This window comes from Clupea harengus, chromosome 7 (assembly GCF_900700415.2).
Source record: "Clupea harengus chromosome 7, Ch_v2.0.2, whole genome shotgun sequence".
Classification (NCBI taxonomy): Eukaryota; Metazoa; Chordata; class Actinopteri; order Clupeiformes; family Clupeidae; genus Clupea; species Clupea harengus.
Window position 1 is genome coordinate 9181321 of NC_045158.1, and position 138506 is coordinate 9319826.

Here is a 138506-nt window from a genome sequence, read left to right on the forward strand (position 1 = left end):
GAGAGCAGGAGACCCAGCTGCACGGCCTCGCCATCTGCCTTGGGGAAGAAGACACTTCGCGGCCAACGCCATTCGGAACGGAAGCGGGTGCACTTTGGTGCGCCGCTCTCTCCTGAGTTTTTTGACAAGACTCTCCCTTCAAGCACCCCACTAAAGAAGGGTAGCACCCCATTCCGTCACCCAGCCTCTGCAGGCGCAGAGCTGTGTCCAGTGCTAAAGACTGCACTGGGAAATGAAGCTCCACTTTCACAGCCTGACTTCAGCAGTCCAGAGGCCGGTAGTGGCTCACCAACCCTTGGCCAGACCGAAGGCCCTGAAGCAGCTGTGAGCAGTGATCTCATACTCCAAGATGCAGAGGAACAGGTAATGTTACTTTATCAATGATCGATGGTCCCTTAGTCTATAAAGATCTGTGAACCTGTTTAAATAAAGGTGTAGGTTGTATAATTGGCCACAAAAAAAAAACAGCAAAAACTATTCATATCTAAATACTTTACATACTTACATACACAAAAAAATACAGTGTTTACAGTGTGTATACTAAGATATACTTACGCAGATGCTGGTGTTTGATTTTACTAATGTGCACTCTCAGGAAAAGTGAATGAAATACTCACACTGTCAAGCCTTGGGCTGATAATCAATATTTGAAGCAGGTATTTAGTCAGTAATTTAGACAAGTATGGTTGCATAATAATCTTATAAAACGTTTGTAGTATAAATCTGTCTTTTCCTGCCTTACAGAATAGTGGATTTGCACTCTCAATTAATTAACTAATGGATGCTAAAAATGGTACTGTATTTCTCCTCCCTAAACAAAAGAGTGGCGGAATATATTGTGGTTTATGCGTTTAACTTGATTAAAACAGGAAATGAGGGAGAGTGATGATGCTATATCAGCACTGAAAGGAATACGAGCAAATAAAGGCATCCAACTAACACCACAGTTAAAGTATAAGCTGCTGCTTTTCGAATCATTCACAGTGTTATGAAGAGAGAAGGCTGACCAGAGGTGGCTCTGTCCAACCTTTTGTTTTCTGTAAATCTGCACCTTTAAAAAAAAAAAAAAAAAAAAAAACAGTAAAAAACAAATGACATTTTTCACTTACCTTGAAAAATAATTGAATTCCACTGTGTGTTTGTGTTTCAAACTCACCTTTGGCATTCGAGAACAATATTAAACTAGATATTACTTCAGGGGCTTGGCCAAGCTTGTGGTCAAGGAGAAATGTGTCTTGGTGAAATGTCACAACTTCGTTAAGCAGAGGCTTAACAGAAAGCTCTGTTTTATTGTTTTGTCTTCTGCTGACATTTGATCCTTTAATATTTACACAAAGCGCCTGTTGCCAGCATTGTCACTTTTACTGCTGCAGCTTTATTTGTTAGATTGGTATCCCATGAGACATTTGACATAGCCAGTGTCTGTTCTGAGACTTTTTTTCAGTTTTTTAAAGTAAAAAAAAAATGTCTTCTCTCAGATTCCCAGACTTCTTCTTGAGGAAGATGATGAGGTTGAACCGGAGGTGAACACTGCAGGTAATATAAATTGTGTTACTTGGAGGAGAAAATAATTGCCTCCTGCACTGATCTCCCATCCTAAGGCCTATCTGACCTCTCAGGTATTCCCAAAGATGCCTCCTCAGACAAGATGGCTGACTCCCAGGCACCTAACATGAACTCGCCTTGCCAAGTGGAGCCTCTCTTAGAGGAGCAGACAGGTACAGATTCTGTGATCTTTCTCTCTCTCTCTCTCCCTCGCTCATTCTCACAGTCTTCTCTAATTCTCTCATCATCTCAGATTCCCTCTCATGTATGTGTGTGCCCTCCTCCTTCTTCCTAGGCTGCCATGGCAAGGGTTTGTGTGGATGTCAGATTAAAGGCTGAGTGTGAGCTGTGTGCTTTTCTCCCGCAGAAGCTGAGCTGGAGCTCCTTTCCTACCCGCAGCAGCAGCAGCAGCAGCCGCCTCCACCTCCTCCTCCTCTCCAGCAGCAGGAACAGCAGGACTCCGCCACTTCAAGCAGCCCAGCCAGACCCCGCGGCAGGAAGAGAAAAGTAAGATTTCAGAGTTGCGTCTGTTCAAACGAATGCTTCCCTCACTGTTTTTCAAACTTAGGCCCTGGCTTTATTGGGCATTCCTGTGTACTAACAGTGTTGGCACGTTGCCTCTTTCTTACCTTCAGCCACTGGTGGCGGCGGCGGCCGCAGTAGCTGAGAGCGAGCCCCAGACAGAGAGGAGGACTTCCAGCCGCTCTGCTGCTCTCTCAGCCTCAGGGAAGATGAAGGTGTGTCAAAAGCTCAAGTTGGATCAGTCTTTTCACATATTTGTTTTGCTTTGTGTTATGACTGGAGCTCTCCTAGTGCAGTCAAAGTCCTCATGAGACCCCAAAGTGAACATGCTGTGTGAGGTGGGTACATCAGTGATGCAGTGAAGAAGTCTCCAAAGCAACAGATAAATGCAACATTCTGTTGACAGACAGAGTGATGTAATGTCCTTACATGCAGAAAGAATTCTAAAATATCTGCTTTGGAAGCTGCTGTGAAGCACTTTTTGAGGCCGGCATGAGCCAACAAAGTGAATGTATGAGCTGGACATGAAGTCTGTTCACACCTGGCATTAACATGCGTCTTAGGGGATCCGATCTGAAGTGGACAACTCTAAGTACGTCAGTTCATACCTCGCATTAGAATGCGTGTCCACGTGTGTCTCGAGTGACCACAGATCTCACTTCCAGTCTCTATATGCAAATAGACACGTACATCATTTCCGTTTGCACAAACTGAATGCACCAGCCCCCCCCCCCCCCATTTTATTCACTGTGCCCCCTCGCTTTTTATAAATAAATAAAACTCAAATAATTGAATAGAAAGCACGAGCAGTTGCACCTAAACAGTGGCTTGTGAATGACTCTGTTAGCTAGCTGGGCTTTATCAACCTAATAGTGTTTGAGGGGGCACTCACTATTGGCAGCTTATGGCTTTAGAAAACTCTTAATCTTTGCATTAAACAAGTTGGCTAGAGGGATGGAAGGGGGCGAGTCAAGTGAACTCGTTGGACATTAGGCATACTTGGTGCGTAATTGGTTATTGAAATTAACTTTTATGTTTTACCAAAGATGTTTGACTCACTGGTAATATATCTTTATGGGCTTTTCGAAATTCAGACGTTGTGGACAAAGCCAGCTTTCAGTACGTACTTCTGCTTAAGTAGATGACGTCAGTTGAGTAGGCAGTACTTGAATGTATCCAGGACACATTTGCGTGTTGCGTATAGAAATGGTTTACTCAACCCAGTCAAGCACCCTTGCATACAGAAATAATTTAAAAAAAAACACTGATTAAAAGAGAATACTTGTGTTATTTCAAATATTCTTTTGGGGTCGGGGGTATCTGAAGGACTCTACAGGAAAGCGGCGTTTCGGAGGTAAGGATGTGGACCGCTCACTGTACGGGAAGAGAGCATACGCCTCCAAGAACCCTCTGCTCAGCCCCATCTTTGAACCCCCGCTTTCCAATGGTGTCTGCGTTACTCCAGCTAACCCTTCTGGAATATCCACAGGTAATACACCATAATGAATACACCAGGCTGCCTGTGGTGGCGGTTATGGTGGACAATGTTCTTTTCCATTTGGGGCTGGTATTGGAAATGTCACCATGAGAATGAGTCAGAGAGAGACCTTTGCTGCATTTCTTGTTTGTTCAATTGACAGATCCCATTGACAGATCTGGGCTGGAGTGGAGACTAAAGCCAGTCTTCATGTCCTTGATGTTAATAGGGAGCAATTAACTTTCCGAGCACAAATTGCTTGTATTTAGAATTCAAAGAAAAGACCTTCAGTCCTGCTGCCATGGTGTTTCTTTCAGCGATTTCATTCTGTTAATTTATTTTAAGGCCAGGGAAGGCAAATGGATTTGAACAGTACATTTCATAGTCATTGGTTATCCAAAGGGCTTGACAAAATGTCATGAAATATATAACTGAGGAAGCAAAGAATCAGTAGATAAATAGACTGGATAAAGCAATATAAAACTTAAAATACAAATTGAAAGCCAAGCCATTTACAGAAGAAGATAATGTAGGTGAAGAACGTTGCTCTTGTCTGGAAGTAATCTGAAAATATACTGAACCTTAGCTGCAATGAATGATGAACCGCCTGGAGAAACGTATGACCAGTTACACACTTGTATCAGGGTATGGACGTTGCAGCTGAATAGATCAATATCAGTGAAATCTCTTGATTTATCACTCAATGTCTGAATGAGACAAGGAGTCACTTAACCATGATCTCAGCGATACTTTTTACATTTGACAACACAGCTAACACTCTTTGTCTCACACTCTTTGAAAAATAATTGAGTGTTGTCAAGGACACAGAAATAAGTAAAATGTAACAGGAGCCATGGAAAGTGCTTGAGATTTGACAGCATTTGCAGCATGACTTAAGCCCAATTCTCCCTAAAGGGGCACTAGAATGATCTGTCCTGCCTGGCCTTGGTACTTGAATTGCATGTTTTCAATATCCGTATTGATGTTAAAAAAAATAATTTGTACGTTGTTTTACAGCAAAGTGAAAATGGCGCTGTGTGACCATGATTGTTTAGTACACACCAATGACTGTAAAGAGAGAGACTGTGCAGCAAGTGCTTTATGGAGCCAGAGCATGCGTAGTGTTAGGGTTTACCCTAGAGTTAACAGAAAATCAGCCAAGTCTGCCCAGAATGAACCATATTTGGTTACATTTCTGGCGTTTCCTCCGGTGGCTTCACTTTTGACTGAGCGTAGGCTGTCCATTGTTTCTACAATCATTGGTACACACCAACAAAGGAAGCTTAAATTGGCGGTTGGTTTAAGAGTTGTTGGTGCCCCGATGAGGAGTGATGAATGTTTACCTGTTGTTATGAATGTGGACAGAAATTATTTTAATTATTTCATTTCCATATCTTACAGTAAAAGCAAGTCGCAAGTCTCAGGAGTCTTCTCAGAAAAACCAGAGTGAAGCTGCGAGTGATATCATCACTGCAGCCACCAGGTGGCGCCAACGCTTCTGCCCCGAGTCCATTCAGGAAATCTCAAGCGACCTCACTGAAACCAAGCCTTCACCTGAAATTCCTGCAGCCGTATCAGAGGTGAGTTGCTTGCTCTCTGAGACTGCCTCCAGCACCACACCCAGAGGCAAAGGCCGCCCAGGGCCCAAGCCTAAACCCAAGACCCCTAAAGCTGGGGCTGCCTCGGCCAAGCCCACAGTCAGACGCAGCAGGGGCCGGAGAAGTGGCGCCCTGCACATTGATGCTGCTACTCACGTGTCTGAGGCCCAGTCTGCTGGTGAGGAACATGAGAATGAAACCGGGCAGAGAGGAGGACAGATCCATACCGAGGCAGAATCGGTGCTCCTCGGCCAGGCGACTCATGACCATCATGATGGGGATAGACCAGAGCTGAGCCCTCACCACTCCTCTGAGCCTGCCAACACCCATGGGGTTGAAGCGCCGCCGTCCCACGAGCCCTGCAGGGAGACGGAAGATCAGACAGAGGCAAGCACTGATTGCAGACGCACCCTTACAGTGGAGGGAGATGGATGTGATGTGGCGACTCGGCAGCACTGGAAGCCAGTGCAGGCAGACAAGCAGAAGCAAACCATCAAACACCGAGGCAGAGCCAGAAGGAAGAGCTCCCTACGGCAGCCCAGCACAGCGGCGGTGGAGGCTCTTGGGCAGGATGAGGAGAGGGAGGTGACTGAGGAGAGGGAGGTGACTGGGGAGAGGGAGGTGACTGAGGAGAGGGAGGTGACTGGGGAGAGGGAGGTGACTGAGGAGAGGGAGTCTGAACACCAAGCTCCCTCTGGGTTGGAGGATGACTCGGGCAGTGCTAATGTGTCCAGCAAAGACACAGACAGAGATAGGCTGGAGAATGGGGCACAGCAGCAACAGGAAGTGACCTCACACACAGACAACACTACTCTGGCACCATGGCAGCAGGCAGAGTTCAGCATCGAGGACGTGCTCAGGCCCGTGGCGGCGGGCAGGGGCTCGGTGCGGCGCAGCCTGAGGAACCGGAGCGAGCAGGGATCCGAGTCTGGAGCCTCTGGCCTTGCGTGGGTGGCGCACACGTCCCCCGACATCACCACGAGTGCCACAGGAAGCCGGGCTGGCCGCAGAAAAACTCGCTCTCGTCTCAGCGTCACCCTCCAGCCCCCAAGCCTGCCTGAGGAACCTGAACCTCAAGATGAGCCTGAGTCGGCAGACGAATGACTGCACAGTGGACAATATGAGTTTACTCAACTGTGGGAGAAGACACTCTTTTAGTTTTGTTTTTAGAGGAGGTTGGTTTTTATTTCTGAACCTTTTTGCTTGTTCATCTTTTAATCTAGTCATTCAACTAGTTATCTGTGGCAACCCCGTTTCTTAGGTCGCTGGATGCATCACAGTGTATTACTTAATATACTTAACATATTCATTGTGCTCTTAAACATCTCAGCTCTGTTTGAAAGAAGCTCTCTTTTACATGCAGTGTGACCCCTGTAAATATGCCCATGTTATTGCCCATTAAAACCACTGAATGACATGCTGATTGACCTTCATTTCGCAGAGAGCACTTTGCACGTTGGTATGACTCACCATCTAAACAAGCGATGATTATTGAACTGGAAATTGCTGTAATTTCTGTTTGAGGGACCTGTGAGGGACTTAGTCATGGATTGTTTTTTTTTTCATGATTCATAAGCACCTGTTAGAAATACCTGTGGTGACCACCAGTCTCTGATTAAGTCAGGGTTCCCACGGTACCTGGAAACCATGGAAAACATGGAATTTATTTTTTCATTTTCCAGGTTTGGAAAAGTCATGGAAACTGAGCAAAAGTGAACACTTACATGGACATTGAAACAGTTGTCCTGGAAAATTTTATTGGATGATGTGTAAAATAGTAATAAAATGAAACTATTGAGCCCAGAATTAAGATGAGTTTATAAAAACAAAGGGTGAACAGCTTTTACTGTAGATAGAAATGGATGATCCCAGGTTGTAGAGCATGCTCTTGGCATCCTATCTGGTATATTGGATGTTGGAATTTGACGCAGGCAACCTGGTGATATGGACTTTAAAAGTATAGTTTCGGATTGGTGGACTTAATAACGACAAACTTTACTCGCAATCTCAATAGAAGGGTCAAATACATGCATTTCCCAGCCAACACGGGAGCCTTGACATCTACAGTGAAATTTCTTATGCAAGTTTATCCTCAAATGTAAGTAGCTGTGTTTTAACTGTGTGGTAAACCTGGGTTTATCAACGTTAGTTAGTAAGCAGTTCAATCTTGCTAACTAGCTAGCTGCAACTTGCTAGCTAGTTAGCTCCAACTTGCTAGCTATCAGCTTACACTAGAATTGTTGAGGTAATTTTTACCTTGCTTTTAAAATACTAGAACTATGTTTGATCCCCATATGTATTTCACTCATTGACGTTTCCTAAAACCGTGTTATTCACCACATTTAGGTTTTGAATTTGGATTAATTAATGATGGTTAGCATGCAGTGCAATCTTGCTAGCCAACTGTAGGTAGGGATAACGTATTTCCGCTAGGATCCGTTTTGAAACCGGAAGTTGGAACTTTACTTCGGTCTCTGGTTGGTTAAAACTTGTCATATGACCTGAACAGCCAATCACTTGTGTGTTTAGTCGTATGACTTCGTAAAAGTTCGGTTAACAAGTCAGTTGAGTATTGAGCCGTATAACTTCGCAGAAATAAAGAAAAATACAAAAAACGATTGTTTAAAAGGCAGGCGATCGACACAATTTCTCTACGAAAAAGTGAAGGTCCTGGTATTAGCTAGTCAAACAGAGTAAAGTACCCACTTCCGGTTTCAATACGGATCCCACCGGAAATATGCTATTTCTACCTACACCTACATTCAGCTTGCTAACTAACTAGCTAGTGTTGGCTAGCTTGCATTGCTAGCTAACTACCAATACATTTTCACATTAGGCTGTGACATTACTTCTATACTAGTTGACATGACCAGTCTAGTCCTGATCAATTTTGTAACATTCATTCTTATATTTATTTTGAGCTATTTTGTGATTTTTCGTTAAAAAAAAAAAAAAAAAAAAAATGATACTACTAAATAGGAAGATTTGGGGTGAGACATTTTTGAGAGAACATATATCAATCCCAGTGCTCATGTGTCTCAAAGTTCCAGTTCAATACATTGTTGTTCATCTACAGCTTGTTGCATTATTTCATGCATTGATATTATCAATAAGACATAATCTCTAAGCATTTACAATGTAGACTTGCACATCTTTCAAATCAAGTAAGTAGTCAGGTGTCCTAGCTAGGGGGTTGTGTGTGTGTGAGGGGAGGGGGCGCGGATGGGGGCGGAAAGCTTCAGGGGTTTTCAACCAGGGGTCCGTGGCCCCCTGGTGGTCCGCGACATGAGCCTATGTTGATCAGTTCACCATTGACTTTTTTTATTTTTATAAATATACATATTTATGTCTGAATAGCCAAGTCGCATTGCCCAAAATACTGATGTAGTAGACCCATATTCAGCGAAGAAATTACACTGACAAGTATTATAGGCAGAATATGTGTGCGGGGGGAGGGGGCGTGGCGACGGTTACAAACATGAAAAAGAAGGGTACGGGACTATACAAATCAGTGGGCCGTGGATTACTTTCTGGTCAGAATGGTGGTCCCTGGGACACAACCAGTTGAAAACCCCTGCTATAGATCATCACTTAATATGGTACCTGGAAAATCAGGAGGTAGCATGGAATTTTTTTTCAAGGCAAGCGTGGGAACCCTGTAAGTGCCTGCTTGGTAGTCGTGTAATAATTGAAAGGTTAAATTGCTACAGGTCCTCTGCTTCTGCCTCTAAATAAATGACGTACATTATTAAACAGTGGAAAATTTTGCAGTGTTCACTGGTACCAAATATTTCACGTATATTTTTCATTTAGCACCTGCTTTTATTCCAAGCAATGTACACGTAAGGTAAATTTAAACCAGAGTAACAGCAGATCAAGGAGAAGCCATCAAAAAGAGCAGCAACATTCCTCAGTTTAAATTCCTCTCTTTAAAGGACTCATTACACAGGTACTAAATAGAAGAAATTGTTTCTTAATGGAAAGTTATAGTCGTTCAGTAGTTTCTTTCCATGACAGTAATTCATTTGTGCAAATAATATTTTCATGAAAGGAGATTAGTAAAGCTTTTAGGAGCATAAACATCAAACATGGTTAACATTTTATTAAAACACAATCTGTCTGAACACTTTACAGAAAACATGTTAAATTGTCACCTCTCAGCAGGAGACATTTTTAGAGACTTAAACGCCTTCAAGTTCAATTGTTTCCTGTTATTGTAGTTCCACATTGCCATCTAGTGGACAAGAAATGTAGGACATGATGTAGATCTAGCATACATTTTTGGTTACTATAGTTACATCATCTATTTCTTGTAACTAATTGACCACTACTTTTTTCTCCTCCTTCCCCTGGGGGAGGTAGTGTACAACAACAGTTAATTTATTTTTGCTTTGCAGATGATTTACTTTGTAGTCAGCTCCTGGTAGGTCATTGAATTATTTGTTTTTAAATGTCATTAATTTCCCCAACATGCGCATGTACTTTTAAAAAAAAAAATGTCCCTCCCCAAACGATAGTGAGACAGCCTCCGCAGGTGTATGACATTAAAACACGGAGACAGTTTCATCAGTGACACCCCTCAGTGCTGTGTTTGTGTTTGCCCCACTGCTAGTGTTTAAATCTCAGAGCAAGTGGTTTTTTGCCTTGTGTCCGAGGTACCAAAGCTCTCCTAGGCAGACAGGCGCACTGAGGGCAGCTTAGCACAAGAACAATGGAGTCCTTTGACCAAAATGAGGCCCTCAAGACATGTGGCCTCCTGTCACCGTGGCAACCTCCCCTGCCCCCCCATGGGATCGCGAGTGAGCTGACAGCTGGAGTGGGAGAGTTACAAAAATGGAGTCCACTTCTTTCAGTTCAACCTCCACTTCTTGTGTACGCTTATCAGTCATAGTCCTTTTTGGGAGGTAGAGATCCAGTTCTTCGCTTGATAACTCGTTTACATTCACAATCACTGAATAATAATCACTGGAGCTGCTGAACACTTGACAGTCATTTTCATAATTTTTTTGCTTTGTTGTAATTTTTTTGGTTTTCTTAAAGGTTCTGTGTCAGCTAAGGTAATATGAAACCCAACCCTGTTTATTTATGTTTCTCACTCAGCATGCGTATCTATAAATGTTTTTTTCATAGCTTTTCGAGCCATTTCAGAATTGAATAACTCAACATTTTATTTTACAACATGTAATTTCCCTATGAGGTGTTTTTCTCTTTTTTTTGGACATTTCAGAGGTGTGTTTAACAAGTCCTTTTCTCTGAGACCGTTTTATTGCTGTGTCTGTAACCTGTGCTCTGTGATTCATTGTTAATTATCTACGCTGTCGCTCAAGGAAGCACAGCCAGGGCTGTATAAAGGGGTGCATTGTAGTATCCCCATGGGTATGAGTGCCAGTGTCTGGGTCTTTGGTGCGCCTCTAAACACAACTTTTACTTATAGTTAGTTTGGGTTAAAGATGAGTGGTTCTGTCTTCTCAACAATCAACACTGACCACACAAAGCAGTTAAAGCCATGTCAGCGGTCCAGTTAGTCTTAAGGACAGTCCATGCCATTAAGTGGTCTCAGACTAACCTGATTATGGAGAGTGCAGTCAGACAGAGGAATGGAATTGGGGATAAAAAAAGCTGAAGTGTAAGTGTCTGTTTCAGCTAGCCGATGTCTGGGAAACAGGCTTACTCCTGTGCCCACTGCCTGTGGATGTAAATCGATGATATTCCTTAAATTTGTACCCCAACATTCCTGCAGGCATTTGCTTGACTGCTGGATCAGGCTCTTATACATGTTTACAGTCAAGCCTTTCATACATTGTGTATTTCAGTGGAAACTCTTAAAGCATTTTTGAAGCAAATTCAGACTCCGAGGACATGCAGGTAAGAAAGATGATATGTTTGATATAGAGGAGGAGGAGGAGGAGGAAACCCTTGGGCAATGCTAACAATACTGTCTGCTGGAGTAGACTAATGTTTAAATATTGTAGGATTAAGGTCAGGTGCCTACAGAATGCTAAACTGCATTTAATAAGTGTAACCGTACAGTGGCATAAATGTCACTACATTATATGGTATGAAATGAGGACTACATCCCTGTCTTTATTCATTATTTCTCTTTTCTGAACCCTAGACTTAATACGTGTGCTGCTTAACAGTGAGAGGGTCAGGCAGTATCAACAGATGTCATTTTTAAAGGTCAGGAGTGACATCCCCTGAAGGTACGCATGTTACAGATAAAGGTTGAGGTCAAGGTTTATAAATGACAAAGGCGGCATACGTTCAGGATGTCTGGGTCCATGTGATAATCCAAAATGTAATATTGGCAATAACAGACATTGGTCGAAAATGTTATGGTAATTACATGCTTCAAGTATGTCTGCCCTTATTTAAGAGTTCAGCTACAGACAGCCCCTCACGCCTGCGTATTGCAATCATTTTTACATTAAGGAAAACCATTATCATTTCAAAAAGTGTTTTAATGCCAATTTGTTGTTAGTGACGAAGTGATCAAAACGAGACCACAATTATGGCGTAATTTCCTTTACCAATTGCTGTCGGGATCTAATCCATTTTTTAATTAGCCAAATTAAATTAGAGGGTGCTCTTCAACCTCCCCTTCAGTTTCTGAATAATTAATCTTCATCTGACTTGACAACTCCTCCCGGCATGTGGAATCACTGACTACTCCGTGGGAATGATAAAATGACACGGTTCAGTTTGCAGGTTTCAGATAAAAATGTGACGACCATTCCCATCACCAAACAGTGCTATACTCTGGTGTTAAGATGCACCGGTAGACATACAGGATATAATTACCCTCCTTCAGCACGTTCAATTAGGAACTTAATTCATTTTCTGCAGATTCGCCATCCTTTACTGACACTCTCCAGCCTTATTACCTCCTGCTGGCACAGGGGGGAGACAATGTACAGGACAGTATGTCTGTCTTTTTTTCCATTTAAACTTTGGACTCCAGATTACTCTCCCATCACTTATTGGAGGGAGCATTCCTGGATTATGCAGTATGCAGAAAATTATTTATTTTTTTAAATGCTAAAATATAATTCCATTTGACTGTCTTAAGACCTCAAATGATGGTTAAGTAACCTTTGGCGTGTGTGTTGATGGGTGGATATATTGTGAACAGGCCTCAGAGGAAAGAGAAGGCATGTCGTGTGAACCCTCTGGCCCTAATAGTTATCAATCTCCATTGAGAGGCTAGAGGGTACACACACAGGAGCACTGGCAAATCAGGGCAACTCCTTGAGAGGCCTGTGTGAGGGGGGTGTGCAGTAAACTAGAGAGAGTAAGCAGAGGGGGTGGGTGGGGGGGAGTCTATCACCCAGTGACACAGAGCGGGAGACGAGCAGACAATGACTGCCGAGTTCCACAGGGTAAATCCCCGCCATTAGCCCTGGAGGAATGTGAGAGGGCCTCGGAGGTTGTATTGTTGTCTGAAGTGCGTCCTGCTATATGTAAACATCAGAGAAGGGAAAGCTACTCTGAGTCGTAGGCACAAACAAATGGTGCAGTGCCACTTGGACATGATTTCTCCAGTGAGTTTCTTGGAAATGATTCAACTTGTGTTAAGTCTTAGACTAGACATCATAGTTCTTGGTACAAATATAAAAAAAGTCACAAAGGTGCCAGTTTAACTCTGACCAAGGATTTGATGCCAACCTACTGAAAACAGAAGAATTACACACTTGATTTCTTCAATAAATTGAGGACAAATGACTTTTCTAAGGTGCAGTGTTCATTACATAATGCAAGAGGTGACTATTTTTATTAGTTTCTTTCAACAATTAAAAAAGAGCATTACAGCGACATGTTTAACCTTGCCTTTCTGCTTTCTCTATAGGTGACTTGTCAGGTCTAAATACACTATGAGTGCATACAAATCCATGATAATCCACATAAGACAATGCATTTGTTAGAATCAGTATTCATTCCTCTACCTCTCTGTGTGGCAAGCTTGTTTGACATACAAGTGTGTTTGAGAGCACTCCTGGGCCCAGAAGAAAGGCTCTAAACTGAGGAAGGTTGTAAGCAAGTACCTCCTGAAGGACATCCTTTCCTCCAGTGGGGCTTAGATGGCAAACAGTTCTTCAACACTTCAGGTGTGTGTGTCTGTGTGTGTGTGTATGTGTGTGTGTGTGTGTGTATGTGTGTGTGTGTGTGAGTGTGAGTGTGAGTGTGTGTGTGAGAGAGAGAGGTCGGGCTTGACCCTGGCCCAGATGGTTTTTGGGTTGGGCTCTCCACTCTGCTCTTCTTCACCCTCCAGCTGCTCTCCATCCCTGTTGAGTCAGGGAGGGGAGGGAACAGGGTTGCGGGCTCTGTCTGGGGTGGGGGCATGCACTGGGCCGGAGAGGCCTGGAAATTTCCGTTGTGTGTTTCAGCCCATTCCAGGATGGGAGGGGTGTGGGCTGAGGGGCTGGGGTTTGGGACTTGGCAATGGGCCAGCCACAGCAGGAAGCTTGCTGGTTCACACGGACAAAAGCAACCATGGGCTGGCTGCTGTTGGTGCTGACTATCTGTTGTGGGTTCAATAACTCTCATACCCCCTAAAACTACAAACTTGCCTACATAACTACAGGTTGATCATAGTCATTCAGGTGAAATAATTAGGAGCTTTTCACATTGTCTAGAAGGAGCAGGTGGGCGGTTGGTATATGAGAACAAAATAAAACTGTCAGAAAAGGCACATGTATAGGGATTAATAGGGATGAAGAAAATTAAGTAAGTACCTTTAAATATAAGTATGGTGATATGGTTAAATACTTCTACATGACTACAACTATAAATCACATGTAATATTTCTACACAATACCAGAAGGTAAGATAAAGTGCGTAATGATATTTTAAACTTTTTAGCATGACCCTTCACAACATGATGTAATGTTATGGTTTTTGAGTAGAGGTAAGTATATCGCTTTGTTCTTTGATGAAACCTCTTAAACCACAAACAAATACATTACAATTTGATTTGGTGTTTTGTTGATATCACTGTTTGCATATATGTAACTACTTTCCAGATAAAGCAACAGATCTTTTTGAACCTCCTCAAAATATAAAACTTGGAGTTGGTGTTTTGCAGTTGTTCAGAGTCTTGTCTTTATGTCTGTGTGGGCTTTGTGACAGTTTTGCTGGATACAGGTGTTCTAGTGATGAAACATGAAACAGAAGTACAATAGTCACTTCTGGCAACTGAAACTTTGACTGAGCCTAGCTATGACCAGTCCACTGTGTTAGCAAAAATTTGCAACGACAACATTTTTTCCTACTGGATTCAGTTATTGGACATAGTCCCAGATGCACCAGGACACAAAGCCAAAGAGCAGTTTAGCTGTTAGCCTTGCAGAATCAATATCCATGCCATATTGTGAAAATACAACTTGGGGTTGCAAGGGTGCGTCCAGGCTCCGCAAATCCAACAAATAGTGATTACATTTTCTATTGAATTGCTTGCTCCTTTTAATCAGTCTCCATCTTCAGACCCTATTAGCCTTTTTAGTGGGTTCAGTATCTTGTTTCTCATTTGCTCACACCAGTACTTTGACTATTAAAGGAGAAAGTGACCTGTAAACACAACACATCCTACCTGGACATACACTGTTGAACAACCTTAAACCTGTCACCACCACAAGCATAGCCAGCTGTCCCATTCATTCCAAACATCAGAATTGTCAAAACCAAAAAAATCTCCAAATAATTCTACTGCAAATCTGTATTAGTCGCTTAAATCATCTGGGTCAAAAAAGAAATGTGTAGTTATGATCCTGAATATACTGAAATAAACCATGCCTCCGTGAACGAAAATAAATGTTTAAACAAAAGAAAAACATTCTAATGAGCTAGCATGTTCTCCATGGAAACACCCATGAGGTGGCATCAATGAGGTGTCACCTATTCCCTACTGATGAGGAATATACACAGGAGCCGTGGTATGATGCTGAGGAGAAAGCTGGTGTGTGACAACCAGGATACAGCAGATGTCATACCTACGGAAGACACAACATAATTTATTCATGTCACAATGTGTTGGTATAGTGACAGGTTCTATGGACACCGAAAGCAAGCAACCAATCATCTCTTACCTTCTGTTGTGAAATATGTTGTTTAGAACATATATTTATTTATAACAGCACACTGCATTGAAAACTTTTCCACTTTTCACTTAAAATAATTTTTCACTTGTTACTCATATGACTGAAATATAGATTTTGAACTTTTGCTATTCGCTATTGACGTAAGACTGTACTTCCTGCACTGAGTAGTCCTTGAGCATTTATTTCTATTGTGATTTATTATTTCTATGTAATACAATATTAGCCACTGTTATTACATAGCCTATTGATTATTAATTACAACAGTGTGGGGTGTAGATTTCATCATTACCGCAATATTCACATCAGCTGCGCATCTATATAGACATCTGGACTAACAGTAACAGAAAAACAACAGATGTTGTGGGCAAACTCATTTGAGGACTGACAGAAGCCTTACCTGGTAGTTGTGGTCAAAGGATTACAACTTCAAACCGTCCCCTCTGTCTTTTGTCTATGGAACACGATCCCTGTCAGTGGCCTGACTAACAGCAGACACTCTTGTTAACACCCTGAGGTGAACAATAAATAGTCAGAAGAGCCTCTTTGATGTTGACAACACAGCGATGAGCTAAAGAAACATCTGGCCAGTGTTATCTGAAACTATGCAGGTGTCTTGATTGCAAATTCACAAAAGAAACATATTTTAGTGTGTGTAAACAGATAAATCATAAACAAAGTTCTTCCAATCACAAATAAAGGCTATAGTTGATATAATAACAGTTTTATTACTATTTATTTTATCATACAGCCATTGTTCAGACATTACACAGTGACATGTTATTGAACTGAACAATAATTCCAGCAGACCTATACCCTCCCTTATTTCAGCATTGTGTACATTTCATTCTAAAGAGCAAGGATCAGTAAATTCTCCCCCACTGAACAACCCAGAGGATAAGCACGCCAATATAACTCCCAAGTCCCATCAGGGTGGTATCATGAGGTCATCAGAGAGAGCCATTAAGTCAATTAGCATTTCCCGTGTTATGCCAGCTGTCACAAAAACATGTTCACAGTATGCTCACATCTGTAACTGAGAACACAGTTTGACAGGTCACTAAAGTGTGCAGTAGAAACATCCACAGGGTGACTGCAGCAAAAATGTAGGAGTCATTATGTATTATTCTGACTTTCTTGAGTCCTTCATTTAGACTAATGTTGTTTAAAGAAGCATTATGGAGTTTAACACTAGCGAGCTACCTACCTAAAAAGCATGCAAAAATCTTGCAAGCACCACCAACAGCACAGTTGATCAAAGCTTGCTAACATGCTAACAGGCCTCTTTTGGTGATGCTGTGAAGACATTTCTTACATTTATTGTTTTTTTCTCTGCTTTTGTTTTTTGTGTTTGTTTATTTATTTCACATCACACAACATTTTGTTTGTCATGGTGGAGTTGCATGACAGAAATATATAAACCCCATGATGTGCTCTTCACAAGCATGTCATATTCAGCAGTTGTTTTCCACATACATTTACAATCATGAGATCAGACATGGAGTTTTACAACAGTTGTTTTTCCAGTCAGCATGTGTGTCTGTCTGAGTACTAGTAACTACCAACTTCCTAAATCTTCCTAAAAGAGGGTCTTCACAAAAAAACAATAAAAGGAAAGGTGTTAAATTCATTTTACAGTACAAAATCTAACACAGTCAGAGTTGAAAGAAGTTAAAAAAGGACTGCTTGCAGTACAACACCTGTGGGAAAGATGTGCCACTGAATGAAGCTGGCAACTTCAGACATATTTCTGATTTGGTGGTGATTAAGTAATTGCATAAGTCAGGTTTTTTATAACATGGTATATTGCATTAGCAGCCTTATCAAACTTGAAAATAAGCAGCATGTTATGGTAATTGAAACACATCAGCTATGCTAGACCTTGAGCACTGACCAATTGTTTGAAAGCTGTTAATCAGGTAAGCCAATGCTGAAGTTGTAACAGCTAAGGACTGTTGGCAGTTGTAACAGAAAGGTAATTTGTATTGATGAACTGATTTTGTATTACTGTCATAATTCACCTCACTTCAGATCAGACATTGTGGAGATCATGAGTATAGACCTTGTCACACACAAAACACACCAATGAATGCAATTATAATTCGATTTATACTGAATGTATTACACATCATAATGAATTTCACACGTGGGCTATAATGTAGTTTAACAATTAATTTCCTGCCTTGGATACAGAATAACTGACTAAACAATGTATCTGACTAAAGATGCTGAACCTTCTCAGGTTTTGGGCACATGCACATTTTGTATATGCCTACCAGTTTTTCTGAAAAGGTCTAACATAAATATTGCAATATGAAAATGTAAAACAATTTCTTGTTAGGAAAATCGAATACTGCAAGAGGCCTACTTACGTTCATGATATAGACTATAACCAAAATGATAGACACATGCAATTTTCGTTATTCATAAATAGGGTACTTTATAGATAATATTTATCCTATTAAATCAAATAACCTCCACAGTGTTTGAAGGCTCCTTGTCTAAAATTAACATCAATTCCAAATTGTAAGCTAACTGTTGCAATTCACGCATCATTCATTCCGATATCATGATACAAAGTGGGCTACTTTATACAAATTGCTTCGCCAATAACCTTCATGATTTTGTATTGCCTATGCAGCGACAACTCGTGGATGGCACTTCTAAATGTTTCCCACTGTAGCCTGTTTTCCAGCCAGACTGCTAAACAGCTCTATCTCTGAAAAGTATAATACTGGCGGGAAAGGTGTGGATCACCTGCCATCCAACTAATCATATTGAATATGTCCGTGTTACAATCTGCGTTTGTATGGGTCACCATATGTTTCTGTAGGGAAAACACCTCGTTGTGGTTGTAACCGATCGGTGCCAAACATAAACATGTCTGTTTTGCTATGAATACTTCCTCTGGCAACTGTGCCATGTTTTTCTTTCATGACTAGAAAATGGGAATGTGGCACTGGCTCATTCTCCGCGGCAGGAACTGTAAAACAGGACAACTACATTTCAACGCAGAATCAGGCGGGCAGTGCGGGTGTGTGTGTTTGGGGGTGGGGGGGTCCTCTCAGTTGTTAAATACCCTCTAACATTAAAACCACACTCCGTTCCTTTGATTTTGTCTTGTGCCATGATCGAGCAGCAACGAAAACGAAAAAAAAAAAATAGACGCTCCCTTAAATGTGATGTGAGCTCACACACGAGCGCACCTACCCTTTTCTCCTCTTCACCATCTGTCCCTTTCTTCCATTTCACATGAACAACGGATATTCACCCTTCACATCTACAACAGAGACGTTCCCTGTCTCCCTCCGTCGCAACCTTCTTCCCGTTCTCCCAGATTCGAGTTTGAAATATGCAGACGGTCCCTTGGTCTGGCTGTTTCCCCCCTCCCCCACCAGCCAAGCTCCTGTTTCACTCAAAGATGGCGTCAGCTCCGGAGCCATTGGTCTCTGGCTGCATTTTTGGGCTTGTTGTTGTCTGTGTTTCGAATGATTTCTGGCACATTCTGCCCGGCCACTCGACAAGAAATTCTGGTGAGTAGCGGCTAATCAGGGGATGGATATATGAAGGCTCTTGGTCTTTTTCTTTGAAAGGCGAACTGGACCCGTCCTGCCTTTCTGGGAACCGCGAGAGGTAGAGGGAAAGGGGTACGGAGAGATGAAGACCGCGAGGGGGGGCAAGGGGGGTTGGTAGGGAGGGTGGGGGGTGAGTGAGCCGAGGCCTACTTCTCTTCAACGGCCTTGTCTTCACCGCACCGCAGGCACTACGTGGGAGGGTGGGTGATAGTGAGGAAGGAAGTGGGGAAAAGGGGGAGCTACGAGGCTTGTGTAAGGACGGATCTTGCGGGGGAAGGATTTTTACTATTGGCCGAGGCTGAAGCAGGCCGTGCGGCCATGTCAAATGTAGCGCTAAGTCGCAACGCTCCACCAGGAATCTTTATTTTTCGCCTTGACTCGCTAGCCATGGTGGCGACTAGTACGCTAACTTGCATTGTGTCTTTGTAGGCCGCGGTTTCTCAGCAGGGTTTCAGTCCAGCCATTAGAAATGTAAAAACTCCAAGTGCTTGTTGTCTGTTATTGTTTGAAACCGCGGTCGTTGGAGGAATCACGTCATTGTTGATCGTATCTATGGACAATTTCCCCAGTCCAAATCACACGTTGTTGCTATATTGGAGCACTCCGAGGCTAATAACAACACCAGTTCGCGGGAAGATGTGTTGTAAGTTGAGTTTGCTACAAGCTAACACGACCAATGTAAACAGAGTCGCGCCGAGTGGCAGTCGTAGTATGTAAATAAGTGTTTGATAAATCCTTTAGTTGGGCTCTGTCATTCAGCTGTGCAGTGTAAACACTAACCTTAGCTAGTTAGCTACTCTAACTTAGCTTACTACTATGTGTTATTTTATGTCGTCAGTTTACTTGTGTAAATTGACAAATGAATGAACATAACTGTTAAATCTATATTTACTTTCCTCAAAAAGTTTGTCTTTGCGGTCATAATGTGGACAGTGGTCTAGAGGTTGAAACGGTTTTAACCGACACTATCTAAGTGTAAGTGTTTACATCTCACGTGCATGGTGGTCGTTTCCACATACATATTTCTGCCAAATATGTTATACTATAAGACGTTATTTCTGTCAAGAAAATCAGACTTCCATTTGATTCAGTTATGGTAACTTGGGTGTGGTGAAACTTACAGGTGTTGTTAGCCCATTCAGAGCTTCTTTAAGACTATTTGAAAGAAACGCTGAGCAACATATGTATAGCTAGTCTAATATGTGCAGAAGTGCTTGTTGGTTACACAAGGTAAAAAAGTTGGAGCATTTTGTGAAGTAGCTGGGGTTTGTGTGGCGGAATGCCTGAGCCACTGCTGTTTCTTGGCCCTCCAGCAGTATGTTTGGTGTGGGATGCAGAGCCACAAGATCCTGCAGGGAGGGGTTATTCCATAATTACATGTGCACCCTAACAGCAAAGCTTGTGTGCATCATGCAACCCTGCAAAGCATCTGTGTGACTTTTCATACATATATTCAGTTTTCATGGGCTTCTGTCATTTTGATGCAGGTATGCCATGTTTCATATGCTGGATATATATGTTTTATAACATGATGGTTCGTATTAATTTCCTTGTTTGTCTGTGGGGTTTTAGAACATGGCCTTTGCCGATCTGTAGAGCATCACAGAGGCAAAAGATTAGTGTCTTGACCTGTGTCCTCCATCGCTGACCTTTTGATGTGCTTTGTTACCCACAGGTTACGTTGGCTGCTGAGATACGATTGGTATAAAGACGGCCAGTTCCTGCTGCTTTCAGGGGTGAGATCTGCTGCTTTGATCCTGCCACGATACAACTCTGCAACCAGGAAGGACAGGGAGGAGACAGCAGAAAGGAATACTGGAGAGTTACTGCCCACTGAAATCTACATCTTTGACATTCAAGGTTCATTTGCTGAAGAAAAGGTCTCTGACCTGTTCCTGACACTACAGTTGATCTTTTTCAAGCACGATGGTCCGGCAGACGGACCCCGTTGAGGGGCAACCACAGTGACAAGGAGGGGACTTAAGCCTCAAGTGTGCCCTGGGGACTTGTGTGTGTGGGTGGGTGGGTGTGTGTGTCTCTACTGCTGTGGGTGATTGGGCTTGGCGGGAGGCAACCACTCACTGCCTTGCTCCACCTGCCTCCACATCCGCACCGAGCTCTGCCCATCCCGCCATTGCCGGGAGAAGGGAGAGGGCCGGGACGGGGGTCTGTTTTTTTGGGGGTGGGGGGGTCGGTGGGGGGTAGCCTATGCTATGGTGAGCTGCTCCCCGTCTGCCTGCTTGTGCTCAGACTCTGAAGAATTCTCTGTTCGGCCGCAGGACAAAGGATAGCCTCCTTGCCGAGAGTGGGGAGGCTCGAGGTGCGAGGGGGCTCAGGCCCAGCTCTTTACCTGTGCAGGTGTATAGGTTGGGGGTCTGGCCGCAGACCCGCTGACGACCGCAGACATGGTGAAGCTGGCCAACCCGCTGTACACCTCCTGGATCCTTGAGGCCATCAAGAAGGTGAAGAAGCAGAAGCAGCGGCCGTCCGAGGAGCGCATCTGCAATGCTGTGTCCATGTCGCACGGCCTCGACCGCAAGACGGTGCTGGAACAGCTGGAGCTCAGTGTCAAGGATGGTGCTATCCTCAAGGTGTCCAACAAGGGGCTCAATTCCTACAAGGACCCCGACAACCCGGGCCGACTGGCCCTGCCCAAGCCTCGGAGTGGGGGAGGATCAGGTGGTGGAGGAGGAGGGGGCGGTGGTGGTAGTAGTAGTAGTAGTGGTGGAGGCGGCGGCAGCAGCAGCAGCTCTGGGTTTCATAAGAAGCCTGGGCTGGACTGGAATAAGCTGATCAAGCGCGCGCTGGATGGTCTGCACGAGCCTGGTGGCTCCTCCATCAAGAGCATCGAGCGCTTCCTCAAGTGCCAGGCCGACGTGGCGGCCTACCTTTCAGGCAGCAGCGCGTTGGCACCGGGTCTGTTCCACCAGCAGCTGCGTGTGGCGCTGAAGCGGGCCGTGGCACACGGTCGCGTGTTCAAGCAGGGCCCGCTCTTCCGACTGGCCAGCCGCAGCTCATCCTCGCACCCAAACGACGGCACGGGCAGCGTCGCGCTCGGGACGCTGCCGCCCGTCCGCCTGCTTTCTCACGAGAAGGACAAGGTAAGAGCCCTAGAAAACGGCCATCTCCAATGTTTGTTTTGTTACAGGACCATGAGTGAGACCGGTCGAGAGTGTGAAAACAGATAGACACCTACCTGATTGGGGGTCCAGTGGTGGACAAATCCCAAGCCTGTCCAGGAGTGCTTATCCTGAAATCATTTTTGTGTAATGACCACTGGTAAATGTTATGCATTCTCCCTTGTCAAAACAGTTTTTGCACAACAACGCTTGTGCCCCAGATTATTCCAGATGATTGCAAATGCACGCCAGAACACAAAGATGGTCAAGGTGACAATCTAATGCTGATGTATACTGCACTTACATTATTTGCTAATGTATACTATACATTAACATTATTTGATCACTGCACGCTATACAAGCAGGACAAACACAGTAAAAACAGAACATTCATTCAAATAATGGGGTGCATTTGTGGTCCTGCCCTAAATTTGTGATCTCAACCATTAACTGGGGGGTATTCCAAGTATGTGCTTTAATGACAAAGCCGTTAACTCAGAGTAAGTGGTCGTAGAACAGCTGCATGGCTTTGTTTTGCCTTCTATTAGGAGGTTCACCACTTACTCTGAGTTAATGTACCTAGGTTTGCCAGAATTACCTGGGTCATGGGATCAAATCCCTGATTACAATTGTTTATCTGTACTGTAGAGAGGTGCCTTTTTTAACCAGTTCTTTTTCACTATATCTCTATTCCACATCACGTGGAGCAGGGGATTCACACACTTTGATTTTTTACTATCGTGTTTGCACTTCAAACCAGAGTGCACCAGAGTTGGCTTGCCAGCAGACGTTCAGTCAGTCCAACTTTTTGGTGCGGGTGGCAGCATTCACAGGTGTCTGGATTGGATTGTTTGCAACGTCTCAGTCAGGGGCTCTTGTTTATTTGTTTATTGTTGTTTATTGATTATCGCTCACAGTTAGCATCACTGACCTCGCCCAAGACAATCGTGCAAAATGGTCACACTTAGGGTTCAGTTACACTCCCTTGCGGAATTGAATGTGAATTTGAATGCTGTTTGTGGGTCCATATGTATGTACAATAATGTGTACGGGCCCACTCCCACCTGTAGTTTACCAGGACTTGGCGTTTACTGTCCAAAGCCTACAAGAGGAACCGTTTCCTGCCTTGTGGTTTTGCTGCTTAACTGATTTTATCTCATGTGACTTGCTGATGCTTGTATGGCTAGAAACTTGGCTTATTGCGAAGGAGTATCTTTTGTAGTTTTGTGATGTTGGTGTTGGTGTAGGTGCATTTTTGAGTACCATTGAAATCATGCCTAAATGGCTGTGGATCCCCATTGTTTTCTCCACGACAGGACTGACTGCACCTTGCATAGACTTCACTAACGGTCCTCATTGGGACAGGAAATATTTTACACGGGCACAGTTTAAAGTGTGGTTGTTGCCGCCGGTCCTTGATGAGAATATGAGCTGTGTCTTCTAATCCTGCTGCACCATGGTGCAGACATCAACCTGCGTGCGAAGGGATTGCGTGAAGATTACGGGCTGGCAGCACAAGGTCAAATTTACACACGCAGTCGGCAGGGGCCTCGGAAAGAGTTAATCTCCCATGGTGCATCAGCCCTGTGGGTCGGGGAAGAGCGACCATCGTTCCGTCCACCCGCCCCCGCTGCTGCAGCTGTTGGAGAGAGGATCAGGCAGGTAGCGACCATGACGACAGCAAGGCTCCCAACCCACCTTCTGGAGGGATGGAGATACATGAAGGGTGCCGAGTGGTGGAGAAGGTTCTGCTTTTCCCTTCACCAATGTTTAGTTGAGCTGTTGCGCAGCCTCCAGAGCAGATCTCCAGGCTGAAGGAGGAGCAAAAAGAGAAGAGGAAGGTGAATGGTGAGAGAGAGAGGCGGTAGGAGGAGAGCCATGGAGAAGAGATGAAAGGGGGCAGAGAAGAGAAGAAGAGTGAACAGAACCAGTGGAGAGGAAAGGAGGAGTGCAGTGGAGGAGAGTGAAGAGGAGGGGAGGAGAAAAGATGAGAAGAGGTCAGAGAATAGGGAATGGGGTTGGGGGGTGTGTGTGTGTGTGGGGGCGGGGGTCACGTGGGTTCTGTATCCTGCCGAGGCTGGCGACCAGCTGCAAGGCTGCTCCCTGTCAGGAGTTGTCAGGAGATGAGCGAAAGAGGGAAGGAGAGAAGGAGGGAGGGAAGCAGGCAGGCAGGCAGGCAGGCAGGCAGAGAGGGAGGGTTAGAAAGAGGGAGCAGTGGGAGGGAGGGGAGTAGGAGCTAGTAGAAAAAGAGCGGGAGGAAGAGGGAAGGAGAGAGAGGGAGGCCGGGAAAAGAGACCGGTAGCGTCACAGCCAGTGGCAGAGGAAGAGGCTGGGCAGACGCTTGCTCTGTGCGTCTCTGTCTCTCTCTGTCTCTCTCTCTCTCTTTCTCTCTCAGCTGGCTACTCAGCATGAGACAAGAGGCAGAGCAGCAGACACGCAGGCGACAGGAGCCAGGGAACACACCCACTGCTGTAACCCGATAGACAACAGCCAGCCAGGACTCAGTGTCTGCTCCCTAGAGGCACAGCACACACCCACATGCGTGCACACAGAGCAAACACACCCATGCACGCTCACAGTACACTCACACATGCCCTCCACATACACATACACAGGACTCACGCACTTCCACCTGTATGCGTACTCAGAGTACATACAGCACAAACACAAGTACACCTGCCACTGCCTCCATATGTATGCCCATGGCACACACACACACACACACACACACACACACACACACACACACACACACACGACTCAAGAGTTGCCCATTCAGTAGACCTTTTGAGTCGTATATCAGTTATACATGTGTAATGTACCAGCCATGTCTGACAGAAGATGTGTGTCAGACAGTGCTTTTGCCCACTCTTAAACCTGCATAGGCGTGTAGTTTAGCTGCTGGGCTTCTAGTTGTGCATGATCACACCTTTATGGTATTAAGACATCCACTGTGGTTTTACCCTAAAGCCCTGAGATAGGGGATGAACCATAGCTATGGATCTCCTTTCTCTCTGGAGGCACCTTAGCCTCTGCGACTCTCCCAGCTCCATAGCCCAGCGTGCAAGAGGAAACCAGACAGGTAGCAGAGACACTGACTTACACCGCTGCACGTGTGAAAACATCAAGGAACAGTATCAGTATAATGGCGCTCAGAGTGTAGTTTAGCATATTTACAGTAGGCTAGGATAGAAGCAGTGCTGGAGCTGAGTGAGCGCTTGGCAGGCGATGAATGTGTTGTACCACACCTCGCCAATTCAAACAGAGTTCTGATAAGAAGTGGGCGTAAGCCGTTTCTCGCACCTAAATGGGGCACTTGGTTAAGTAGTAGTAGCAGCAGCAGGAGGAAGAGGAAGAGGAGGAGGGGTGGTGGGTGGGGAGGGTAACAGCACCACAGCATTTGGGATCTAATCTGTGGCACGTGCTGAATAAGAGAATGCTTTACGGCTAGGTGGCTCCGTGTCAAGTAGCTAACTTTTTTTTTAAGGCGCCATTGCATTCGCGTAGTTACCTGTGTTTGCTCATCTCCTCTCAGTGACAGCCTGCCACACTTGCTGTGTTTGGACACGGGAGGGGAGAGGAGAGAGAGCTCATTACTGGCTAGTATTAGCATTCTCTGGGTTGTGATTTAGTAAGAGGGGGAGAGCGAGCAAGATGAAGAGGGAGAGGGAGAGAGAGGGGGGGGGAAAAAAAAGCAAAACAAATGGCTAAGCACTAGCTCTGACCCCATTGCAGGGGGTGGATGAGGAGGAGGGGGTGGATTTGTGTACTCTACACCAGAATGACTGTGTCACACACCGCTCTATTCAAACAGCTACGGCCAGACTCGCTCACTCATTCTGCCCGCTAATAGGGGGTCATTGCCAGGCCATGAGGGGGGGTGGGAGTCAAATCAGGGTCATGGATATATAGATAGCAAATGCTCATTTCTTTTGGGAGCTGCAGCAAGCGCCGATGACGGCCGTGTGAATCTGAAAAGCCATTAGGTGGGATGGGCCTTAATGTGTGTGTGTGTGTGTGTGTGTGTGTGTGTTAGATGCACTTACACAGCAGGGTTAAACCTGTATGTGTCCACCCCCCAAACACAGCCGCCCCCCACCCTAGGCCCGGTCACCATGAGGACGTGTGAAAGCCACACCGTCCCAACCTCTAGTTGACCCCCCTGATGCTTCATGCACACGCTTGAGAGTGTGTGTGTCATGTGGAGAGCGACGCCACCATCCTCTCTCTCTCTCTGTCTCTTTCTATCTCTCCCTGGCACTGATGCCGAGGCCACCAGCGGCGTAGATCTGTAGACGTCGCCAGTGGTCTGCTGTCCATGTGTGGCCTTCTAGAAGCCGAGCTCGGAGCACATGCTTTGTTTTATTTATTTTTCGGTTGTTGTTTTGGCTCAAGGTGAAAGGGAGCAGCGGAACGAAGCCGACTAGAATGCAGAAGACCACTGAGCATTGATTACCTGCCGCTCATGTCATCTTCAGGACCTGCAGACACATACACGTACGCACACACAAGCATGAACACACACACGCTTGAACAAACACACACACACACACACACATGCAATCTGGCTGATGTCAGTGAAGCAGTAGCACTTTGTATGCACACACATTTTGCACACATAGAGGAATGAGCAATCCTTTCCTTCAGCTGCCCACCCCCCGGCCAACACACACACACACACACACACACACACACACACATTCACATTCACGGAGGTCAATAAACACTCATCTCTCATGGCCATGTCAATATATCAGACAAGACAGCAGTCAGTTGCCGTGTGGGCTTTTGGAGGGAAGTCCTAACCACCACGACTGGTTCTGCTATGGCCTTTTTCCGTTTAAGATCGGGCCAGCCCCAGGCTTTTCCTTAGGCGTAAGCTCTGGTGAATTGCCTTCTGTTTTCATCAGTTGTAATATCGGGGACATTCGCAAACAGAACAACACCGCTAGAAACCTCTTAATATACGTAAAAGAAAGGAAAACGACATGTCAACAAATAGTTGAAAACGGTGTCCTTGATTCTTTTGCAAAGTTTCGATTTATTCGTAGATAGTCTTTCTTTCTTATCCGTTGCTAAACAGCCTAAACTAACGCTACCTGTCTGTTTTAGAATTTCTCTGGTTTTAATGTTGCATTTTTTTCCACTCCAAAGGTCCTTAGTTCAGCCCTAACTGAGGCCGTTTGGGCCATGGCCCCGGTCCAGCCTTAGAGAAGTCCTAGTCACCAGGGTTTTACCCCTTAGTGAAAATGCACCATTAATGTTTGTTAGTGTTTGCCCTGAGCAGCCAAATGACCAATAAGCTCTTAATATTACTCCTACTCATCTTTTCATCATCATAAGAGCAGCAGAGCTCGATCCCGCGGCCTACCATTGTAACTGGACGGGCCAAACAACAACCAAAACACTGAGAATGAGTTGTGGCCCCAAGCCAACTGGCCACTCATCGGACATTAAAGTAGTTGCAGTGGTCGCCATAGTACACACACACACACACACACACAGCACAGCACGCATTTAGATCACAAAGCATCCTCTCCTGTGCCAAGCCAACATGTGTGTATAATGGCTGGGTAGTTTGCTCCCTCTTGCCTAATGTCTTGTGGTCAGGGGTATCATGAATTGAGCAGGTTGCAGTAAATCCATAATCAGACGGCTTGAGCCTGGTTTATCAATAGAGATTATCCGCCATGTGTCAGTGCCATGTGGGCACAACACTGCCTCTCCAGGCTACTACTTGCCAGCCGAGTGTGAAGTGCCAACAGAAGCAACAGAGATGAATGAGTGGATATATAGTTTTTCTGCCTCAGACTTAAGAACGGCTTAGTAGTTTAAAGTTACATCAGACCATTGGCCGTCTTGAAAGGAGTGAGCGATCAACAGAAAAAAAGGTGTGAAGTCAGGGGAAATGGAGGGGAATTTGAGGTCACAAATTCACACAGGGATCTCCAGAGCCTGCCTATCCTTCTCATACACACGAACACTGTGTGTAACCTGTGTGTGGGCGTTTGCAGGGAAAGGCAGTGTGTTCCTTGCAGACATCTGGCCGGAGCTTTGGTATGACTATTCACAGTTTTAGATTTTGTGTGTATCCTGTTCCATGACCAATGAGCGGGTGTTGAAGGGACAGGCCTTAGCCTAAGTTTCAAGGTGTTTTTAGTCAGAGGGTGAGGGAGATCGGCTTCACATGTTAATAAGAACCTTGACTAGAATGGAGACAAGGACGGCAAGGACGAGTGTCTTTCTCTCACGCACTGGTTTCTCGCTTACTCCTCTCCTCTGCCTCTCCCCTTTTCTCGCTCTTTATCGTGTGCCATAATTAGTGCTCTCTCTCTCCTTCCTTGGGGCACTTTTTTCCTCTCACCCCCCACTCCCTTTAATCTCCCTTTTGCTCCATTCTGCCAGAGAGCTGGTCATAGTTTGTGTGTTGAGGATCAAAATAAGATAATGTTTTTGTGACTGACAAGTCAGGCAGCGTGAAGAGCACTTCATATTCAGCTTATAGTCTTACTACCTGGTGGAATTTCTGCAGTTCCTTTTTGTTCTTAGGTTGACATGTGATGTGCGTGCGTGCGCGTGCGCGTGTGTGTGTGTGTGTGTGTGTGTGTGTGTGTGTGTGTGTGTGTGTGTGTGTGTGTGTGTGTGTGTGTGCCCGCCTGTGCGCGTGCCTGGGTTTGCTGAACATCTTCTCCATGGTTGAGTCTGTTAACCCTGTGACCCTGTGATTGTTTGTGAGATGAGGCCGTTGTACAGGTTGAGCAGGTTAATGGTAGCACGTGCCCCAGTGGTTCAGCCTGAGAGTTCAAGCCTGGTGGTGGCAGCTCATATAATCGCCCACAGTATTCCTTGCTAATACATCCTTACAGTTCCATGGGTCTGGTTTAACCAGCTGGATTAGGGTTTGAGTGTAGACACTCAACTCAACGGCTTACGCTGCTGGCAGTTCCAGACACACTAACTGGGATACTGTGGTCACACCCAAACAGAGCCCAGAAGTGAGAGGAGAGTTGTTCTGAATCCAAATCTAAGCACCTCTGGGACATTTTACAGCTCTAAGCAGTTCGGCAGAAGAAAAGGTGCTTATTATAGTAAACAAATCTGTATTTACAAGAACAGACGGTAATGGGCAGTTAAGCTAGAAAAGCTAGTGAGATTTCGGTGTGCTAAAGTTTGGAAAATGCAAAGCGGTTGTTTGCGTGTGGGTGGTTGTGTCTCTTTCCGTGTGTGTGTGTGTGTGTGTGTGGAGGGGTGGGTATCTGTGTGTTTGCAGGAGAAGAGTGAAAAAAAAAATCTCTTTCACCCAGCAATCTGCACAGTGTCACTCAAACCATAATTGCCCCAAGGGACGTTTATGTCTGCACACAAGTGAATGGCTTTTGAAGCCAGGATGGTGTGGCAGTGAAGGAATGTTTTTTTCCTTTGAAGAGAGAATTCAAAAAGAGAGCAGAAAATGAAGGGGAGAAAGAAAGTGTCTTTGGAGAGAAACGGGGATGGAGTCTGCATGATGACCAAGCCCCGATTAGGCTAGCTGTAGCTAAGCAGTTGAGGTGATTGAAGCATCTGGACTGTTTTTGTGCAGAAGTATTCTATTTTTCCCTCTCTTTCTTTCACCCTTTCAGTCTCTCTCTTCTCTCCCTTTCTCCCCCCCCTCAGCACTTCCTTGGGGCGAGACGTGGTCCTGCGATGAGCTCGAGAGCCTGAGTCAGAGGGAAATGAACCCAATAAATCACCTTCTCTCCCCTGTCTCTCCTCTGCCTGGACCTGCTCTCTCTCCTCTCTCTCTCTCTCTCTCTCTCTCTCTCTCTCTCTTCTCTCCCTCTGTCTCTCTCTCTCCCCCACTCTCACACTCACTCACTGTCTTGCTTGCTTGCTTGCTCACCCCACCCACCACCACCGGCCCTGGCCCCATGCTTAAGCAGACCATCTCTCTCACTCTGTCAGTTTCTTTTTTTCGTCTCTCTCTCTTTCTTCCTCCTGTTCTCTGCCTCTTTGTCTTTCCTCTTGTCTTCTCCTTTACTCTTCTCTGCAACACCTCCGTTTGTCTCTCGTATTAGCTTTTAGATCTGGACAGACCAGGGCTTAAAGCTTTCCCGACCACTGGCTGGAATCCATTTTCTCACGTTTCAGGCTCCTCTCTGTCCCTGCTTTACTCCCTCTTTTGTGTGTGTGTGTGTGTGTGTGTGTGTGTGTGTGTGTGTGTGTGTGTGTGTGTGTGTGTGTGTGTGTGTGTGAGAGAGAGAGAGAAGCTCATCTTGGGTGGTGCATGCTTGATCTCCTCTCTCTCTCTCTCTCCCTCCCTCCCTCCCTCCTTCTCTCTCCCTCTCTGCCTCTCTCTCTCCCTCGTACGTGTTGAAAGATTAATGGCATCCAGGAGCTGTATGTCAGATGGCAGGCTACAGAATAAGCATCAAAACAGGTCTCTGTGGCTCCCTTTGAAGAGGAACCCTCTGCATATCCTCCACAGAGAAATTATTTCTCCTCTCTGGCCAACATGTGGCGGAAGAAAAACAATTCCTCCAGCTATGGTTCTTCCGTAGCACTCTCTTCCACACACACGGACACACACGGACACACACGGACACACACGGACACACACGGACACACACGGACACACACGGACACACACGGACACACACGGACACACACACGGACACACACACTTAAGAACGTTTGAAAGACAAGATCTGGTGTGTGCCGATTTCAACATCATTAAAACGTGTCATGCGTTGGTGTCTGGTGAATGGGTGTGATGGCGAGCGTCGCTGTGGCGTGCACACTGACACGGCTTTGGCGTGCCATATGACGCACCGAATGAAGTGTGATTAAAACTGGCGGCGCACTCTCTCCGTGACAAGCGGAGCGCCGGCCAGATAGACAGAAGTGTGACTATATGGACCCACAGGGTGACTGCAGTGTGGTCACTGCCACACAATGCCTCCGTTTCAGGGAGAAGTGAGTGACCGTATCTCTCTTTCTCTTTCTATCTCTCCCTCTCTCTCTCTCTCTCCCACATCCCCCATTTTTCTCCTCTGCTTTCTCTTTATCTCTCTTTCTCTCCCTACTTCCATCTTTCAGCCTGTGGCTGAGCCAATTCCTATCTGCAGCTTCTGTCTGGGGACCAAGGAGCAGAACCGCGACAAGAAGCCGGAGGAGCTCATCTCCTGCGCGGACTGTGGCAACAGCGGTGAGTCTCAGCCTCCACCACCCTGCCACCCCCCCAAGTACACACACACACACACACACACACACACTCTCCTATAACAACACACACACACTGTGTAGATTAGCTGTAGGAGAAGCACTGAGCTGCACCTGTCTTCCAGTCTTCCCTCCACCCCCCACCCCCCATCCAAAGTGTGCTAACTGTGGCTGTTGGACTGCTCGGCTGACCCATTGTAAGGTTTTCTCTCTCTGTCCTCCCCAGGACACCCATCCTGTCTGAAGTTCTCCCCTGAGCTGACGGAGCGGGTCAAAGCTCTGTGGTGGCAGTGTATCGAGTGCAAGACCTGCAGCAACTGCCAGGACCAGGGCAAGAATGCGGTAAGAACACACACACACACACACACACACACACACGGATTGTTTTTGTTCTGGTGTGCATGGGAGGGGCAGGGCAAACGGTTGCACTGGCGGCAGGTCGCTGGGTCTGAGCTGGCCTCTCATCGGGCTTGTGATGCGTGGCAGGTTTGGACAGCGGCGCCGTGGTCATTTCCCCCTTCTGCTCAGCTGTCAGTCAAACCCCCTCTCAGCCTCAAGCCTGGTGTGCAGGAGCTGAGAGAATGTGCAACTGGTCAAAATGTTGGAAGATTTTTGACAGATCCCATTTCTTTCCCTCCTTCTTCCTCTCTCTCTCTCGCGCTCTCTCTCTCGCTCTGTGCCTCTTTACAGGAGAATATGTTGTTTTGTGATTCCTGTGACCGGGGTTTCCACATGGAGTGCTGTGACCCCCCACTGTTGCGGATGCCAAAAGGTACGTGTGCCATCTCCACCCCTGCAACCCTGTTTTCCCCACCCTCTCCCCGTTCACAGTAATGAAAATAGCTCCTTGTAAAAAAAATCCGTCTTTGGGTGTGTGATGGTGGCTAACCCTGCCCCCTTTGGCTCACCAGGCATGTGGATCTGTCAGATCTGCCGGCCGAGGGAAAAGGGACGACGGCTCTTACACGAGAAAGCAGCACAAATCAAGCGGCGCTACAACAACCCGCTGGGGAGGCCCAAGAACAGGTAGGACAGCTGTCAGCCTGTGGAATGCAACACACTTATAAAGCACATAAATGGAGCCGCATGAGTTTTCACTTGCTTTACAACCTTCCTTTAGACTTTAAACACAGGTGTCTACTCAGAGTACTGCTTTGAGAGACTGTATAGAAGTGTCATTGATTAAATGTCAGAAATGTGTCTATAATTCTTGGCTATAGACATGACCTGTGTTTTTCTCTCCATTTGTTGGAAGTCGTGTGCCATTTTGGACAACGGCCTCTTTTGGTGTGTTTATCTGATTCACACATAGCTTCCCACATAGACAAATTGCTTAGCTTAATTCCTAAGTTATGAGTTGTTGATATAAGCATCCATTGGAATAAATAAGTATTATAAATTATGAGTCTTGATTTGAGATTGGTCTTGGACTTGTTTGACTTCAGAGGCCCATATTTGCTTTTCTGAACCCCCCCCCCCACACAACTGTCTCTGTATGCAAATGTTAATTTTACAGCCAGCACCCCTCACCCATCATGATTGTGTGTGTATATATGTCTAGGTCTAAACGGCCCTTTAAGAAGCTTCGCGGGAGCGGAGGTGGTCGGGGCCGTCGGCGGGGGCGGGGGCGGCCTTCGGCAGCTGACCGGCGGTCGCAGGGCTCCTCGTCGCCACACTCCTCGTCCAGCTCCTCGTGCGAGGGCTACCCGGGCGACGACCAGCTGCTTTTCCCCATGCGTCATGACGACATGGAGCCCGGCAGCCTGCACTTCAACAAGAAGACCAAGGGCCTGATCGACGCGCTCAGCAAGTTCTTCACACCCTCGCCAGATGGGCGCAAGGCGCGCTCAGAGATGGTGGACTACTCGCAGTGCCGCATCCGCAAGAAGAGCTGCCGCAAAGGCGACGATGACCGCTCAGGTAGTGCGACCGCCTTTAAAGTCAGTCTGGTGAACAGGCCAAGATTAATCCTTCATCCCAAGCATGTGGAACAATGCTGTAAAAGAAACAATGCTTTATACTTTATAGTCTTTTGAGATTATGATATATATGTATGGGAGGTTTTGACCTTGGTCTGCACAGTAAGTGACTGTTTGTCCCAATTGTTGTCCATCTCACAGACAATCAGGATGGCGATGACTGGCATGAGGAAGAGGATAAACCGCCAGGGCACGAGAACCTGACTGAGAAAGATGTTGAGCTCTTCAGACACATTCAGCTAGTGGCACTACAGGTATGGAGAAAGGAGCGCTTCAGGAAACGCTTTAGCTTGCACCCCATTTCTGCTATTTTCCCTGTTAGACTTACAGTTCACTTTAGCGGTGGAAAATGTTTGGTTGAAGGTCTAGACTCTGATACAGGTGGAGTGGAAATCAGTCCTTTAACAGCCTGTAACCAGTCTCCTACTTTTAGTTAACTTTCGCAAGTGCTTTGAAATCTAGCACACCGGCCTGTGCCACTAAATATAGTACTTTTGGGCAAATCTCCCACTGTGATGCACTCACAATAGTAGGTGTTTGTCAGAGTGTTTGGACCTCCCGCTAAGGCAAATGACTACCGTAGTGGTGGAGGGATGTGTCTTTAGATACTCACTGCCCCTGTGAGGAGATTGGCCCCGTGGGGCTGGGATGATGGGTTGTGGAGGTCTGACCTCTCGCTGCAGAGGGAGCTCATCACTATGTGGCCATGACGGAGATTTATTTCATGGCGACGGGAGAGCAACTGCTCGTTTAATGATGGCATCCATGCAATGTACTTGGACATACGTCCAGAGGTTTCCTCAGTGAATGCGATGCCCAATTAAACATTTGAATGGTCTCATGTTGAGTTATCTGGGTTGATTATGGCTTGGTGGTTAGGGTTTAGTTTCAGTGGTTACTTCTGCTTTTTAATGGAGATGTGCTACAGCATGCCAAAGGTGTGGCGTATGCTTGTGTGAAGTAAGCACTTTTTCTGAAATGTTCTTCTTTGGTATGTGTTAACTGATGCCGTGTGTGTCTGTGTGTGTAAAAGTGGGGGCAGGGTTGAGGGGCCTCCTGGCTTGGCTGCTACAGGAAGCATGTGGTCACCATTGCATAGCAGCAGAGGCAGTGAGGCAGGCAGTCAGCTCTGAGTGGCAGCTGCCTGCAGTTTACCCCAAACAGCACAGCGAGCTAATAATAATCTCCTCAGCAGCAGCCCAGGAGCTGTGGCAAAGGTGTGTGCGTGTGCGTGTGTGTGTGGGAGTGTGGGTGTGTGTGACACAAGTGTACACCCTGCAGCGTGCCTGCCAAGTCCCAGTGTGCTTTGGCAGAGTTTGGGGTCCTGGCAGGCGAGAGGGGAGGGGGAGGTGTGGAGGGTGTAATCCCTGTGCTGTAATCTGTCTGTCTGCTCCGCACTTGGTTTTCTTAATCCCCCGTGGCAAACCTGCGCTCAGCCTGATATCTCCTCTTCCTCTTCCCCCACCCTCCTCCTCCTCCTCCTCCTCCTCCGTCTTCTTGTGTCTGTGCAGAAAGTTGGGGTGACGGGACCCCCTGATCCGCACATGCGCTGCCCGTCTGTCATCGAATTTGGGAAGTACGAGATCCAGACGTGGTACTCGTCTCCCTACCCACAGGAGTTCAGCAGGTAACTACCGCGCTCACACTAGTTGCTATGGGCCCTGGCCTTCCCATTTGTGTGCAGAGAGCTTGCATTATGTCACAGAGGGACGAGTAACTTCATCTGACCTTTTTGTTAAATCCTGTCTTGGATTCTGTCTCTGTTTTCCTCCTAATAATTAAAAATGCTATTTTCTCACCATTTAACACTATTTATGTATTTTATTTCCATTTATCTACTCTATCGCTTTTTACAGTATTTGTTGCTATTGATCCAGTTTATCGCATTTATTGCAGTTTATCCGTATTTAACACCATTTATCCATTTTCCATTTCAGACTGCCCAAGCTGTACTTGTGTGAGTTTTGCCTGCGCTACATGAAGAGCCGCAGCATCCTGTACCAGCACATGCGCAAGTGTGGCTGGTTCCACCCCCCAGCCAATGAGATCTACCGGAAGGATGACGTCTCTGTGTTTGAGGTGAGGAAGCAGGGGAGGCCTGGGGGCCCCGCCACACATGCCACACAGGGACCGGGCCCCCACCCACACACACCGTCACTTCCTCCACTTCCTGTTTTGTGGGGTGATGTGTGCTTCTCATCCTCCCACAAGCCCCCCGCCAGCTGTTTGCCAAATGCACAGACTGTCAAGAGTTCTGGGTTAATGGGTCTCTGACACTCCAGGAACACGCTAGGTTGACATCTGGAAATGTTGGAAAGCGTGCACTCTAGGAACTGTGACGCAGAATAATCAGTCGCCTTAATTTGATTTGTGTAATCAGTGATCTTAATTTGTTGTAATACAGATTAGAGTCATGTTTTGTTGTTGGAATGTTGGCTTCACGTCAAACCGGTTCCCTGTCTTCTGACTGTACGGTAGGGACCAGAGTGTCACGAGACGTGCGTGGGCGGAAGGTTCACAGGCGCCTGTGTGAGGTCTAATGTCTGCTTTGCTTTCACCACTACCTGCAGACACACACACATATGCACACGTGTGCGCATACACACACTTTGGCACGCCGCTCTTCCTTCAGTAAAGCCCGAATCAGTTGGAGCAGAACATAGCGAGCATGATTGGCACTGTGCCAGCTCTCTCTCTCTTTCTCTGTCTCTCTCTCTGTCTCTCTCTGTCTCTCTCTCTCTCTCTCTGTCTCTTTTCATTCCCCCTCCTCCCGTGAAGCAGTTCTGTATTTCAAGATCAGAGATCACCGCCTGTGACAGTGACAGCATGGTGCTCCCTGCTTCTTAAGAACCCCACCGGGCGCCTGCGCACTCTCAGGAATTGAAAGTCCCACACCTACGCCAGGAAAAACCGGGTCAGCTGCCATAATCTAATCGCCCCGTAATTGGTTCCCTTATTTTCCTAAGCTGCCTGTAGAAGGCCTGCCCATGAGATATGGAGTTGATTCATGCAGAATCATTATCCACACAGCCAGGAATCCATACCAGTAGAGAAGCAAAGAACAGAGCATTGACTAGCCTGGCCTGGGAGATGGGATGGAGCCAAGGTCATTTTCCAGAAGTGGTTATGCAACACGCGCGGGGCAATGTGTGGGTCTGGACAGGTTCTATTGTTGCTCTCGCAGTGAGTGATCATTGCGTTGTGTGTGTGTGTGTGTGTGTGTGTGTGTGTGTGTGTGTGTGTGTGTGTGTGTGTGTGTGTGTGTGTGTGTGTGTGTGTGTGTGTGTGTGTGTGTGTGTGTGTGTGTGTGTGTGTGTGTGTGTGTGTGTGTGTGTGTGTGTGTTCCACAGGTGGACGGCAATGTCAGCACGATATACTGTCAGAACCTTTGCTTACTGGCCAAGCTCTTCCTGGACCACAAGACGCTGTACTACGATGTGGAACCCTTCCTCTTCTACGTGCTCACGCAGAACGACAGCAAAGGCTGCCACCTCGTGGGATACTTCTCCAAGGTACGAGAGATGCCTACACACGCCAACACATGCACACATTATATTTATTCCACCGTCAGGCATGCAATGCAATTAACCTGATTTTGTTTTTCTGTCTCTCCGTGTCTGTCTCGCAGGAGAAGCACTGTCAGCAGAAGTATAATGTGTCCTGCATCATGATTCTTCCACAATACCAGCGCAAGGGCTATGGCCGCTTTCTCATCGACTTCAGTAAGGACCTACTACCCACTCCGTTTTCAAGGCATTGTTTGTTTTCTCTGGTTGGTTGTTGTGGTCATCCAGTTTTTACAGAGACACTTCAGTGACAGATTCTGTTCTACTCAATTATTGCGCCTTCAAGGGAAAATGTTTTTTACTGGGGCAAGTGAAATTTGAACACATTCACAATCCCAGGCTGTGTAGTAATATAAGCTAAAATATACAAATACAGCACCCAAACCTAACAGTTAAAACACTAAAATAGCCATTCAAATGAGGCATTCTACCAGTGTTGCTTACTACAGCAAAGTGGGTGCAAAAGCCAATGTAAGTTCCCTGGGAAATGTCAGTGCTGAATGCCTGAAGCTTGTTGCTAACTTTGTGCCCTTTCCGCCAGGCTACCTGCTGTCGAAGCGCGAGGGCCAGCCGGGCTCACCTGAAAAGCCTCTGTCGGACCTGGGTCGACTGTCCTACATGGCCTACTGGCGCAGCGTGGTGGTGGAGTGCCTGCACGAGCTCAGCGACCAGCAGCTCACCATCCGCCACCTCAGCAAGATCACGGGCATTTGCCCGCAGGACATCACTTCCACCCTCCTCCACCTCAACATGCTGGAGCAACGCGGAAGCCGGTGAGACATGCATGCCGTCACGGTTACTCTCATATGAACGTGCAGGGAGACTCACAACAGTTCTAATACACACACACACACACACACACACACACACACACACACACACAGACCAGTGTGACTTTCACACACCTATGCACACACATACTCAAACGTAGACACACAGAGGACATCACTGCTGCCGCACAGTATGACCTCAGTGCTTTGATGCTCTCCAAAGAATGGTGTACTATACACACACACACACACACACACACACACACACACACACACACACACACACACACACACACACACACACACACACACACACACACAGGTCCATTCACATTCAGAAAGCAATTTTGCTTTGCTTTTGACACTGACGTGCATAGCTGCATGGCCAATCACACTCAAGTTTTCCAACTTCCAACTTCTTATGGTTCTTCTCATGACACTAGTGATGGTTTGTATTTCAAAAGCTCTTTTGAAGTGTCCACAAGACAGCTCGGCTGCAGCAAGAGAAACTTTGCACGTTCAATTGTTGTAACATCAGTGGTTATGTAGATGGAACGACTGATCTCTGCGTGTGTGTGTGTGTGTGTGTGTCCTCTGCAGGTTGGTGCTGGTGCGTCGGGAGAAGCTGATCTCGATACACATGAGCCGTCTGCAGGCCAGGCCTCGGCAGCTGGAGGTAGACCCCGACTCTCTGCGCTGGACCCCAGTCGTTGTGAGCAGCATCGTGGTGTCCGAGGGGGAGGGAGAGGATGACGAGGAAGAAGAGGCAGAGGATGGAGAGGAAGAGAATGGCAAAGAGGTGAAACCATTTTTACTCCTAGACAAAGGAAAGGTCCATCTTTTACATAAGACTAAAGGAATGGGCTCAGTAGGGAATATAAAACTCTGTGAATTAAGTGACATAATTTATTTAGCCCAGTCTAAGTAAAATGGTGAAAGCATTTAGGAAATTAAAAAATATTTGAAAAATCGAGAGGTAAAATAAAGGGAAAATGTATAAACTGTGAGACATAAAGTATATGGTGGGCAAATTAATTTGTGCGAGAGTAGTTGGATAACAAAGTTGAATTGACCAGTGGGCTTAGTGAGATGTACTTATTCGGGGCTAAGCAGGTTTCTACTTTTTTCTTATTCATCATCTTCTGGCTAAGGTGTCCATGGTAGCCCCTAGAACCATATCGTAACAAGTTTAGAAATTTGGGACAGTCCCCTGATTCTTTCCACCACGTGCCTCGAGCCCCAGGTGCTCTAGTACCCCCAGTGGGACAGAGCTGGAGGTGCGTTTATGTACGTCATTTTCAAAAAAAGGTACTGTTGGATTCCTTGGATCAAACTGTATTCAACACTATATTGGATATTATGAACATGTTAGTTTTTTTTATACTAACCAAATTGGCACAGATTCTCACTAAAGTTATTTGTTGGCTTTTCAATTTGCAAAAGCGGTTGTCGGTTACAGTCAATTGGAATCTGTGGCAAGTCGCGAAACAGGAAGCAAGGTCATATCTCAGCAACTGTTTTATGTATTGACACCAAACTTGGTAGATGCCCTCAGGGTCTCTTCCTTAGGTTGTCTTAAAACAAATTGCACCATTTTACTCCTTGGGGGTGCTGCAATAAGCAAAGATTATGTGTTGGCCTCATAAAAGTGTTTTTTTGTGTCTGGTGATGTCTCAAGGACAGGACATGACAACCGATCATGTCGGCCAAATGTATTTATTCTTGGCCCCATCATTGCTGCTTGTAGCTCCATTTATAACATATATATATATTTTTTTGTTTTGTTTTGTTATTGTCACCCTACAGATCAAGCCGATCCACAAGACCTCCCCACTCTCTTGGCACAGGCGAGCAGACCGGGAGGAAGAGGAAGAGGAGGAGGAGGAGGAAGAAGAAGAAGAGAGGAAGTGCTTCCCCTTATCCTTCCCCAGCAGGCCGAGCCCTCCAGCTTCCTCCCCGGTCCGCCGCACTCCTCCCAGCCCGGTCCGACCCCCTGCCCCCGCCAACGGGGAGCGCCGGGGCCGTGGCCGACCCCCCAAGAACTGGCCCTGGGGGAAGTTGAAGGACCGGCCAGGCCGGCCAGGCAGGCCCAGGAAGCACCGGCCTGAAGAAGACAACTACCATGACGACAGGACCAAGAGCCAGAAAGCCCCGGGGGCCTCCTCCAGCTTGCCCATGGGACTCTTCGGTCAGTTGGGAGATGCTAACTCGGGGATGAGCCGGCCGGTGGAGCTCCCCCGACTTCCGCAGGCGCCGCCTCCCCGCAGCAGGGGGCGTCCCCCACGGAAGAAGCGCGGTCCCAAGCCCAGGATACTCGAGGGCCCTGGAGAGGCCTTGTCGCTACTGCCCCCGGCACCCAGGCCATGTGAGCTGCCGCCAGTGCACAGGCCTCGCTTCAGCGAGAGCAGCGAGGATGATGAGGACGATGAGGAGGACGATGATGATGATGATGAGATGCAAGCCTGTTCGCCTCCAATCCTTACGAAACCCACTCTTGGCCTCAAGTGCAAGGTGAGATGTTTTGGCCTGTCACTGCTTTGTGCTTCAGGGTGTGCATGCAAATATGTCCACGGTGACTTCACATCATCATCATAAACGTTAGTTAGACTGCTGTAGTTTTTGTGTGGTTGAGTATGATGCATACTTCTACAGCACCAACCTGAATCATGTGGTTGGTTTTGATTGTTGCAACGCCTCTTTCTTTCATGTGTTAATGTAAGCCCATTAAGGGCATCACAACTTGGATCAGCATTAGTGTGCAATGTATTTGATTGATAGAGTGCAAAAAATCCTATTTATCAGTAATAGCATAAAATAAATAAAACTGTATAGTTTTGGAATTGGTCTCATGCCTTTGGTGACAGTAATGCGACAGTAATGGCTTCAATAGAACTGGTACTCAGGTGCAGAAATACTGGGTTAAGTAAACATGACGTTATCCTTTACTAATGGCACGTCATTTTTTTTCCCCAGAAGCCTTTGAGGAAACGAAGGATGCGGCAGCAGAGCCATCCACAAAGTAGCGTGGTGACGGAGACCATTTCGGAGACGACAGAGGTCCTTGACGAGCCGTTTGTGGACTCGGACACTGAGCGACCAATGCCCCGCCTCGAGGAGGAGACGCCGCTGCGCCGTTACCCGGCTGCCCGTTCGGCCCTCAATCACGGCGACCCTGTGCCCAAGAGGAGCCGACCGCACCTTTCTGATGAGTCAGAGGAGGATGGTGAGTCTGGAACCTTCCCACAAAAGGAACCATTATGTTGCTATTTGAATTCTGTAGTGGTTTCAAACTGTTGTGGTTACCTATGGTAATAACTTTGAAAATGTAATTCACAGATACTCTCTGCTATTATTGCTTATACCTTGTCACAATCACAATTCTGCCTCTGTGAGTCATTATTGGTTGACCACCTGCATTTCGATGATGCAGACTGAATACTTCAGAGAAGAAATCTGAATATAGGGACACATTCTGTCCACTACAGTATTTAAGTGTTGTTCTTCTACTTTGCGTCAGATCCCACTCCTGTGCTGAAGCCTGTGCCTGGCCTGAGGAAGCCAGAGTCGTCTGACCCAACTGACAGGGGAGAGCCGCCTCCCCCGACCCCCGATGTTCCTGTGAAGAAGAAGAAAGGCTGGCCCAAGGGCAAGAGCCGCAAGCCGTTACACTGGAAGAAACGGCCCGGAAGGAAGCCCGGCAGTGGCAACCAGCAAGCCGCAGACGCAGCTCTCTCCGCCCAGTCTGGGGACCCCCCGCCACCCAAGATCAAGATGAAGCCGGGCAGGAAGCCCCGCAGCTGGTACGAGCAGCGAGCTCGAGAGGAGGCAGACCGGTTAGAGCTGGAGAGGAGCATGCTGGGACAGCCCCAGCAGCAGCAGCCACCACAGCAGCTCGACGTCAGGCGGCGGAGCCTGACCTCCGATCTGGGGCATGACAAGTGCAAGGAGTCCGACGATGACGACTTCAAGCCTGTTGAGCCGCCCAAGCCCAGGAGGAGGGGCCGGCCGCCCAAGAACCCCGCTGCTCGCCTGCCCCCGCCACCACCACCCAAGCCCCCCATCTCTGAGCCCGAGGAGGAGGAAGATGAGGAAGACGATGAGGATAGGGGCTGGGGTCAGGACAAGCCCGTCCGACCGCCCTCGCGCAACATGTTACCTGTGTCCTCCACCAACTCTCGGATAGCCCCGACACGACCCGACGTGGACATGGGGGGCGGTGACGAAGAGGAGGAGCGGGAGGACGAAGACTGTGAGCGGAGGCCTGCCGTAACCCCTGGCTCGGGGAGTCGCCGTAGCGACGACCATGATGCAGACGATGAGGGGGACGGCCACCTGGAGGAGAAGAGCGACAGTGGCAGCAGCAGCAAGAGGCGAAAAGAGCCAGACTCCGAGGAAGACGATGAAGAGGAGGAAGATGAGGAGCCGGCATCGCCTGCGCGGTCGCCGCCGGTGAAAGACGAACCTCAGAGCGGAGAAACTTTTTTAGGCATACAGGGGAGCGTGGGGGACAAGGAGTATGTGAGCAAGCAGGAGGAGCAGGAGCAAGAGGAGGAAGAGGAGGAGGAGGAGGAGGAAGAGGCCGATGAGGAGCAGGAGATAAAAAGCCGACCGTCTGATGCGCAGGAAGACCGCAGGCGGCGCGAGCAGGAGGAGTCCTCTGCTGCCACTGCCGCCGCAGTAGAGACGGTGACGGCCATCTCCGTCCCGGACGAGCCGATTGAGCTACAGCCACTGCACGCTGAGGACAAGGCGGTGCTGATGCTTCAGGCCGAACACCCGCACCCCCATACCCTCCCCCACCTACACCCACATGCCGACTACAAGGACGAGCTGAGCCATGGCCACCACCACCACACGCATCACCCGCAGCACAGCAGCGAGCTGGACCTGGAGACCGTGCAGGCTGTGCAGTCGCTCACGCAGGGCGAGGCCCAGGACGAGGAGGCTGAGCCACATACGACTGCCGCTGCCCCCGCCGCCTCCTACCAGGACTGCGAGGAGACGCTAGCCGCCTGCCGCACGCTGCAGGACTATGGCCACGGTGAGCCCGAGGATGACCCACTGGGCCTGGTGGAGGACTGCAGCACCGCGGCTGCCCCAGCCACCGCTCCCTCCTCCCAGCACAGCAGCCCGCTGCCCATGCCCCCGCTGCCTGGCCAGTCGGTGCGCTCCGTCAACAGCCCCAGCATGACCCCTGGCCCTCTGGAGTCAGGGCCGCAGGGGGGAGCGCCCGGGGCCCCGGCTGGAGCAGGAGGAGGCACAGGGGGAGGCAGTGGCTACACCCAGATCACCCCTGAGCACCCCGGCACCCTGTCTGCCCCGTCGCTGCAGAACATGGAGACGTCGCCCATGATGGACGTGCCTTCAGTGTCGGACCACTCCCAGCAAGTGGTGGACAGTGGCTTCAGTGACTTAGGCAGCATTGAAAGCACCACCGAGAACTATGACAACCCCAGCAGCTACGACTCGACGATGGGCGGTGGCAACGGAAGCGGCAACGGGGGTGGCCTCTCTGCCGCCGCCGCTGTGGCAGCCGCCTCTTCGTCGGCAGCTTCATCTTCCTCGTCGACGTCCTCCAGCTCAGCCACCCCATCCTCCTCATCCTCACAGGCTAGCAGCTGCTCGTTTGTCTCCAGGTCTCCAGGCCTGACCTCCACCACTGCCCCTGTAGGCTCCCAGCTGGGCATGGGTAGCTGCAGCCTCATCCAGCAGGCTGGCCCAGGGCCCAACAGCAGCAGTGCACCTAACAGCGGCGCTGGAGGGGTACCTCAGCCACCGCCTCCGCCTCCACCCCCATCAGCCAACACGCCCAGCTGTGGGATCAAGTCCCCGCAGAGCTGTGTCATCGAGAGGCCGCCCAGCACCAACCAGCAACCCCAGAAAAAGGTGCCGCAACAGCAGCAGCAGCAGCAGCAGCAGCAGCAGCAGCAGCAACAACAGCAACAACAGCAACAGCAGGCACCAAACCCACCAAACACCCAACCCCAGCCCCCGCCCTCAGCTCCCCCACCCACTCCGCAACAGCAGCAGCAGCAGCTGCTTTCCCAGTGCAGCATGGGAAACGGTTTTGCCTCCACGCCCATGATCATGGAGATTCCTGAGAGCGCAGGCGGTGGTGGCGGAGGCCGCAGCCTCTACATGGGCCAGGACTTTGGCGCGGGCGGTTACGGGCAGCCCTCGGCCACCTTCAGCTTGGCCAAGCTGCAGCAGCTCACCAACACCATCATGGACCCGCACGCCATGCCTTACTCGCACTCGGCGGCCGTCACCTCCTACGCGCCCAGCGTGTCCCTGTCTAACTCGGGCCTTGCCGGCCTTACCTCCACCTCTCACCAGGCCCAAGCCACCATGACAGCGCCGCCCAACCTGAGCTCGGGCTCCATGAACCTGGGCTCATCGCTGCTCCAGTGTAACATGGCCGGGGCCAACATCAGCCTGGCTCCCCCGCCCCACACGCAACGGCTGCAGGGCCAGATGGCCTCTGTAAAGAGCCACATTTCCATCCGCTCCAAGGCCTCGCAGCTTCCCGCCGGCTCCCCGCACCAGCAGCAGCTCTATAGCCGCAGCTCGGGGCCCGTGACCATGCAGGGCTCGCCGCGGCCCCTGACCGTGCAACGCAGCATGATGCCCAACCTCATGCCCACACCGGGCGCCTACAACTCCATGAACATGAACCCACTCAATGCCGCCATGTCGGCCGGCTACCGCATGGCCCAGCCCATGATGAACAGCGGCTACCATGGCAACCCCCCATACATGAACCAGCCGGCACAGTACCCCATGCAGATGCAGATGGGCATGATGGGTGGCCAGGCCTACCCGCAGCAGCCTATGCAGCCCAATCACCATGGTAACATGATGTACACGGGCCCCACCCATCACAGCTATGCCGGTGTCCCCAAACAGTCGCCCTACATGAGCAGATGAGCAGCGGGGGGTAAATGAGACATTAGCCCACATCACCCCTCTCCTCTGCTCAGGACCAGGCATCTCTCTACTGTCTCGTATGTTTCGCCTATCCTCCAAAGCCAGACTGAGTGAACGTAGGAGATGGGGAGCTCTGCACACAGCAGAAGACAGCAGCAGCAGTAACGGACGAAGCAGACACAGGGAGGGGAATCAAACAAAAGGGACTGTGTTTGTTTGTTTGTTTGTTTGTTTATTTCCCCTTTATTTTGTATGTTGTCAGTCTTTTTTTGTTCTGTTTTTTTGTTTTTTGTCCCCTCCCCAATCCTTTCTGCAGACACGTCTGTGACCCTGCGCTGGCTGTGTTGGGGGAGACGGCTGGTGGGATTGGTTAGATGCTGTGTAAATGGACCTTCAGTGGGGACCGATGACTCACAGGGACTCCAGGGCACTGAGCCTCTTCTGCTCACCACACACTTAACCCTGAGGCGCGCTGCCCCCTCCATCCCAAGGAGAAAGTGGAGGAGAGGAAGAAAGGAAGAACTTTCCCATGTGGGATGTGAGGACTTCACTGAGCTAGATGGGGGAAGAAAAAAAAAAAGGAGAAAAAGACTTAAGTGGTTTTCAAATATGTTAATCTGACCATTCACACAATCATTTCATTGACATAGGAAGCCTTACCTTCAGAATGGGAAAAAGACAAGTGGTGGAAGTTAGATGGACATTTTGTTTTTGTTCTTTTCTATTGGTTTATAATTTTTAATACATTTATCTTGTTTTTGTCTCTTTTGACGACCATTGACTTTCTTGTGTTCAGTCCAACCTCATGCTTTGTATGTATTATTTTTTTTACTTAGTTCAGGTGAGTGTGTGGGTGTGTGCGTGGCTCAAGGTGGCACCCATCTGCTCTAACACATCCACGCACTCGAGTACAAACACACATGCACACATCTCTATTGCCACTTTGTGACCCATGGTGGAAGCACTTCTGTGTTTGAATCGGAGGAGGGAATGGGGTGGGGGGCGGGTTGGGTATGTGGGTGGGGACTCTAGTGGAAAGTCTAGTGGGCCGTTCACCGCGTTTGGAATCCTTGTCTTCCCGCTGTAGGATGGTGTTGCGTCAGGTCCCAGCAGGTGGAGCAGGCCCCAATGAGGACGCATCTGCCACTGTATTGTAGTCTTATGTCCATCTTTTTTTTTTATATGAACAAGTAGCGTTATTGGTTACGTTTAGACTGGACAGCAGAATTGCCTGTGGAGAAGAAAAAAAAAGAAGAAGAAATAAGATGTAAATATTCTGGTACTTCCTAGTTCACAGCACAGTCTCCCCTCAGTGGCAGACTTGAGACCTGCAACGCTCACACACTTTTTCCAACACACTCCATGCACAAGAGCAGAGAGCTTGGCCTTGCTGAAATGGGGTCTCCACACCCCCCCTGCAGTACACCATCTTCCAAACATGAAGACAAGGAGTTGGACATCCCATGATGGAACGGTTACTGCTTTACAGAGAATAAACCTGTTTGAGACTGCAACAATATGTGTCTTCACTCTTTGACTAACAGGGCCATGAAGAACAGGCTACACCGGTGTACCAGTAACACACATCTGGCAATACGGTTGCCCACCATATGCCTAGAGGGGTTCACACCATTTACCGTGAGGGGAGATGGACAATAACTCAACATGTGCCCATTAGGCACATCAACACACACATACACACACACACACCAGGATGTTTGTTGGTGTGCATGTTGTCTGGGGGTCATCTCCTGTTTCGGGACGAGGGGGAGAGTACCCTTCATGTTCCAGTATTCAATGTCAATTGAGGATTTTTTTTCTTACAAATCTGATGTTTCATATATTATTTGTGTGTATTGTTTTTGTTTTGTTTTAATTTTCTGAATTTTATCAGACTGGGCAGCTTTCTTTTATGACACGAGCTGACTCTTTTTGACTTTAGAAACGTATTGTAGAGAACAATGTTTTTTCTATAATATAAAAAAGAAAAATTCTGACATTGATATTGGTACTGTCATTTTTTTCACTTCTGTTTCAGGAAAAACAATACATATTTTTTAGCTTGACTCTTGGGGTAATATTATTAAGAAATTCAAAACTAAAAAAATACAACTCACTTTTAGTGACTTTAAGATGCCTTTAACCTCTCCATTCCATCTCATCTTTAGAGTTTTCTATCTTTGTGTAGTATATTAATGCTATTTTAAAACAAAAGGAAAAAATAAATATCTAAAGGTCACTTAGCGTTCTTTTTTCTTTTTGTTTTGGACTTTTCGTGTGTGTATAGGACGACTTCCTTACATCTACGAGGCATGTAAAAATGAGCTCAGTATATTTCTGTCTGTTTATATTGCTTCCCCTTTTTGTATCCTTTGTAATTGTACATGGTGAGTTGTAATCTAAGAGAGAGCACGATAGACGGAGCGAGGAGGGCCTGGCGCTCATAGAGGGTCGATTGCGTCCGACTTCCTCTCCTCTCTGTTTCGTCCCTGTATGTATTTCCATTTATTCGGTTTTTTTTTTCTTTTTAGCAAGTACTTTCAAAGAACTCTGTACATTTTAACATGAAACAAAAATAAATTATGTTGAGCCATTTCAGGTGTGACTGTATTTGTTGAGCACTTATCCTGATAAATAATGTATACACTAGGCCTAGTTATATATGGCCTTTTCAAAAGATCAACTAATAATTAGAAACAAAATACTAATATTGCCTCAGAAATATAGATAAAATTGTTCGGTAAATGCGGAAAAGCCATTACCTGGGGAGGCTTATTTAGTCTCATATTTACTGCTCAGTGGATCTAAAATCTAACCTAGCGTACACTATGTATTTTCATAATGTTCAGGGTGAGAAGCACATCTGACACTTTCTTAGTTAACAAAACGTATATTCTTTAATTGTACCTGCACGAGGTAGTCACTGGATATAAACATGTCTAGGGTTCATTGACATGTTTCTTTGCCTTGATACAAAATGTCAGACCTAAGTAGGCCTACGTTCTTAAGCCAATCAAAAGCCATGCACATATGACGTTTATTGGTCAGTGTCCAATGATTATTAAGTACACATATTCTCTCACTTCCGCAGTGGGAGCCAATAACTATTTTAGTTGGGCGGGCATTCCTGTTATCTGTGTTCTCTGGTTGGTCCAGCCTTACGTCAGTCGCTCACAACAGGCGGGACGAATAACGGGGAAGACTGGCTTAGCAACATTATTTCATCTTTCATCTATTAGTACAAGATATAAACGGAAATTTCAGATAGGAAAACCAAAACGGTGAGTATATTTTCTAACAGCTTTCGTAGCGCATACATGGGCAGGATAAGGGTTGATATTTTAGGAAATGTTAAGTAGGAAGTAGCTTGGTATCTTTTCTCGCTGCATGACGGAGCTCGTTGTCACAAGACAGTCCTGTGATAGAGGAAAAAACACGGATGCAAATATGTAGGGATGCAGAATCAGGATGCGCTACCGATATCATAAGATAGACGGGCTAGCCTACTCGTTTGGTGTCTTTTAGGCCCTGTTCTGTGATCAACGGTTCTAATCTGACCCTCTATGGTAACTTGATCGTCACCAGTTTAAGAATATTAAATGAGCCCATATCAGCTATCCTCTTTCCACCCAGCGTTGGTGCTTCAAAACGGCCACTTTCTGCATTACAGTGCAGTGTGCTAGTATTGGCAGGACCGTGTATGCGTTTATAACATTTCTAAATAGTTTGTTAGATGTTAATACATTGTGTAATTACGATCAGAGTTCATTCCACACACGCTTGTTCTTCTAAGCAGAGTCAAGATGATCCACAGCCTATTCCTGGTGAACTCTTCGGGGGACATCTTCCTGGAGAAACACTGGAAGAGTGTTGTGAGCCGTTCCGTGTGTGATTACTTCTTCGAGGCTCAGGAACGCGCCACTGAGCCCGAGAACGTTCCCCCGGTCATTCCGACCCCTCACCACTACCTCATCAATGTGCTCAGACACAAGATATTCTTTGTAGCTGTCATTCAGACAGAGGTGCCTCCGCTCTTTGTCATCGAGTTCCTTCACCGAGTGGTGGACACATTCCAGGTGTGTGTATTGTGGCATTTGTTCTTTTGCACCCGTGCATGCATTTCCTCCATATCAGTGTCGTATGTATCCTTGTAGCCTTGCCTTACTCTCTGTGTCTGTCTCTCTCTATCCACTTTCTTTCAGGACTATTTTGGAGTTTGTAGTGAAGCTGCCATTAAAGACAATGTAGTTGTTGTGTACGAGCTGCTGGAGGAGATGCTTGACAACGGTTTCCCTCTGGCCACCGAGTCCAACATCCTCAAAGAACTGATCAAGCCTCCCACCATCCTTCGCACAGTGGTCAACACTATCACAGGTTTGTTCATAGTTATCCTTAATGAACAAATATAGTGCTGTGGGGTATTTTGCTTTGCAGTAAGTTAGCAAGTTGTTTTGTTTGCGTATTTAATAATGGCATTTAACTGTAATGCTGACTTGCATAAAGTTGCAAAGTTAACAACAGCAAGGCATCGATAGCAGTAATAGTAACTGCTGTTGGTGCAGCACTCAAAGAGGTACTCAGCTGATGAAGATCTTAAATATGACTATATCTTTTCAGCTTGAACACCCAAGCCCTGTTGAAAGCAAATAATTCTGCTTAGTCCACACAAGTAAGGATTTCATAGACTGATGTCTCATGTTATGGAGTTATGTATTACAGCTAATCATGTCCTTTTTATCAACAGGAAGCACTAATGTAGGGGAGCAGCTTCCAACCGGCCAGCTCTCTGTTGTACCTTGGCGTCGCACAGGAGTGAAATACACTAACAATGAGGCATATTTTGATGTGGTGGAAGAGATTGATGCTATCATTGACAAGTCAGGTAGGGTGTTTTTGTGCCATGTTATTGCAGGTACGTTATTTTATTTCACAAGTTACATTACACTGTTGTGATGGCTGTTCTGTTAATGGAATATCCCACATTTTTCCTTGCATGTTACATAGGTTCCACTATTACTGCAGAGATCCAGGGAGTGATTGATGCCTGTGTGAAGCTGACAGGCATGCCTGACCTCACTCTCTCATTTATGGTGAGATCTTGGTCCTCTGGGCTGTCTTTATCTTTTGGGAGGGTGAGACAGGATTATAGACACAATTTAATTAGAATAAGATAACATGTACACATTCATCATTTCCGTGGACTTTTTCTTTGTTTGTTTGACCAGAGTGTGAAGTGGGGCACATATTCACACTCATGGTGGGTATAGGAAAGATGGTTTGAAAACAAAATAAAGAAAAATATTTTTGTGGGTGTGGGAAAGAATGTAAAGTATGGTTACCTCAGCTCAAGTCAAGTGTAGATATAAAAAACTGTATATCTTAGGGTTGCACAGAAATGTTTCATTTCAGATAAAAACTGTACACCCTTTTGTACTGTACATTGAACTCCCTCACCAGTTTGCAGTTATAACACAACTGCCAGAATGAGGTATACACATTGATAGGATTGATCAAACTATAACCATTACAGAATTGATCAGACAAAAATCCATGTTGTTGATTCTAAACCTGGATATTTTTATATTTTTTATATTTCCATTACATAAAGTGGCACCTCCTTGCTGTAATACATCATAAGTGATAATGTTTTCTTCTTTTTCTGATGATTCGTTTTTAACAGAGAGCTCAGGTATTTTGTGTTTTTACCTGGGCTCTTGGTCCAGTGTTGAGTTGGAACACTATAACCAGCAAGTGCAAAATGGCTATACGATATAATCCTATGGGGCAAAAACTTGCGACAAAGTAAACCACTAGTTTTTGCTACTGAAAGGCTCATAATGTTATTATAAGTCTCTGACAAAATGGACAGGATCCGTACAGAGATTGACCTGTGTCTGTTTACCTCAATAATTGTAGAAAATGACCTTAAATAGGGCCCAGGTTAAAGATTACCAAAATTCTCCCTATAACTGTTGATGTTTTCATGCATTATATAACTCCCTTCCTAGTGTCGCTGATATATTCAAGTTGAAAATGTATTCTGAGAAACTTGGTATTCCTGAAAATGGATGCAGTGGTATTCACTACCAGCTGTACTCTCCCTGCTTCTTCTCAGAACCCCCGTCTGCTGGATGATGTCAGTTTCCATCCGTGTGTGCGGTTTAAGCGCTGGGAGGCCGAGCGAATTCTCTCTTTCATTCCTCCAGATGGAAACTTCCGGCTGCTCTCGTACCATGTCAGCTCGCAGAAGTAAGCCTTGCGTTTAGTCTCTGATCACACTCACTCTCCCTTCCATACACACACACACACACACACAGTGTTGTTACGGTAAGTAAAATGACTTTTCAAAGTTTTTGCGGTGGCAGGAGTTTCCCCTGTGATGTCATAGGTCATGTCATATGCCACGTGTAGCAACACTGTTCCATGATTTACCTTCTCACTCATGGAAACCTAAAAACTTTCTTCACATTGCACAGACAGAGCTGTAAAGCCTCTGTGACTCAAGACATTTCTGATAGATATCGAAACTACTTGGATTGTCATTGCCCTCCTTGAGTGTGGGGGTTTGGTCTTTGGTCTCTGATGACAACCACAGGGACTCCCGTCATCGGTCAGGATCAAAAGAGATGAACCGTGGTGTTGTCATTGAAAAAAGCAACACAACCCTCGTTACCTCATTTGAGTTTTAACACTTAACTCCATGACTCAGTTATTCAGTAACTCATTCATTTTTGCATGTGTGTTCCGGCATCTTCCTCCTGCAGCCTGGTGGCGATCCCAGTGTACGTGAAGCACAACATCACCTTCAGGGAGAACAGCTCCCAGGGCCGCTTCGAGCTGACGCTGGGGCCCAAGCAGACCATGGGCAAGGCCGTGGAGTCCGTGCTGGTGAGCAGCCAGCTGCCACGGGGCGTCCTCAACGCCAACCTCAACGCCTCGCAGGGCACTTACACCTTCGACCCAGTCACCAAGGTACATCTCTCTTTCTGAGGTGTCTCACAAGCGTGGAAATGTCATGAACTGATTAATGAACTTCACATGGGGAACGGATTCGGGAACTGTCGGGCATTGGGAACGTAAACTTCCCAACTTCCCAAACTTCACATTTAGATTCTTAAAGTTCAATTTTTTTCTTTTCATGTAATTTGGTGTTTTTGTAGAATGAAACATAACCGTGTAACTGTTTTTCAACTTGTCTAGTGATAATGTTTCGGCATTGTTATCACTTGCAATACTGTGTTATTTCATTGTCTGTTCTTATAGAAATATTGTATTACATTTATGGAATAGTTTGTGAAAATGACACGGGTCCAATATTTGTACATATTGTAATATTTGTACTGGCATGGCTTTTGTTTTCTCCAGCTCTTATCGTGGGATGTTGGTAAGATCAACCCCCAGAAGCTTCCCAGTCTAAAGGGTTCCATGAGCATGCAAACTGGTGCCTCTAAACCAGAAGAGAACCCCACCTTCAACATCCAGTTCAAGATCCAGCAGCTGGCCATATCAGGTAGCACCACACTGACAGTTAATCCACCAGCACGGCATGGTCATTATCCCACAGTGATGTACTGTATATCTACACTCAAGATGTCACACTGTAGGTCACATGACACACTGGAGCCCTGGTTGCAACTCCACCTTTTAACCACACAGTGGCGCTCATTCTCACTTTTCCCACTTCATCAACATGATGCCTAAGATGTTTATCCATCGCAATAATGTTACATATTTAGTATATTAAATATAACTAAATATTTATTTAAAGAATGCTGAACAGATTACTTGTATTATAGAGCATTTGACAAGATGCAATATAATTAGCAGAACATTGCTGTTCTTTCAGCTGTATTGTAAAATGTTTGTTTTTCCTTTTTTTTCTTCAAAGGACTGAAGGTTAATCGATTGGACATGTATGGAGAAAAGTACAAACCGTTCAAAGGCATCAAGTACATGACCAAAGCTGGCAAATTCCAGGTCCGGACATAGATCCCGATACATTTCCAGGCCACTTCCTTGATAGGGATAAGGGTTTGCGGGAGGTAGACAGGCAGTGAAACAAAACAAAAGGGGATTGGAATGAGTACGTTCCTCGTGCAAAATGCACCTCAGGATTTCTAATGCGAACTCCAGACTCTGATGTCACGCTGACAAAATGTATAAGAGCATATGGGAAAGCAGTCGGGGGAATTTGCGATGATCAGCAACACGAAACAGCAGGCTCTCCCCTCTCAGCGCAACAGGGTCTGGAGTTTCGGTGGTCAAAGCCTGAAATTGGGTTCCCTTTACCTGTTTCTTAATCCGTACCCGTTTCTAGGAGTTCCATCTGAAATCTGTCACAGAGAAAAACGAAACGTTTATTAACGAATCTTCTCTCTCGAGAACAACCTTTTGTTTCATTATGATCTCTAGTGAGGTTGGGTCTCCTCCCATCCCTGCTAGTTGTGTTTTGCCCCTGAATGATCATTTCAATCCAAGGCGTCTTGTTTCTTTCATTTGCATTACATCAGCATAATTGCATCTGGTTTTATTCTCATCTTGCTTGATTTGATTTTCACTGCTGCCACTTATCAGCCTTTCGAATGATATCCTTTTTCTTTGGGTGGAGGGGTGGGTTTGGGTATTTTCTCACTACATTATCATATTATACAGTTATTCAGAAGGTCCATATAAGGATTTACAGACCTTGGAATTATTCTGAACCATGTCACCTGAAAGCAGTTTAGATTAATTTAATTAGCATTGTTGTTAATGACCTTGATTGATTTTGTCATACACAACAAATTTGTTTTTAAATCCATCCATAGTCCGACTAACAGGACTACAATATTCAATGTACATTCCAGTTATAGTCATCACTATACAATGCAGTTTAGGGTTGAGTGCAAGAGACATCTCCATTTCACTGCCTCCGTCCGCCTCTCAATGTGGACAGGTGGAGAACAGTAATGTGCGTTATATTTATTCATACTGACTTTCAGAGGACCTTTATTTCATTGCCAGTGAACTGTTTGTCCATCTGACTCTGTGTAGCAATGCACTGAAGGGTGCCTGCTTCCAAATCAGTGGCAGGATGCCTACATTAATGCTGTACCTTTTGTGTTTTGTGTTTATGAGGTGTTTTTTTGTCCCTTTTATTTTGTCAAATGAATACAGATGGTTTTACAGTGCTATGAAATAAAAGACTGAAAACTGATGCAGTGTTCCCATCCTCTCTTTCTTTCACTACTACTGTGGTATTTACATGTATAGTGGTATTTATATTTACACAAATGTAATAAAGAACATGAAATGAAATGACTGTCACTGCCTTATGCCAGCAGGTTTGGTTTATAGGATGATACTGATACAGATTGGTTGAGTTATCTGTGCAACTCTGCCTACTGCAACATTGTCCTGAAAAAACATGAAATGAAGTGTGTGAATTCAGTCCTTAATCAGAATGTTGAAGTACTTCTAGAAAGTATGTCAGAATTGAGATTAAGGGAACAACCATTCCCCTACCCAGAGCGAGTCTGTGATCCTTGTCTTATTAGAGATTGTATGATCATGTAATTTCACATAAGCATTTCCCTATGAACATGTCAACTAAATGAGTTGGTGTAGCACTGCTGTCAAACAATGTATAGGCTTGAAGTTCTTATAAGTTTAACTAGTTATAAATATCTTAATCGATTACAATATTGGAGTGTTTAAACATTGCATCTGGAATCTAGCCTAACCAAAACATCTTTTCAAGAGAAAGCCAAACTATCATCATACATGACGTATAGTTTTTGGTGATGACGTAATGCCCCAAATATTTAACCCCCTCCTTCCAGTGCACCCATTGAACTCCACTCCGCAATTTACTGATCACTTAAAACGTTTTCTTCTCCTTTCTTCCTCCTCTTCATCGTTTAACTCTAAGAGGACTGTGGACTAACACGACCTGGAGAAAAGTGCATGAACTTTTTCTATTTAAATCGCTCTTTTTTTAGCGGATATATTTTTTTTCTCACAAGGCATGAAGTGCCCCTGAGCTGAGACTTTTAACAATCTACATAGACTCCACAAGTATCTTTCACCCTCAGTTACTTTGACCGGGACACTTGTTGGGGTCGAGTTTTTCTGCTTCATCAGAAAAAGTTGTCTTCCCTAACTTCTGTGGATAGATCAGCATGGTATAACAAATTGTCAACTCTTGGTATGTATAACGGTAGCTAACATTTATTCATTTGGATGTATTTAGAATATAGACTATCAGCTGAGTTAAATATGTTTGCTTCTCTTCTATGCATTATTTAATTGCAGATAGGGTCTGCCTGCTAAAAGAAAACATGATGTGTATTCAGTGAAAGTGATTACGTAGTAAACAATTAGCGCAATACACATCGGTAGCTTCAGTTAAGGTTATCTGATAAAGCTCATGGTGAGTTCCTTAGCATAGCTGATGACGATTATTACTCGTCTGTTTACAGCTGTGGATTGTAATACAGTAGCCTACTTAGGAAGATGTGGACTAAAGTAATTGGCCTATTATCATTGCTTAACATTTTTTATGTTAGGGTATTGTTTCCTGATCATTACTGCGGTATGCTTGCTACCCTGGGGTGGTGTTGTCTCAAAGTAGGGGAGGGGGCTTTGCTGATGTGTCGGATTTCTCTCCCCCTGGGCAGAAAACAAACAAACATGGACAAAATTCTCACCTATGTATAAACATGTATCCGTTAGTGAGTGTGACAGCAGTTTCTATTAACGTTATTGCTAGTCACATTACAGCGCTAACGTTAGCTGTCTGTTCAATTCTTGTGTTTGTCGCCGGTTAAAGAGCCGGTAAAGTGCTGAATAAGCCACGTGGTTGGGGCGCCAAACGCATGCTTCTGTTATACCAACGAATCTCCAGTCTAGCAAGTAGCATATTGACTACCTTTTAATAGATCAGTGTAAAGTTACACCTGTGACAAGTATGTTACCACGATGTAACGTTAGTGTTTTTAATCGATATGTATTTAACAGACTCGTGTTAATGTGGTTACCATTATTGGCAATGTGCACAATTAAGAAAGCTTCCTTTGCCATTTTATGATTATGTTAGTTTGGTTATAGTTTGTAGCATTTATGTTTATGCAAGGTAATGGAAGTCTGTATGTTTTTAGAAAACTAACACGGGAATTATTGACACAGCTATCTGTTAACGTCTACGTTATTGTTCCTTTATATGTGGCGACGCATTTTAGACAACAAACATTTGACAGATATGACTGTAGTTTCAGATGTTCTGCATCATACTGGGGTGTGTGCAATAAGTTAGAATTTAACAAGTAGCCTACTCTAACTTACACAATTAAGCTGCTCCTCCACCGAGCCGACCAGTCGTTGGAAATTATTTATAGTAGGGTGCATTTACACGTCTAATCATCTTGTTTCAGGAAACGGTGAAGTTAACGATAAGGGTGTGCCTTTAACGTTACAACTATCTTCTATAGTTTTGTTATGTCACGTAGTGTGGAACAGAATAGGCCTAGTTACGGCGGGTTTTTATAGACACAGTTAAAATATTTCGGCTTATTGACGGTTGATTGGAGCTTCCTTGCACGGCACAAAGAGCGCCGTCGCCGGTCTGAACGAAAGCCCTTTCTCATGCAAAGAGGGCAAACAAAGACCTCCTCGTGGGGATTCGCCATTATAACCTGACATTTTCTCACATATTGCACGTAGCGTTAGCCATCGATTCAGTGCGCCGACATCTGTCCACTGTCTGGTGTTCGGTTGCATTAGCCAATCTCTTAGAGGGCAATACTATTCAAAGGTTATTCAAAAAACGCTTTATTTTTATGGTTATTGCTGAATAATGGAAATCATGCCACAAAATAATTCTGTCACTTGAGATATATTTATGAATCAAAAAGTTTTCAGTCTTTTAAAATGGGCATTGGTATCCTGTTTTACTTTGGGAATAGGCATACATTTCTGAGCAGATTGGAATTAATGTATCTATTTTTCCTTGTTGCCCTCTCCCCCTTTGTTTCCCCCTCATCTACAGACCCTTGTTTTTGAAGAGCGGAGTGACTTCAGTCATGACACACTCATCAAAGTTAAGATGGACCTTTGTACATCCCTCTAGGTGACCTTGTATGAAGATGCTGTGCATTTCCAGTCACCTGATCCTCTTCAATCCACCTGGACATCCGGGTGATTGATAGCATGGGTAGGACTGGCTTTTAGAAGCTGACAGTTCCCCCTCAAACCAAAGTCCCCCTCTCAGCTCCGCATTGACCCAAGTCAGCCGTAGCCCAGTAGCTGTCTCTCCATCTTCCATCCTAGTGGACAATCCCTGGACTGAGTCTTTAAAGTGCAGTCAAGACTTTCCCGTGCCTCTGACACATCACAAGCCCACCAGGGCTTGGACAAGAGCATGGACAGGCACAGGGGGGGCCCAGGCCCCCCACCACAGGACATCTATGAGTTCTCCCTAGATGAAGAAGATGCCAAGATCCTACTGCGGGGCAAAGCCATGGGCACGATGTCTCCCTTGGACGAGTACATCCAGAGCGAGCACCACAGCGGGGGCTTTTTCCCAGGTGTCCAGCCTCAGTCCCAGGACTCCAGTGGGGCAGCAGCCCAGCAGAGGAAGAAACGTAAGCGGTGTGGCGCGTGCGACCCCTGTCTGCGCAAGGAGAACTGCGGCAATTGCAGCAACTGCCTGAACCGCAAGACCGGCCACCAGATATGCAGGTTGCGCAAGTGCGACCAGCTGAAGAAGAAAGCCAACAGCTGGGAGGTAAGTGGCTAATATTTTGCGCAGCAACAATTCACAAGCACCATTCCCCAACACAATAGTGCACAAATCAAGTAATAATCACATTATTACTTGTTTACAAAGGTTATGGTGAGACTTGTTAGAGAATAAGTTAACTGAATCAGACGTCTCTCTCTCTAGTTTGTTACAGTGAAAGTATGTTTTATCAGAATGTCAGCACATTATTATACATTTACCTCTTAGCAGAAAAACCCAAGATTTATATTGTTTTCAGGACCGATATGATATCTGTCCAATCAACATTTCAGTACTGGTCATTTTGTTCCTTCCACACATGCTCAATTCATGCTCAAAAGTAGTGAGAAAAGTTAAGCTATTTGTAACCAGGATGTATTTTGCAACACATGTTCATTAGTCCAAAGTTTGTCTTTCATGACAACTTAGAATGTAGTGGGCAAAGAGACTGGGCTTCTGGATGGCAGAGCCTCTACACTAGGGTGACCATATTTGAGTTTGTGAAAAAGAGGACACTTCGTCGCGGGGGAGGGGGCGTGGTAGTGTATAGCATACAGATGACCCCGCCCTCTCCCCCCCGCAACAAAGTTTTGACACATTTTTCACATGCAGATGACCCTGCCCCCTCCCGCCGCGATGAAATGTTTACTCTAATCTTTGTTTACTTTAAATGTTTACTTTAATCTTTTACACATGCAGATGTCATGTGCTGTTGTAAACGATGCAACTAGTGGAAGTGGCAAGGTGCTCAGTGTTGCCAGATTGGAAATGGCGAAGTATCGTACCAAATTCTCAAAATGATCGTCTTTGGAGGATAATTATCGTGCAACTGGCAACACTGAGAGGGCGGTCGACCAATGACAGTTCTCTCTACAGTCAGAGCTCGCGCAAGAAGGTGTTCCAGACGTTTTTGGAATCCCTGCCGGACGCATTTTTTAGGTCTAAAAAAGAGGACATGTCCGGGTAAAAGAGGACGTCTGGTCACCCTACTCTACACTGTGTGAGAGTGGGACAAACTTGTACTAGCTGTGCTACTGCTGTGTATCCCAGCCAAGGCCTGAATAATTGCTGCTGCCCAGTAATTGGGCCTTTTGAGATGAAACTTTTAGCGCTAAGATTAGCATCAAACTAACCGCTTCTTCGATGGGTGTGGGAAGATGCAACAGGAAGAGTGGTGAATTATTTGCATCCAATCGCTACCTACTATGTCGTCCCTTGTGCCTGGGTCCACCCTTGACATTCCTTGTATGTCAGGTCTCAACACGTCTCTGGTGGATCCAAGTGTTGCCTTTGTGTGACAACTCTCACAATCTGGAATGAGTAGTATGCAGGGATATCAAACCAATGTTTGTCAAGGTGTCAACACTCTCTCAAAATAAACTGGATGTCACTTTCTAGCCACTACTTCCATACAATTATTACACATTGTCAGCTTGACTTGTCATTCACACAGTTGGCAATGGTTTAGGATTATTGACAATCAAGTTTTCAGACAGGATATTTTATGTTTAATGCTCTTGTACAATGTTATCAAATCAGGTGTCTGCAGCGTTTTTTAATAAGTTATTGCAGTCAAGAAGTCAAATAACCCTTTGGGGGAAAGATGTGGGAAAGTATTGTCTTCAGAGAGCACTTCCCATCCTAACTGGCACTTCGACTAGTGCGTAACTTGCAATTACAGCAGTTACATTTCTGCACTTCTTTTTCTTTCTTATTTCATTTTGTTATATTTCTTATGTAAAGTAGTATTTATTGTTACACAAGGTTCTATTGCTCGTAGCTTGACTATTCTCTCCCTTGTATGTCGCTTTGGACAAAAGTGTCTGCTACATGACTAAATGTAAATGTATTTTATGCAGCCTGTTTTAGAGGCTCTGGTTTCTAGACATAAGTCATAACCAATGCACTGAGTCCCTCAAAATATGAACTGATAAAACATCATATTGTACAATGCCAGGGCTTAGGCCTACTCATTAACCGTAACGGATCTTTCCTGGAAAGGAAGAACCAAAGCAATGCTGTTGTAACACTTGATTTATGGTGCACAGATTTGTATTTTTAGTGTTAACAGTTATGAGCAGTGGCGGCTGGTGATTTATTTTTTGGGGGGGGGGCGCAATCATAGACATATATAGACTATGGGCGCAGTTGGGCAGTGCGGTTTAAATAGCACTCCACAATGAGAAAACAAAAACACAAGAGAGGTTTTGAGTAGGAGGGGCTTATCTCAGTGATAACGAATGGCAATATATTATATTTGGTCACATTTAAGTGGTTGTTGACAGGGGCTTACGGGCTCCCACACACATTTAACGCGTTAACACAGTAAATTTCCTATTTTAATTGTTTGGTATATAATGTTTTTTTTACTTTTTTCTTTTAGAAAAGTAGAATATATTAAAAAACAAAGATTTATTTCATGAAAACACAGTGCTCAACACTGTCCACTAACAACTCTCAACAAGAAACATTGGGTTGGGTTCCAGAGGTTTAAATATTGGGTAGTAGAGGTTTAGAGTAGACTAGATTCAGAAACATTGTGTACAAGAAGTTTAAAACAGAGTAGATAAAAAAACATTTTTTTTAAAACACAGGGTGTAGAGGTTTAGAGCAGAATAGAGTGAGAAAGACTGAATGATACCAGTAGTTTAGAGCAGAATAGATTCAGAAACACTGGATGATACTACATGTTTTCGAATGCCAATTCGGTACCCTTCGTCCAACTGCTCTGCAATACTCAGTCTTCCAAAGAGGCTTAGCTTCAGGCTGTTAGTTAGATGGCTGCGGCAAGATTCGTGCTTCTTACATGTATCGTTGAAGTGCTTTAGATCCCTCATCCCCGTTGCAGTCCAGATTGTTTCAGTCCCAGGACTTTGGAACAACAGGCAGGGAAAACAAAAAAACGCATCACTCACTGAACAACCAGCTAACCAGTTCCGGTTAGCATACAGGCTTGAGGAGAAGCTACGGGTGTACGTCCTCCCGCGGTCGATGCTCTGCTGCTGCATTTTTTTTAAATCCGGACGTTCGGGTCCCATGTCTTTCAGTCTCTTCTTATCGACATCTGATCGTCGATTCGAAAGTTTTCAGTCGGCATACTCACAGAATCAAAGTCTCTGCTAGCTATGTTGCTCTCGTAGATACGTGAGATGTATATGGGCTGTGAGGGAATGATAAAGGTCTCTGATTCGACGAATAGTCCAGTCGCGTTGAAATAAGAAACGATGTCATTGGTCAGGGCGCAAAATTTTGCGCCCCAGGATCGAACTTTCATCCGCCAATGAGAAGCTGTCCTTGCTCAAATGTATGAGAAAAGTATGAGAGCTCCCATTGACTTCCATTTGGCCGGCGCCCCTCCAGGGAGGAGGGGCTTATCTCAGTGATAACGAATGGCAATATATTATATTTGGTCACATTTAAGTGGTTGTTGACAGGGGCTTACGGGCTCCCACACACATTTAACGCGTTAACACAGTAAATTTCCTATTTTAATTGTTTGGTATATAATGTTTTTTTACTTTTTTCTTTTTTTTTTTCATCTCAAAATTTTAGGAGGGGCGGCGCCCTTGCGCCCTGTATTGACGCACCGCCACTGGTTATGAGTAATGTTTTTATTGAACTGTTGGTTTGGTAAAGACTAAAGCTTCCACCAGAGCTGACTCATTTCCACTCTTGAAGAGTGAAGCAGAGTCTGGCTTTAGTTCTACTTTTGAACAGCAGCCGCCTCTCCACGCCTTCCTGACTACAATCACTATAGTTTCAACACTAGGGCTGCAACGGTACCCGCCATACCGTAGAACTAGGTACTAAGTGTACCACGGTGTTGAGTCCATCGCCATCATAACAAGTCCCCCCCCCCCCCCTTATCTGAGAGTAATGCCATCCTCATGTAGCTTGTGTCTTGGTCTGTGGTGTTGTCTACACGTGTCTGGATATTCTAAACATTTTCTATCAGTTTTTGAAAAGGATGATGTCCACAGCACACATGCTTTTCTCTCACTCCTCTGAATAATGACAAATCCATTCTAAATTGCCCAGGCCTCTGCACTGAGCATGCACATATCATTTAGTGAGTGCATCACGTCATTGTAGCCATCTCCGTCAACCGTCGACTAACCATTAATGGAAAACACATGTTAAATATGTAAATATTGCATTCAAATTAATGTGAATATGACATATAACATGTAACATGTAACAACTGGCCATTTTGTTCGTGATTGCAACCTATTCCTCATGACTACACTATCATCATAGCAACATTAACAGACAATAGATTTTTAATTATGTGTATTTTTAAATCCCTTAACTCTTTCATCTCTACAATGGCAACATATTAAGGGAGTAATGTCAAATTAATAAACTAGAAGAGCACCTCTACCAAGGACAAATGCCGTTGGCCCATGTTACACTTTTCCACTGAGTTTCATGAAAATTGGGCTGATAGTTTTTGTGTAATCCTGCTTACAGACAGACAAACATACCACAACGAAAACATTACCTCCTTGGTGGAACTAATTTAACACTGCTGCATCCCATTCAACACTCTTGTCATCAGTTTTCTCAACTAGTATTTACTTATTTTCTGCTGCTGCCTACTTCCTGTTCTGTATTTCCTGTTTTTTGTTGTATCTCCCTTCATGTGCCCTTTTTAGTATATTTATTGACTCTTTGTTCTGCTGGCTTTCTGTCTGCTGCTTTCTTTGTTATACAATAGTGTTGCACTCTGTCAATTGATCAATAAATCTGAATATTGCAATATTGCAAGGTTAAGGTGGAAGGCATGTTTAGTGTAGGGGCATTTATGCCTGTTGTGGGTGAGCTGAGAAGAGGGTCTGTATTTAGCTCAGCAGTTGTAAACCAGTTTGAGTAATAACCTCTCAGCAAGTATTTCCAGCCTGTTGGCTCATGCCTTCACAAATTGATTATTTCTTGGGTATTCTTGCTTGCACGTGAATATTGGTTTGAATACATAGTTTGTGTTCTTTCATGGATGTTGCCAGACAAAGCAGTTTTTTGTTTATTCAAAACAGAGCCTCAGACTTGAAAGCAGTATTTTGTCTGGGAATAGACATTCAAATAGCTTAGCTTTTGATCCCACTGTGTACAATGGGTCACTCCTTTCACAGGGATCTCAGGTGCTGGATTCAGACACACACTCACATACACACACACACTGGTATCCTGATCTGTGCAGAGTTGCAGAGTTATTTTAGCCTGCTCTATACCCTCCTCTCTCTCTCTCTCTCTCTCTCTCTTGCTTTCCTCTGACCCCTGGGGCCCTACAAGGACAGACAGGAGGCGGAGACTGACCTGGGGCCAGGGAGGGAGGGAGGGAAGGGCAGATTGAAAGAGAGAAACAGACGAGGAGAAAGATGTGGGGGGTTTAAAGAGGACAGGAAGACTCTGTGGTGAGGTGTTCTTAGGCTGGGAGGAGAAAAGTGATCGCTGGATAAAAGAGAGGGGAAGCCAATGGGAAGGAACCCACTTTTACCCCTCTTGGAGTAGATAAGGGGACGAAAGGGGGCAAAAGGTGACAAGACAGGCAGCCTGAGGAAGCCTTCTCTTCCCTCAAAACCCCTTTGCTCTCCTCCTGAGGAGCTCTCTGCCCCATGTTTCTGTAGCACTCGCTGTGGACTGTGAATTATTCAGGTTGAATGTCACAGCTGAATGCATGACACGCCTAATTAAAGACAGGCTGCCTTAGTTATAGCTGAAAACATGGCTAATTTCACAGGCATTTATCTGGTCATGCGTCTCACCAGAGGCAAGCTCAAGGTATTTGGGCTATTTTAATGAGAGAGAATGACTGGATTCGGTGTCCCTGCAAAGCCGTATTTTTAACAGTGTTGTGTGTCTGTGCAGAGACCTTGGTTTAAATGTTAGATTCCTACTCCCTCTTTAAAAACATCATCGCTCATCATCCATCAGAGGTTTTTTTATTGACCTAGACCAAATATTGTCGATGCCTTATAACCATCCATTCGTATGCATAACAGATCACTTATTGTTCAGTTTTTTAATTGTTCAATTTTCTGATTGGTTGGCTGAAAGCTGCTCAACCTATTTTGCACAGCACCTAACCCCACTCACTGGATCTGTGCTACGAGGTCAGCTTGTGTTGAAGGGATCGGTGCGTGGCTCCATTGCCTCTGGTGCTTTACAAATGGAACTGCCCATCCCCCGCTCCATCCCTCCCACACAATGACCCCATATCCTTCAGCAGCAGGGACCAGAGTATACACACACAAACACACACACACAGACACTCACATGCACACACAGAAAACACTACACATGAATTAAAACAGATTTGATTTGGCCTCTTCATGTGTTATATGAAGCAGTGATTTATATTGGTGGTATAAGCACACATGAGTGACAGGCAGGAAGAACAATAAGCTAGCTTGGAGCGCTAACTGTACTCATCAGTGTGACCGTGTTCTATTTCTCCCCTTGACGTGACCCCTGTGTGGGAGCAGCAGCCGACTTGCCATCGCTTGGCAACCACGTCTAATTATTCCACATTTGCCCAGTGGGGGCATGGTAGGCCAGTTATGTAGGTTGCTCGAGAGGCATGCAGGAAGCGCGCAGGGCAAAATTTGTGCTCTTTGTAGACATCTTAACAGATAAGTTAATGGTTGTTGAGGTGTTTCACTGACATTAATCGTTCATATCCAATAAAAAACTTGCTGGATTCATGAGTCAGATGGCAGATGCGCTGACTTTAATTAAGTTTAAAGGGAAAGTCAGCGATTCTAATCCAATACACTTTTTGTCAAACTCAGTGAATTGCTTCTCACGGTCCCCTAGCTAGTGTTTTGCTCAAATATCAACAACCTTTTACCAGAATTGCAGACTGCATCTTTAAGTCATAAGGATTTTGTAATCAATGTTTTTTTTTCCTTTTTCATAGGACTTCATTTTTTCTGTCTCTGTAATGGATCACAAATATTACCCTTTTCAAACAGACTAAAATACACCACTGCACAGATATTTTATAGCAATAACCTTGTGGTGTAGCCTCATACATTGCAGAATTGTCTAAGGCCAGCTGGTCCTTGACAATAACTTACTTGTGCCAGCGCTGTTGGAGTGTGGTGGGCTTGTAGGGGTGTCAGACACACAGGAGAAGCAGACGGGTTGAGTTTGTGTTTTAGCCTTTTGTGTGTGTGTGTGTGTCTGTGTGTGTGTGTGTGCGTGTGTTGGGGGGCATGTGAGATGTTTAGGGAAGGTGTAAGAGGTAACAGACTGTGGCTAAGAAGGGAGGTGTGTGAAAATGGGGGGTGGAGCGTCTTAATGAAGGCTCGTTATTCAGCTATAATTATAGCGGCACTCCGGCCCTTTCTCTGCGCTTGGACGCACACTCAAGGATGCAGATTTTCCTTCAGCTCGTTATCGTGACGAGTTCAAGCATGTTCTTTTCGGCCTCTTCTTAGGACTGTTGATTTGATTGTGCGTTTGTGTGTGTGTGTGTGTGTGTGTGTGTGTTTGCAGTAGAGGGGGAAGGGAGTAATCAGTAAGCTAGGCAAAGCAAGGCTAAGTGCTGAAGGTCTGTCTGGGTTTTTTCATAAAGCATTAATCGGTCGTTTGTCTACACATAAGAGTAGAGCACAGGGATGTGCAAATGGGATTTACTATGTGTGCTGGTATACGTAGACAGATCATTCATTGCATTTGCAAGTCAGAGAATAGCAGACATGTCTCCACCACCCGCTAGGTGTGTGTAGATGGTAACACGAAGCAAGGGAGAGTATGTTGAGGCTTGGAAACGGTCATTTCTAAGCCGCATTAAGCGCAATAGGCCATTTCTGAGATTGCAGTGGCCCCGCGTTTTTTGGGATTGACTACGCTGCCTGCCACCGCTGGTCTTCCCCTGGCGGACGCACGCACGCAGGCGCCCGCTTTTCTTTTTCTCTCACACTCTCCTCGACGGCTGGCTGGCTGTAAGCGCGCACACGTCCGCACGGCCCCGGCACACTTTGGCACGGTGTGTGACGTGAGCGCTCGGGAGTTCCCACGCTCAGAGGCATCCTGACTGCTGTGTCACAGTAACTGCTGCCCTCCCTCCCCACGTGCGTCCCCACTCTCTCGCCGCTCTCTCTCTCTCTCTCTTTCTCAACGGTCTCCACAGTCCCCCAAAAAAGGAAAAACGTCTTCACTTTTGCTCTCGTAGCATTCCCCACGTGTTTGAATTTCCTTTGAATCAGTAAATGTTTGAACTCGCTATGCTATTTCATGCTATTTCAGTTTTACACCGTCTTCTTTGTGCTGCACATGATGTAGTCCCAAGTTTTGCCTGAAAAGAGCTGACTTGTGTTTTTGTGGGATTTGTGTTGTAATTCTTGTTTTAATTCACTAAACTACTCTGAATTTGTTTCATTCCTCTGTGCACTGTGACAGCGACTTACTGTCTGTGAACGCGTGGAAAAGCTTTTCAAGTACAATTTTCTTCGCATTTTTGTTTTGTTTCTCAGACGTGTTGTGCGAGCTTCCTCAATGAGAGGTTTGAGTAAAAAGTGACGCGCACCCCCCCTGGAGATTATAATCAAGGACAATGTTGGCAGGTGTGGGTGGAATCTCAATAGCTGCTGTTGCCTGGCAGCCGGTGAGTGGCGTCCAATAGCAGCTGACTGATAATCTGCTGCCTTTGAGCCCGGGCTGGGCTTGTTTGCCGATGGCTTGCACATTTCACTTTCACACGTTCTCAGAAAGTGGCCAACTTATCTTACTCTTATTCTTAACCCAACATGACCAGCAACTACAACAACAACAAAAGACATGAAAGAATAATCCTCAGCCGTCTAAACTTTTGAAATATGTCTGGTATGTAGTCTTGTGCTCCAAGAAGTCTGCCCACTGAAAAGCCATAATGATTCAGTGGTAACAGAAAGAGTGTTGAGTTTTAAGTGTGTTGATTGGAAAGGATGTCATTATCCATTCATAAATATTGTCATTTATGTTGATTCAAACCCAAATTGTGTCTTGGCATGTTTCTTTAAAGCATGTGTTGTTAATAAACATTTCTGTTTGGTACTGATCTGTCAAAACCATAAATACCATATAGCATTTCAACATTATTTCATCTAAAATAAATAATCAACTTGGCACATTTGAAATTATTCAGTCAGTCATTGCATTTAGCATATGGTTTTGCTTATGTTGAGATCAGAACTGACTAATGTGCTGTTTGTGTCCTTGATCTCTAGTCTTTGTCTGCAACATGGAATGTCAGATCCTGGTGTAAGAGCGTGTGTGCGTGTGTGTGTTTCAGTGCTGGTGACATTGATTGGTTGTGCTGCGGTGCACACACAGACGGTGTGCGGGCTAAACCGTGTGGTGCTGTGCTATGCTGTGCTGTGCCGTGCTATGTTGTGCTGCACCACACTGCACTGTGCAGTCCAGTCCGGTTGTTGCAGGCAGCCGTGACACAGATGGTGTTCAGCGATACCACATACCAGAGGCATTGTTTAGGGAAGCCGAGCCCAAGGAGATAATTGACAGCCGTAGAGAGTCCCTTCCCCCCAATCCACCTTCCATTTTCCTCATTCTCTTCCTCTTTCTCCTTTTCTCTTTCTCTCTCTCTCTCTCTCTCTCTCTCTCTCTCCATCTCTGTCACTCATGGACGCACGCGCTCACACACCGTGTAACAAACCCCCCCCTTCTATTTTTCCAACACCCCTCTAGCTCAGTTCTGCTTTATGATTTTTTCTCTCTCTCTCTCTTTCTCCTTGTCTGTATTTCACCCTAGCAGCAGAGCTCATCCTGGCCCCTGATTGGTGGCTTGGCTCTCTTTGTGTGCTATCTGTAGCGTGACGTTGCGTCATGTGTGTGTTTGTGTGTGTGTATATGTGTGTGTGTGTGTGTGTGTGTGTGGAGAGAGAGAGAGTGAGTGAGTGCACGCGCAGGGGGGGTAAGGGGGGGGGGGGGCATTCACATCACGTATGCAGTTAGCTTCTTTGCTTGCTGGAAAGACTGAGAGAGAGAGGAGGGAGGGGGGTTAAGTGAAAAAAGAGAGAGAGTGGGAGGAGATCTCCGTAGCACAGCAGTGATAGCGATCACACGGGCTTTAAAAAAAAACTCCCCCGTGTGTATGTGGTAGACCTATTGGTGAAGGGGAGGAAGTGAGAGGGCGAGTGAGAGAGAGAAAGAGAGAGAGAGAGAGAGAGGGGAGGGAGCGAGAAAGAGAGAGCGTGCAAGCTCACCAATGTAAAACACGAATAAAAAACACAAGATGGCTTCCTGAATGGACCGAAAGACTACAGAGAGCAAAAGAGTGAAGAACAGAGAGCGAGAGAGAGAGAGAGAAGAAAGGAGAGAGAAAGTGAGAGAGAGAGAGCGATAGTGGACCTTAAAGAGACGAGAGGAAGACCGAGCAGTCTTCTTCTTCTGATGGGGATACCGCCATCCGTCGCAAAGCACAAGAAGGCAGATTGTCTCCGTGGGTAAATATTAATTACTAGGGACTGACGGACAGGGACAGCTATGGCAGGGGTGGCAGTTGGGGGGCAAGCTTTTCTTTTGGGGGGAGGGAGGGAGGGAGTCAGAGACAAAACAGAACCGGCACATTAAACAGCCAGACAGCGGAGAGGGGGGTGCCTTTAACAGCTACCCTGCTAATTATTTCAGCATTTCTGTTTTGTAATTATTTTGTCATAATTGTGTTTACCTTTTGAATGTCATTTTTGAATAGTGATGTAAAATATGGCTTGAGTGCAGAGGGTGCTGTGGAAGCTGAGACTGTTTGTTCCAAACAAGAGGCTTAGTTAAGCTTCATCTGTATTTTATGATGAAAGCCCTAAACTTGATACTGATGAGACCTGAATGTTCATGGTAAAACATTACATAATTTAGAGAGAAAACGTGTCAGTTTGTGTGTGTGTGACTCTCTCTGGCTCATCCTGCACAAGAGAAACACAGCCACTTAAGCTCTAATATTATGAAGGTTATTTGTCATTTGATCAAAAATGTATTTTTACACTGATCTGTTGTGTGCCTAGAATTAAAATAGAGAGTCATTTCACTGCATTGTTCTTCGCTGTCTGGATTTGACCAGGCTGCTGTCACTGGCCAGTTTATTGATTTATATTCTTTCTCTCTTTCTTTCTATCTATCCCCTGAACGGCTGCTAAGGTGGGATATTTTGAAGAGGACATAAAAGCCCGGCCTCTAATCCAGAATCTGGCAGAAGAGGTGAGAGTGAATTCAGCTGGGCTAAGGGAATACTGCATTGAGAGAAACTTGTGAAAGAAAGAGAGATAAAGAAGAGAAAATGAGAGAGAGAGAGAGAGAGAAAGAGAGAGTGTGTGTTTTATTTGGACTGAAGTGGACACGTCTGTGGTCCCTGTAGTCATTCTGTGGGGTGCCAATCAGACAGCCTGCCTGTCATCTGTCCCTGGTGTGTGTCCGTAGGCTGGGGAGAATGTGTGAAGACAGGTCAGTTGGTGAAAGGCTTTGAAGCTACTGAATGACTATCGCCACCTGTGTGTGTGTGTGTGTCTGGACTCAAGCTGTTCACATGGAGATTTTTGTTTGTGTGTGTCCGAGCGTTGGCAGTCATTAGCCCTGGAAAGGATGTCAATTAAGATGAAGCTAGTAAACTTCTAAGAGGTACAAGTGGTCCTTGCAGAGCAAACTTAGATTTTGAATCAAGCAGGTCCACCAGAGGTCTTTTTTTGCATCTGTGGTTGACGCGGAATGTGTGCCGTCGTCTCACCTGTTACATAGACACTCGCACGAGGTGTTTGTTTGTGTGTGTGGCTTCCTTGCCGATGGTGTTTTAAGTGGCGGTTGATGGAGCAGTGTGGCGTTTCGCGCTACGCTACGCCGCCCTGTGCTGTGTCTCAGTAGGCTACGGTGCGCAGTGTTTGCAGAAGAGCGGGCGGCGAGGACGGGCCCCTGGTTTAAAGAGTCCCGGGCTCATCGCCTATTGGCAGGCGTGAAGCATGTGTGCTGGGGCTGAGGCGGGAGGAGCAGGGCTGACGCTCACTCGCTCATTCTCTCACTCTCTCACTCACTCACTCACTCAGTCTGACTCAGGAGGGGCGGGGACGGGGGGGAGGCAGAGGTGGAGGTGCTGCTGGAGAGGGGGGTGGGGATTGGGTGGATGTGGAGGGGGGGGGGGGGTGGTTGTGGATAGCAGGGCAGTCCTGCCAACAAAGTTTCCAAGTCAGACGAGGTAAAGGGAGTAAAAGTTAGTGGGTCACGGGCGCATGCGCAGACAGCAATGTTTGTGTCTGTGAGAGTGAGCACGTGCCTGAGTGTGTGTGTGTGACTGAGTGTGTGTGTCTGTTTGTGTGTATGTGAGAAAGCACGTGGTGGCGGGCGTATGGACTGGAGTAACCTGTAGCGCTCGACTGGCTTAGCAGAAGAGCTGTTTCTCACTTCCCCCCTCTTCTATGCGAAACAGTGGTGCGGCGGCACTCTCTCACAGCACACGCGCGCTAACAATGCGCCAGGCACATCACACAGCCCGGGCTCGCCTGCCGGAATAAATACAGCCCAAGCCGAGCTGTAATAGTCTCCCGTCGGCTCGATGCGTCTAGTCCGATGGCCGTCGATCGTCATAGGCTTGCGTTTGGCCGCTTGGTTGTTTCGCTGCTTAGTTCTTGACCTGCTTTCCAGGTGGCTTTAGCAGTGACTTTGTCGCCGTCTTTAGCGCAAGTTCTTAACTGGTCACACCAGCCACCAAAACACAGACATTTGGGCTACTTACTGTCAGATGTGAGTGGAGGTGGAAATTATCCTTGATGATGTGTTGTGTTCGGCCATGTGGTGTCGGTGTGACAGCTTTCTTTGTTTTTTTTCCGTTTCTATCGGAGACACAGAGATTCTGTGCTGAAGAATTTGATTGTTTATGTTGCTTGTTAAGTGCAGTTTTACAAGGCAACATTTGCCTCATCTTGCTTCGTCGTCTCAAGCAATATTGTTCTGTGGCAATAGAGGGAATCAGCCAAACATATCTCAAGCTCTCACCAGAGAGTGTTTTTGTGCAGTTCTAATTGGGTCGTGGTTTTTGTGTTAGTTTTCCATTCTCAAACATATGCTTTCTCAAGTTGCTGTCAAACCTTAACCTCGACCTCCCCTACACTGCTTTCCATTGTCATTGTTTCTTCCACCAAGTGTTCCTGTCAATCATCTGTTGTCATGGAAATTCGACATACCGTAGTAAAAGGCAGGTAGCCACCAAAAGAGAGATTAGCAAGCATGCTACAGCTCTGTGCATGGTTCTGTTGTTTTTGCCATGGGTTTGCTAAAGAGGTAGCTGTGAAATGTTAGTGGTGTTTGTGGTTGTCCAGGAAGCCTACATCATCTTCTGTTTATGCAGTGCAGTACTTTCTCTACTCAACCCTCTGCAAAATACCAGGCCTATGTGGTTTGAGACTTGAGTGTAGCTTCTAGCCCACATTCATCTTCAGGACAGACTAAACATTTGGTTGGAGTTCGTGCAAGAAGTCTCAGGAGAAAGAATGTTGTCGTCTGAGCTACATTCACCCCTTAAAGCCTTACCGCAATGCAACATTGTATGCTTTTGATAAGACATGTAATTGTATCTCTTGTTGTCAGTTCTTTAGTCTCTGTTCCTATGGTGTTATTTATAGTCAGGTCAGTTTCTGGCCTTGTTTTTCGAGGCCTAACATTTAGTATGGATGAATGATTGTTGTCCTTAATATGAAGAATATTCCTAATAGCATGCAGGTATTATCTTTAACAACCCCCTATGTAGAATGTCTGCTTTATAAAGACACACACAACAGCATAGAAAACGAAAAAACTGCACTGGCTAAAAACATTTTTCAGTGGTTTAGTAAAAGTGGTTCCTTTACCTGGAAGAGAAGGGGTTAACCATGACCTAGTTTCTGTAGTAACACTGAATGGCAGATGACATCATCACTGTAATTATAGCTCCGGTCCACCCTCAAGGTTGGTCATGTGATGTGCTGGCCGCGTGCATGTGTGAGCAGGGGGTGGATGTATTTAGGTATAGAGCGTGTATAATATAGCCTGTTATTTTTTTCATCAGTTAATATAGATAGACACAGAATTCAGCCATGACTCGTTTTTAGTTTATATTTACTCGTATTGCCTCCAATCAAACAAGTATGGCCTGCACCCAACTCTGTAAAAGATGTCAAAAGACATCAGACACAACCAGAAAATGTTTGAACATAAAGAAACATGCCTCAATAGATTATTAAAGTGTTCTCTTTTGGTCAGGGAAAATGATGACTCTCACACCTCTGACCAGGAAGCACACTTAAACTAATGCCATTACTGAACAGGGGGCCATAATCTAATAGATGTGCACTACGTGCTCTTACATAGAACAAAGAAGGGTATCGCATAAAGCTATTTTGATTACAAGTGCACATTCATTTGTTGATTTCTTAACATGCGTGCAGGCCTTTGAGGTTTGACCTATGCCTCATTTGGGTGTGTCTGATCAAACAGGTAGGTTTTTCATGGTAATTGTTGTGAGGAAGGCGTTCTACCACTTCTGTCTTTGAAATGTGACCTGCATCTTGGTTTTCAACGTCTGCCAGGCGCATCTAATCTAATCTCTACACAGTTGAACTGCATAACATTGACCACTGAGTTACTAAATTGACTGATCATGTAACTCATCAAAATATGTTACCAAATGGCTACATAAGCTATGCAACTACGCTCTCAGCCGGACACACAGTAAATAAAATAATCCATTAGCCGATCATTCATTGGGGCCATAATGCACAACAAAAAGTAATACTTTTGTATTTGAAATGTACTTTACAGCATACATATTACTCACTCAATTTAGACCACTTATCAACACGTCGTTCTCCCATTTACTGTTCTAAAATAGCCTAATGTCTCTCAGTATAGTGGCAGTGAAGATAGGCCTAAAGTAACACATGAAGTTACACTAAAGGAGCACATAATGAGCACAAATGTTCTGTATAAAACTTTATTTTTAAAGCAAATTATCTTTCCACTATATTCTATAAAAATAATTTCCTTAATAATCTCATGTATCTTACTTTAATGCGTGTTTATCATAGGCCTTTTTTAGGCCCAAATGTTAAATCATGTTGAATGATATGAAGACCATGGCAATAATTACACTGTGCTGGGCTTTTATCAATTCAACACAACATATTGAATTATTTCACAATGTAAATTTAACAGTTATAACAGAAATAACATGCAGTGGTGTTTGGACTTGAATCAAACAGTGGCTTGTCATCACAGCACGTCAGAATTCCTGTTGATTGGCTCAAAAGACACAAATTCAATGGCACAAATTCAATGACTTTCATTACGTCAGACGCGCAACGCACAGCTCTTTGCTCTTTCTTTAAAAACAACTCACGCTGACCAAAGTGCTGTTTTAAAGAGAAGGAAATTTAGAAAATTAGGTCCCGGGAGGAATGACAGGGTTAACTTGTGAGTTAAAGTTGCATCCTGTTGTTCTTGGTGTTGCAAAGCTTTGCACTTTCTGTCCACTTGTTAAAGAGTAACCATGTCAAGGTTTCAGTTTCAACCCCCAACACAACTGCCAAATCTCATTTATGTTCAATCACCCCCTGTGTTCTTATGTGCAAGGACAAGCAAACACTCTGGTCAGTTAAAGATCTCTATGTTGTGTTGCCAAAGTGAATGGTAGACATTTTATTTTTCACTTATGCTTTGAGTCTCCTGTCCTACATAGATACATGCCTATGTGTAAGTTATGATAGTGTGAAGATAGCATGGACTACTTGTGACCTGATAAGCGCACTGAGATTGTACATTTAACTATTGTGTCCATAGCAATACACGTACTGTACTGTAATGAGTTCATGATTCCAAAGTGTGAGTGAGTCTGTTCATTCATTAAATCTGTGCAATGTGACATTTGTGACATGAATTGTTTTTCACTAGTTGGGGTATTTTTAACTTGTGTTCATTGAAGTGAAAGGACCTCTTCACTTCACTTCTGAAAAATGAATTTCATGGAGTATGTTTGTGTTTGTTTATTCTTGAGTGTTTGTGTGCCTGACAACTCCAGCAGGGTTGTCATGTCTGCATTTTAATGAACATCTCACATCAGACAGTCATGTCTCGTCCTACCACTACTTACTATGTCTCAGCTCCACTTGACGAATGACGTATGCTCGTTGGCTCCTGGTGCATCACCATGTACCTGAGCTCCATACCATGAGCGAGCTGTAGGCGCCGGCGGTGCTGCCGCAGTTAATGAAAAATGAATGAAGGAAGCCCCCACCCGCTAAGCAACAGCAGCTCTCAATGCCGGCCCCCTAATGAGCACTGCCTAGCCTAGCCAGCACTTGCAACTTCCCAGCTTGCATTGCACGACAGCAGTCGATAGCAACCCTGTACGATCACTTCCACTACAGTGCCGCGACCCACCGCACCGCAACGCAGACCAGACCTCCTCAGTGCTGTGCCATGTAGTCCGGCACCACCATCTCCCCACTCCCCGGCTCGCCGCTCTCTTTCTGACTCAAACAGAGCCCCTCTCCTGTCACATCTGGTGCGCAACTGACCGAAAACCTGGCCATGGACTAAGAGGCACAGTCCACAGAGACGGCCCTGGAGAAAGCAGCCAGATGGAGCCGGCTGCTGTGTTGTCATCCATCACGGCGCTCTCTATTTCCCTGAGTCATTACATAGGCCAGCGTTAATTGATAATACGTGAGGTGTGTGGACCAAGTGCCCCCAAGTAGAGAGACGGGAGCGTTGTGCCATTGCAGTGCATTGGTCGTTGCAGTCTCTAAAAATGTGCGCTGGCCCTTTAAGAATGGCTGTGCTTCAGATGAACATATGGGGAGCTAATCTTAGCCTGACTCCTGGGAGAGACAACGCTGGCAACAAGCCACTGTGCAGAGCCTCTCTCTACCTCTCAGAGACGCACTCTTTCTTTCTCTCTCTCTTTCTTTCTTTTTCTCTCTCTCCTTTCTCTCTTTCTATCTCTCGCTATCTGTCATGGACTAAGCCACAGTAGGATACACCGATAGATGACAGCCACTGTCCAGTTATTTTAGTGGCACCGAGGTGCCAGTGGATCAGAGTGCCTTTTCAAAATGTCCGCCCCTGAATCAGATTGAGTGCCGCACGGGCGACAGTGACATCTGACCTTGGCTCGTGCAGCGTCATCCTAAATCTTGCCTCTGTTTTTAGACGTCACGTCACCCCATTGTTCTTTGTAGCTTTCTCTCTCCCTCTCTCCTTTTCCTCTTTTTTTCCTTTTTCCTCCCCTCAGTCTCTCGTGCGCCGTCGTCCCCCCCCCCCTATGAACTCATTCCCCTCTACTCTTATTTCTTCTTTTCCCTCTTTTTCAACTTCTCTCACAAAGACCAGCACTCCTTTAGGGTAGGGGTGGGTGGAATTGGGGGTTTAGATGTTTTTTTTTTCCCTTCTCCTCCCCCCTTCCCTTCCTTTCACGCGCCTCCTTATTGAATGATGAGGGTGGCTCCACCCTGCTCCACCCCACCTCTGCTCCCTTTTTTTCTCTCTCTTTCTCTCCCCCCATCACTCTCTCCCTCTCTCGCCGTCTCTCCCGCTCTCCATCTTGCTGCATCTATCCTGAGCTCCCCCCTCCCACCGTCTTTTGTGAGGGATGTCTGAGGAAGGGGCCATGCGTGCTGACTTGCACGTGCCATGTGTCAGAAAAAAAGACGGGGCGAAGAGTTGAAGACACAGTGCGATACCCGACACCCACATCCTGATAAAGGATGAACCTCGAGGGGTCAGAGGGGACAGCAGACAAGGATGACAAGGAAAGAGAAGGGAAGAAAGAAGGAAGGACAAAGAAGAAGAAAGATTAAAAGATAGAGAGTTTACAAGGGACAAGGGAAACAGATGCAAAGTGACTGTTTATAGTCATGAGATGTTTAAATTAGTACCCATAGATGTGTTGGCATTCACAATTTATAAATATCCTAGTCAGGCTGTGAATCACATCATTAAACACACAATGGAAGGAAATGACAAGGAAAGATCAAATAGGATTTCATCTAGGAACACAAATCACAACAAAATAAATGCCTCCGAAAATGCCTTTGAGTGGGCGACTCATTCATAATCTGCCTCAGACTCAGAGAGGCACCTGCTGACCCTAATCCTGCCGGCATCTGTGTGCGAGCGTGCGAGGCCACGGCTGTGGCTGCCATGCCGACCAATTGGAACGGCCTTGCGTGGCACGCACCCGTAGTAGCTGTCCGTCGGTACAGCCTGTGCATGTGCATAAGCATGATCCTATCCCAAGACAGCTCTGGCATGTAAGAGTGTGTGTGTGTGAGTGTGAGTGTGCGTGTGTTCCAGCCAGACTAACTACAGAGCAGCCAGTCAGATCATATGGTTTCATGGTATGTGTGTGAGTTAGTGGTCAGACAGCAAGGGGGGTGGACAGAGATGGGTTGGGGGGGTTGGGGGAATGGACAGAAGGCTTCCAAGGGGATCAGATCTGATTAGCTGCAGTGTTTCCAGTCTTCTCTGATCTGGATTTACAGGCAAGACCCAATCAAATTGGATTGCATGTGTAGCTCCCCTCCCCCGCACCTCCGCTCATTGCTGTCACTGCAAAACTCCCCAACTTCCCAACTCAGTCATCCTTGAAATCGTCATCCTTTCCACTGAGAATCCACTGATAAAGATCTATCAGATGAACAACGTTTAAAATTCGAGCACTTAACCTTCAGGTGGACATAACCTTAAGGTTGGCTAGGGGTAGTGTATATGACATACTACCCTACAAACAGACTGCACTGTATTCTACAGTATCATCTTATATATCCATACTTACTTGTTTGTGTTTTGTGTGGGTTGCGGGCATTGCATGTGTGCTCGCCTTGGTGCTGAAAGTTACCTCAGCTCACTCTGAAACCCACACCGGTGTTTGCTGTGTCAGCGTGGGAGAGTAAGGAGGGTCTGACTAATTCTCCAGCGCTCAGATGACTCAGTGCTGTTGTGGGCTATATATCTCACGATATCGCATGTTGTCATACAGCTCCGAGAAATACTGTGTGGACGTGTAATTCTGCGTATTTAAGACCAGGCAGCGGAGTAGTGTCATTGAATGAACACGATTGTCACACTTATGGGTTTGCTTACTTTGTGGTTTGGGTTACACAAGACGACACACCACTGCAATTACTGTGATTGCACATTCAAGAGTCCCATTCGTGGTGGAGATCCTTTGATATTCTATGTGAGGTCATATCGGAAATAATGATGATAATGATGAACGTGTTCTGACATCTGTCCTCTCTGACATTCTGTCAAATAGTAATTACAATGAATCGTGCTAGGTGACGTTCTCTTCATCTAATGGGATGCGTATCAAGGTAACCAGCTTGTGTTGTCTTTTATAATTTCAAGTGTCCTACTGCTGTTGTAACAAATTTACAAATGCTGTCAATACAAATTTAACACCAGTAATTGAAGAACTTAACCACCTGAGTTGAATTCCAAAGTATTATCTTTTAACATGTCTAGATGTCGTGTGGGATGTGGAATATATGAGACTGTGTCTGTGTCTAAGGACTCTTTGTATTTTATGTCAGTTATGTACAGTGGAAACATGCTAGCAATTTGTAGGTCAACGTGGCTTGTAAGGCATTGTCAGTTTTGCTAGTCATTTCCCTCGAACTGCTGCTCGCCTTTCCAAGAATCTCAGCATTGGGTAGCGCCAGCCTATGAAAGGGTTAAGTAAGCTCGCTGTGTAAGAATCGCTGTGTCACTAGAGAGGGAGGGCGCGCGGGCGAGAGCTCCGAGGGTGAATGAATGAGTTTGTGTGTGTGCGCGTGTGTCTTTGTGAGTGCGTGTGTGTGTGCGTGGACAGCATAAACATGCGTATGCAAGTGTGGGAACACCCACACACTCACACACTTCCGTATGGCACATCTGCCCACCTTTTTAAAAGACAAGCAAGTCAAGCGGCTTCGGCTTTGGTAGGACGCCGATGATGTAACAGAGATGTCATAACCACTGTCTCCCCTTCTCCCCGTCTCTCTCTCTCTCAGTCTTTTTTTTCTTGTACTTCCCTCTCTCTCGCTTGCCGGCGCCTTCTCGGTCTGTGACGGAGCATCTCTCAGCCTGTCGTGCAAGGCTTGTTTTGTCTTTGGGCTGTCGCTGTCACTGCGTTGCCGCTACGATATGCTCTGTCTGCCTCGTCACAGCCTCTTGTGGTCTGAAGGGACACAGAGACGCCAGCGTCTACGGCGTCCAGCGAAAACCAACAGAGATCTGTTAAAGACAAAAACAGAGAGTGAGACAGAGATGAAGATAGCGAGAGAGAGAGAGAGAGAAAAACAAGGAGATGTGAGGGGTTATTCAGGTTAATCCAGGCAACGGGCAGCGACGGGCGCTTGTTAAGCGAGCAGTCTTAATAAGAGAGCGATCGGCTCGGAGCAGCCAGCGCCATGCTTCCCCCATCTTTCCTCCACCGCGGAGTGGAGCGGTTCGGATCCAAAAACAACAGCACTGCTGCCGGGGAAAGAGAGAGTCAAAGAGGCAGGAGCCGCTCTTGACCACTGGCTTGGGGGTGGCGAGGAGAGAGAGAGAAACTGTAGGAAAAGTAGCGAGAGGGTGCGAGGACAACGTAGCAGAAGATGAGCAGAACCTGGGAGGATGGAGCCCGGGAGGGAGAGATGGAACGGAGAGAAACGAGACAGAACGAAGGAAGAGAAAAACAGCCAGGCGGCGGAAAGATTGAAAAGAAAAGAGACTGGAAGAGCTGCAAACAACCCCCCCCAAGTCCGAAAGCTCGCTCGTCGGTCATTTCCTTCCCACGGTCCCCCTCTCTCCCAGCTCTTCACCTCTCAGCTCCAGAGCAACGAGCCGCTACCCTTCCCTTTCCTCTGCCTCGCTCGCCGTCTGGCTCGCTAGCTTCTGCCTGTCTCCCTGGCTGCCGACCTAAAGAAACAGAATAAGTCAGAATAGGGGGTGACACTGTTACGTCTTCAAACGGCTGTGATTATCACCGTTTTATCCCTTATTATCTCTCCCCCGTCTCTGGCGTTTTTTCTCAGAGAAGTACATGTCTATCCTCGCCGCTGTGTTGTGCGTGTTCCCACTACTCCTGTTTACTAAAGTAACCAAATCAAGTCCGACACACAGTTTTGAGATTCATTGTCGTTCAGGTTTAGTCCTCTTACTTTAGTCTGTGCCAAGAGCTGAGCTGTCAGCGCGAACAAATAACAAGTGTATCTGTAGCTTGATGATGCTACACAGTCGCCCTTGGTGTCCCAAAACCCCTCAGTCATACCGTGCAGACAGAGGTCTGTATCCTCAGATTCCCTGTGTCTTAACGGAGTTAAGAGAACTACATATATCCTTAATATGAATTTAGTTTTTTATGTGTTATCGAAAGAGTGAAGTGACTAGGCTGGCGATAAAACATCGACATGGTCGCAGCCTTGAGTCAAACAGATGTTCTAAAACGAAACCAAACATTTCTTCTAAAATGAGTGCTATCAAGCCGCAAGTGAAAAAAAAAAAATTTAATTTTTTTTTTTAAAGACACTTTCTTTTTTTCCTCCGACTTTTTTTTTCCATCTGTCTGTTTTTCCTGTTTTCACTGGGGTGAGATTCTCAGTGCGTTTAGCTGTCTTTCAGCCGCAGCTGCTCCTGCCTGGCAGCACAGAATCCCCTTTAAATGGAGAATAAAACAAACAGCACATTTTGGAAAGAAAAACAAATGAAGGAGCTCTTTATCAGATGTACTTTCTATGAGAAAGAGCGAGAGAGCAAAAGGAGAGAGAAAGAGAGAGAGAAACAGCAGGAGCCCGTGCTGCAGCGAAAGCTGCGTCGCCGCGGTTGCAGCTTGCGTCCATCCCCCAGCTCTCCCAGCTCTCTCGTTGACTCACTGCACACTCCTCCATTCCGCTGTACGTGCCCACTGTGCCTCACATAATGGCCTCTCTCGCTCTGCACACAGAGAAGAGGTGGGAGGAGGAGGGGGAATGAGAGCGAGGGAGAGGGGGGAGGGAGCACGAATGAACCAGGCAGAGAGAGAGAAGGGAGAGGGAGGGAGCGGTGGGGGCTGAAAGGAGAGCTAGACTGAGAGCGTATGAGTGAGGGAGAGAAAAAGAATATAGAAAAGAGAGAAGGGAGGAGCAGAGACACATAATGAGGGAGGAAACAAGGAGAGAGCAGAGACCGACAGCCGAGAGAGGAGACGGAGAGCAAAGTGTGCGTGGGGGGAGGTATGTGTGAGCGTGTGCGTGTGTGTGTGCGTGCGTGCGCGTCTACGCTTGTGTGCCGCACTGAAAGACAGAGAGAGGAAAAAAAAACACACACACCAGATTGCCAGTGGCTCTGTTTCCTCCGCTAACCCGAACCCGTGTTCCATGTACTTCTCTTTGTGTCCTTCCTACTCCTGTCTCACCAGTAGCTGTATCAGGACGCTAATGTAAGTAACCATGGCTATGCCTTTTTTTTGTTCCCAACGATCAAGCTGTTTTCTTTTTATTGTCTCATGTGACTCTTTCTCTTATTGTGTGTGTGTGTGTACGTGTGTTTGCCGGTGAGCACTAGGGAAGCGTAGTGAACGGGGAGGGGAGGGGAGGGGTGGTGTGCGTGTGTCTGTGTGTTAGTGTGTGTGTGTGTGTGTGTGTGAGGTGGGGGGAAGGGGGGGGGGGGTTTGGGGGGATTGTTGTGTGCCTAAGTGTGGATTTGTCTTCAGCTGTCTACTCTCAGGCTTTATGCACTCTTGTCTCCCTCCCTGTCTTTTTCTCTCTTTCTTCCTCTAATTCTTTCTACCGTGCTTTGTGCTGTCAGCCTCCGGGGGGGCATCTGCCGCGCTCCGCCGGCAGTGACAACGCCGATACTCGCTCGACCAAACTGGGGGCAAAAGAGCTGAGATAAGGGAGCAGATAATCTTGGAGCATTTATTTAAAGTGATGGGCACACCGCTTAAAGGGCCACACAACTCTCTGGCCGTGTGTATGTTTGTGGAAGTGAGTGTGTATGTGTGTGTGTGTGTGTGTGTGTGTGTATCAAACAGGTCGGGCAGCCTGTTCAGTTTGGGCGTGTTGTGTTGATGTTTTGGTTGTAGTGAGCGAGGGAGCGTACAAGAGTGGGGAATGCGCTCCTGGCAGACACCGGCGCGCGCTGGCACGCCGTAAATAGTTGCCGGAGCACGTGCTCTACCCCCTGTCAGAGCTGAGGTACGTGCAGGTGTGACTGGGCGCAATGAACGTAGAGAGAGGGGAGGGAGACAGACGCTCGCCACTGGCTGCCAGGCAGGTGTTTGCCAAATGTTACGCTCGAGTAGGGAGTTTGCAATGGAGGATTCCTATTGTTTAACTTCCTGTGTCGATGTGCGAGTGTCACTGGAATGTCAGCGTGTGTGTCATATTTGTGTGTACGTGAGTGCTTTGCCGTGCGCGTGTTCTGTGTGCGCTTTCATTTTTCACAGAGCCATGGGTGTCATCTTTGACAAGAAAAGAGGAAAGGAGACTAGTATGACACGTTTTGTGGTCAGGCTCTTTCAAAATTGCAGTTCCCGTGACTTGTAGTTGGCAACTCTCACACCCACACTGGGGACATCACAGAGAGAGCCTTTCTCACAAACCTCTGAAGTTTTCTGCCAGCCCCCTTTCAAAGCCCCATGGGATCCTGGGCCGACACCGGGCACAGGAGCCGAACTCAGACAGTCTGAGCCACTAGCTCATCCAATAATTAGTCACTTCACTAGATGTGTTCCACAAGAAGAGAGATGGAGACCTCCTCAGACCATTTCTCACTGTCTGCTAATTAGGGTTTGGTCACAAACATGGACGAACCGTGTCACAGGTTGCCATGCTGGGTAGTTTTGAAGTGTGCTAAGACAGAGCAGTTTTGTATGGAGGACCATTAAGTTCATGGCAGTTTGAACCACAAAGGTTTTAGGCTTAATAATGATCAGTTGGAACAGGTACCTCCTAGCACCTTCAGTAGCCTGTTCTACATTCATAGTAATCAGTAGACTAGTGGTTCTCCACTGGCCTGGCCTTGAGACCCACAGTTTCCCATGGTCATTAAGTTGCGACAAAAAATGTAAACATATAAACATAAACATAGGGCCTACTTTTAGCCATGCATTCATAGCACATTAGCCTAACTCATCTAAGTCTAAGACATAAGATAGAATTTAAATAGATTTTTTTACTACACTGTTATCGAGGGACTATTTGCTTTACTTTTTGCCTTAAGGATTCAAACTTCACCTTACGTTCTTCATCAAATTAGCTTGTTATATAAACATGCAAGTTTAATTCTTTTCCACACACAAAACTGCATATATCTCTATGACATATTCAGAATGATTCTGCAACCCACTAGTTGAAACCACAGCTGTAGACAGCTCAAAGTAGGTTGTAGATATTTACACACATATGAAGATATACATATACACATGTTGCCTACTTGCGACATACTCTACAAATATACTGTATATCTGTGTGAATGGTCCTCATGAATGTCTGCTTGAAGTGATCTCTTTGCAAATGGCTGCAGTGTCACACAAACACCTGCATGCAGAAACAGCTCTGTTTATCATTCAAACAAGGAAGCAGAAGAGGGGAGAGAGAGAAGTGACCCTGTTACCATTGGTAACTCATCGATCGAGATATTAGTTGTATATAGGCACAGAGCAATGCAGAATTGCTTGGTAGCAAAGATGTTTTCGCAATGTATAAAGGAGAGTTGGTTTTTAGTCGGTCTACTGTACCATCATCTTTCGCCACACCCTTTTAATTTATAGTACCTTTGCCTGGTTTAGAGGTATTGACAAAGCTGAAGTGGATGAACTTCATGACCGCCCTGAAACTGACAACATTGCTGATACACTAAAAAAAGTCTCTGTGTTAACGTGTTGCATCTAAATTAGTGGCTGGTTCAATGCATACATGTACAGAACATACATTTGACAATGCATGCATGTACCGAACTATCACTTATATACTTTAGTTAGCTAGTACCTTTAGTTTTACTTTCGCCAAAGGGTGACCCTAATAGATTGCTGTGTGCAAATGTATGCAGTAGGCACCAGCAACCAGAAAAACTGGTTCTGTGTTTAAACTTATAGACACCACTATTTAGTAATCAGGAAATACAGCATAGTCAAAGCTTTAAAGAGGATTTGCATGTTTGACTGCAGGATATTTGTAGTGTAGAACATTGTAACTTTTTGACTGGCAGACCACACAGTAGCTTGCTTACAGTGCCAAGGAAGAACTCACTGAATGATTTAAATAACTGCTGTTTTATTTCAGAATTAGTCATCTGAGTGGGTGTGGTGAGCCAAACCAATGTTACATCAGAGTAGAGATGACTGTTCAGTTAATTTAGTGTGTTATCTTTCAAATAGGACACATACGGGTTCAGACACTGGAATGAAAGCAATGACTTAATGTCTGTTTGTTGATCCACATATGTCTCTCTCTGAATTTGCAGACTGTATCGAGGGTGGCTCCAGTGCATGGCCTCAGAGGAAGTGGCCAGATGGAAATCGGGTCCCATGACCGCCTGGTGGAAGGCGTGTTGAGCCAGGAACCGACCAATGGTGTGAGCAGGCACCTCCCCTGCGAGGAGGGAGATGTGAGCGGAGGAGGGAAGCCCGGAGGTGAGCTGCCTCAGACCTGGGGAGCTGGAGTCACAAGCCATGATAAAGCATCCTACCCCCAGCCCCAGTCGCTGACCCTGACACAGCCGCAGGCTCAACAGCAGCAGCAGCAGCAGCAGCAGCAGGGCTGTTGGAGTGGAGGAGCACTTAGCACCGTGGACATGGAGGATGCCAGGAACCTGGTGGCCCTCTCCGCCAGCGCTGGACCCCTACCACCATCTGCCCACCCCGAGCCCCAGCCCTGCACTGCACTGCTGTACGAGAAGTTCAACCAGGAGATGGCCGGCAGAGTGGACAAGGCCAGGCCTCCCGGTTGGGGAGCCGAGAGTGAGCGCTGCCCTCCCGAAGACATAAACACTCTCCAGACAGCCCTGAGCCAGGCCAGGCACGGCCGTAAGCCCCCGAACTGTGACTGCGATGGGCCCGACTGCCCCGACTACCTGGAGTGGCTAGAGAAGAAGATAGCATCCAACAGCCAGGGGAAGACGCATTTCAAAATGTCTGAAGCACTCCACTTGCACCCTCAGCCCCACCAGCCTTCCCAGCATCCTCACCAACCCAACGGTGCAAGCTCCAACTGTGAGCAGGGTCCTCCTCCACAGGCCCACAGTGAAAAGCCTCCAGTCCCAATTCCGTTCTCCCCTGCTCCTATCCCATGTTCCCCCAGTGTGCTGTCCATTGCTAAAGAGAAGAACATCAGCCTGGAGACGGCCATTGCCCTGGAGGCTCTCACCCAGCTGTCTGCCACCATCCCGCAAACAGTGATCCCTCCTGCAGAAGCATCCGCCACAAATCACCCCCAGCATTACACACCCCACCACCTGTCCTCGCATCCACAACATGGGAACAGGCTAGTGCTATCATCTCCAGCACACATGTCTTCTTCCTCCTCCTCTCCGATGCCACAGCAGTCTGTCCCTCCTGGAGTGGACCCACAGCAGGACTCCCATCCCTGGGAGCAGCACAGGCCCCGTTCTCAGGGGGAGGCCCCTGCACCCCGCATGATGCCTCACCATCCCTCCCCGTACTCGCCCTCAGTCTCGCCCTTCCCTGGTCCACATCCCCAGGACGGCACCAGAAGCCCTCTACCCCAGCAGTGGCAGCAGGGTCCTCTGGGAAGTTGCGGGAAGAGTTCCCCCATGACCCCTTGGATGGGGATGAACGTCGACTCCCAGCCTCGATACCCTCATCCACCCCAAGGCAGCGGTGACCCCATGTCCGAGCTGAAGCAGCTGCTGGGAGATGCCAGTGGGAAGTACACAAATGCTGGCTTCAGGTTCCCTCCCCCCCAGCTCCTGCCCAACGAAAAAGGTGGCCCACATGTGAGAACACCCAATATCAAGCAGGAAGTGGACAATGGCGAGTATCTGAGCTCGGCCATGGGGCGGTATGGAATGATGAACGGCCAGCAGTTCCAGCAGCTCCAGCAGCAGTACCCCCCGTCCCCTCTTTCCCCCAACCCCCTGTCCATCAGGCACTCAACTCAGGCAGCACTTCAACAGCACCTTCACCACAAGCGAAACCTCTTCTCCAACCCCCTGTCTCCCAGCCAGAGGGCCCCCATGATGTGCCAGAATCTGCGCAAGTGGTGGCCCCAGATGGGGCCCGACATGCCCATGATGCCCATCAAGCAGGAGCCAAAAGAGCCTAAGAAGAAGACCCCCCAGAGCTCCCCGCACCTCAAGTTGGGTCCCCCTTTGCCCAAACCCAAACCGATTGTCATTAAGAAAGTAAAGCAGAAAGCTTCACAGCCCACCTTCCTGCCACAGAACCAGATAGTCTTACAAAAGGCTATGGCAAAGGCCCAAGCCCAGGCCGCTCAGTTTCTGCCTGGCAAGGAGGCAGGTTCTCTCCCGTCTCTGCCCTTCTATAACCCCTCTCAGGCTGTTGTGGCTACCGTGCCCTCAGCTCAATCTCAGGAATCCATTTTGAACATTTGTAGTGTTCCCTCCTCGGCTTCCAGTGTCCCTGGAAACACCCCACCCGTGTCCGTCCCGCTTCCTGTCGCCCTGCCTGCACCACAAGAAGATTCGGCGACTTCAGGCTCCTCCGGTGGGCCCGCATCAGGTGCGCTCACCTCCAGCACCTCTACACCTCAGACCTCTGCAGCTCAGCCCACACCTCTCCTCACAGGTCTCAGTTCGCTCGACCCCAAGTTTGAGGATCTGATCCGCCAGTTTGAGGAAGAGTTCGGGGAGACCACCTCATCCGCTTCCGCTGCTGCCTCAGACGCCCCATCAGCCACCACCCCCAATGGTCCTCACGCCCAGATCCAACCGGAAGGTTCTGGTCAGCCAGAGGCAATGGAACCCCAACAAGATGCTAACTCAGGGCAAGCTAAACCCACGTCACCACCTGCAGAGCAGCCCAACATCTTCCCGGGGGCCCTTTCAGATGGCCAACTGGCCATGGAGGTGGGAAAGCAGACAGAAGCTAGTGTTGCAAGTGAAGGAGCTCCTCCAGCTTCCACCCAGCCCTCTGCTGTGAGCCAGATAAGTCAGCAGGGTGAGCTCCCCTTGTCCACAGATCCTCCGGTGTCCATTTCCCATGAAGCTCTTCTGGAGCAGCAGCAGTGCCAAAGGCTCCAGGATCCCTTCGCCACACCTGGCTCCCCAGCATCCAAACGCATGAAGATCGAGTCATCCGGAGGCGTGACGGTGCTCTCCACAACCACCAGTTGTTACACCCCCAATTGGGAGGACGACACCCCCACGAAGGATGGCCTCCCCATGACACCCTCACTAAACGGCTTCCTGGAGTCACCGCTGCGCTACCTTGACACCCCTACAAAAAATCTGCTGGACACCCCTGCCAAGGATTCCCAGGCTGAGTTTCCCCTTTGTGACTGCGTGGGTAAGTGATAAATAAAATAAAAATGAATTCATTTTCTTACAACTCAATACTACACACACAGCTTTAATTGGAAATAAGTTGATATTATTTTTAAGCGTCAATTTTGCGTCAATTGATCTTTCTGGGCAGAGTAGTTGAGGTGGATCATTGCACTGCAACTCAGTGTTTGTCCATTTGGCCAAGAGTGATTTTTAATGGCAGGCGGTTTGTGCTCAAGCAGCCTTCCTGCCTACATCACTCTGAGCCAAATATCACCAGCCCATACCAGATACAGTCTCTGTTTGTGTAACACCCAAGTTGAGATAAAGCACGCCCATGCACACAATCTCATTTTTATCTGAAAGTAATTTTATAATGCTCCATGTGCCCAACCATAATCACAATACCGATTAATATCCCATTTCACTTAAAAGCCCCAAGGCATGGTTACCTTTTCATGCGAGCCACAAGTGTTTCGCGTTTACCACGGCGGATCACTTCTGCTCCAGCACATTTGTCCGGGCAGTCAGGCGTGTGTGTCTGAGAATGTATGTGCTCTGCCGGGGCCTGCAGCCTGGTCTGCAGTCAGCTCACAGTGCAAGGCGCTGAGGGGAGGACATGGGGAACAATAGGCCCAACAGAAGGACTCCATTGTATCCTGTGGGCCAGGCAGTCAGACAGGGGCCGCAGAATGGAGCACTCTGTCTTTATTTTACAGTCAGCCAATCTCCAAGGCTGACAGGAGGCTCCTCTGGGAGATCTGCCTTACACACATGCACGCACTCACACACACAAACACACACACACACACATGCACACACACTAGCATGATGGAAGTGGGGTTGTTACTTGCTCTCAAGAACAAAGCACTGGCATTTGTCTGTAAATTGCCTGAACTCTTCAGTGCTCATACAGTTGGCAGCTTTACCACAAAGCAACAACTGGAGGGCTTTTGTATAGATCGTTTTTTTTTTTTATTATTTATTTGCATATGCATTGTACACAGTTTAACACACAAAACAACGTAACATAGTTCTACATCTCAAGTAACTTTTCTAGAATACTAGTATTTTATTTCCAAACACTGCGCTGTGTGCTCACCTGCCATTAGCCGGCTGCCGAGGACACTTGTTGGCTCTCTCCTGTTGTCAAGAGAGAGGCCACCAGACAAGAGGTCTCCATAGTGAAGCCCTAGCTACACACCCCACTGTCAACAGAGCACGAAAAAACAGTGTGTGTAAGCCGACTCCACTCACACACATGCTATTTCTCACCCTCTCTCCTCCCTTCCCTCCTTGTCACTCTATCTCTCGTTAGCACAGTATTTCTCTCCCGCTCTCTCTCCCCCTATGTCACAGGCTTTCTCAGTGCACCGTTCTGCTGAGCAAGCAGAGAGGCATCCACTACAAGCCTTTCCTTCATTTTCACACAGGAATTTATGGAGGACACTCCCACGAGTCATTTCCTGCTTTGGCTCCGCCTCCAGCTTTCCTTGTAGAATGTGACCTTAGATTGCCTTGAAGCTCGGCAAGCCTTCCATTTCTTGCCCTCCCGCTCTCTCCACCCGCCCTCCCCCATTTCTCTCATTCTTTCTGCCTCACACTCTCACACACACACACATCACAGAGACTCCCATATTCTCACACACATGCACACAAAGTCACTTAAATCCCTTTTAAATGTTTTTTTTTTTCTCTCGAATACTCACTGTCTGGAGACCTTATGAAAATGTGGTAGCCAAATGCCCCAGGGTGTGCCTGGTTGGTTTTCATGCTCTGATGTTGACAGCTACACAAGACACATGTGGTCTGAATTGGGAAAGACTCTGGTATTTTTGGGTGGGGAAGCATAGTCTGATACTGGATGACATTCCCACTCAAAATTCTGCAACTTTTTTTTCTTACTTTTTTTTTCTACATTTTTCCCACAGAACAGATCCTGGAGAAGGACGAGGGGCCGTACTACAACCACCTGGGGTCTGGACCCACCGTGGCCTCAATCAGAGAACTTATGGAGGCCAGGTGAGGGACCTAGCCTTCTGATTCTGTGAAAAGGCCAATCGAGTCAATAGACATCTACAAACTTTACAAACTAATGCCTGTTGCACATTTGCTCAAGATACTCACTTATTCACATATTCCTTCTGTCTGTGTCTTGCTTTTATCCAAAGTCAGCAGTTGTGTGAAAAGACACATTCGATTAACACTGATGCAGCCATGACATTAGTGGAGCTATGGCCCAGCATTACACTATACCACTTGAACTCCAGGAAGAACAAAATAAGCTGAAGGTTTTAAAACAAACCATGTGATGTCAAAGACATTTCATATTTGTCATCTTGTCATAAAGGTGACTGTGAGAATGGCCCGAGTCGGCCACCCCACGATGTGGGATGTAGGCTGCTGGAAACGGGTTGCAGGTAGGAAGCACACACGGCGCAGGAGACAGTGGCTTTCTTAAAAAATAGCTAGATTTATTTACAACAGGGTAATTCCAAACCCCCAAAACATATAAACCCAAACTGAACAAACTGAAGCCCTAAAACAGACAAGGTACCCCTCTGTGCTCACAGGTTTTGTCTAGTACCTTCTCCCAGCTTTCTTAAATAAGGCCGCCCATTGGGCTTAACTGTTCCAATTAAAGTTAATTGGACCCCTCCACAGATGTGGGGAAACCCGGACCCAACCATTCAGGTAGGGGAGACCAACAAATAATGTTCAAATAGTTATAATAGGTCCAAATAATGATTCAAATAATTCAAATAATGATTTAAATCTGTTGCTGCAATCTATTATCACCACAAATAGCACCAAGCATTCCTGGGCAGTGGTTCGAGTTGGTAACTCTCCACAGAAAAGCATGTCCTGTTGTAGAATACCGCTCCAATGATAACGCACAAAAACCAGCAATAATGCAGCGTTTCTGACATGCGCGACTCGTCTAACTTTATTGAAAAGAACGGGCTACTTTTTATCCTTTCCAGGACCTGATTCTGTACGTCCGAGGCCCTCTCTGAAATCCAGCGACTTACTGTGTCGTTTGAAAGTGGTACTGTCAAGAGTTTTTTCGCAGCATCTTCCCAATCATCTCGCGGCACATATCCACCGCAGCTGGCAACAACAGTTCCTCCGCGAGTTCCTCCTCCGTGTATTAACGCTGAATTTTAGTAGTTTTCGGTGGTATGACATTACCAGTGCTGTCATTCTTTCGTTTGAGAAACATCTCAATTTTTCCTCTAATATCGCCACAGAGTAGAACGTTACCTTAACTGAGCGCCTTAGCTTGATGACGCTGTAAAGTTCGAACAAGATAGGATATTTTTTCCATGATCTGTCTGTTATGCCTATTTGTACATTTTACATTGTGTTTAAAACATCGAACCATATATAGACCCTTTATGCAAACCATCTTAACTATCAATACTAGATACTCTGCATATTCAACAGCACTTGTATTGTTGAACTCTGACTCTGTAAGTATGAGTGTCTCCATCAGTAAAGTTCTACGAGCCCTCTGATGGTAGAAGGGCTTTAGATATTAAGGCCAGTCCCTCTGGCTCCCAGCTGTGATGGAGCATCTCCCTACTTCTCTGTTCCCCTGCTCCGTTCCTCCCTCCCATGTGTACCGTGCCACACTCCTCTCCCCTCTCCGCCCTCCTCCCTCATGTCCTGCCTCTCTGTGATCCCTCCCTTCCCCCCCAGGGAATCCCTGACCCAGAATCCAGTCGCACCAACAGGAAATAACAGCATCAGCACATCCACGCCCACAGCCAGCCACAGAGATGTGTGGAGAATAGAGAGAGAGAGAGAGAGAGAGGGAGAGAGAGATATATAAAGGGAGAGAGAGAGAGAAAGAGAGAGAGAGAGAGAGATAAAGGGAGAGAGAGAGAGAGAAAGGAAGAGAGAGAGAGAAGCGGAGGATGGGGAGGGAAGGGAGGGAAAGACTGATTGGTGGAGGAAAGGACAGAGAGAGAGTAGAGAGTGGTCATTGGCTTATGGCTTTTTTTGTATCCTTCTCTTCTGCTCTTCTGCTCTGTTTGGAAGTGTCCACTCATCCTATAACAGCAGCCACTAGTACCCCATCCCGAGAGAAACCGCAAAATCCCACCATTTCACCATTTTAAAATCAGAGAGATGTAATAGTGGTGTTGCTGATGTGTTGAGCTTTAGGGGCAGACGTGGAAAAAGCAGGTTATGTGATCAGAAAATGTAATGTATTTTATATGCACTAAAACAGGCACTGCTTATTTCATTAGAATATGTTCTGTGTAATATGAGCACCTGTTTCGTCATGTGTTTCTTTTGAACTTAGAAAGTATGTTGTGTAGACTAGAGTACTTTTTAAACAGAGATCCCGCTATACTGCCATTAAGAAGACCCCTCATTATGCCGTCAATAACGAGTAAAGAAGATGCATGAAGAGGCAGTGTGTCAAAATGAAGAAGAAAAAAGTTGCACATAATTATTTATAATAAGCAGATAGAAGGAAAATCCACTGATGAGTCATCACCACATTATATTTATATTTATATTCATATTATATTTACGTTTTGCTTGAACCCATTAAAGTCAAAGCTGGGAAATATCACGGTGGATGTTTCAAATTCCGAGTTGTCTCGAAAGCGCCATAACATCCGCGTGGAAATAAACGTACCTTTCTGTTACTTTCAAAAACAATGACGGTTGAACTTCTTGCAAGCCATGGACATTTATAGCAATGTTCAGACTCAAGCTAAGTTGGTGTGCATCATGTACAACATGTTTATGCTTATCATGTTGGATTGGTGTGTGACAACACAGCAGTCTTGCTTCGTTTCGGTCAACTGCTAGGCTGCGTCACACCCCTATCCCGCCATGCCAGCTCTCCCTTTTAGACAGACATCGATCCGGCCCAGTGACCACCTACCACCCCCCACCTTTGTGCTGTCTAAGTGTCACTGTTTGAGTGAATGAGCACACTTTTACATGCACAAAATAATGCAACAACAATTATTTGACTTATACAACTCAAGGTAAATCAGATCAGAGATCATTATTTTTGTAATCCTCCAAAATTCAGTGTGTTTTACAGGTCAAATCTAAACTCTGGCACAACAAGAGAATGCCTGCCTTATATGATGAGATAAAATGCGCTAAAATGCTAATTCACAACAGTCACCTTTTAACAGCAGCTGAAGTTTTTGGGTTTGCGTAAATCATGAGCATGTCTGGCCCTTAATCTTTATTTCTAGTCCCAAACTATGAATCCATGTGCCTGAAAGTGAATGGTGGGGACCAAGTCAGCTCACACACTAGGCTGTCTCAGCAGATGCTGAGTAATCTTATGTTTGCCGCTCTCGCAGTCTTCACGTGGCCTTTCTGAGTGGAGGGCGCTTGACTGCATTGTGCCTGCATTTCTAAAGCCTCCAAAGGAGGAATGACTCATCATTCCCCCCAGAAAGGGAGTGGAGTGGGGGCTGGGGTCGGGAGGAAGGGTCGCCCCTTTTGTTTGTGCGCTGGCTGGATGACATAAGAGCCAAAGCCTGACCCGACCCCGGCGAGCCCTCTGACCCCGCCGGCCCACCCCTGTGGATACCCGCCCGTCTCCCCCCGGCTTCAGAGATTATTGTTGAGGCTTCTTGTATTCATAGGAGCCCCATGTGGTCACCACGCTTGGACCACGCTGGGGGGTGACATTATCGTAATGACAGGTACGCTCTGGGGAGGACAGGAGAGCAGAGGAGAGGAGGGGTCAGGGCTCAGAGATTACTTTTATTTGGATCCAGCCCCCTTCGCAAACCCCCACCTCCACTCCCTCCCCCATGCAAACAAACCTTCACCCACATAAACACAGATAAATATGCCTACACACACACACACACACACACACACACACACACACACACACATACTGACAGAGGCCCTGAGGCATACATGGAAACACGTATTTGAGATAGTGTTTCGTTTTACAGTTTGTTTGGGATGAGCTCAGCAGGCCCTCACCTCCACACTGGTGTGACTCTCAGCAGTAGCCTGTGAACAGCCCCGGGCTCCAAAGGCTGAGGAGACGCTTACTGTATCTAGAAAACATCTTTAATCCAAGCATCACGCTAACAAAAACTGATCTCTTGGGTTCCTACTCAAACTCATGTTTTTGGCATGTTTGTTAATGAGCAGTGCTTACCGTAACTGTGTAAAAACTATAACAGAGCACAATTTTTGTGGTGACTGCATTTGTTGGATGTCTGCTTGTCATTTTGTGACCGCTGTCTCTTTGCCCATGCACAGGTATGGAGAAAAGGGAGAGGCCATCCGCATTGAGAAAGTGGTTTACACTGGGAGGGAAGGGAAGAGTTCTCAGGGATGCCCAATTGCAAAATGGGTAAGTTGAGAGTACACTTTTACACAAGATACCAAAAAAAGTATGGTGGTTATTCTGTGACTTTTTTTTTACATTTGGTGCAGTGGTTAAAAAGTGACATACCATCACATGTTTGAGTGCATCCCACCTGATGAACCTTTTTAAAAAACATGCTGACTTCCGGATGGAGGCGTATAATGTGTGCCGGGCCTGTGAATGCAACCTCTGTAGTGTATGAGCATCAATGCTTGCTCTCGGTGCACTGTGACTGCACTGTGTAGAGAGGAAGTGTGAGTGTGAATAATGGGCCCAAGGTCAGTGGTAGTGTAGGTGTTTGTGTGTTGCATGAGTACGTATGTGTGAGGGGGAGAAAGAGAACGGAAGGGTGAGAGGCAGGAGGGAGGAAAGGCAAAGACAAGGCAAAGACATCATTTTGAAATTAAGTCTGTTAAACGTGGGGTGGGAGGGAGGAAGGCAGAGAGAGAGAGAGAGAGGGTTCTGTTAGTGCAGTGTCTCCTAACAGCTCCCAGCCTCAGTGAAGTGTGGACTTTTACAAGTGGCAGGTTGTGAGAGGTGGGTAGGGGTGTCGGAGGTGGATGACACATGGAGCTGCCAAGCAGGGTGCGATCGTCGTTACCCCCCCTGACTGTAAAGCTGCAGGGGGCCATGGGAGGAGAGAGTGCTGACCCAGCGCTCCCGCACTCTCCACTTCACTCACACTCCGCTAATTGATTTATGGCCCCTGCTTGCAGTGTCACCGCTAACAGCGCTGTGGGTGGCATCGCTTTCACTAGAAAGTGTGCTGTGACAAATGCCTCTTACTTACTCACTTACTCACTCACCTTGCCTGCTGTATTGGTGCCCAGGAGGATTCACGATTACGGTGCAGGTAATAGCAAGCATGCATGAAGACAATGTTGCAACAAGGTCGTGTTACTAGCATACTATGCTTGAAGTGATCCCCCTCTTTAATTATCTGCATCTCTCTCTGTTTTCCTCTTTCTCTCTGTCTCCGCCTCTCCCGATTTCTCCATCACTTTGATCAAACTTTCTTGTTCTCCTGTTCTCATGCTCTTTCCCTCCCTCTCTTTCTCGCCCTCCTCCTTACCTGTCTCCTTACATCTCTCTCTCTCAGGTGATCCGGCGCAGCGGAGAGAAAGAGAAGCTGATGTGTCTGGTGCGCCACCGGGCAGGGCACCACTGTGCCAACGCCGTCATCATCATTCTCATCATGGCATGGGATGGTGTGCCACGTTCCCTTGCCGACAAGCTCTACCAAGAGCTCACTGAGACAATAACCAAGTTTGGCAACCCCACCAGCCGACGCTGTGGACTCAATGATGAGTGAGTGACAATTCCTGATCTGTGCACAAGATGTTTTGCCTTTTTGCTTCACTGGTTTATTTCATGGTAGCCTAATTAGTATAGGTTCATTATTGTTTAGACAGAACTGTAGTTGTCAAATTGTTGGATTAAAGATATGCCCAGTACTGTGTTGTTGGATCTAAAGGTTAGCTATTGATGTGTCAGAATCCTCATAACAATGTTTGGGCTAAACCCAAAGTGCTTACTGAAGTGAGTGATTTATCTTTCTGCTCCTAGTCGCACCTGTGCTTGCCAGGGGAAGGACCCTGATACCTGCGGTGCCTCCTTCTCCTTTGGGTGCTCCTGGAGCATGTATTTTAATGGGTGCAAGTATGCCCGCAGCAAGATTCCCCGCAAGTTCAGACTGCAGGGAGACCGTCCCGATGAGGTATACAAACATTAGCAAAAGAGTTAATGACAAGGTTTTTTTTTCTAAAATGATGTATGATGTGTCTGTATGGTTTGATAATGTTGTCCTTTTTGTGCAGGAAGGGAATCTCGGTGAGAACTTCCAGGATCTGGCCACAGAAATGGCTCCCCTGTACAAGCAGCTGGCCCCCAAGGCGTACAGCAACCAGGTGAGTCCACCCATCATGTCACACTCACGGCTCTGGCAACAAATGTGTATAGTGTGTAAATATGCTACCATAACGTAACATGCTAGTGTGGGTTTAAGGGAGGACCTCTAGATGTTGTCTTTGCCTGATTTTCGAGATGTGGATGTGGCTGGGGAGCTGTACTTCAATCATCCTGCCTTCTCTGGCCTTCTTACCTTGCTTTTCCTGCTTGTGTTTGGCATGAGGTGCACAGCTAATATGGAGTCTGTGATGTGGAAATTATGATCTTTAAACCTGGAAACAGCTCATTGAGAGACAGTGCAGCTAGCCCCTGCCGCCCCAATGAATATGATTACTCTTGAAATGAAATTGAAAAATTGAAAAGCCTTTATTGTCATTGTATTTGCATGAGGGACAACATACAACACAACAACATTACAATAGCTAAATGCATGCAGTAAGTAATGTAATCATTTTAATTTTAATCATATCAAATCAGTGTAAGGCTGATGTGCATACTAGGTGTTGATATGCAAGCTTTGTTACTGTTCGTAATGTTCGTGTATCTGATAGTTAATGCCGAAACACAACCTCACATTCTGCAATAACCCAGTCATAGGCTGTTTTCTTGTGTCACGATGACCATCATTTCTTGATAATATTGGAAAATAAAATGTTCTCTCTGAAGCTAAATATGTCATTACAAGAATGTTATTTAGTCTGGTGTATTTCTTGAATGGCCACCCAGTATTCGCAGGAAAATGTGTTTGCTCTGGCCTAAAATGGCAATGGCAGAGACATGGCAAAGGTTTTTGTTTTTCATTATGTTCCCTTCTCATTTTTTCTATTGGATTTTAGATAGACAGATAGGTTATTAAAAAGGCAACATTATCTCAGACCTATGTAACACAATATAAAAACAGAGGATGGAAGAGTTAATGACATCAATATCAAGCTTTAAGTAATGTAGACAGTAGTATACAAGGTACACTAAACAGTACATATAATTTACACTTTTACCTTGTTAAATGTGCTAATGATGTCTTCTGTAAGATGTATTTCATACTCTCATGGCAATTTTTTTTGAAAATTAAAGCAGTGCATACCTAAAAATGTCACGCAAGTAATAGTTTCCTTTGCTTTTTTATCCTTCAGTGTCTGCATGAGAGTGAGGGTTCAGATTGTCGACTCGGATTGAAGGAAGGGAGGCCCTTCTCTGGAGTCACGGCCTGCATGGACTTCTGTGCCCACGCCCACAAAGACCAGCACAACCTGCACAACGGTTGCACTGTGGTAGGCCATCTGTAGTTGCGATCATCTTTAGCTATAAGACCCCAAGACAATGTCCATGCTTAGCTGCCTAGTTTACTTTAGGTAAAAGCCCCTCTGTCCACAACAGTCAAGCATAGATGTAAGGTAGCCTCTGGTCATGTCCTCACATGCCTTCTAACTCTTCACAGGTATGCACTCTGACGAAAGAGGACAATCGGACGGTGGGTGAGCTTCCAGATGACGAACAGCTGCACGTGCTTCCGCTCTACAAGGTTTCCAATGCCGACGAGTTTGGCAGCGTGGAGAACCAGCGCCTTAAGATGCAGACCGGGGCCATCCAGGTGCTAAACAACTTTCGACGTGAGGTCCGGAAGCTCCCTGAGCCGGCCAAGTCTTGCCGCCAGCGCCGGCTGGATGCCAAAAAGGCTGCGATGGAGAAGAAGAAGGGGCAGAAGATGCCCTCAGAGACACCAGAGAAGACCATCAAAACTAAGACGATCCATAGTGGATCCCCACACCTTCAGCAAGGCAATAAAGGTAGGAATGGAAGTATTCTAAAGGGGGAACTGTGTGGGCAGTGTTTGACTGCCAGTTGCCAAAATCCTGCAAAAAGTCCTAAGTCAAGAAAAAGTAAGGATCAATCTGTCCCCCTAGGGGATGGTATCAGAATTGCAATGTGCTAGTTGATATTGTATTGTAGGACCTGTAATGATTCTCAAGCTCACCACCAAAACAAAATGTATGAATTTTCATTCTAGAATTCAGAATGGAGCCCTGATGATTAACCTCTCATCCCTTCTTTTTCCCAGCAATCCCAAAACAAGAAATGAAGCCCATCATCAAAAAAGAGCCTGTAGATCGATACCATTCCTTTAATGGTGCCCTGCCACCGGGCTACCCAGCACCAGGGAACGGCCAGACAGCTGAGACCTACGGGGGCATGAACAACGCCTACTCCTTCCCTGGATACTATGCAAGAGGAGGCCTCCCTTCCAACAGCCAGACTCCTGCAGCGGCGCCCATCAACGGCTTTCACCCGAATCTTCCTGCACTGCCCTACGGTTATTGCAACTACCCCCCTAAAGCACTATTCCCTCCGGAGCTCATGGGCTATGAGGGCCGGGGTGGATCATGGCCTAAAGGAGTGGCAGCAGCAGCCACATCCATCGACCAGAAGCCAGACATTCAAAGCCTGCAAGCCAGGCTGGGACATGCCTACCCCGATCAGCAAACAGAAGACCCAGCTGCCCGTGGGTACGTTACTTCCTCCAACACCCCACAGCCCCATGGCCGCGCAAGCCACACTCCCACTTCCCCAGCAGAGTCTCGCAGAGCCACACCAATCATTAAGCAGGAGCCCATGGATGTCGCGGTTTATGGCAACAGCAGGCAGGACGCAGGCTCCCAGAGCTGTCCAGGCACTCCCAGCACCACCCCGCAGCCTTCCGAGAGTTGGCCCAGCCAAAAGCCCAATGGCCTGATGCCCAAAAGCTGGGAGGGTCCACACAGACCAGGTTCTGCAAACTCTCCCTTCACCCCAGACAAGCAGATGCTCCACCAGAATCCCACCCATCACCCTCAATACCCTTACCCCCAGCAGCAACAACAACAGCAGTGGAACCATTTCCATGGCCGTAATACCCCTATGGCCTCTCCAGCTCCTTCTCCATCACCGTCACTCACGCAGGGCTTCTCTCCAGCACCATCTCCTCATCCCTCCACCCCACGCCACTGGGAAAGTCCATCACCAAGTGGTCAGCCCAAAGCTTGGCCTGCAGGATCTGCCGGCTTCCCAGCTGTAAAACTTGAGAACCCCGCCGGAGGTTTCCCAGATAAGATGCTTTCTCGGGTAGGCGAGAGTCGGGGCTCCACTCCACTTGGGCTCCAGGAGAAAGCCTGGAGGACTAGCGGCGGTTCCGTTGCCGGCAGCACCCCATCCCCAACCCCAGAGGGACGCCAGTTCCCTGACATGCTGCAGCGGCCAGATGCTCAAGGCAGCTGGATGCCCTGTAAGGCAGAGAGCGAGACGGAGAGCCAGGGAGAGCGCGAGCTGGATGACGATGGGGTGTGGTCGGACAGCGAGCACAACTTCCTGGACCCAAACATCGGTGGTGTGGCAGTGGCTCCTGCCCACGGCTCGGTGCTGATCGAATGTGCCCGGCGCGAGCTGCACGCCACCACCCCGCTCATGCGGCCCAACCGCTCCCACCCGTCGCGCATCTCCCTCGTCTTCTACCAGCACAAGAACCTCAACCAGCCCGCCCACGGCCTGGCGCTGTGGGAGGCCAAGATGAAGCTGTTGGCTGAGAGGGCACTTCAGCGGCAGCAGGAGGCTGTCTTGCTCGGCCTGCCCCCGGAGGACATTAAGGCTTTCGGCAAGAAGCGCAAGTGGGCCTCGGGAGCAGCCAGTCCCAGCCCCGGGCCAGCCAAGGACAAGAGGGAGGGGGTCGCAACGCGACTCGCTCCCACACTGAACACCTCCTCGCTGATCACCGTGTCATCCTACGCCTACACACAGCTCACGGGGCCATACAGCCGACTGGTCTGAGCCCAGCTGCTGGAGGGTTTGTGGGACTTTTGGACATGGTCAGGGATGGCATAAAGGAGTGCTGGGAAGATATACAGGTCTTGCTGTCACCCTGTACCTCCTCCTGCTTCTCGTTCCAGCTCTTCTATCCCCTTCCAGCACACCCAAACAGGTGGGTGATGGGCAGGGGAAATTGACTTGTTTGCTCTTGTTTTTTTTTTTTACCTCATATTTGGCGGCAGTTGGGGTATCTTCTCAACAGACACGCTGCCCATGGTGCTCTTCTCCTCTCTTTCATGAGAGGATCTCATTGTTCCTTCACCTTCATTGAATGATCCCCTAATTATTATTATGACTATAATTATCAATATTACGATTGCTATTGTTACTGTAAACGTCGATATTGCAGGTATTGTTGTTACATAATGAAGATGATTGTTTTTTATTTTAATATTATTGTTTTCACTCATGTTGATATTAATATTTTAGACCCTTTTTTAAACGGTCGTGTAAGAGTGACCTCTCTGTCACGTCTCATGAGTTTCTATTACTTTTCTTTTTGGCCTTTTTCCATCGGTCCACCTCTGGAACAGAAGAGGATTTTTTTTCACAATGGCTAGACACAGGTGCAACTGCAACGAAACTGAGAGAGAAAGATGACCTTCTTTGCTTAAAAGGATAAAAAGACTTCAAGGTGAAACAAACAAACAGAAAATGAGCATGTGACCAAAACCGGGAGAAGTCCTGACGCACACCACCGGAGGAGCACTTTTTCTGTGCCTCAGCTAGCCTAAGGAGGGAGGCCCTAAAAATCGGCTACCCTCTCCTCTCCGGTGCTTCTTCATCGTGTTTTCCAGAAGGGCATACGAGTCCCACTCGTGTCTCCTACTTGCTGCACTGGCCTACAGCTGAAGCTATATCAACGGTGCTCTCTCTCTCTCTCTCACAGCAGATTTCAATCAGGCACATCCTACGGGCAGCCGCAAGGGTCTTAAATGGAGTGAGGGAATGAGAAAGAGTCTCATGTCTCTCCAGTGAAATGGTGCTCATATAGTTCTCTCATCGGTGCTGCAGCGACTGTTGATGGCCTACTGTCAATCACGACACACATAGACACACACACACATTCTCAAACACAGTCACAGACACACACACACACACACACACCATCAGGCACTCCCTTTTGAGCACTGCACGTGGAATTTTAGGAGTTCTCATTTTCGGCTCAGTCTTCTCAAGCTATTGAGACTAATGCTGGAGTTTGGTGCTAATAAGGGTCGTTTTCTTTACTTTGTCATCAGAGAGGGTGGCATTATGTCCCCCCCTCCTCAGACCCTGTCACTGGAGATTTAGGCAGAGGTTTAGACGGTGGAGCCCTCCAGTTACCACACATCAGCAAAGCATGACATCTCAGCTTTTAGCCTGTGCGTGTGTCTGTCTGTCCGTGTGTTTGCGTTTGTTTTAGATAAGTGTGTGTGTATGACCGAGGGCCTGTGGCTTTCTGTTTGTGTGGGTGGGAGTGTGTTTGACCACATCTGTCAGGAGTATGGCGAGGGCTACAGCTGGTTTACGGAGGGCTGGACATTGCATGGTGCTTACCGCTAATAGGGACGTTGGTGCTCATTCGGTAGTGAGAAGCTCTCTATACCTCATGTTGTAGAGTCACTGGTCACTAGTCATAGCATGCTACAAACATGCAGATGCCTCAGAGTGAGTGCTTGCTGCCTACATACACGTTGTGATCTTTTTTTATTATTATTATTTATTATATAATAATAATGATTATTCTTATTGTGGTTGTTTTTTCCATTTTGTTTTTAATGTTTCATTTTAACTAAGACAAATTGTACATAGAGAAGAAAAAGATTTTATAAAAGCACTTTTAATCCTGATTTTAATTGAGAAAAAAAGCGGATTATGGATAACTTGAAACAAAGTTTTTCTTTTAATGGAAGTTTATTGGGAGAGATAGAAATGTAAATATTTAAATATTTAGGTAAGATTATTTAACTGGTGAGGTGTCATGACTACACCATGAATGATTCCGTGATTTCTAGTCAACAATTGTCAGTACGTCAAGCCCTTAAAACAACAGATAAAGACAACCTGATGTGTTTGGTTTGTAACATGTATACCTTATACTGCTGTCCTGCTCTTCATATGTACTGTACTACACCAATACCTCTAACACAAACCGCTCCCTCTCCTCAACAACCCTCTCTATGAACCAGGTAACAAAACAACCCGTTTAAAACTCAAGACTGTTTTAGGATGATAGTGAAGAACGAAAAATAAATGTACACAATGAAGAACTGCTCATTCTTAAAAAAAAAAAAAAAAAAAAGAATCCACAGCGGTTATGTTGGAATCATGAACCATAAATTGTATAAACAGACGAACAGCCCTTCCCCATAAGTCAATATGGCTGTGCGGCCATGTGTTTTTATTTCCCATCACATACCCAAATCAATCCCCCCGTCCCATTGCAGCACTTTTCATGGCAGGTTTCCAGCACTCTCACTCTCCACCAGGTTTTGAAATCATTAAACCTTTTTCTAGAGTTTGATGTAAACATTAACAGGCAACAGTAGAACTCAGCGGACATTTTGTCAGCATAAGATATTCTGACCCCTATTTAAACTCGTTTGTGCATGAGCATCCCCCCTCTTTTTGGCGTTCTCCAGTTAACACCCATTTTTGTATTCCTCTCCATGAAATGTGGAGAATGGAAGATAGGATGGAAAAAAAACATGGGATCATGCCACAGAAAGGTCTCTCCCCAAAAACATGTCTGCAGAGGCCCAGTACTATGGTGCTAACCCTGGAGTTCACTGTGGAATAATGGGAAAGAACAAGAAGCCATTTTTCTTTTTTTCATAAGTTTGTTTTTGAGCTCTTAAAATGAAAGGTGAACCATTGTTTCCATCCCTCAGTGTGCTTTAGGAAATGTCTTTGGTGCTGATCTTATTTTTTAAGTAAAGTAATGGAAACTGTTTATCACATGTGAATCAAAAATACTCATCATTATAAAAAGCACTCTTTCCAAGATACAGTCTGTCCTTAATTACTAAATATGGTACTTGAAGAAGACTTTGAATGCCTGATTACATTTCACAGGTAGACATAAAGATCCTTATACTATTGAAGAGAACAGACTGTTAAACAAAAACTTGTTCTAGTGAATTAGATACAGAAATTGACATGACAATTGTTTTTAGTGTGTTACCCTTAACTGTTTATGTTATTATGAATCCACAAGCACTCACACATACACTGTCACACTTTCTCCTCAATTATGTAGTGTGCCCCCTCTCCCTCTCGAAATTCTTAGCGGAGTCATGGTCGGAGCTATGATCATAACCTATAAACATATATACATAAGAAAACTGGCAGCTACATTCCTTTATGGGTTAAAGATTGTTCTTGATTCTGGTTTTTTTTTTTATTATTATTATTTAATGCCAAGTATGCAGTATGTATAAAAGTGTTTTCTTTTTGTTCGGTCTCTCTCATTGTAGCTGTGTGGTGTATTAAGTGAATATATAGTGTATGTGGTTAAACCCACAGTATTGTTTTATGTTCTGCGATAATGAGTAAAAAAAAGAATAAAAATGAAAATTTAAAAAGAAATACGTGATTGATGTAGTATTCTGTCCGACCAACAATCAATTTAAAGAATGTGAGTATACATACATATATATTATTTTTCCTTATTTCATTCTATAACAGAAACAGGCAGCTTTTATGGTTATTACATAGCTGCCGTTCTCAAGGGAGCTGTTTAGAACCAAACCCGCTGATGCCCTCTTGTTGTAGTACTCAGTACTGCAGTTACTACAAACCACATTTAGGAGAAATCAGTGAACATAAGATAGAATAGCATAAAACAAAAGAAAGAGGTGATCTAAAAGTGAAAACATTTAATAAACCTCAATAGTGAATATTATGCATGTTAGAAATGGTTGCCATGTGCAAAAAAAGTTCAAGAAAATGTAGTTTCACCGGACTGAGTGGACAATGTTCCATGACAACCAGGTCAGATGAACAGGCATGAGTGTTCATATGGGGAGGGAGAGAGAAGCAGCAGGCAGTTGGAATTCCTTAGGTGGGTATGCATGTGGTTCATGTCCATCAGACCTATAAAAACCTTCCACATATCCAGCAGGAAATGTTTTAAAGCTTTTAAGTCTTGTCTTGGAAATATGTGCAATTAGATATATGTATTGTATGTAATTATGTATATCACCCTCCTTTTAACCTTTGTCGTCTTTTTTTATCGTGAAGTTACAGTAGGAAATAAAATCAAAATGAACACATTTCTGATATTCTAACTAACATCCATTTTGAGCTCTCGTGTACACAATTTCAGTGACACATTGCATTTGGGCCAACTGCAGATAGAACTATCTTTCCTTACGGTAAGAGAATCCAATTTAGACAAAACACGATTATGCGCTCTGCCACAATAATAAGAAAGACCATGACCTCTTTGAAGTAATCTGAGTTTACAGACATGCACATGACACCATGTGTGTCCACATGGTGGAGCCACTGACATGCCGGAAGTGGTTATGTAGTGATGTGACCTGTGTCAAATGTCTGCCCTTCTAAATATGTTAACTTTTCTCCTTATATATACACTACCTCCTTGCCTAAAATGTAGTGAATGAAAATGTTTTCCTTGTGTCACTGCCACACCTAACACAATGTCTCAATGTGTTGAGAATATCTTGGCGTGTTGCACTTACGAGACAAAATAGGCATAGTCCATGGAATCTGATCAGCAGAACTTCAAGAACTGCACAGGTGCTCTCTTTGGCTTTAAGATCAGAGGCACAGGCACTCATAAGCACCCCATCTCTATTTCGGACTAGGCAGGCAAGTATTTCCACAGACGTTTTATCAATACAATGTCTCAAAGAATGTATATAAAATTGTGTACTTGTTCTTGCAAAAGACACAGCGTATAATCAATAATCAAAATATATCCAATTTCCCTCTGCGCTTCAGATTGAAAAAGTCATTTTTTTTGTTCAGCTCAACAATTGCAGGGCGCAGAAGGGCGCACTTGAGAGAAAGGTCTATTGAATCTTTATTGATTTTTGTCAGCAGGCATATCAATGCCCTTACCCTATCTCATAAAGATTTGACAAAGCAAATAAAGAACAAGTGTTTTGTCTCATGGTGCCACTGCTAACTGAAGAGTACCAAAGGACACCATATTGGATTTTTTATTTGAAAACGTAGAATGACATTTGATTGTGCATTATTCTTTCTTTTACCTGCTGTATATACTATACATTCATTCTTGGTAAAGAACCCCTATGCTGCAAAAACAGCCTTAAGTCAGTACCAGCTTTGCTCATTGTCCAGGAGTGTTTTCCCCCATTATTTTTTCGTAGAATTTACGTATGTAGAACATCTAGGTTGATGGGATGGCCGTCCTGGACTGTAGTGCCACAGATTCTCAATAGGACTTTGATCAGGGCTTTGACTGAGCCATTTTACAATATTCTCTTCATTGTTTTTGAGCCACTCCAGGGTTGCTTTAGCAAAAAGGAGAATATACTGGCTGTAGTATTGTTGTCGAAGAAGCCAGTATTTCAGTTTAGCATGTTTCCTTAATCTCTGATGACATATCATGGTCATTTTGTGATTTAGTACAGCAAAATTTATCTTTAATTAGGGCAGCTATATACGCTGAAAATAGCATAAGTCAGTGTGCAAACACATTTACCATAGTAGCCTTTCAGGTATCTAAAACTGTGTGCCTAAAAAGATCACCCACTGTTCCACTACTTCTTGTCACTGCACCCATTGTGTTACGACTCTCAGTAGTGAAGGACCCACTTGCAGACAACACAGCTCAAGTTTCAGAGTTTTAATAAAGTTCTCAGGCAACAATCCAAAGGGCAAAGGCAGTCTCGTAGTCAACAGGCAGGCAAAGGTCAAAAATCCTATAATCAAAACAGGACACACCGGGCTTAAATACCCACAAACCAATTGCAATAAACTGAAATCAGGTGTGCACACAAAATGGCGGGAAAACAAACAAAGGACAGGGTGGAGTCAGAGCCACATGGCTTTTCAAAACAAAAACAGAAAGCACCCGACACCACCACATGATCAGAATGTAAACAAAAAGCAAATGTTGCCCAAAAAACAAGAACTCAAACAGCACAGTTACTAACAGTATCCCCCTCTTACGGACGCTTCCTGGCGTCTTAACTGGGGCAACAGGATGAGTCTTTAGAAAGTCTCCAACGAGGGAGCTGTCCACAATGGGACAGTCCACAAAGAACTGGAGGCCACGGCCCCGATGGCAAACGTCAAGGAGTTGATGAACTGTGAAAGTCTCTGAGCCATCAATGACCCGTGGTGGAGGAGGGGGCTTGGGGGCAGGGCAGAGCTGGTTGCAGATGAAGGGCTTAACCCTGGACACGTGGAAGGTGGGGTGGATGCAGCGGAGGGTGGGGGGGAGACAGCAGCAGGGCCGATGACTTTCAAAATGGGGAAAGGGTCGATGAAGCGGGGAGCCAGTTTCCGAGACCCCACCTTGAGTGGAATGTCCCGGTTTGCCAGCCAGACACGCTGACCCTCGCGATAAGGGGGGGCCTTGGAGCGATTGCGGTCAGCTTGGCGCTCCATCCCGGCTAAGGCACACAGCAGCGCTGTCTGTGTCCTCCTTCAGGTCTGACGGCAACGGCTTACGAAGGCCCGGGCAGATGGCATGCCGACCAGCAGGAAGAAAAAGGGCAGGAAAAATGGGCAGGAAAAAGGGGGGGGCTGAAATCCACGAGCATCTCCTTGGTTTTGCAGACATTGAGAGACAAGTTGTTGTCTTGGCACCATGCTACCAAGCCCCTTACCTCATCTCTATAGGTGGTTTCATCGTTGTTAGAGATGAGACCCAGGATGGTAGTGTCGTCTGCAAACTTCAGGATGATGTTAGAACTGTGTGTTGCCACACAGTCCTGCGTGTACAGGGAGTACAGGAGGGGACTGAGTACGCAGCCCTGGGGGGCCCCGGTACTCAGGGTCAGTGAGGAGGAGGTGTGATTGCCCATTCTCACCACCTGGGGTCTGCTCGTCAGGAAGTCCAGGATCCAGTTGCACAGGGGTGTTTTAAGACCCAGGCTCCTGAGCTTCGGGACGAGCTTGGCAGGCACAATAGTGTTGAATGCTGAGCTGTAATCCACGAACAGCATCCTCACATATGTGTTGCCCTTTTCCAGGTGGGAGAGAGTGGTGTGCACTGTTAGGGCAATGGGATCTGTTGATCTGGTTGGGCGGTAAGCAAACTGAAAGGGGTCCAGGGTGTTCGGAAGGGTAGAGCAGATGTGGGTTCTGACCAGCCGCTCGAAGCACTTCATAATGGTGGAGGTCAGTGCTACAGGGCGGTAGTCATTTAAGCAGGTGATGAATGTTTTCTTTGGTATGGGGATGATGGTGTCCTGCTTGAAGCAGGTGGGGACTAGGAGGTGGGGATAGGATCTTGGTCGCGAGTGGTGGCACGGTTCGACACGTGATCGTTCTACACCAATGAGGTAGCTGCTTTTTGTCAACAGAATGGCAAGATGGCGGCTCCCGTGGTTAGATTCGACGTTACCGATAAAGAGGAAAACACGAACATCGTCAAAAGTGGGCTAAATTAATTCTAAATAGTGCTGTATACATAGCCGCGTCCAATAAGAACAATGAGGCAAATATACGATAATGTTATGCTTATGTTAAGTCATTTAGATCAAGTTTGACATACCTGGGAATACACCTTACTGACGATCTAACATGGACTGTGAACACCCAGCACACACTGAAGAAATCAAGGCAAAGACTGTACTTCCTACGTCAGCTGAGGAAGTTCAGAGCATCAGCACCCATCAGCTGTGTGTCCTGACAGCATCATCACTTGGTATGGGAACTGTATAGCCTGCGACTGCAGTGCCGCATCATCAGAGCACCTCTCCCTATTCTGCAGGAGACCTACAAGAGAAGACTACGTACCAGGGCCCAAAGTATTGTAAAGGACTCCTAACATCCTGACCATGGACTTTTCAAAACACTGAGGTCAGGCAAACGTCTCTGCTGCTACAAGACCAGAACAGAGAGACTGAGGAGGAGCTTCTTTCCTCAAGCATTCCGTATCCTGAACACACACAATGACTATATAAACAGCAATTACACTTTTTTTCACACTTGCACATGGACTGTACACACACTGCACTTTATACTTCCTTTTGCTATTTATGACAAATATTTCTTGATCTTTCTTTCTTCACACTCGCACAGAAAAAGCTTAACACCAAACGAAATTTCACTACATGTTTTACGTAAGTATTTCTATGTATGTGACAAATAAACCTCCTTCCTTGTATCAATAAAAGGCAGTAATTGCACTTATACCAATGACCATTTGTTCGTTCATTCATTCATTCATTCATTCTTCCACAAATGAAAACAACACTGATGAACCATAAAAACAATCTTTATGAAAAATATGAAATATGATATATAAAACTGTACAAAACTAAATAAGAAATAACAGATTAAGGACACTCAGTCCTCACTGTCAGTGTCAGGACAGTTATCTTCCAGTTCCTCAGTTTCTTTTGTGTTGGCACAATTACAGCAACGACATAAGTCTGTGCAACACAATCCTGCAGAAAAACAGGAACATCTGCCTGTCTCACAGGCACCTTTGCAGCCGCAGTGTATCACATGCAAAACACTGTCAGGGGCCGGATTTCTGGTCATCCAGGTGATGTGCAAGGTCCCATCCTCTATTTGCCAACCATATCCAGCAGGTGATGGAGCACTTATGTTTTGTTTGAGACAGGACCTCATTATTGCAGCCTGGTAGTTTGCCCTTTTGCAGTGCTAATGGAGGGCATCAGTTGTAGGAGGAATGCATAATTCTGGCAAGGCTGATGATGCCATACAGAAAGCCTTGTACCTAGCTTCATTTACGTTATCGGCAGCTGGCTGATCATATAAGTGGCATACATACTGGCAAAGAAGTGCAAATGTTGACTGCTCCAAGTTAAAGTTAGTACCTAAACTTTTAAAAGCCTTTAGGTACTCACCTTTCTCACATGCAACAGAAAATGTCTTTCTTTTTCCTTTGCCATAAAAGGCAATTGTGGAGTCACACCCAGAGAATGTGTGAATTCCGATCAAGGCTGAACACAAACTGGTTCCGAGAGCTGATGACACCTTGGTAATGTCAATGATACGTGTCTTGTTGCCAGTCCCTGTGAAAACATATAAACTGCATGGCAAATCTGTCTGCACACTTACAGCAATGACTGCCACATCAGTGTCAGAGCTCTTGATGATGACAGCTTTATGCTCCCGTGCAGCATGTTGTGCATGTAAAAACACCCTTGTGTCACATTCTTCATGATCACACTGCAGGTCTTCAACAACACGAACAGACTGTACACCCTCCTTAACAGTCACACAGTGACATTGATTTGTATGTGCTATGTACAAGCAGAGGTTTTTGCCCACTGCTGTAAGGTCTGCATTTTTCCATGCAACATACAGGAATTCGGCAAGTGCTTCCTTATTTGTTCCTTCTGAGAGAAACTTTTTCCATTGGGTTGGGGTCTTCTGATTCGGGCCAAAGATTTGCATGCGTTGTGACCCTGCATCAGCTCTACATGACCGTTCTATGTTTTTGATACTGATGAGTGGATACTGGTCAGTGACAAAGTCAATGCGTGTACACTTGTGCTGCAAAGCGAGTTGGAGTATGTTCTGCAGTATGGTCTCTGCAAGCTCTCCAAATGTATCTGGTCTGGATCGCATGGCCTGCATGACTGCCATGCCATCAAAAAGAATGGCACCATCCACTGGAACTTGGTCAACCAAGCAGTCTCCACCTTTTTTCTCTAATAGGTCCATGCAGGGACGTGCGGTCATATGAGGCAGGTGAGGCAGAGCTCTTGAAAAGTAAAAAAATAAATAAATTATAAAATAAAATAAATATTCATATTTCTCTACTAATCTGTGGTATAGGTGTAATTTCTGCATGATTCCAATCATTTCGAGCATTTTTATAATCAAAATCCCTGAATTCGCTGAATTTGCGCATGTCCTATTCAAATAGACGGGAGAAAACAAGGGACGTGCGGTCAGGTGAGGCACCATGTATTGTCTATGGGAGCTAGTGAGGCAGTGCCTCACCTAGGATTGCGCAATCGCTCCAAACTGGGTTTTACGCATGCGTGCGCATGCGTAGAACCTTTGAGCTGAGCTCAAAACGCATTGAAAAATCATGTAGGTGAGGCACACAGTACCTCTGCCTCAATGAAGGGGGCGGGCGAGAGCGCACCTGTCGGGGTTATGCTGGGGAACGTTGCTCTTCTTCTACACTTCTACTGGTCCTTGACGGCGAAAATGGAAGATTTTATTGCTAAGCTGAAGCAGTTCTCAAAACTGGACTTTCAGTCCAAACGCGAAATGATTAATAATGGGAGACCAATGCCGGAGCTAAAAGGTTTGCTTCAAACGACGTGACAGAAGATAACTCGATCGACTTCTCACATTCAAAGCCAAATTGCTTTGAACATGTTTGGAACCTCAAGAATAAATTTGGTTTTGAACTTACAGCGGCAGCTCCGTTGATTTCCCATTATTTCTCTTGGGATTGTTTTATGTCTATGTGAAGCCATTTAACATCACACAAGTGGTTGTGATCAGTTTGAACCGAAGACTGCTTTTTATTGGTGAGCTGATTTTGAGAAATTAAACTTAAATTGTAGGTAAGTTGTGTTTCCTGGTTGCAATGGTTATCCTGTTGCTACGTTAGCTAATTAGCTAGCTAAGGACACTTAATAACCTTACGAGTTAATCGGAAGAGTTCAATTTGCAAGAAATGATAGCTGGTTATCTAGCTGATGTTAAAGTATCCTCGATTTAACTCTTAAAATTATAATGGGAAAAGGTAGAAACCCTCAGGGTGCTTGTGCAACTTCGTAAGAAAGAGTTCATATTCACGAGTTCATATTCATGAGTGCATAATATTTACACATGAGTTCATCACAAGCTAGCAGCTGCCTACTGTATGCACCTTACCTATGTGTGTGTAAAGAATGCTGATATGAAAAACTACCAGTAGTCAATGTGAAATCTGCCAATTGAATGGTGATCTTAGATACTCCATTGGGTTTATATTAGTGCTGTCAAACAATTAAAATATTTAATCGCGATTATTCGCATTTATGTCATAGTTAACTCAAAATGAATCGCGATTAATCGCATTTTTTTTATTTATTCTAAATGTCCCTTCGTTTATTTATTTTTTCCATCATTTTATTTTTATTTTAATGCCCTTATCAACATGGAAAAGTGGATTGGCTTGCTTTATGCAAATGTTTTATTTTATTGAAAACCAACATTGCCAAACAGGGCGGTACAAAATAAAATTATAAAGTGCACATTTCAGGTAAACAAGGACTCAGGCAATAGTGCAGTTAAACCATGGCTTAATATTTTCTTTTTTTTCAAGTTTGCTGGGAACATAGCAGTCAGGCCTCTTATTTCAGAAACAATGAACAGTAACAGTTAGGTTACCAATAAAAGGTAAGCCTACTACTTCTTTGCTTTCAGCCAGCTGCCTGTTGACATTTTCAGACAACAGTGAAGCTCACTTCTTTTGGACAACACAACTTTTAAAAGTAAACTTTCCATTCAGAAGCTTTTTATCATCCATTTCACCGTATCGCGCTCACAATTCACTCAAACCGTAACGTTAGCCTACTACACAGTTTGCGAGGCCAAAAAGAATGTTAATCTAAAAAAAAAAAAAAAAAAAAATCGCGTTAATCTCGCGATAAAAAAATGAACGGCGTTAAAATGGGTTTGCGTTAACGCCGTTAATAACGCGTTAAACTGACAGCACTAGTTTATATATTTGTAAATTTGACTCTGAAAGAGTCAGTGCCTCACCAGCCACGAACCTCACCACACGTCACTGGGTCCATGAGAGCTGATGTATTTGTTTTGGCAAGTAAACCATCAGCACTTGCTAATGGATAGGACACAGTTCCCAAGGAATATGACAGAATTTCCCTCATTTCAATTTTTCTGCTCTGACCAAGGATGAGGAGCCTGGAAAACAACTTTTTGTCAGCACACAAAATCACTTCCTTGCCTGCTGCAGATTTTTCTTTTGGCTTAACCTGATCATTGAAGGTCTTGAGTTTTTGTGATTTTATGGGAGCAAATATGTCAACTGAATTCGATACCAGTCTCTGGTCCATAAATTCTTTTACGGCATTTTCACCCTTTTCTGAGGCAACAAGCAAATCATTCATGATTTCTGCTGTTGCTACTCTTCCAGAGCTAAGACACACAATGCCGTCTTGGTACACATCAAAAGGGTTGAGCATGGAACCAATGGTGGAAATGATTCTGCTCACAGCCTTTTCATCAGCATCGATGCGGGTGTTGTCAAGGTCTTTTCGAGTCCTCAGCTCAGGTGATATCCCTGCCATTGATTCACACTGTCTTGCTATAGCGGCTCTTTAATGCTGTGACAGTATCCAGCGATACACAGCAGACCGATTTTGTGTGATCCCTGTCCAAGCACCTTTTGTCTTGGCATCTCTGTTAAGGGTTTGCTCAATAGCCTGGTCGCAAGCAATGGAGGCAAATCCATGAACACTTTGTCGCTGGACAGTCCACTGGCCTTTCACATTCATCTCACTGTGGCAAGAGGGATGTGTGATGGGCAAATTCACCATTTCCAGCCAGTACGCAGGTAAATATCGAGCATAGTTTACTCGATCGTAGGCAAAAAACCATGGCATCATTAATCGGACTGTTGACAGTTGTGTAAAGTCATCATTCTTCCAGCGTATTTGCTGTGCCTTGGCATATATAGCCTGGTCAAACACTAAAACTATATGATCCAGTTCTAGCTGATCAGCCATCTGGACACTTCGCTTCAGGATAGTGTTCACTGTTGACATCTCTGTTGGTGAGGCCTCAATTACTGGAAGATAATACAATGCTGACTTCTGCAGAGTATTTTCACCTTGAAGCAGTGTATGGAAACCTGTCCAGCTTGGGATTACACATCTATCTGTATCTGTGGACTTCACAAAAACATATGCCAATTCAGCTTGTGCAGCAAAGTGTGGCCCTTGCCTTTTGGACTGATGGTACGGTTCTATAGGCATTTTGGGGGGGGCTTTGAATGAGGAAACTCCCTTCCTTAGTGGCTGTCTGATTGCTGTGGACATAGGCTCGATGGTCAAACTCTGGAGCATGATTCCATTGGTATGGTGAGTAGTTCCACGACCTGATAAGAGTCTCCTCCCCAAAGTCAATGTTATCCCACACAAGTGTTTTGGGTGCCCTCTTTGAGAATGCCTTTGGTATTTTGTCTCCACCTTCTTCTAGTGTCAGTTGGGCAAGGCTAGTGTCTAGACTCAAAACTGTGCCCCATGATGCACAATGTCCCAGTTTGTTAAGCAGTGACACAATGCGTGATGATCCTGTTAAATGTCGAACAGTCAAACCTAAAGTCAAGGACTTAGGTGTCTGCTTACGGCCCTTGGAAGCAAGGTACACAATGTCTTGACAAACAGACAACACTTTCAAGTGCAAGGCATCAGCAATGTCTACAAAATTATCCAGTGTTGGCTCCTCAGAGGCACCTATAATCCAGCTTACTAGATTGTATAGCGCAAGGGGAACAACAGTTTGTGCTTCAGTGACATTCAAATTTTCAGAGGTTGGAGGCCATGGGCATGACATGCCAGGAGTGTCACTAAGATGTCTTTTTAAGAACAACGCTGCTGTATATAGTGTCCTTGCGTCCTCTTGTGTTGTTTGGCACTCTGTTGTCCCTTTTTCAGTCTCGCTGTCTGTCTGGCTCAACTCACTAGACTGTGTGGTTTCCGCACCTGATGGGTAAGGTAGCATGTCCACGAGTGTACGGGTTGACAGGGTCTCTGTAAAAACCAGCTCGCAGATGTTGCGCACCAAGGGCATGTGAAACACCAGCTGGGGGAAATCATGAGTCAGCCTCTTCTTCAACATATCCTGTCTGCAACACAACAAAACAGTGACAATTAGGAGTCACAGGAGTATCATGAAAAGCAGAGAGTGGTGGAGGTGGTACAAGACATTACAGGCTAGAACCTATCTGCCATACAGCACATTTAACACCAAAGATGCCCAAGAAAGGCACACAACATCACAAACCGCACACACACACACACACACACACACACACACACACACACACACACACACACACCAGCTGTGCTCCTTGTTGCCAACTGTCTGTGCAAACAGTAAGACTTAAAAACAGTTTCTCAGGCCTGTCACACACATGTTGTGTAAAGCTGGACTTGCACATGACAAATAATAAGACTTGAGAGAAAAATGCATTGCAGTTACCTGTAGTTTGAAGCATCAAGACCTTCATTTGCTTTCACCAGTTCAATGAAGGCCTTCCTCAGCTGGCCCATTCTCAGCACCTCTTGGTTGACAGCAGCCTTTGGCGAATGATCCTCTCACAGAATATCTTATAGCTGACATTCAAACGTGGGCTCATTCCTAGAACACATATGAATGAGAAGGAAAGAAATGAATAAGTGTTGTGATTGTGTGCACATACAACAGAATGCAGATTGAATGTTTACTTATATAATGTTAAGTTAGTAGCTCCTTGAAATGCAATATAATAAATAACTTACTGTTCTTTCTCTGGTTTTCAGGCCTCGTCAAAAACTGGTGTACTGATTATAACAGCCTTTGTGGTACTGCACCTCCAGAGCCACACAGTCTTGGTCTTTTATATCTAAAAGAATACTTTGGTCATCCTTCAACTCTGCAGCTTTCTGCAATTGGCCTTAACAAAACAAAAGGATAACTCCAATGAGTTCTCACACATAATTGTACCTTTCAGTCACTCAACCACAGTGTGTGTGTGTGTGGTGTTTACCTGCTGTTAATGTTTCAGCCCTTTGACAGAGGATCCCTTTGTCGTTTGCCTGCTCGGTTGATGAACTTCTCCTTTTTTTGGCAAATTATGCACAGGGCAGGAAGAACGGGGCCAGAGCCTGCGATTGGCAGCCCTGACCTGGATCGCAGTTTCTTTGTTGGACTCGTGCCCCTAGAAGTCGATGGAATGGCCTCGTGGTCTTCCGTCGCTTCTTGTCTCTCACGTGCGAGACGTCTTTCCACCTTTGCGATGGATTTTTTGTCCGTAAATCTACGGTAGCATGTGTGATGGAAGCCAGCATCCTCCAACCCGAGCCACGTTTGTAGGCTTGTCCTGTATGTATTCCATCGTGTAGTGGTGAAATAATGTACCTCCTCGTGCTTGACTGAAGTAATATGCATAAAACAATGTTTGTTTTTTGATTTATTAAGACATTCCGGTGCATTTTCTTCGTCTTCCGTACTGCTCGACGAAGGCATGGTGGACGCCATCTTGCAACTCTGTTGACAAAAAGCAGCTACCTTATTGGTAACTAGTTCGGCATAAAACATAGACGCACCAAAAATTGACTGGAAAGTCAGCGACAAACTTTTTTTTGGTAGCTAAGCACGACTCTTTCTTTTTTATGAACTAAATATTGTGTAGATGCACGCCTGTGGAGCGGGATTCATTTTCTAAAGGACTTTTCGTGCTTCACATTGCGGCCTAGAGGGGGCTGTTAGGTTTTCATTTAATATCTGCTGGTAATTGATGGTCCATGATACCATGTATCCTAACAAGATGTCCAGGACCTTTGGAAGAAAAACAGCCCCACGACATCAAAGATCCGCCACCATACTTCACAGTGGGTATGAGGTGCTTTTCTGTATGGCTATCTTTCTGTCTACACCAAACCCACCTTTGATGTTTGTTGCCAAAAAGCTTTATTTTGGTCTCATCTGACCATATAACTCGGTCCCATTGAAAGTCTGACTTACATTTGGCAAACTGTAGGCGCTTTAGTTTGTTGTTGATGATAGCAGAGGCTTTTTTCTGGCAATCCTCCAAAACAACTTGTGGTGATGTAGGTGGCTTCTGCTGGTAGTTTTGGAGACTTTCTGACCCCAAGACTCAACTAACCTCTGCAATTCTCCAGCTGTGATCCTTGGAGATTCTTTTGCCAGTCGAACCATCCTCCTCACGGTGCGTGGGGTCAATGTACACACACGTCCTCTTCCAGGCTGATTCTTAACATCTCCTGTCGCTTTAAACTTCTTAATTGTTTCCATGATAGTGGAAATGGGTATTTTCAACTGTGTAGAGATTTCCTTATGTCCATTTCTTGATTTGTGAAGCTCAACAACTTTTCGTTGCACATCTTCACTGTGTTCTTGGGTCTTTCCCATAGTGGTGAATGACTAATAGAATTTGGCCTGTGTCACCTCATATTTATAGCCCAGTGAAACAGGAAGTTATGGTTGACCACTTAAGAGTTCCTAATCAAACAGATGAACTTAAAAATGTAAAACATAACTAAAATTGGTAAGATTTTTGTGAATATTTTGAGTGAAAACCCAAGAGGATAAACAGCAAAGACATTTTTTCATAGCCTGTTTTGCTCATATTCACTAAGGGTGCTGTTGTGTTATTAGGTGTAGACCCTATAACTTAAGAAGGACGAGACAACACCGGATTGATATGACTGGAGCTTTACTGTAACGTGTTCAGTACATCATACAACTCCTGAACTCTCTAGCCTCTAGGGGGCAGCATTCATTCACTAACATAACATCCCCCTTTCTTAGTTCTGTAATAAACATTTCAGTTAAGTATCAATATTTCTTTGTTTTACTGTCAACTCGTTATTGAACTCATTCTACCATTTCTTCAATACTCTATATTTGTAATGTCCTTTTCTTACAACTAAATATTCTCAACAGAGATTACTCGAACTTCACAAAATCACAATACATAAAGTCACATACAAAACACTCAACAGCACACAACTAACTATGAAGGTGAGGTAGACTGCTCAGTCCTTCAAATGAGTGAGGGGGTTATTCTGCCCCTTGGGCCACTCAGTACTCTAACTAGTAACAAAGTCTCTCAGGTGCCCTGGCACTCTTCTCTCTCTTGCCGGGTATCTTTTCTGACCAGGACTGCAAGTGTTCCTGTTCAGCAGAATTGTGCGCTGCTGGCAGTGGTTCCGCGGCAGCGGTGTCCGGTGGAGCATCAGGCGAGTCCTCAGGCTCTCCTGGGGCAACAGGTGTGTTGACGAGATGCCGTCGATTACGGCGAAGAACTCCACTGGGGGTCTCCACCAAGTAAGACCTCGGTGTGTGGGCAGCATTCAGCACTGTCCCTCTTTCCTTGGTGTCTGACACCCAGACATGATGGCCAGTGTTGAGCCAAGGCAGATGGTGAGCTCTGTGTCGTCTGTTGAAGTCACACTGCTGTCTCTTTTTGCTTTCTTGCTCCTTTTGTCTCAGTTGTTGCAGATTAGTCCATCTGGGTCGGAGAGAAGATGGTACTACGGGCAGTGTGGTTCTAATGGCGTCCTACCCATCAGCAATTCAGCTGGACTATGACCATTTGGATAAAGGGGTGGCTCGGTAGGTCATGAGTGCTAGATAAGGGTCAGACTCCTTCTTCAGCATGTGTTTGATGGTTCTCACTGCTCGTTCTGCCTTCCCCGTTACTCTGAGGGAATCTTGGGCTTGATGTGATGTGTTGAAATTACCAGCCTTTTTGCAAACTGACAAAAAAGATCAGATGAAAACTGGGGACCATTGGTCCGTTCTTACTGTTGAGGGGATCCCGTGTCTGGCAAAGATAGACTTGAGATGCTCTATGACTGCTGCTGAAGTAGTGCTTGACAGTTTGGCTATCTCAATGTAACGGGAAAGGTAATCCACTATCAGGAGATACTGATGCTGGTTCCACTCAAAAAGGTCGGCTCCTACGACCTCCCATGGTCTCTCTGGGATGTCCAGAAGGCATCAGTGCTCCTTATGGTGGACCCTGTCTCTCGCACAGGTGTCACACGCTTCTACCAGGTTCTTGAGCTGGGTGCTTAAACCTGGCCACCAGACTGACTTGTCTGACACGTTCCCGGCACTTGACTATGCCGAAATGGCCTGCATGCAGTTTCTCCATCATGTCTGCCTGTAATGTTTTGGGTATGACAAGTCTTTTATTTCTCAGTAACAGGCCTTTTTCCACTGTTAGCTCTCCCTGAAACGGTGCATACTGACGAATTCTCCCATCTATTCTACATCTGTCAAGCCAACCTTCATGGCAGTACTTTTTTCACTTCCTGTATTACCTCGTCTCTGTCTTGGTGTTCTTTTATTTCCTGTAGTCTTGTCTCTGTGGCTGGCAAGCTGGACAGGATCATGTTGACATACAGGTTCAGCTGCGTTTCCAGTGGAGTATCAGGCTCTCCTTTCTGGGGAGCTCTTCGACAGGACGTCTGCAGTGGCCATGGAGTTTTTCCGGCACATGCGCAATTGTGTTAGCGATATCGCATCAGTCTCATGCGCAGTCTCTGGATTCTTGGGGAAGTTCATCCCAGGTCTTTTACCCTTAACAGCGGTACAAGTGGTTTGTGGACGGTTTTCTATGTGGAAGTCTAATGCCGACCAGAAAAGTCTGAGAAGCGTTCGCATGCCCATGTGACTGCTAGGGCCTCTTTCTCGATCTGGGCATATCTTCTTTCTGTATCACTGAGAGCACGTGAAGCATATGCTACTGGTTTCAGTGTGTGGTCTTCTTGTTTCTGTAGCAGGACAGCTCCCCAAAGCATACGAGGATGAGTCGGCAGACACAACCGTAATTGCCTGTGTGTTGTACAGTGCCATGACAGGTGGGCTACTGAGCTCTTCTTTGATGCCTGTCAAGCGCCTGTTGCTGGGGTTGTCCCCATGTCCACATATTTTTCACTCGCAGAAGATCTCGCAAGTGGCTGTGTCTTCTGCCCAGCTGAGGTATGTATTTCCGAGGTGGTTCACCATGCCAGGAACCGTCTCACCCGCTTGACGTCTCTAGGCTCCTCCATGGCAGCGACCGCTTTTATCTTGTTTGGATCCGCTCTGACGCCCTGAGCGTCGATGACTTGACCTAGGAACTTGACTGAGCTTTTTTGAAAACTCGCATTTTCTGTTTTCAGGTCACGCCATTCTCTTCCAGCCTTTTCAGCACTTTCCACAGGCGGCCATCATGGGTAGACCAGCACATCATCCATCTGGCACAGCACTCCCTCTAAGCCCTTCCAGTATCCTCGACATTCTTCGTTGGAAGTGCTCTGCGTGCTGATGAAATACCAAAGCATAAGCGGTTAAACAGTACCGTCCAAAAGGTGTGATGAATGTGGTAAGTAATCTGGAGTCCTTCAGAAAGAGGGATTTGCCAGAATCCTGAGTTTGCGTCCAATTTTTGAGAATACTTTGGCGCCCTCTAGCTGACCTAGATATGCTCAACTGATGGCAGCATGTGGTTTTTCTTCGCCTCACTGACTTATTTAGCTTTGTCAAGTCCACACAGATACGAACCTCATCGTTAGGTTTTGGAACTGTGACCATACCAGCACACCAGTCAATGGGTTGTTCAACTTTTGAGATCACTCCTAGATCTTCCATGCGTTTCAGTTCCTTTTTGACTTTGCCCATGAGAGGTAGCGGTATGCGTCTTGGGGTTGACAAAGAGTATGGCTTTGCGTCTGGATTCAGCTTTACCTTGTATTCTCCATTTAATTTTCCCAATCCGCTGAATAACTGTGGGAATTGTTCTTTCACATTTTCTTGACTGATGGCAGCATTAATGCCAGCTACTCTGGCTACAAGTCCCAGTGCAACACTAGCAGTGCGGCCAAGTAGTCCTGACTTCAGCCCCGATACAACGTAAACATCCTGCTCACTGGTGTTTTTTAAACTGACACTCTTCAGTGTGGCAGTGAATTTTCCTTTAACAGGGAGGCGGTTCATTCCTGCCCCATATAAGACTGTCAGACATCTGTAATGGTGGGAAACTTTTGCACGCCTTGTACTCTGACTCAGGGAGAACGGTTACGTCTGCCCCTGTGTCTATCTTCAGCTGTGTTTCATGCTCGTTTACCTTAAGTTCTGTCACCCACCCATTGTCTGGGTCTTGTGAGTTAACTAAACCCAAAAATGCAACATCTTCATCAGAATCACTTTCTGTAGCTGCTTCAATTTCACCTACTGTTCTGCTCAAGCACACTCTGGCGTAATGACCTCGCCTATGACAACTATTGCAGGTTTCATCGCGAGCAGGGCATTGCTGTGTACTGTGCGCTGGCGCTCTCCCGCACCTCTTGCAAGCACTTCCCTTATCGTGTTGCTGTTTAGCTGCATGCATTTTTCCTTTTGTTTGCCATCGCACTTTCTCTTTGTTTGTAGTATAGCTTCTCTGCTGAAAACGAACACTATCTACATTTGCACTTGTGTCCGGTTTGAAATTACTTTTCATTATTTCTTGCTGCTTTTTCACTCTTTCACTCTGACGTGCACGAGTGACGGCTCTGTCTAGAGTGAGCTCTGCATTCAGTTGAAGCTGCTCCGATAGCTTTTTATCACGCAGTCCAACGACGAGTCTATCCCGTATCATCTCTTCATGTAAGGCACCATAGCCACAGTGCTCAGCTAAGCAATAAAGTGCAGTGATAAAACTATCAACAGTCTCTTTCTCTTCCTGGTGTCTCAGGTTAAATTTTGCACGTTCAAAAATCACATTCCTTCTCACCACAAAGAAGCCTTCTAGCCGCTCCAACACAGTTTCATATTCTGTAAGAGCCTCATCGGTGAGTTGAAGTGACGTTACTACATCCTCGGCATCCTCTCCCATAGTGTATAACAAGCCCCGATGCTATCCGGTATCTTTCAAACCTTTTCTTCCACTTGGGCCATTCCTCCGGTTTCGAGACGTCGAACTTCGCTGGTGGGGGAATCTGATAGCGCTCCATGCTAGGCGGCTCCTCTCGCACGCTTACTTAGCAAGCTAACTCCGGTTGTTGTAGCACTCCAAAAGACGAAGTTTCTTCTTCTAAGATCTTCAAAACAGGTCCAAACTTAGTCTAAGACACTTCTGACACCATGTTGTGTTATTAGGTGTAGACCCTATAACTTAAGAAGGACGAGACAACACCGGATTGATATGACTGGAGCTTTACTGCAACGTGTTCAGTACATTATACAACTCCTGAACTCTCTAGCCTCTAGGGGGCAGCATTCATTCACTAACATAACATGTGCGAATAATACAGAGGGCACTGTATAATATATTTTTTAGATGCACCTGTATATATATATATGTGTGTGTGTGCATGTGTGCATGTTTCGCGGTTTTCTGAGAAAATGACTGGGCGCCGGGGGCGAGAGGTGCGCTCGCGTCACTTGGTCACGATGTGAGGCAAGACACTGGTAGAGGAGGAATCTGAGGAGGGCAGGAAAAACTGTCCGTTGGATGACACGGGCGATAATTGAAATCAATCCACTCCAGAAAATCAGTTACGAAAAAACGCAGAATAAACCTAAACCCTCTTCTGGACCAGAACCTATATTTTGATAATTTTGCACAGAATACTTAGGCTGACTGCTGCGTTTATAATTGAGGGTAAGTTTTGTTTGGCTTGGACAACATCTGTGGAATGTGTGCATCTCAAGTTCATTCATTGGACACATTTATTTGTGGTCGTTATTGTCAGTTCGCTAATTCTTTTATTGTTCTACTGGCACTTCTGACTTGGACCTGTCGGCAGCGCTGACTCTAGCGTAATATTGAAATTCAGCAGATTCTTGTCAAAACACCTGTTGGATACACCTCTTGCATTTAAAGTGCTAGATGACTTTTGTATGAATAAATGTGCCAGGAATGTTTTGGTCTTAATTAATGAACAGTAAAGCTGCTGTTCAGGAGGGGTGGTTGTCAGGTAGGGTTTGAGTGCTTGGTGTCATATAAACGCTCAAATGTATTACCTTTTGCTTCTTAAAATAGAGTTTGTTGTTCAGATACTTTTAGTCTAGCCTTTTCGACCAAGAGTAATGTTGACGATTCAATTGCTTGAATTATGCATAATAAGCCTCATCAGCACTGAGTCTCAAATACGTGCCAAATACGTTGCAACCAATAGGGCGTCGTTATAATTTCTCTAAACTTCATCACATTGCATTAGAACTTTTCTCTCATTACAGATTTTTATGATAAGTCTACAGCCAAAGTCTAGAGACATTCCTTAATGATAGTCCATGTCAGTTCGCCATATTGCCACAAGAGGGAGAATGAATGGGTATGGAAACACGCCTTGTCATCCTCAGCCCCACCATATTGTAATATAGCCTACAATTAAAATACATACAGCTACGGATCAGTCTAAGCAATGTAACAGCAAATGTGTAATTTAGTTACATTTCATGAGCTTCATGATAGCTTGTCACCTGCACGGTAATGTTTCAAAGTCTTGGCTTCCTGATTGAAAGCAGACGCTGCTGTTGAAGTCAGCTGGTAACCCAGTGCTATAATCAAGCTAAACCAACTGAAATATATTCAGAGGACGGTTTTTTGTTATTCTGTCTGATGATGTATGGATAGTGGAATTTTTGGTCCAAATTTGAACACTTCACATTTAGTTAGGCCTACTTCAGAAATAGAACATAATATTTGGATAGCTGAAATCAGCAAAGGACCGGAAAGAGAACGGTTCACTGGCCCTTTAAAGAGAATATTGAAGTGTAAAGTATATTATGTTAGTCAAAGATACAAAGCAGAGAAAGATCTTAGCCAAGTCCATGCCTAGAGACCACAGACTTGTTTTGGAAACAGGTAGTCACAAAAAGAGTTTGCCAAAAGAGTAAGGAAAATTTTGGCCAGTGACAGACATGAGAATGCAGGAGTACCTTTTCTTCAGTGCACAACAGACTTATACTGAATATACTCAATAATTATTGTTGCATAGGCTTTAGGCTTTGCCCTTGACAGACTTAGCCATGTAGACGTACCTTCATTAAAGCTTATGAGTTTTAACGAGAGAGAGAGAGCGCGCAAATATTGTACTGTACATATTGATTCTGAGCCTACAAACTATGCATACAGTTATTTTGTGTAATTAGTGTCCAAATTAACATTGAGTTTCAAAATACAAAAAGAAATATGATTGCCTGACGTGTTTGACTAGACATTTCCCAATAAGGGCCAAGATCTTAATTAGTCAGGGAACTAATCAGTTTAATGATGTAGGAATACCACAGTTCTTATCTGTCTGAAGGAATACCTCACTTTGTTATATGTCTGGGTTCTCATTCCACTAACAGGGATGTTGCCTTTCAGACATGCTTTACCTAAATTTGCTTGGAGATTTTGGAGAAAGTCCTTTTAAGTATGTTGCTCTTATTTAAATTATGTAACTGAAGGTCTCAAGTAAGTCATGGCCTTGGCCTGTGTCCATTCCTAAGTTTGGTTGTATAGCAACACATTTAATAGAAATCACCTCATTCATTCACTTAATCAATTTAATTGCCAGCACACCTTCCTACGGATATACTAACTTCTGAAAACATGTCTTTGGACTGTGATTGACTTGTGTGAAAGGATGGCGGAGTGGAACATTCTTACGAAAGTAATTGTTTGACCTCCAAGTCCATGGATTTGTTGGTGTTTAAAAAATGACTTCAGGTTGACAGTAAAGGGCATTCAACCTTTATCATACTTATTTTCTTGATTCAGACAAAAGAGGCATTCCTGTTCTTGTATAGAATCGACCTGGGGAGTTGTTACCAGGCCCGGGGTGGGTAATCGGGAGAATCGGGAGAGTTCCCGGTGGGCCGCTCCACTTCTGGGCCGGTCGAGAATTACATTTTTTGACATTTGTCACGTTAGTCCATCTTCTCTTAAAGTAGGCTACACACGTTCCGCATTCTGACACCGCAGCCTCTGCATGGGTTGTACCATGCGAGGAAGTTCTCCCCTCCCAAATAGAGTTGGTTGGGTCCATAGCCCGTCTTTTCCCAAAAAAGTTTTCTCAGATAGGCTACCGACGATAGCCGGGCCGGCCCTACCGCAACGATACGCGTCAGGGTGGATGGATGGGAGGAAGGGGCCAGGAGGGGCTGAAAAAGCCAGGTTGAAAAAAAGAAAGGCATTGGAGGAGGATGCTGCCAAATGTGCCAAGCTTACCGATTTATTTTCAAGAGGACAAACACAAGTGGCAACTGGTAAAGAGAGACATAGGCATAATGATTAGCAACGTAACTATTCGGCTAACGTTGTAGCGTTGGTTAATATCGTTGTCAACCTATTCGCAAGCAAAATAATAAATTGAATTAAAATATTAGCCTTTTTATATCACCCAATATATGGCGATCCATAGACTTTGCAAATATTATGCAAATATTGATAACAAAACTCAAACTTGATCTGTGTATGCAGTAAAATGACTCTTATTTTTTTCTTTGTAGCTTCTGAGCAGCAGATAAGCCAGTATCCTGCTGAAAATGAGGAGCCCGACATTTGCAATGAGGAGGCCATGACTTTAGGGACAGGTAGAGAGGATAACAGAGTAAACAATATTAATTAAAGTTATTTAATGTAAGAAAGAGCAGTATATGGCAGTACTTGATGAACCAATATGCATTGTTTGCTCAGAAGTGGGTGTAGTAAAGGAGTAAATCACCACAATATAATACCCATGCAGAAAAATGATAATGACCATGACGGCCCCGATGAGGTCTCATTCCAACAAATCTGGCCTACTACCTAATCTGAGTCTGACACCCCTGCTATATGCCCTTCTGCCATTTAATACTCTCACAGTACAACCTCCTCACAGATGCTTATCATATCATTGGGTTAGCATATAAGTTTCTGGTGACTTTGTCCATCACACAGGTTGCATCTGAGAGAAGCTTCTCAACCTTAAAATTTGTGATGAATAGGCTACGAAGCTCATTGAGTCAGGACAACTTGGAGGCTTTCATGTTAATGTGCACAGAGAAGGAAATCCTCATTTCTATAAGCAACGACAGTTATAGATAAGTGGCTGAAACCAGTGCACTGCTTAGGCGGTTACTGATGCTGTAGATGCTGTTGGTGCTATTCGCAATGTAACTGTATACTGTACTGTGAGTTGAACTGTAAACATTAGTTCAATATGCCTCTTTGTTGAAGAGTGGGATACGTTTCAAATGCTTTATTTAGTTATTTCTGCTTTTGTTAATTTATCAACCTGTCCTTGTGGAATAGTGGAATATTTTTTGTTAACTTCTCAGCTTAAGTGGATTATTATTTAACCTTTACATTATTTGTTGAACCATGGTATTAATAAAAAAAAAAACTACAGAATAGTAAGAGCTGAACTGTTGCTTCATTTATCCAATTTCCACTACCATAGAAAAAGTGGGCCGGTCTTGGGCCTGAAATTCCCGGGCTGAAAAGTGGCCCCACTCCGGCCCTGGTTGTTACAATTATGAAGAATGAAGAATGAGCAACACAAAAGCCACTGCAATTCAGACATAGAGGCCCAGGTTGGCAACACAAGGTCAGTGGAGAGTGGTAAGACGTACTGTAACCATTTAAAGTGCTATACAGTTTTGCCCTTACAAGAGCATTTAAGTAAGTTGGAGCAGAACCAGCAATCACTCTGTGAGCAAGCATAAGTGACTTGAACTTAATGCGAGCAGCTATAGGCAGCCAGTGGAGCTCAATAAGTAGTGAGGTGACGTGTGCCCTCTTCAGTTGGTTAAACACTAGACGCGCCACCACGTTTTGGACCATCTGAAGTGGTTACACTACAAGGCTTTTGTATCTGGGTATACTTAAGCTGAATAGCATTTACACCTTGCAGTAATAGTTTCCGGAGGCACAAGACTCACATTTAGTACACGTATGTTGTTTTTGATTTCCTTCTTAATTGACTAGTATAAATGGTGGAGGAGAGAAATGCCATATACTGTAGCTTTAGTTTTCATATTAGTAGTGGTTAAAAGTTGTATGTAAACAACAGCTATATGCAGTTGGATGGAGATTTGCGGAAGAATTGTGTCTAGATTCACTAATGAAGACTGTCATTTTCTTGTGCACAGCAACACAAAAACAATTTCTACACATGTAATTCCTCACATTCCTCACAAAACACATTTGCAAGTGTAATTTGGATGAATGTGGTCAAATGTGAATATGAACAGTACACTCCGGTGCTATCTGGTCACAGGAAATGGTGTAAAGGTAGCCTTTGTTGAATGACAACTTTGCTTGCCCATGAACCACGACTCTATATGTTCTTAAGAAGTCAGATGAGTGGTTATGAATTCTTCTGACATCTGCTGATGACATTTGACCTTGTGAATAGTCTGTCCAGTAAGAAATGAAATAGGAAAACCTTGCAGACTGAATTGGAAACCACAGAACAGCTTTAATCTAATTCAGTGGATTCAGTATCTAAGCCTTGGACTAAACTGTATTGCTTTAGCGAGCTCATCATAAGGCAGTGTGCAAGGGTTTACCCACTGAATCGAATTCTCTTGCAGACCGTGCGAACAAAACTCAGATGCTCTTCCAGACATGACCTGCCTTCTTCTCCCCAGCTGCACGAGGGAGTCACCTCATCTCACACTCTGGCTCCTTCACATTCACCTGACTGAGATCTGAGCAATGAGTCACCCTGGTTCGTGTCTCTCTCTCTGTCTCATATCACTTTCCCTAACACCAGGCAAATGTTCTCAGTCCTTTAATGCATGTTATTAAGTCTCGTCACCCCATTCTCCATCGGCTAGAGCTCTTCTTACAAGGGTCAGCCAGGTGCTTGCCTCATGTCTGGTTCCCTATGTGCTCATGAGCCAAGTGTAACAGAGTCCAAAAATGGGTCTTCACTTATAATGGAAGGAGCAGCCTTACAGATGTCTCATTTTTGTCCACCTGAAACAGTCATGGGTTCCTCTCATGGTTTGAAGACATTTACATTCATATGTAAATTTGAGCAAAGCTGATTATTGGTCTAACTACACAATTTTAAAGCTTTCTGAAGCATTCTGCAAATGTCTCATCAAATGAGTTCTTAGTAGATCTTTCATGGTTCTTCAACAGAGACATTGTATTAGTGTTGGTATTATTTTTTACCATTAGCATTGCTTAAACAGGTGCGTCTCATTATCTCTTGTTAGTATATTTATTTTTGCCTCTTCAAAGCTACTGTTGAAAGGAATATAAAGGAATATAAAGTCTAAAAGCAAGCAACAAACACAGTAATAGACATTAAGTTGTTATGGGAGAAGCTGCTTCTGTATTGAGAGTTGAATATGTTTTTCTGTGCCACTCAACAGTGATGTATCCTTGAGCAAATGATTTATCACGGTGGTCAGGTGGGGGACAAAGTGTAAACACGTATTGCAATAACCTTAAGTGGCATGCAGACAGTTCTCTGTAGAATAACATTTTCATTTTCAGATTCAGATTCAAATAACTTTTTGATTGCAAAAGCAGAATTCCACTCTCAAACCGCAAGGACCATGGGTGGGTATGCTTCGCATTAAATTTCAAAAGAAATTGTCTAAAGAGGTTGTTTTTTATCCATTTGCTCTCTGGACAGGAGGGTCTCCCTTTGCCAGCATCTCATCCTAGCAACTGAAACACTGATAGACTTCCACCCAGATAATGGATTGTTCCTTCCACCACTACAGGGAGCACGCTGCATGCAGAAGCAAATAATTAGTCTCAACCCACACCCTTTTGGGTACCTTGCATGCAGAGAAAATGATAGCTCCACTGTTGGCAGCTCAGGCTCAGTAATCTCAAAACAGAAAAGCGTTGGGTTTAATGAAAAGTATGTTGCACTCACATACAACATACACACACTGAGTTGCAATTCCAGGTGTTTTCAGCAGGGAGTACATTTGAAATCTCCTTGCCTTTCATTCTCGTGAAGAAGAGACTTCACACTGTGTAAGAGCGCCCCACTGAGCAGTATAGATGGGTGCTAACAAAGGCTCTCTCGATAATGGCTGTTCATGCCTATAAGGATAAACCTGTAACTGTTATTTATAGACAACACCTTTAGTCAGAGGTTGAAACAGTCAGAGCTTTGGTTGGCAAACATGCATGTGTGTTTGGGTGATTATGCGATGAAATGACTGTATGCACAAAGCCATCATTGAGAAGACTTGAAAATGATTCAGTGTATCTCTGACAGAGGAGTTTTGGATCCAAAAGGTTAGTTGGGGGGAAAAAAACATAGATAGGATGGCCCACACCACAGAATAGTTGCTATTCACATTTAAGAACATTTGAAATTCTAAAGAATGCTTCCTCTAGTTTTAGTTAACCAGTTTAATTCATTTTCATATATTTTGCTTTCATGTCATCACTAAGTCTATTTAGCCTTGAAGCCCTTGGATCTGTTGCTGTAAAATGAGTCCTCATCATGGATGAACTTGTGTAGCGAACGGGACCTACGTCCACTTAGTAGGGGTAATTAACACTTCCCTGAAAGGCTGGAGATAAAAGGATCTGAGTCCCTAACCCCCAGGCCTACTAGTCTCAAGCCTAACCTGCTCTAAGTAAAACGAATATAATAGTTTAGGCTTCAGGATTTGTACATGTCACGGTGATAACCTAAAGGACAGAATACAAGCATAAGTGTCTGTATGTGCAACTTACCCTGTGTTTCCCCTAACAACCATACTCTACTGGCAGAGGATGAGACGCCCCTACTTCAGAGATGATCCAAGAACTTCACCGTATAAGCAATAGTTAAACAGTTGAAAATGAGTGGTTATTTATTATACTAAATCAATTGAAATATTAAAACAAATACAAGGTACATGGAAATATTGCTGGTTACTCAAAACCACCCTTCAAAGTTCACCCTTCACAGTAGTAGTTCAAACATGTTACCACTAATGTTGGCCAACATACTAAACCTGAGCGTTCAGATAGGATATCATATTAATCTAAATAAACTTGAATTAACCCCTTTCATTCACAGTTGCAATATATTGAAAAGAACTTATATAGAATTTAAACAATGTAACTTCACAACAAATTAACAGCAGTCACTAAATACATAGACAAATAATGTCACTGGCCAGTGTCCTCTCACCAATAGTTGCTTTAAACAAAATGGCTTCAGTTTACACAATCATATAAATATTAGGTTCCAAGTGGAAGTGTCCTTTGAACAGTCCTATGATTCAGTCCAGAGCAAAATACTCAATTCTCGTTCAGGAAAAACGGCAAAGTATCAAATCAAATAGGCTAGGCAAAAATGTCCTGGTCCTAGCATGTAACAAAGCTCAAATCAATTTACAAAAGTTTCCGTCCAGGCAGTTATCTCTCTCCGTAGCATTCGCAAGTAACACAATGGTTTCTCTCTACTATAGCTTGCTGTTAAATAACACAAAGTCAGGTTACTTCACCTCAAACCTTCCCTTTAGTTTGCACTCGGTCGCTGGAGCTCTGGAGCAGTCTCTGGATGGCAGGGAACTGTCGACCTCAGCGGCGGCAAGGATCAAAGGAACAGCGAACACCCACCGCAATTCTAACTTCTTCCTCTGGCCGGTGCACTGCGCCTCGCTAACGTATTAACGGCTACACACTCCAAAGGCAAAAAGGCAATCACTTTGTGTCGCTTATTTAAAACTATAATGTGTATTAAACTTTATGGTTCCCTCTTCTAATTCTGCAGAGTCAGGCAGCTGCACTCACGTTCTCCACGTTCACCGGTCTCAGACTACTTCCTGTTTAGTCTCACCTGCATTCCAACCTGCTGATTGGCTAGTGACTACACGTATAGGACATTAGTTTAACAGATAAAGAGGAAAACAATATATGGATATCTCGTATCTGTTACATTCCCCCCCTTCAAACCCTGCTATACCAGAGACTCCACAGGCACCAGGGACACTGTAAGAAAATAAGAGCTTAGGCATTAGCAGAACAAATACAAAGTATTGCACTGGATAACTGTAAATCCCTCTACAGCACACATGCATTCATCATTTTTTTTTTTAGATCTTTGTTAGTATAAAACAAAATTACATAACAAAACGAAACATAACAAAAGTAAAGGAGATCACTTCAGAACATACACATCACGATACCTCACAGGTAACTGACCCCTAGTGCTTCTCTGTGGGCGTCTCTCCCTGACAGGCTCATTATCTGACTCGGAGTTATCTGCATCCTCAGATAAATCCCCAATAACGGACCCCTCCCCAGAGCTAGCATTAGAGGCTCCCTCTCTTCCATAATTATAACCCTCCTGTTGACCACCCCCATACACTCGCCTGGTGTTGGTGCATCCTGAAGGGCTTGAGGAATATAAACTAACCCTACGGGATCAGTGTCTGAACCGGATGTAGCTCTCTCGTGCATGGGAGCAACTGCTTCTCTAACTGGTGTCTGGAAAGTGCAATGTTTCACCTGATTTCGATGCACTACTTTTGACGGCCCCCCAGTTTCTGGCCTGACTGTGAACACTGGTAGGTCAGGGTGATTCTGCTTGACAACTAGATACGGCCCTGACTCCCACTTGTCTTGAATCTTGTTCCTTCCCCTTGTTCGATGATTCCTCAGCAGTACCCGATCACCCGGCCTGACAAGTGCAGCGCGTGACTTCCGGTCGTAGAGCCGTTTGCGTCGCCGTGAGGCATCTTGGGCGGCATCCCTAGCTGCCTCCGCTGCCACTTTCAGCCTCTCGTGGTGGTCGAGAACCCAATCATCGAGGTTGTCAATGTCACTGTGCTCCAGGTCTCTTCCCCCCAGAATATCCTGAGGCAGTCGTGCGTCTCTACCAAAGAGGAGATAAAACGGCGAGTATCCAGTTGATGAGTGAACATGACTGTTATAAGCCATCACAAGCTCAGGAAGATACTCCTTCCAATTGCGTTTCCTCTCTGGCGTCAAAGTTCTTAGCATATCGTGCATCATTCTATTGAATCGCTCGCATTGAGCGTTGCCCTGAGGGTGATATGGGCTTGTACGACTCTTAGAGATGCCGTAGATACGACAGAGTTCTTTGATGACACTAGCCTCAAAGCTGCGCCCCTGGTCTGAGTGAAGCCTAGATGGGCAGCCATAATACACAAACCAGTGCCTGACAATGGCCCTGCCTGTAGTTTTCGCGGTCTGGTCTTTAGTGGGTACAGCAATTGTGAAACGCGTGAACATGTCAGTTAGCACTAAAACATTCTCGTAGCCTCCCACAGACATCTCTAATCGGGTGTAATCCATGGCCAACACCTCTAGAGGTGTTGTCACATTAGTGCATGTCAATGGGGCTCGAATAGCTGCAAATACATCTTTGGCCAGTGCACAACGCTTACACTGCTTCACCCATTCCTGTACATCTCTGCTCATTGAGGGCCAGTAAAAACTTCGAGTCATCTGTGCAAGCGTACCCTTTTGGCTGAAATGACCGCCGTGCTCATGCTCCATACTGAACACATGTTTCCTCAGAGACTCTGGTAACACCAGCTGATGCACCTCTTCTCCGTCCCTGGGGTCACAAATGCAACGAAATAGAACACCATGACGGACCTTCAGCCGATCCCATTGCGAAGCCAATCTTTTAAGATCGGGGGGCATTTCATGTAACTGGTTCTTATTGGGCCGAGCATTACATTTTGCTGCCCTTGCTATAGGACCCACGACAGGATCATCTGACTGAAGTTGCTGAAGCTCCTCCCAGCTATGCCCAGAGACTTTTGCTGTAACAGCATCTTGGGAGGCTACATGCACACCAGGCTTTCTTGCATTTGCTTCCTGTCCAGGCCATAGACAGGCACGCACTTTGTCTGCCTGAATGATCAAGAAGTCCTTCTCAGTGTCGCTGACCTCGGGCTCTTGTGTACGAGGGAGCCGAGACAGCACGTCTGCATTTGTGTTCTCCCTCCCCGGCTTATAATGCATCATACTCTGCCAACTGGGCAACCCACCTCTGCTCCACCGCCCCGAGGTTAGCGGTCTCCAGATAGCGCAGAGGGTTATGATCAGTCACTACAACGAATCTAGAGTACATTAAGAAATCCCGGAATTTTTCTGTTACGCCCCATTTAAGGACTAATAACTCAAGTTTAAATGCACTATCATTTTTGTCATTTCGCTCAGAACCCCGGAGGCCTCGACTAGCAAACGCGACAACACGCTCTACCCCCTCTTGCCGCTGGCTGAGCACTGCCCCCAATCCAAGAAGGCTCCCATCAGTTGTGAGGGTGAAGGGAAGTGAAAAGTCAGGATACGCAAGTACCGGAGATGACATAAGGTGTTCCCTTAACCTATCAAAGGCCTCTTGACACTCTCCAAACAAAAGGAACAGACTGGCCTCCACTCTCTTTCTTACTCTTTCCCATTAGGGAATGTATCGGCTTTGCTAACTGGGCAAAGTTCGGAACAAAACGCCTGTAGTACGCCAATCCTGGAGTGCTTTGACTTTTTCCATGTCCACTCGAACACCCTCCGCAGAAACAATATGGCCCAAGAATCTGACCTCTGACTTAAGCAAGAAGCACTTGCTCGGCTTAAGCTTAAGCCCATGTTCCTTAAGACGACTGAACACCAGATCCAGTTTTTCACAGTGGCTGTCAAAGTCACTGGAGAAGACTAGGACATCGTCCAGGTATATAAGTAAAACTACAAATGCCAGATCGCCTAGGACTACCTCCATTAGCCTCTGAAAGGTAGCAGGGGCATTGCACAAACCAAATGGCATTCTAGTCCACTGATATAAGCCAAACGGGGTGGTAACAGCCGTTTTCTCCTGATCATCTGCATGAACTGCCACCTGAAAATAGCCTACTGTCAAATCTAAGGACGAGAAGAGCTTTGCCTTTCTGTAAAAGAAATATGCTATATAATTATTATCATGATGTGTTTGTAGTTTGATATTAGTCTCAGAGGTTCCTTTGTTCTGATGAGAGGAATTCTATCTGTGAGAACAGAGATGTTAAACTCAGACCTGTCATTTGATGTTTAGGGTAGGACTGAATTAGGAGACCATGTGTTTATGTGAACTCATTCTGGACTGTTGTGTTAAAGTCTGGGTTTGGGGGTCTTAGGTAAACATTCTTATCTCTTGGAACCAGAGGACGGGATGGTACAAGATGGGAGTGTTTTCCTGCATGAACTGTGGACATTGTCTTTGCATAAAGTCTGTTTCTTTTTACCAGAGAAGGCAGTGATGGTTTGAACAGCGTTCTGAAACCACTGCGCTCCTATTGTGTGAGTGTATGTTGATGAGCGGTCGAGAGCCATTCACTCCTCTTTGCCAGAGTAAAAGTCAATTATTTATTATATTCTTGGTTATGTGTCTTAATTCTGAGGTTAATTACAGTCCTAAAAAGGGTGAAATAAATCCCTAACACTTTCCGAGGGCATCCAGCGACTCCTCTACCCTTGGGAGAGGGTAGGCGTCCTTCAATGTGACACTGTTTAACTTACGGTAATCGCAACAGAACCGTACAGATTGGTCTCTCAATGACAATTACAGCAGGGGAGGCCCACGGGCTGCAGCTTTCTTTGAGTACTCCCTGTGCAACCAAGTCTTGCACGTGTTTCTTAAACTCTTGAAATATGTGTGGGGGTATACGCCGATGCCTTTGCTTAATTGGCCTTGCATCCCCAGTCTGAATACGGTGGGTCACTGTGGTGGTGTGTCCAAAATCACTGTTATGCTCTGATAACACATCCCGGTGTTTCTTAAGAAGGTTGTCTAACTTCTGCACCTGAGGTGGTGTCAGACCCTGGAGATTGGCCTGTACCAGAACGGACAGTGGTTCATCCGCCTCTACTGACTTTACCTCTCCACGGCTGACCTTCCTCACATACACTCCTTCATTCACCTCCTCCACAGACACTACTTCCCTTGGTACGATTGCATCTGGTTTACTCAGCTCTGCCACTCTGTATCTTGGGAACAATGTGATGGCCTTCTCACTAGAGTTGAGTATGGGCACTGGGACCTTCCCCTCAGTAGCCTGGGCCAGAACATTCGCCACTAGTAGACCGCGGGGGAGACTTGTACTGGCAGATGCCTCAACCAGCACCTTACATGTTACCCTGGGGGGTATCCTACAGCGACCTTCAATTACTTTTTCGCTGAACGGGGGGATGGTGACAGCTTGCTTCCCTGCAACTCTCACGAACCCTATCCGTCCATTTGGGCCCACACACCGTTCCTCTTCTTCAATGGTGGCCAGCACACGGTTAAGGCTAGCCTGACCTGGCTGTGGCGTACCTCGGCCCAGCTTCTTAATACCCTTGAAATCGATCAGAAAGCCCTTGAGTTCTCCGATCACATTCATCCCTAGAATACCAGGGACTACTTTCCTTTCTTTAGGGCCACTGCAACGGTCCTTCAGCACAAAAACACACCGGCCCTTCAACAGCTTGCCCATGCACTCAATATCTGCCTCCAGACACCCAACAACTGGAATTTCAATGCCATTAGCAGCCGTTAGGCGAACCCATTTAGCTGGCGACAGACAGCATTCGTTCCCCTGAAAAAGCTTTCGTGAATGGTAGTGACCTCGGAACCCGTGTCTAAAAGGCAGCTGGTCTTTACACCATCTATTAAAACATCAATTGTGAAGCACTCCCCAAACGCACTGCTGGGAGATGCCGAGTCTCTCTCTTTTGCCTGGGTGACTGCTCTAATGCTAGCTGAAGCCGAACCACTAGGGCTCTGTGTGTTGCTCTCGGCTTGGCTTCCCTCTGTGGTGGCAACGGCTGCCATCCTCACCCTGTGCTCTGCTTGATTACCTTGTCGACACATGCGGCTCGTGTGACCAGGTTGATTGCAGGTATAGCAAATGAGTCGTCCTTCTCTGTCTCTTAGAGGTGGTCTAGCAGGCATTGCAGCCTGCCCCCTGCCATGAACTGCTTTGAAGAGCTCCTCCTGGCGGGCAGCAAGACTTTGAATAGCTTCATGGAGTAATTTCATGGTCAGTGGAGAAGATGCTTCTTCAGCAGCTGTTGTATGAACCGCTCCTCGCACTGTGCCCCTGGCTGTACCTGCAGGGTCTTCTTCTTCTTCAGACCACGTGATAGCCGAATGCATCAGGTCAAGGAAGGCCAGCGCTGGTTGCGCTTTCTCCTGTCTCTTCGTTTCACGCCGTAGGAAGTCATCTCTTAGCCCAAGCACGAATTGTTCTTTCAGCATTTTGTCGGAATCTTGTACTCGCCCTGGGTCTCGTCGTTTCAGCTTACACAGTTTTTCCTGAAGATCATAAGCATATGCACGTATCTTTTCACCTGGCCCTTGTTTCCTATCATAAAACTCTCTAAGGCGAGTACCACCAGGGACTTTGTCGCCATATTTTTTCTCCAGAACATCAAAGACTTTTGTAACATCAGTGTTTTCTTCACTTAACAGAAACCTAACAGTCAACTTTGCTTCACCCTTGAGGTGCTGTCTGAGCAACTCGATTTTATCCTCTTCTGGGATTCTGGCAATCTTAAAACAAGATTTAATGGACGCTATCCATTCCTCAACGCATGGTTCACCTTGGACTGGGTAACCAGTAAAATCAGAAAATTTTCTCTCTCTTGGAATATACAAGGATGCGGGGGTCTTGGCCTGCTGCTCGATAACGGTCTTCGCCATTGACAGGGCCTCCCTCTGATCTTGTCTGGCCTGATGAAGAACTGCCTCTTGTTCCCCCAGCCTAGCCGCCTGATCTGCAACTGTTTGCTGAAGAGCCTCAAATTGCTTCCTTATCTCTTCCATTTCGGCCATGACGGGGCATAAACTACAAAGCTACAAGGAATGAATCCTGTTCGTGACGCCAAATGTAGCGAACGGGACCTACGTCCGCTTAGTAGGGGTAATTAACACTTCCCTGAAAGGCTGGAGATAAAAGGATCTGAGTCCCTAACCCCCAGGCCTACTAGTCTCAAGCCTAACCTGCCCTAAGTAAAACGAATATAATAGTTTAGGCTTCAGGATTTGTACATGTCACGATGATAACCTAAAGGACAGAATACAAGCATAAGTGTCTGTATGTGCAACTTGCCCTGTGTTTCCCCTAACTACCATACTCTACTGGCAGAGGATGAGACGCCCCTACTTCAGAGAAGATCCAAGAACTTCACCGTATAAGCAATAGTTAAACAGTTGAAAATGAGTGGTTATTTATTATACTAAATCAATTGAAATATTAAAACAAATACAAGGTACATGGAAATATTGCTGGTTACTCAAAACCACCCTTCACAGTTCACCCTTCACAGTAGTAGTTCAAACATGTTACCACTAATGTTGGCCAACATACTAAACCTGAGCATTCAGATAGGAGATCATATTAATCTAAATAAACTTGAATTAACCCCTTTCATTCACAGTTGCAATATATTGAAAAGAACTTATATAGAATTTAAACAATGTAACTTCACAACAAATTAACAGCAGTCACTAAATACATAGACAATAAATGTCACTGGCCAGTGTCCTCTCACCAATAGTTGCTTTAAACAAAATGGATTCAGTTTACACAATCATAAAAATATTAGGTTCCAAGTGGAAGTGTCCTTTGAACAGTCCTATGATTCAGTCCAGAGCAAAATACTCAATTCTCGTTCAGGAAAAACGGCAAAGTATCAAATCAAATAGGCTAGGCAAAAATGTCCTGGTCCTAGCATGTAACAAAGCTCAAATCAATTTACAAAAGTTTCCGTCCAGGCAGTTATCTCTCTCCGTAGCATTCGCGAGTAACACAATGGTTTCTCTCCACTATAGCTTGCTGTTAAATAACACAAAGTCAGGTTACTTCACCTCAAACCTTCCCTTTAGTTTGCACTCGGTCGCTGGAGCTCTGGAGCAGTCTTTGGATGGCAGGGAACTGTCGACCTCAGCGGCGGCACGGATCAAAGGAACAGCGAACACCAACCGCGATTCTAACTTCTTCCTCTGGCCGGTGCACTGCGCCTCGCTAACTTATTAACGGCTACACACGCCAAAGGCAAAAAGGCAATCACTTTGTGTCGCTTATTTAAAACTATAATGTGTATTAAACTTTATGGTTCCCTCTTCTAATTCTGCAGAGTCAGGCAGCTGCACTCACGTTCTCCACGTTCACCGGTCTCAGACTACTTCCTGTTTAGTCTCACCTGCATTCCAACCTGCTGATTGGCTAGTGACTACACGTATAGGACATTAGTTTAACAGATAAAGAGGAAAACAATATATGGATATCTCGTATCTGTTACACTTGTATGGAGGACCAAACCTGCCATATTTACAAATGAATGAATGAATAAATAAATGTCCACATCCATGCATTTAGACAGAAATAAATGAATACATGTATTAATTAATTCACAATTGTCAATCAATAGTTACTTATAATTTACATTTATGTATGTATTTATTTCTGTTTTTATTTATTTATTCATTCATTCATTTATTTCTGTATTCATTCATTTATTTCTGTATTCATTTATTTATTTATTCATTCATTCATTCATTCATTTATTTATTCATTCATTCCTGTATTTCTTCATCTCAATATGTTAATGAGATGTGTCAATCAAAAGTAGGTAGGCGGTACTTGACACACCATTGGCTAATCGTTTTCAACGGGTTGTATTCGATTAGGTTAGCCTTACCTTGCTGTCATGGAAAAAGGGCAATTGCCAGAGACTTGGCCAGGCTGGCCGATCTCGTTGAAAATGAAAATGTATATCCAATCATACCTTAGCAACCGCTACTGAGAGAAGAATGTCCGACAACTTTAAGGTCTGAGCAGCATGGTGAAACAGTGTGCCTACGGGACTTGTAGATCTGACACAAGGTACCCTGCGAGATTAGAGGGACACGTTGTTTTTTTCTCGCATTTCCAAAGCCCAAAACACAGGAGGAAAGGTGCCAGCTGTGGATTAAACAGTGTGGGAGACCCCACTCCCAACTCAATATATCGCAAAATACACATATGTCTGCTCCAAAATAAATTAAGCTGCTTGCAGTTAGCTAGCTATCTATCTGGCGAACTGCGCTATCGCTAGGTATGATGACTTACTATCTAGTTGAGAGAACATCCCCAAACAGTTATGGTTCATGGCAACTAGTATTATTACCATCAGAAGTACATAACTAGTCTCTCCAACAAATGTGTTAATGTTAAAATCAAAATGTTAATGTTACCGTCAAAATTCTGTAAAATTGCGCATTGAGCTATCCTAGCTAGCGATAGCAAACGCCAGCTAGTTGCCAGGAGCTTGACATACTGTATCAATGTTGAACAAAACGTCCCAAAAGGCCATTATGAACTTTTTTTATTTAAATCTTTGTAGCATTTTGTGAATGGGCAACCTACTCCTGAGTATCCCAAGGTATGCATAAGGCACAACCTGAGAGCAATAACCTGGCGATCTGATACAAAGCCATAGCATTACATCAGGATCATCATTTTACAAGCAAGTTATCGCTATAGTGACTGTGAAATACTTTCAGCAACACGCACACACATCCCTTGAACAATAACGTCACTAGCAGCTATCTTGCTCCACACTGCTACGTTACTGTACTGTTCTCTAGATTGTCACCAACCTAGCTAGCTAGATAGATACCTCTCCACAGTCTCTCGCCCTAGACTGAATAAATAACAATAATAAAGAATCTTTATAGGTTATTAGCTAGCTTGAAATATTATATGCAGATCTTACGGAAAAATGCGGAAGTGCTTGCACTAGTTAGCTAGATTGAATCTAAGGCTCTGGATTGATTGCAAAATGTCTGAACGTCAGTTTCCACGCCTACTGGCCTCCTCTCATTATCATATTGGGAACAATGAATGAATGAATGAATAAATAAATGCACGAATGAATGAATGAATGAATGAATGAATGAATAAATAAATGAATGAATGAATGAATAAATAAATGAATACATAAATACATACATAAATGTAAATTATAAGTAACTATTGATTGACAATTGTGCGTTAATTAATACATTTATTCATTTATTTCTGTCTAAATGCATGGAAGTGGACATTTATTTATTAATTCATTCATTTATAAATATGGCAGGTTTGGTCCTCCATACACTTGGTTCAACAGCATGGTTACATCCTCTGTCAAAGAGACAGCGATGGAATTCAAAGCCTTAAAGTCATCCAAGGTATATGGCTGGGATTAAAGTATTCCGAAAAGTAAAGTACTAAGTCTATGTCAAAAGGACACACCAAGGGAAAACTTTTGCTATATATCTGTGATTCAACTATGTGTTGTTTCGTTTGTCTTTCCTGGGGCTGGGGGGATTATGTTTGTAATTGAGTAATTACGTGGATGTGAATTTTGCAATGATGCAAGATTGACTTTGAAGCTTACTCAGAATGCACGCAAAATGCATTCAGGAGTAGAGAGCTGAACATCACAGGAGAAATGTCTATCTTTCATCACAGCGTTGGTCGACTTGACTTGAGAAGAAGCGCCGACAAGTCTCTGAAGTAGCTTATGTGGGTGAATAGTGAGTAGTAGATTCATATGCATGTTTTGCGGTTTTCTGAGGAAATTGCTAGGGTGCAGGGGGCTAAAGGTAGCGCATGGTCCGGTGTGACGCAAAACACTTGGAGAGGGGGAGAATCTGAGGAGGGCAGATAGAAAAATCAACTGTCCATTGGATGACACGGGCGATCGACTCCACGAATTCAGTCAAGAAGAAACGCAGAATGAGCCCAAATCTTCTTCTGGACTTGAATTTAGGCACTTTTTTATTTTGATAGTTTTGCACATAATACTTAGCCTGACTGCTACGTTTATAATTGAGGGTAAGTTTTGTTTAGCTTGGACAACATCTGTATGGAATTTGTGGACCTCGAGTTCATTCATTGGACACATTTATTTGTGGTCGTTATTGTCAGTTCTAGTCGCTAATTATTGTATTGTTCTCGTGGCACTTATGACTTGGACCTGTCTGCAGCGCCGACTTTAGCGTAATATTGATATTCAACACATTCCTGGTAAAACATATGTACACCTTTCTTGTATTTAAAGTACGAGATTACTTTTTTATGAATCCATGCGCTTGGGACGTTTTGGTCTAAATCAATTAGCATATAAGGCTGCTTATCGGGAGGGGTGGTTGTCGGGTAGGCTTTGTGTGCTTGGTGTCATATAAACGCTCACCTTTAAAATAGAGTTTGTTGTTTGGCTGCTTTTAGTCTATGAGTGGTGTACGCGATTCAATTGCTTTAGTTGTACAGATAGCTACATCATGAAACTTGTCAGCACTGACTCTTAAATAGCCTACATGCAAAAGATGTTGCAACCAATAGGTCGTCACTATAATTTCTCTCAACTGTGACTTTACATGCGCTTTTTTCTCTCATTGGACATGTATGATCAGTATATAGCCAAAGACAAGATATTCCTTAATGATGGTCCATGTCAGTTCATGATATTGCCACAAGAGGGTGAACAAATTCTCCACACATGGGTCTTCCCACCATAGTCCACCATATTATAATATAGCCTACAATTAAAATACATTGAGCTGCCGATACATTTTCTACATCAGTCTAAGCAATGTAGCATAGCAAATATGTATTTCAGTTACATTTTCATGAGCTTTATGATAGCCTGTTACTTGCTTCACGTTAATGTTTCAAAATATTTGCTTCCTGATTGAAACCAGACACTGCTGTTGCAGTCAGGTGGTAACTCAGTGTTATAATGTCGAACCAACTGAAATATTTTCAGGGGGATATTTTTGTATCTGTATTTGAGTCATGGGTCTAAATTCGAACACTTGACATTTCAGGGGACGGCATATAGATACTGATCTAAAGGCATGAAATAGAATTGTCTCACCTTTTTAGGTAGGCATACTTTAAAAGGGGAAAATAATATTTGGAACTTTAGAGAGCTGGAATCAGCAAAATAAATATTAAAGTGCAACGTGTATGATCTTGGTCGAAAATATTTCACATTTATTCACACTTCACATTTATTTAGGCCTACTT

General features: G+C 45.4%; 4 protein-coding genes across 10 annotated transcripts in view; all 4 read left to right on the plus strand.

Annotated features, from left to right (window-relative positions):
* cdca2 (cell division cycle associated 2) overlaps positions 1–6559 on the plus strand; it is a 13499-nt gene extending 6940 nt beyond the window's left edge. The window contains exons 3-9 of the mRNA XM_031571193.1: positions 4–363; positions 1479–1536; positions 1620–1718; positions 1913–2052; positions 2181–2282; positions 3394–3556; positions 4946–6559. Coding sequence (XP_031427053.1) covers positions 4–363; positions 1479–1536; positions 1620–1718; positions 1913–2052; positions 2181–2282; positions 3394–3556; positions 4946–6246 — 2223 coding nt within the window. The 3' untranslated portion in view covers positions 6247–6559. The remainder of the gene's footprint in view (positions 1–3; positions 364–1478; positions 1537–1619; positions 1719–1912; positions 2053–2180; positions 2283–3393; positions 3557–4945) is intronic.
* An 11992-nt stretch (positions 6560–18551) lies between these two features.
* kat6a (K(lysine) acetyltransferase 6A) lies at positions 18552–46960 on the plus strand. Of its 2 annotated transcripts, none has more exons than XM_031570407.2 (17): positions 18552–18766; positions 20484–21909; positions 31003–31111; positions 31352–31467; positions 31816–31897; positions 32037–32151; positions 32687–33045; positions 33246–33358; positions 34616–34731; positions 35042–35183; positions 36455–36616; positions 36733–36826; positions 37212–37443; positions 38041–38239; positions 39247–39951; positions 40417–40663; positions 40958–46960. In XM_031570407.2, the coding sequence occupies exons 2-17, from the start codon at positions 21214–21216 to the stop codon at positions 44365–44367; spliced, it is 6897 nt and encodes a 2298-aa protein (XP_031426267.1). In that variant the 5' UTR covers positions 18552–18766; positions 20484–21213; the 3' UTR covers positions 44368–46960. The 2 variants fall into 2 exon arrangements, with proteins under 2 accessions (XP_031426267.1, XP_012671360.2); XM_012815906.3 differs by having other exon boundaries at positions 18553–18766; positions 40414–40663.
* ap3m2 (adaptor related protein complex 3 subunit mu 2) lies at positions 35724–53563 on the plus strand. Of its 2 annotated transcripts, XM_042708237.1 has the most exons (11): positions 35724–35730; positions 39135–39139; positions 47539–47648; positions 48164–48443; positions 48570–48741; positions 49112–49249; positions 49372–49457; positions 50483–50616; positions 51132–51339; positions 51733–51877; positions 52256–53563. In XM_042708237.1, the coding sequence occupies exons 4-11, from the start codon at positions 48171–48173 to the stop codon at positions 52354–52356; spliced, it is 1257 nt and encodes a 418-aa protein (XP_042564171.1). In that variant the 5' UTR covers positions 35724–35730; positions 39135–39139; positions 47539–47648; positions 48164–48170; the 3' UTR covers positions 52357–53563. The 2 variants fall into 2 exon arrangements, with proteins under 2 accessions (XP_042564171.1, XP_012671359.1); XM_012815905.2 differs by lacking the exons at positions 35724–35730; positions 39135–39139 and having other exon boundaries at positions 47521–47648.
* A 618-nt stretch (positions 53564–54181) lies between these two features.
* tet3 (tet methylcytosine dioxygenase 3) lies at positions 54182–101237 on the plus strand. 5 transcript variants are annotated; one of them, XM_031570409.2, is made up of 12 exons: positions 54182–54553; positions 56393–57130; positions 68258–68317; positions 82547–85568; positions 87478–87568; positions 91814–91907; positions 93022–93230; positions 93489–93639; positions 93740–93829; positions 94964–95101; positions 95269–95617; positions 95890–101237. In XM_031570409.2, exons 2-12 carry the CDS (start codon positions 56765–56767, stop codon positions 97626–97628), a joined length of 6309 nt encoding a protein of 2102 aa, XP_031426269.1. In that variant the 5' UTR covers positions 54182–54553; positions 56393–56764; the 3' UTR covers positions 97629–101237. The 5 variants fall into 5 exon arrangements, with proteins under 5 accessions (XP_031426269.1, XP_012671431.2, XP_031426271.1 ...); XM_012815977.3 differs by lacking the exons at positions 54182–54553; positions 56393–57130 and adding an exon at positions 67056–67569; XM_031570411.2 differs by lacking the exons at positions 54182–54553; positions 56393–57130 and adding an exon at positions 67056–67565.
* Positions 101238–138506: the final 37269 nt, after the last annotated feature.

Coding starts and splice junctions, on each gene's coding strand:
- tet3 (XM_031570409.2), top strand. CDS start 56,765: ATGGACAGGCACAGGGGGGGCCCAGGCCCCCCACCACAGGACATCTAT. Junction 87,569..91,813: donor AGAGAACTTATGGAGGCCAG/GTGAGGGACCTA, acceptor GCCCATGCACAG/GTATGGAGAAAAGGGAGAGG. Junction 95,618..95,889: donor CCTTCAGCAAGGCAATAAAG/GTAGGAATGGAA, acceptor TCTTTTTCCCAG/CAATCCCAAAACAAGAAATG.
- ap3m2 (XM_042708237.1), top strand. CDS start 48,171: ATGATCCACAGCCTATTCCTGGTGAACTCTTCGGGGGACATCTTCCTG. Junction 48,742..49,111: donor AGTGGTCAACACTATCACAG/GTTTGTTCATAG, acceptor TTTTATCAACAG/GAAGCACTAATGTAGGGGAG. Junction 49,458..50,482: donor ACCTCACTCTCTCATTTATG/GTGAGATCTTGG, acceptor GCTTCTTCTCAG/AACCCCCGTCTGCTGGATGA.
- kat6a (XM_012815906.3), top strand. CDS start 21,214: ATGGTGAAGCTGGCCAACCCGCTGTACACCTCCTGGATCCTTGAGGCC. Junction 21,910..31,002: donor TTTCTCACGAGAAGGACAAG/GTAAGAGCCCTA, acceptor TCCATCTTTCAG/CCTGTGGCTGAGCCAATTCC. Junction 36,617..36,732: donor TCGTGGGATACTTCTCCAAG/GTACGAGAGATG, acceptor TCTGTCTCGCAG/GAGAAGCACTGTCAGCAGAA.